Source organism: Mus caroli, unplaced genomic scaffold, assembly GCF_978045245.1.
Source record: "Mus caroli unplaced genomic scaffold, Mus_caroli_1 scaffold_6, whole genome shotgun sequence".
Lineage (NCBI taxonomy): Eukaryota > Metazoa > Chordata > Mammalia > Rodentia > Muridae > Mus > Mus caroli.
In genome coordinates this window covers 110,439,122-110,583,300 of record NW_028227261.1, presented here as the reverse complement: position 1 = coordinate 110,583,300, position 144,179 = coordinate 110,439,122, and the positions used below count along the sequence as shown (strand labels likewise).

General features: G+C 43.4%; 1 protein-coding gene across 16 annotated transcripts; it reads right to left on the bottom strand.

The window, feature by feature from the left end:
• Positions 1–24,278: 24,278 nt before the first annotated feature.
• Rnf38 (ring finger protein 38) lies at positions 24,279–133,923 on the bottom strand. 16 transcript variants are annotated; one of them, XM_085839328.1, is made up of 13 exons: positions 133,659–133,923; positions 84,985–85,055; positions 55,817–55,966; positions 49,266–49,459; positions 45,963–46,176; positions 40,086–40,253; positions 38,938–39,108; positions 37,165–37,326; positions 36,048–36,154; positions 32,991–33,075; positions 31,731–31,852; positions 29,649–29,748; positions 24,279–27,654 (listed from the first exon to the last, which is right to left on the bottom strand). In XM_085839328.1, exons 1-13 carry the CDS (start codon positions 133,921–133,923, stop codon positions 27,592–27,594), a joined length of 1,872 nt encoding a protein of 623 aa, XP_085695454.1. In that variant the 3' UTR covers positions 24,279–27,591. The 16 variants fall into 16 exon arrangements, with proteins under 16 accessions (XP_085695454.1, XP_021015592.1, XP_021015602.2 ...); XM_021159933.3 differs by lacking the exons at positions 84,985–85,055; positions 133,659–133,923 and adding exons at positions 51,933–52,033; positions 64,155–64,495 and having other exon boundaries at positions 55,919–55,966; XM_021159943.3 differs by lacking the exon at positions 55,817–55,966.
• Between the last annotated feature and the right edge of the window lie 10,256 nt (positions 133,924–144,179).

Below are 144,179 nucleotides of genomic sequence, written 5' to 3'. Positions count from 1 at the left end.
CCTTCCTCCCCCAATGCTGACTGCCCTCCCTGCTCCCTTCTGCCTAGAACCACCAGGCACTTACTATCTGCGTGGATCTGTCTTTCCTGCACATTGCCCACCCCCTGCATAGAGCTGTGGTTCACTGACCTGTAGTGCATTCTGCACATCAAAGGTTTGTGGCAATCCTGCTTTGATCAGTGCTATTTGCCAACTTTATGTCCCTGTGTCACCTTCTAGGAACCTGCATAGTATTTCAAACTTTGTCATCAGGTAGGCTGTGGTGGATTAGTGTTGCTGCCATAACCACCTTGGGGGTTGTCTATTCTGATTGTCCCACACCCAGCTGCTCTCTGCTACCCTCTCCCCAGGGTCCCTATTCCCTAGGATGTGTAAAGAGTTAAATCTCCCCCAGAGGCTCCTGTGTTTGAACATTTGGTCCCCAGCCAGCAGGAAGTAGTGGAAACTTTGGGAAGCAGCACTCCTGTCCTGGGGAGAGGGAGGAAGCCTTTAGGCTTTTTAGCTCAGTCTCTTTTCCTGTCTATTCTCTGCTTCCTGTTCCAGCTAGGTGTCAAATAGTCTTCTGTCCCTGCTGTCACAACCAGGAGTGCCCCACCCCCACGCCCAGGCTCCATGCCTCCCTCCCATGTGATTAGTAGCATGAGCCGGAATCAATCTCCCTCCTCAAAGTGGTACTTGCCAGGTATTTGGTCACAGTGACAAGAAAATTAAAATACCCATAGGATATTGAAAGTAGCTGGTTAACAGCCCAACAACAACCTCTGAGTACTTAGGTGAACAGTTGTGTGTCCTACATTTTCAAAATCCAGACACGATTAAGCTCAGTGAGGAAGGCGGGCCAAAGGCTGAGATGTGGCATGGCGGGAGCTTGCCCTCTTCGTCTGAACAGCCACGTTGTGAATGCACAGGGAAGCTCTTGAAGGAGATTAAGTGTCCAGGGAGACATTTTCATAGTTGAGGAGATTCTCTTCTGAGCCCCAACAGCAGCATTATTCATCGCCAAATGCCTCTGTGAAATCCTCTGTCACGGTGCACACACCAGGTGACAGCTTTTCCCTTCCGTTGAGAATGTGGGCATCTGAGGCTGGGGAGAAGACTTAGTTGGTAGTGTTTGTCACCTCTCTTAGGCCTGTAGCCCTCCCGCAGCCCAGTGCTATCCACCCAGGGCTCATAGCTTACAGACTGAGGCCTTATGGAGTCCCTGAGTCCATGTAAACTCTGGCTGTGATTGATAGCTCACCTTTAATTCCATTCCACAGGTAAAGATAGGATTCTCAAAGCAAACTGGTTGGCTTTATGGATGAGTCCTGGGTTCACCGGAAAGACCCTGACTCAGTGAATAAGGTAAGGAGTATTCAAGGAAGACTCTTTATATCTACCCCAGGCCTATACAACACACATGCACACATATGTACTTACACACACACACACACACATACATGTGTTAAAGGAAAAAGCTGTGGGCAGCTGGTGCGGCATTCTATGAAGACCAGAAGAGCAGGATCAAGGTCATCCTAACCTACACAGCAAGGCTAGCCTAAGTTAAGTGAGACTGGTGTCTCAAAACAAAACAAAACAAAACAAAAAAAAAACCCACAAAAAACAAAAAACAGAAAACAGGCTGGGCATGAGAGTCTCCTTAATCCCAGCACTCAGGAGGCAAAGGCAGGTGGATCTCTGTGAGTTGAAGGTTAACATGGTCAGGCCAGTGAGAGCCACATAGTGAGAGCTTGTCTCAAAAAATCAACCAACTGCTGAGCATAGGGGCGCATGCCTTAATCCCAGCGCTTAGGAAGCAGAGACAGGCATATCTCTGCCTCTATGAGTTCCAGGCCAGCCTGGAATACATAATGAATTCCAGCACAGCCAGGGCCCAAACAAAGACAAAAAAGCCAAAGAAACAAAAGCAGTATAGGCAAGTGCCTGTTAGAGGCACCTGCAACTTTGCCGCAGCTCAGTCTTTCGCATCCTCTTCTGTGTGTCCCATAACCTCAAAATATCTCTGACATTCATTTCTTTAGAACCTGCTGTTAGACCTATTGCTAGCTCTTGTCTTTGAATGCACTAGTGAATCGCTATTTCTTCTCCACACCACAGATATTTATATTTGGATAACAGTGTTTCAACATCGTTGGCCTTCTCCCTCCTGCTTACTCGATGCCTGATGCCTCAAAAGCCCGTGGAAGGACCGAGTTCGCGGCAGGCGGAGGGTTAAGAGCCGAGCCAGCAGCTGCTTAAGGGGAGGGTCTGAAAACAGGAGATCTGAAGTTCCGGTTCCATATCCTTCTTAGAAGACACAAAGCCTTTTGTTTCTCATCTCTATTGCCCTCAAGATTTGATCAAGAGCCAACAGAGAGTAGGCTGAAGCTGAGGGGAGAGGAATGCCTAAGAGCAGTGCTGTTGCTGCCCCAGCCCCCAACATACAACGCATGCGCACCATCCTCTGCGGCCTGGACCCGCGAGGGTAGGGGAGCGCTGGTCCCTGTGGTATTTTCCAACCTCAGACCCTTCCATCTCCTGCAGAGAGCTACCCTTCAAATGGTAAAGATGAGTTTTGCCAGTCTTCATCTGATGATATGAGCGCACCAGGATTTCATCTCTGTGTAAGCCAAGTTTTAGCATCCCACGCTCACTTGAACATCACAGGTTCCCTGCTTCGTTAAGAAGGATCTTGTGGTGACCAACAAGATGCCTGTGTGGGTAAGAGTGCTTGCTGCACCGGGATTAGGACCTGAGTTCAAATCCCCAGCACCTATGTAAAAAAGCTTAGTGTGCCTACATCCTGTTGGCTAGGACTGGGATGAGTGGAGCATGGAGTGTTGTTGGGACTTGCTGGCCTCTGACCTAGCTCCAGAGTCACGGAGAAACCCTACCTCAAGGAAATAAAGCCAAGAGCGTCAGAAGAGAACACTCCTATCCTCCTCTAGCTTCAAAGGACAAAAGCAGCCCCATAGACACATGTGCTTCCACCATACACATGCCACAAGCACACACAGCAGAAAAGAAGGCTTTTATGAACTTGGTATGGTGACCCTTGCATATAACACCAGGATTTCGAGAGGCAGAGGAGGAGCAGTGGTTCTGGGTCATCCTCAGCGGCATAGCGAGCTCGGGGCTAGCCTGGTCGGTTGTCCATGGGATTCTGTACTCAATAACAAAAGGCTATTGTGGAGTCTTGCCACGCTGACTCTTAGGACAACCCCAAATTTTCCAGTGGGTCCTGAGTGAGCCAACCGGAAGGGGTGTGGCTGGGGCAGAGCAGAGGCTTCGAGTATGGCTTGGCTCAGCCCTGAGTATTTAGAGTGTAAGACTTAGCTCAAGGGCTCTGTTGCTTGATTTCCTGCACCGGGTACCTTTTCCAAGTAACCCCAAGCTGACCTGAAGGAGAAGTTGTAGGGAGATAGCTGCAGTGTGAACGGGGCCTCTGCGGTTTCTTACTTGGTGAAGCTGACGTTTACACAGGGGCATGGTGAGGAGGAAGTCTGGGCTTCATGTTTCCCTAGATCTAGTGCTGTAAAAGAACAAAAAAAAAAAAAAAGCCATTTACTTGCTAAAGAGCAAGCATGTTGCCTATGAAGGAGTTAAAAATGTTACATCAGCTCTCGGCATTACCCCATTACCCAGCTGCATTTCAAAGCAGCCACCATAGCAGAATAGTCACGTGATGATGATAGGCAAACAGGTATTCATCCCATTAAACCACAAACACACACACACACACACACACACACACACACACACACACACACACACCCGTGGGCAGGACTCCTAAACTCACTTTCCACAAGAGGTAAAGCAAGCTCACTCAGGTTAAGGAATCGATTTCTTCACATGCCCTGCCTTCTCATTAGATTTTGTGAGTTTAAATTTCTTTGTTTTTTCACTTGAGTGTGTCACACATTTGGCAGGGGTGGGGTAGCCAAGGGCAACAAGACTTTCTCCTGTATAGAGAAGTGTCCATAGCAGGGGAGAGGACTTGGAGGCTGTGGGCCTAGTCAGAGGTCTATGTGGGAATGAAGAGGGGAGTGGGAAGCTGGATCTATGATAGTGTTAGTCAGCCCGTTACTAAAGTGCTGTTGCATTGATTTCTCTGCTTCTGAAAGTAAAATGGAAAATGTAAGAGATCTGAAAGCTGGAAGGGGTGGCATGTGCTTACATCCAACTTCCCCGCACTTGGGAAGCAGAGACAAGGGGATTATCAAGTTGGAGGCTAGCCTGGTCTACAGTCTCCTCACTGCAGGGTTTAGCGGCAGTCCCCACTGCCCTGCTGCTCTCCTTGGGAGAGGCCCTGAGGATCTTGCAGCATTTGAAATCTCTTGAACTAGTAAGCTCCTACAGCGTCCCAGTCCTGGGGATTTCTGTAGCTGCCTGCCTTATGAGTTTATCCAAGGATACAATGTTTCCACGCCCCAGGTAACAGCTTCAGAGCACTGGGTCGGCGGCGGCACTTCCAGCCAGTCAGCCTCGGCTCTCTATCAGCCTGCTGTTTCCTAGGGGGTGGGGATGAACATTAATGACTTCATACACCTTAGCATATCCTGCAAATGTAGCCCAGACCCTTTGGGAGCTGAGTGTCATCTCACACCTGAGGTCTCGGCTGAAATGGACTCCTATAAAAACGTCCAGCTGCAGCCGGGCGTGGTGGCACACGCCTTTAATCCCAGCACTGGGGAGGCAGAGGCAGGTGGATTTCTGAGTTCGAGGCCAGCCTGGTCTACAGAGTGAGTTCCAGGACAGCCAGGGCTACACAGAGAAACCCTGTCTCGAAAAACAAAAAACAAAAAAAAAAAAAAAAACCAAAAACAAAAAAAAAAAAAAAAACAAACGTCCAGCCGCATACAAACAAGCCGTTCCTTGTCATGGAAAGTCTCTACTTCAGCTGCTGACTCTTCAAAGCAGCCATCACTTTGGCCTCCCAGGATCGTCTGACTAACCCCTGAACTGAGTCCCTAGCCCCATTTATCAAACTGGGAGAAGCTTGCCCCTGGACAGCTCAATGTATGTATGACAGTCACGCTATGAGAGTGTCACATTTGCCTTATGGTTTTGGAGAAAGGGATAATGTAGCTATTGTTAATCACTGAGTTCAAGAGGATACGATCAGGAGCCCACAAACTCAGGATCTTTGATGGCAGACCCCCAGGCTACAGGCTCTTGAATATCATGTTTCTGGTTGGGGTTCTTGTCTTGCCCTCGATGGGTGACTAGGCCAAGGCTTCAAACATTTACTGGAAACGTCTTCAAATGCAATTTTTAAAAAAAAGTTTTACAGACTTGATTTCTTGAATAAATGATATAAACATTAAAAATAAAAAGAATAAAGCAGGTTTGGGGCTGGAGAGATGGCTCAGCAGTTAAGAGCACTGACTGCTCTTCTGAAGGTCCTGAGTTCAAATCCCAGCAACCACATGGGTGGCTCACAACCATCCATAATGAGATCTGATGCCCTCTTCTGATGTGTCTGAAGACAGCTACAGTGTACTTACATATAATAATAAGTGAATCTTTGGGCTGGAGCAAGCGGGGCTGACCGGTGGTTGACAACCATCAGTACAGCTACAGTGTACACATATACATAAAATAAATAAATAAATAAATAAATCTTTAAAAAAAGAATAAAGTAGGTTAAGAGTAAAGGGTGAGAAAATGTGGAGGGTTTCATTCACAGGAGGAGGGAACAATTCAAATGGGAAAGCAGGTCACCATGTGGAAGCCGTGGGATGCTGGGGATGGGGCAGTGCAATGGTTCTGAGCTTTCTGTTGGCCTGGGCTTGCTACTGGGAACACCTTGAAGAGCAAGTCTGGGGAGCAGACTGTCAGTGAGGCTCAGAATCAGAGGGAAGGCAGGAGCTGCAGGGGCTCTTCCCAAAGCAGGAGGGAGTCCCCTATCTGTAGCAGGAGTGCCAGGTCTCAGAAAGATCTGTTTCCAGACAGTCTCAAAAGCAGTCATCTTTCCCCTCTTCCCCGTCCACTGAGAAGGCCAACAGAGTCTGACTCTGAAAAGCAAGAGAGACTGTCCCCTCTCCCTCTCAGGCTGAAGCCTGAGCCTGGCCAAGAGTCAGAATAACTATGTCCTTGCTCTGCCTACAGGTTTATATAAGTTCTGGGGGCTCTGGATGATTAGGTGTGCGTGTGCAAGTGAGGTGAAGAATAAGGACCACTCAGGAGAGAGCCTGTTGGCCCCAGAAGGGAGAGTGAAAGCCCTTCATAACTGGGGTGGGTCCTCAGACACATCAATGGTTTTGTGGATGTGGGCACTTGGCTGTCAGAAGCGAGGGAGAAAACAGTGTACCCCTCCCCCCCCCCCCCCCCCCCCCGGGTTCTTGCACCTGTTCCTAACCAGCCACAGGTTTTCTTGCTTTCTTCTGGGGCTGTTGTTAGGGGCCCCTCCTACCCCATCACACTGCCACGTTGAGACAGCTGGTTCTCCAGTCAGGTTCTTGTCCTGGCCTTCACTCTAATAAAGAGAGTAGGCTGGCAGTAGTAAAGAGAAGACAAACAAAAGAACCTTTACATTGTTGCCACTCCGGAACAATTTAAACAGGAAAGTAGGTGTCAACCAATCAAGAGAGGTTGGTAGTGACCTCAACAGGCTTCAAGATGCCCAGCTAAGAGGCGACAAAGGTTCTGGCTCCCACTGAGGACAGTCCTCAGGAGCAAGTGTACAGATCTGCAGACGGCAGGCAGGGTTGTAAGTCTCCCAATCGCTGACAGGTCTCAAAGGCTGGGGCAATCCCTCCATCTTGCCGTGGAAGCTGCACATCTTCACGTCTCCATGAGACCCTTCTCTGGAGAGTCTCCAGCACATCGTTCATTTACTTGTTTTATGTGACTGCATGTATGTCTGTGCACCAAATGCATGGCTGGTGCCCTCAGAGGCCAGAGCCTCTAGGACTAGAATTATAGATGGTTGTGAGCTGACACGGGTGCGCTGTTAACTGAGCCCAGGTCCGCTGGAAAGCAGCTTTAACTTAGCAGTCTTAACTGCTAAGCCCCTCTAACAAATCTCCTGTGTTCTTCCTTCCAGAGAGTACCTTTAGCAACCTTGCCCCAACCCTTAGCCGCTTGAAGGGTAAAAGCCCTCGGGCAACCTGTTATATAGAGGCAGGCCCTGATTGGCTGTGTGTCGAGGTGTAGATGGAACCAATCAGGAAGCAGCTTTCAAACCTGGAAGTGAAGGGTCTCATTCGTTCAGGTCAAATGCTCTTTTACCTTTGCCGCTGTGGATGGAAGAGAAGCCAGTGCTGAGCCATTGAAGGGTCAGCAACAATGTTCTGATCGTCTCACCACACTAGGCTGGAGCTATCCTCCTGCTTGTCACTGCCTGTTCGAATAGGATCTTCACTGAGCCTCCGATCTCTTACAGTGGTTGGAAGCTGTCGAACAGTCTGTTCCTGGATGCAATCGCCCTTGGGTTTGTCTGCTTTTTCTTCATTTCTGGCTGCCTTACTGGTCACACATGTCCCTCTTTGGTCCCTATTGATGTCATGCCATTCTCCAGTGCTCTCAGGAATGCTTTGATAGGCCATCTTAAGATGTGGCAGCCAGCCTCCAAGATGGCCCCGTGGTCCCGGTCCTCTGATGTCCACACTCTGGCTTGTTCCAGGGATAGTCTGTGTGACCAACAAAATTTGCCAAAAAGATGCATCTTTGCTGTTCCACTGCTACGGCGAATAGCAGAAAGAGGGTACTTGGTAAATAACGGGGGTTGGCGGTGGGAGGGGAGATGGGAGGGGGAGGGGGATACTTAGTGCAGGGTTCTGAAGGCATGGCACAGCCTTGCCAGCCTCTGGGGAGAGCTTTTCACTACATCATAACATGGCAGAGGGCAAGCACATCAAGTGTGCCATCTTGGGCCTTTCTTCCTCTTTCATAAAGCTTTGTGGGGTCCACTCCCATGACGTTTTCTGAACCCCATTTTCTCCCTGAACCCTGCCCCCATCTGCAAATGCCATTGACATATGACTTTGGAGACTAAATTTTCAGCACATAAACCGTGAGAGACAAGTATTCAAACAATAGTTTTGAACTACAGCACACCATTTCCCAGATTAGGTCAAGAGTTAGTAGATAAAAGATTTGAGCTCTGGGGTGTGTGTGTGTGTGTGTGTGTGTTATGTGTTGTATGTGTGTGTTTCTTTCGTTTTTGATAACTTGCTTTAGGGGAATGAATGGACAGGTGAGGCAGGAAGCCCTACAAGAGGAACTGATCTTGGAAGCAGGACGCCCAGCTGATGATGGCCTGAGCAGATGCTCCCGAGAGACCCTGTACAGAACGACCCACTCCAGCCACCCCCAGAGCTCTGACTGTCAGACACTGTGTGATGGGCTGTTGATTGTAAGTTTGTGGTAATTTGTTCTGCACCAAGATCATGAATCTCTGTCTTATCAACAGGGCTCTTGCTTAGGATGTGTAACCAGGACACACATTGTCTTTCTCTTGGCCTCCCTCCCTGGTCGTCTTCTCTCTTAAAAAAAATCATTATCTTGGAGCAAATCCAGTAGCCACAGCCTCCACGACATCCAACTATTTTTAAAAAAGAACAACAGTTGCCAACAGGATTTCATTCCGGGGAGGTTTAACACAAGGCCAGCGGAAGAAAAGAAGTGTCAAGAGACTTGAGCAGTTCAGCAAGGGCTGTGGGTGGGGATGGAGCACTGAGCTACTGAGAGCAGGAAGACAAGTGAGAGCGCAGGTCCCAGCATGCCCAGCCAGGAGGCACTCACCTCTGCCCAGAGGCTCAGACACAGGGAGACTCCGTTATTACTGACCTATCAGCAAGAGCTAAAGCCAAAGGTTTAGGGGAGTCGCCTTGCAGAGAGGACTCTGGCTGAGAACCCCCTGCTTAGGAAAGGACTTGATTCTATTTATTTGTTTGTTTGCTTGCTTGTTTGCTTGTTAGTTAATCCAGTGTGTATCTGTGTGTGCTGCAGGGTGCAGTCGAGGGCGGGGGATAGCATGAAGAAGTTGGTTCTCTTCATTCACTGTGTGGATCCAGGGGATCAGACCTGGATTGTAAGCTGTCTGTCTGTCTGTCTGCCTGTGCTTCCTAAAAGAAAAACAGCTGCCCTGTTACTGCATGTCCCGTGCCTTAGCTACTCACTAAGCCGTCTTGCCCACCCCTTTTCATTCCTTCTTTCCTCCCTCCCTCTCACCCTCCAGAGGCAGTGTCTCATGTAGCTCAGACAGAGCACAAACTCACTATTAGCCAAGGATGCCCTGCTGAACTGAGGTTCCTCCTGCCTTTATCTCCCAAGTGCTAGAATTAGGCACGCACCACCACCCTTGGTTTAAGCTGTGCTGGGACTTAACCCAGGTCGCCAGGCAAGCACTCTGCAAGAGAGTTTCATCCCAGCTCTAAGCCAGTGCTCCTTCCTACCAGAGCAGCTGCTCTCTTCAACACAAGCCTCTGTCGTTGTTTTAAGACAGGATCTTACGGTGAAGCCCAGGCTGACCTAAATGCATAATAGGATAGGCTTTTTTACCGTCCTACTGGGCAGTGTTTAACCAAATAGCTTCTGCTTTTGAAAGCACCGCCCTCCAGAGACATTTATATGATTACATGATGCTTCGTTCTGCCTGTTATAGCAAACCAGGCGGAACAGGAAGAGCGGTGCCAGGTGCTCTGCTGCCTCCCACCACGGGGTCAGATGGCACATAGGTGTGTCAACATTCTAAGTGGCTCTCAGAAGATTCATTTGCCCTGCGTAGGTCACAGGGCTGCCTCCAAGTCCTGGCTGTGCCCGAGGCAATGGATGTTCCTCATTGTCTTAGGTTAACACGCCTGACTGTGCCAGGCTTTGGGTGCATTCCCTCCTGACATTTGGTACGTGGGCAAAGTGCCCGAGGACTCTTAGGAAGAGGCGAGCAGGGAGTGGATACCTGATAGGCAATGAAAAGAGTTCACTAGGTAAACTCTAGAGCCACAAGCCTATGAACCCAGAGAAAATGTTGCTTCTTTATTAATTATCTTAGAGACAGGGTCTCATGTAACCAAGGTTGACCTCAGATTCCTTGTATAGTTGAAGCTGTCCTGACCCTCCTGCTGCCACCTTTTGAGTTCTAGATTTACAGGTGTGCTCCACCATGCTTGGTGTCAGGAGGCGCTAGGGATCAAACCCAGGGCTTCGCGCATCTAGGCAAACATATTACCAACTAGAGCTATGTCTCTAGACTCAAGTCATCTTAGCTTCAGAAGAAGCCGAATGCTCTAGTCATTTGTAGGGACAGGGAAATTGATTTTTTCATTCATTTCAACCGTCGATGGGTGATGCCAGGATCTTCTCCCCAGACCTCCAGGGATTACCTCTGTCCTCTTAGGGAATATCTAATGGCAGACGTGTGTCAGCACTTGGTATAGGGGTGCTGTCATTTGCACCAGACAATTTAATTTGGGTCCTACCATGCTGTACAGAACCTTGAGGACATCCTACCTAGAGAAGTCCAGTGAATTCATACAGGCACATTGCTAAGCAACAGGATTAATTAGGATCCTTGAACTGTAGCTAAATGTGCTGGGAATCCAGGAAGCTCCAGGATAGAGATGCGGATTGGACAGGAACTGAGCTGAGGCCAAGCCTTTACCTCCTCTCGCTCCCCATCCCCCCTTTGCCTGTCCCAGAGGCTTCCATGCAGCCCCGCCTGGCCTTGACCTCTCTCTGTACTGAAGTGAGCCTTGAACTCCCCATCCTCCTAGATTTACTTCTTCAATCCTAGGATGACACTCCGAGACACCAAGTTCCACTAAACAGCCAGAAAAGGCCTTTCCAAACAGTTTTTGATACTGGGGTTGAAACCAGACATTCCTGCAAGGCAGGCGAGTCTACCTACTTACTCTTCTTGTTTCTGCGTCTTTCTCTCACAGGCAGGCTTTTCTGCTTTGTGGAAGAAAACAGTCACTGAAGCCATGATCTTCTTCTTCCTGACTTCCACATTCTGTAGAAGACACCTGTTAGCCACGAGTGCCTGAGTGTATGACTGCTGCCCTGGCCCCATTCTGAACGGGTATCATGGATTGAGTGGTCACTCTTGAGAGCACTGGCTCCCACAGCCGGCTGCAGTGAACAAAGCTGCGTGAGCTCGTTTGCCTACTTCCAGCAATTTGGCTCCCAGGAAGGAGATGAAGTAGCCATTTTGAGGCCTGCGCTTCCCCTCCATTTTTGTAAGACAAATATGGGTGTTTTCTCTGGCGTGGCTATGGTTCTGGGTTCCAAGAGGGATCTGATTCTGGGTGCGATCTGGGTGACATATTTCTAGGAAGAGTCACAAGAAGCCAGAGATGGTGTTGGGGGTGGGGTGGGACAAACAAGGCCTCTGGGGGCAATGGCCTCTGTTAGAGCCCAGGCTGTGGGACAGCTTAGATGGCATTGCTGCTCTGTGCATAGGCGACACTGGCCCCTGCCTTAGTTTAGTGCCTCTGTGATTGGTCTGAGTGTGTGAGTGTGGCCCTCACACTGCCCTACCTGGATGAACACTAACCCAGACCTAACTGCTGGCCCCACAGATCCTGGAGCACTGTTGTAGCCTCAGCCTCTCTCCCATGGACCTGAGCCATGTTTGCTGACTTTCTCTCAGGCACGGGCCCATCCAAAGCCAGGAAGTCCCATTAAGAACAGTGCACTCCAGTTCCTACAGAAAGCATGGCCGCCCCAGGCCTTAAGCCAGCCATCCTTCTCCCAGGAACCCATCTGCAGCCCCAAGAGCCTCTCTGAAGAACCCTTGACCTAGGCTCCAACTTGCAGGAAGGAATTTCTTTCTGCAGGAAAGGAGTAGGGGAGCTGGGATATAAAGGAGACCCTCTGTGTCGGCCTGGCTGCCACAGTGAGGCTGTTCCCGGTGCGCAGCGCCCACTCCTTTCTCAAGCTCCACCAGTCATTCAAACTGTCTGCAGAAGATGAGCGTGGCAGTGCCTATTATCCCAGCACTTGGAAGACTGAGGCAGGAGGATCACAACTATAGGCCAAGCCAAGGATGGGCTGTACAATACGTGGAGCAGCCCCACACATACTGGAGTGCAGGCCAGAATTCATTCTTAACCCCCTTCCCTTTCCTCTTGCATCAAAGCCCACTCCACCTCTCATGTGCACTCCTCAGGGGCTGTAAGCTTAGCCACTCCAACCTAGGGGTTACTCCTCACCTCTTCATCCAAGAATCATCTACTCAAGTCGCACCTTGGGTTGGGCCCTACTGCCAAGCCCTAAAGGTAGAGGTGTGAGCAGGCTCAAGGGGACTCACAAGCATGTGCGCACACAACCCAGAGAGAAGCCGAGATCAGGAAGGGCTTTTCAGTCAGAAGGGCTGGAGTGGCTGGAATGGCTGGCTGGCCGACTGGCAGAGGTCAGGAGAGGCTTTTGGGAAGAGGTGACCAGAGAGGTTGGGTTCTGAGAAGAAATCCATAAAGTGTCCCCAGCAGGCCAAGGCTGCTGAGAGTCACATCCAGGCCACAGGTGCTGTGGGGCTCAGCAGAACTGAAGCTTCGGCAGTGATAGAGGTTAGACACTTGGACAGGGAGAGGTCATCTGAGGTGATGGGATTTTGTCCTGTAGGTGGTAGGGAGACGGTAAGAACTTGTGTTTGGGTTGAAGTAGATACTGAAGGCAACCCTAGTCAGAATGGCTTCTCTTGGAGGCTGTGAAGGGCTTGGCTGTGAGAGTACAGGGACACTCAGGTATGGTGGCACACATTTTTAATCCAAGCACTTGGGAGGCAGCAGGAGTTATCTTTGTTTTAGGTCAGCCTGGTCTACTTGAAGTTTTCTAGGCTAGCCCAGGCTATACAGTGAACCCTGTCTCAAGAGAAAAGTAGGGAAGTGGAATCTTGACAGCCTAGAAGTCAGTGGAAGTCTGTGGAAGAAGGAAGGGGACTCAAAGGCCCATCAACCGGGGTGATGACACATGCCTGCAACCCCAGCACTTGGCCGGATCATTGAGGCCAACCTGGGCTACATAGTAAGTTCCAGGCTAGCCTGGGCTATGTAAGACCCTGTCTCAAAAACAAACACACAAACAAACAAGGTGGAAGGCTAGTGAGACGGCTCAGCAGACAAATGGCCCGGGTTTGCTCCTTAGGGCCCAGCTCCTGCCAGTGCCCTCTTTTGCCCACAGCATGCACGTGCGCGCGCGCACACACACACACACACACACACACACACATGCGTGCGCGCACACATACATATGCAGAGTAAACAAAGGTTTAAAAAGAAAAAGATGAGCAGGCCTAGGAAGATGTCCATCTGCCTGGGGAGCGGAGTGTGAGGTAGGCTGGCAATGGAAGCATTTATATTCATACAGAGTGAGTTTCTACTTCAATCCTTTTCCCACCCTTTCAACCCCGTAGCACGAGACAGGAGATAAAAAGAAGAGAGGGGAAAGGAAAGAGATTCCTGGATAAAGTCGAGGTCAGAAAGAGGGTGACATTATGCTTAGACTACTTTCTGCTGCTTAGGGGAATCAAGTTCCACAGGACGAGTTTGGTCTTCGCTGTCAGGATATCTAATTTCTTCTTGTTGTCTCTTCTGTACGCATGACTCCTTAACAAACCGCAACCAAGAGCAACCAACCAACAATCAACAACTTTAACATAGGTGTGGCTTTTTTTCTGGGAACATCAGGTCACACCATGTAACCCAAGCTGGCTTCAAATCTGTGATCTTCCTGACTCTGCCTCCCAAATGTCAGTATTACAGGTGTACCCCACAACGTACCATTCCACTTAGACTTTTAAAACCACACCTATCTGACCTGTGAACAGCTTATTCTCGGTACTTGGAAGTGTATGATAGCGCCCCCTGGTGGAAACTTTATGAATTAGTATTTTTTTCATTAGCCTGGGCATCTGTTCTCTTTCTTTTTTTTTCCATCTCCATTTTCACATTAGTTTATTCAGATCTTTGCCGTTATTTATAGAATTTAAAAGAGGCCCTTTAAAGTAAAATATAGATATTTTAAATTTGTGAACATTAAAGGACATCAGGTGTATCACACCAATCCATGGTGACAATAGGTGACTGCTAGTGCTCAATTTCAGATGGGTCGTCCCTGGAGCTCTCCCATAGGCTGGGGATGAGAGCTGTCAAGTCCTGCTTTCCAACCACGATGACGTAGCAGATGCTTATGAGCCTTGGCTTCTGCAGCAGGGCTGCATGGCATGAAGTTAGCCAGTCAGAATTTAACATGGGTTGAGAAACACTCATCCAAGGCCCGGCCTCTGACTGAGGGGGTCCTGACAGCTAACTGCTGAGGGAGGGAGGGAGGGAGGGTCACTATTCCCTGTGGATGTGGCCACAGGTAAGCTGTTCATGCCCGGGTATGGCACCCATCCGTTCACACACAGTCAGCACCAACTGGACTAGGGTGAGGGGCTAATAGTAATATTTTTTCTCCTATTGAAAATAGATTTTTAGCATTGGAAATATAAATGAAATAAATACCCAATTTAAAAAAATAGATTTTTTTTCTCACATAATATAGCCCGATCACTATTACAGCTCCCTCTATCCCTCCCAGTTTCCCCCCCGCCCCTCTCCCATCCAGACAAACCCTCTCTTCTGCCTCTCATTAGAAAACAGGCGTATGGATGAGTTAATAAAACAAAATGTAATAAGATAAAACAAAATTGAACACAACGGAAGTGGATCAAACAAACAAACAAAAAACAAGAATAAGGAAAAGAGCCCAAGGGAAGGCACAAGAAGCAGAGACGCTTGCTCCCCTCCCCCCTTCAGGAACCCCATAAAACCCTCACCTGGATTTCAGCCCTGTTTAGATTTTTTTTTTTTTTTTGCCATCTACTCCTTTGGGTGTGATTTCTTCTTTTTGTTCTGGAGCTTTCTGTGCTGTTAATTTACTAGAACAAGATCTCTAGGGCGTGTTGCTCTGTGTAGACATTAGTCGCCTCTTAGAATCACCTTCATCGAGTCCCATGAGTTTGGTTTTTTATTTTATTATAATTTAATTCTAGAAAGTCCTTGATTTCTTTCTCCTGACCCGTTTTTCCATCCAACGGTGAGCTGTTCCATTTCTGTGGGTTTGCAAGCTTTCTGTTGTTTCTGTTGTTGGCGAGATCCAGCTTTAATCTGTGGTGCTCAGATAGGATGGAGGGTGTTATTTCAATTATCTTGTGTCTGTTGAAACTTGCTTTGTGTCCAAGTATGTGGTCAATTTTGTTCTCTGATCTGCTGAGAAGGAGGTGTGTTCTTTTGTGTCTGAGTGGACTGCTCTTTAGAAGCCTGGTAGGTCCATTTGGTTTATAACGTCTGTTAGCTCCAGCATTTCTCTGTTCAGTTTTTGTCTGGATGACCTATCTATTGGTGAGAGTGGGGCACTGAAGTCTCCCACTATCAGTGTGTGAGGGTCAAGGTGTGATTTAAGCTGTACTAATGTTTCTTTAACGAACTTGGATGATCTTGTATTCGGTGCATAGAGATTAAGAACCAAAATGTCCTTGGTAAGTCTTTGCTTTGATAAGTCCTTCCCGATATCTTCTGATTAGCTTTGGCTTAAAGTCGATTTTGTCAGATATTAAAATGTCTATGCTGGCTTGCTTCCTAAGCGCATTCACCTGGGATAACTCTTCCATCCTTTTATTTTGAGGTGCTGTCTGCCTTTGATGTGAAGGTGTGTGTCCTGGATGCAGAAGGACGGACCGTCTTTCCGTACCCATTCTCTTAGTCTGTGTCTTGTTATTGGGGGAATCAAGGCCATTGCTGTTGAGAACTATCAGTGAGCAGTATTTGTTGATTCCCATTATTTTGTTGTGGTGATGTCCCCCACCCCTGATTTGGTGGTCTCTGATAATTTGCTTGTGTTTTCTTGGGTGTGGTTAACCTCTTTAGGTTGGAGTTTTCCTTCCAGCACCTTCTGTGGGGCTGGATTTGTAGATGGACACTGCTTAAATTTGTTTTTTATCATGGAATGTCTTCCCCCCCCTCCATCTATTGTGATTCTAAGTTTTGCTGGGTGTAGCAGTCTGGGCTGGCATTTGTGGTCTCTTAGTCTGTAGAGCATCTATTTAGACTCTTCTGGCTTTTAGTGTCTCTCCTGGGAAGTCAGGTGTTAATAAGATGGACCTGCCTTTTCCCCTTGCAGCCTTGAACATTCCCTTTCTTTTCTGTATATGCAGTGTTTTGACTATTATGTGTCAAGGGGACTTTTTTTTCTGGTCTAATCTAGTTGGTGTTCTGTATGCTTCCTGTTCTAGTCCCTAAATTTCTCACTTGCAGATTTCCCTCCATTTGGGTTTTCTTTATTGATTCTTTTTCTACTTTCAGGTCTGGAACTGTTTTAGTCACTTCCATGGTTTGTGTTGTCACAGATTCTTCAAGGGATTTCTCTGTTTCCTCATTAAGGAGGACCTCCATCATTTTCATAAAGGGTACTTCAAGGTTTTGTCCTGTGTTTTAGCTATGTTTTCCTCAGAGCCTACTATAGCAGGGATGCTGGGCTCTAGTGTAAACATATCATTGTATTTTTACGCTGATATCTAGGCATCTGGGATTGGGAAAGTTGTAATTTTAGGTGCTGGTATCTGGTCGGGTCTTTTGTTGGGTCCATGTGTCCTTCTTTAGTTTCTGTTGTCCCCTTGGCTCTCAGGAGAATGTAGTTGCTGTGTGTTGCCTGATAGAAAATTCTTCTGGGGTCCCAATGGGTGTGGGCACTGGGGGCTCCAGGTAAAATGAGTTTCTGGGTATTGGGAGCTGACACTTGGGAATGGGGATGGGCTGGGGCAGGGTGAGGGGTCCACAGGTGGGAGGGAAGCAGGGTGTTCACCAGGGTCTGCTTAGTGCCCTGGGAATGGAGGCAGAGCACGAGGAGAGGACGCAATAGGTAGCCTATTACAGAATTGGGGATGAGACCAGGGAGTCAATTTGTAGAAGAGGAGCAAGTGTGATGATCTAAAGCTTGCCTACCCACTTCACTGAGGGTTCCAGAGAAAGCTTGCAATGGGATAAAGCAATAAACGGGGGAGAAGAAAGGCTGAAAGAGAAGATCTATGTGATCCACTGGGTAGGGGGGCAGGAGAGGGGGCATGGCTGCAGCAGGTGGTTTGTGTTGTGAGGTATCAAGCAGAGAAAACTGCTCTGACGTGGATTTAAGCAATAGACAGTCTTGATCAGTGGCCTGGTTACTACACTGGGTGTTCAGGATCCCAGTGTACCCCAAGCCTTTCTCAGGGTGAGTTTCTAAGCATAAACAACATGTTCTGGGTTGACATACTTCATTTAACAAGAACAGTTAGCCAGAGGCAAAACTACAGAAACCAAAAAGCACGGTGGATACATTTGGAGACATCCTCAGAACTCTGGACGTTAGTGGATTATTTTTTGTTTTCATTTTATCATGTGGTGCTGTCTATGTGCTGAGTTTTATGGCCCGAATAGTAGTTCCATCATGGAGTCAGTTGTGCTAGGGTTTCAGGGCCTACTAAGGTCTGGGGCCCTGTTACATTCCCTGCTGGTTTTAGTGAATGAGTCAAATCCTGGACTCATCCTGCTCTAAAGAAGTGTAGTTGGTCCCAAGGACAATTAATTTTACTGAACTGATACATAGTTGGTTTTATGGTTTAAGATGCAGTGTCCCACCATTAACTCTATCAGAATGAGAATTAAAAGTCCAGCTAGTGCCGATAGCAGGGGACCCAGAGAACAGAGACTGACAGCAATTAGCTAATCAATGTCGTTGCCTCTTTCTCTTTGAGTTTTCAACCTTGGCAAGATGTTTTTAAATTACTCCTCATCAATTAGCATAGAAAGAGCAGGCTTTTCCAAATCTAGGCATAGTTTCTTCATTTCGTGAGAATTAAGTTTAAGCTTCTCCGATTCTGTGACATCGTTTTTGTAAAGGAATCTAACTTTTGTTTTAATTCAGAAATGGAAACTTTTAATATTCTAGGTCCTGGGCAACCTGTCTGCTTAGTTTCTTAAAGTTCTTGTCTCTCATGATAAAAGCTGGTATGTCTGTGCCTGTGGAGACAGACGTGCCTGCTCCAACCTGGATTCAGGTGAGGACAGGGATAGCTCTTTTTGTCTTTTAAAGTCCAGGGTCTGTATTATATAAAGCATCAGAAGAAGCAACACATTTAGTCAAACCATTGGCACATACCCACCAAGTAGTCTCAGATACCCAGTAATATTGCTGTTGTCAGATGAATCACCCACAAGGCAGAACGGCAGGCATCACGTTACCATCTCTTAAGTCCTCTGATGTTAATTTGGGCTGTCCCTGGTCACTACGAGTTCGTCCATCAATGGGCTGGCAGTCTGCTTAGTTCCATTCCCTATGTAGTCCGGGAGCTGGAGGTCTAAGCATACAAAACCAGCAATCCTGGCCCATTTCTGGCTAAGAATGAACTCATCTAGGGGGTCTAGTCACAGGGCATGTATAAAGTCTGCAATTTTAACTCCAAAGATAAACTCCAATGTCTTTCTTTTCTCAGATAAAACTAGACAGTTATCAGTAAGCAAAGGTCAAGATGGGTGTGAGCTGCTGGTCTGCAATCACACTGGCTCTCACCGTCCCTGTATCTGTCTTCCTCAGCTCCCAGGTCCAGACCTGAGGGAGGCTGGCATTGGCCCAGGATCCTGTATTCATCCTAACCATAAAACTTAGAGGAGGTGGAAGTCAGGGAGTGGAAGGACCTGATGAAACCTTAATTTTAATGGGTCCATAATCTAGGAAAGTCCATTTGACTGAAGTCTATAGTTTCTGCTTTCTGACCTGAGTGTGGTAGACTCATGGTGTGATACCAGCCACCCACACAGCCATAGGAGTGGGGAGTCACCCTGTAAGGGTCCTTTCTCAGCTGATCCCAGTGCCCCCTTGGCTACCTGTTTGACCCAAACGGTATCACCAGACTCAAATAGAAACTGGTGGTGGACACAGAGGTTGGCTGTGTCTCTCAGATAGTCTGATAAATGGAGAACCAAAAGACTGTAGTGGCTTAAGAATGGAATGTTAGAGAATTCTGTCAACAGCTGGTCCCTGAGCCTGGGAAGCAGTGGAGGTCTTGCAAAAATAATCTCATGGGTTGGTGGTGGTAAATCACCCTCTGTGGGGTGCAGTGGACCCAAAGCAAAGCACAGGAAGAAAGCCTACCCACCCTTTGCTGGACTCAAACCAGAGTTTTGCTAGTTTCTTTTAATGTCCTGTTTATTTTTTTTAACCTGTCCAGAATTCTGAGGTCTATATGCACAATCAAGTTTCCAATCTATGTCTAAAGCTTTACTTACTTAGTTGAGAGGTTTTGGCTATGGACACCAGGCCGTATGGATCCCATTGCTATGGGAGAGCAAGTCAGGGGATCAGTTCCTGGAGGAGCTCTTTAGCTGCTATCTGAGCAGTTTCGGTAGTGAGGAACACTTCTACCCACCAAGAAAAGGCATCTTCCCTCAGCAGGCCAGAGCTTGGTGAAGTTGGTTTCTTAGAGTCCGCCGGGGTTGGTCTCTCATTTAGACCCCTCCCAGGGTAAGGGCTCTGTGTTGGATTCACTTGAGCACAAACCTGGCATCTGCCTGAGACATCCCTGCTTGGCTGTCCAGTCTAGGTAGAACATACGTTGGTTTGACTAACTCAGAGAGTTTTGTGGACCCCGGATGAATAGCCTGGTGAAGGTTAGATACCAGAGTCCTGCCAGTTGTTTCTGGGAGAGTGACCTTTCCCTCTGGTGTCCTCTGTCAACCTGTGGGTTTGAGCTGTCCATTTCTTCTTTACCATGGAGTTTCAGGCAGCACCACATCGCGGTATGTCATCAGAACATCAATAGGTTCCAGTCTTAGGACCCTTTGCAGGGCAGCCAGGTCAGCAGAAGGACAGTGGAGGACAGCCATTTGCAGGAGAAGCCGTATAGCCTCTAGGAAGGCCAAGATTTCATTTTATTTTTTTTTTAAATATCCTTTTCCCCTTTCCTCCATGGTGAGGAGACTTGTTTCTGTATAGGTCTACTGTGGACATGTGTGGTAGCTATAGCCTCTGTCTATGTAATGGTAGACTTCCTTTTTCCCCATCTGACTGGGCCAGATTGATCAGCTCTGCTTTTCTGGGCTGACTTTCTTGGGCCCAGATCTGTTGAGTTAGAATAACTAAGGCTGCTCCCACAGGCCTGATTTCATCTTCCATCCTGTGGCAGTTATAGATGAGTGCTCACACCATCGGGCAAGAAAGCAGCCCAACTGGTTACCTGAAGGTGCTCTAGGAGTAGGGCCTGGTACTGGGTCACACAGGCTGGCTGTGTTCTTCAGAGGAGGGCCTCAATGGCGTGGGGTTGCTGTGAGTAGATCTTGAGCAGTGTTGTTTGTTTTCATTAGTTTAGCAATAGCTGTCAGGACTCTTGGACAGCAGATCCTGTGTGTCATAGGGCATTTCCATGGCCCCAGAGTTTGAGTTAAAACCCCTTTTGAAGTTTTGAGCCATTTGAACAAGGGCTGTAGCCTAAGTCAGAACTGTTTTTAAAGCCTAAACTGACTGTCTCAGGGCCCAGTGGGTAGAGGTCTTGCTACTTCTACAAACCCTGGTACCCAGAGGCAGCAGTAGCTAGCCACACCTAGGTCTCTCAGTCTTTGGGGTTGAGATCTGAAGGATGGCAGCAATCTGACTCGGAGACAGGTTCCTTTTGCCTCTGCTCGGCTGGTAGTCAAGTGAGGCAGCCTCTGATGTACAAAATTGGACTTTCTTAGCCAACATTCTGAAGCCCAAGGTCTGTAACTCTTTGGCAGTCCCTCTGTGGCCCTTTAATCTATTTTCCAGGGCAGGAGGTCAGAATTTACTCACCACACAGGGTTGGAGAACTTTCAAATCTTTGGGACAACCAAAGGTAAGTTGTCTACTGTACCTCCCCCCGGGTCTGTCTATGTAAAAGCAAAGATGGATTGAGTGAGGATCCATCTCTGCCAGTGTGAGGATGAAGAATGCATCAGATCTAGAACTGGAGTTACAGGTGGTAATGAGCCCCATGCAGGAGCTGCCAACCAATCTCATGTCCTCTTCATGGCTGTCTTTCCAGCCTGTGGGACTGCTTTAGGTTTGGTGCAGTGCGCCTGTTACAGTTTTAACGTTGTGCATTTGCCTTCATCTTTGCTCATTGTCTAGAGTGCTTGTGGATGAGTGGTACCTAGTTTAACTTTTTGAGATGAGTCTCACTTTGAAGCCTTTGGTTGGCCTAGAACTATGTAGACCAGGTTGGCCTGAGTGCTGGGATTAAGGAAGGCCTTTTGCTCTCACACCTGGACTGGCACCTGATTTGACACATGGATGCCCTCAGTAGGTCAGGCTGCCCCTTAAAAACTACCCCTACTAAAATTAGTGCTGGAACTATAGGCACACAAAACCTACCATTTATTTATCTTTAAAAAATTATGCATGCATATTATCTTGATTCCCTCCTTATACTTTTAGGGTTCAGGCTTCAAGCTCAGGTGACAGGCTACACAGCGAGCACCTTATGCCTGCTATGCTATAGCAATGCCTTCCATTCCTTTGAGAAGGGGAGGGTGGATCGTGTTATACTGCCCAGGTTGCCTCAGAAGGCCTACGCTCGGGGGATCCTTTAGCCCTTTCTGGCTTGGACCTGGCAATCCCCGAGGGCTTCTGGAACTAGCATAGCCAATCTATTTCTCTCCCCACCAGTGTCCCATACTAGGGGTCTTCTAAGGCTGAATAATGAGAGAATAGTAAATTGTCCTTGGCTAGGCTAGCTTAATTTTGGCAGGACAGGTGCTCTGATATTTCCATCCTAAAGCAGCAGAAACACGTGAATCCTGTCTCCACTTACTACAGAAATGCTTTTTTTCTGTATTTTTGACCAACCATTACCAGAAGATACGCAGTCACTGTAAGATTATTTCATAATGACTTTTTTCCTTCCAAGACAAGGTCTCATATACCCCAGGTTGATCTCAAATTCCCAATGTAGCTGAGGATGACCTTAAACTTCAGATCCTGTCTCCACCCCACCCCAAGTACTAGGGTTACCCCTATGTACCACCAAGTTGTTTATGCAGTGCTGGGATCAAATCCAGGATTCATGCATAGTAGACCATCAATCTACCTGAGCTAAATCTCCCTCCCATAAAAATGCCTGGGACACAGAGACCTAGGGCAATGGAAGAGGCAGGCTGCTACACTGCCAATGTTTATTCTTAAGAGGAAGGCAGCATGCTGGTGCTCTGCATGCACAGATGGCTGTTGGTAGACTGCTAGGATTATTTTCTTGATTAAATCATTTGAACAACTTTTAATCCGTATCTCTTGAGGTGGGAAGATACACCTGTAATCCGGACCACACCTTTTGCTGGTGGTCTATATAAAGGAAACAGAAGAAGGAAGCTTGCTCTCACTCTATGTCAAGTCCATTCCTTCATTGGCATTAGAGCCTTTTTCGAGATTCCAGCTTATACTGAAGACATCCAACCTTGTGTCCTGAACAAACTACTGGACTCCTTGTCTTCCATTAGTAGACAGCCATTGTGTATGTTTTTTTCTTACACATTCCACAAGTTCTTTTCCTCTGGAGAACCCTGACTGGTGCACTCATGGAGTCTAATTACTTGCTGCCTGTTGAGATGTCTTGGCTTTTTTTTTTTTTTGTACAAATAACTGTAGCTGCAGTGAGCGTTGGCATGTGCTGTCGGGAAGACAGCAGTTCACGGTACTCTCGCTACATTCGTTCTCTTTCACATGGTCCTGAGCTCCTGGGATATTGTGCAGACTCCGACTTTTTATCACTCTATGCCTTAAGCTAGAGTCAGGTTAAACTCACTTTACTCTGAGTAACTAATATAGCTTGTTATGGTGAAAAGGACCTGACTGTGACTCCCAGGACCACAGTAAAGCAAACCACCAAGAGCTGAGGATGCAAGTGTTGTGGTGCTAGTGCTGGGGCGGTGGAGACCACACAATCTCTGGGGCTCAATGGTCAGCTAGCCTGCTTGGTGAGCTCCAGGACAGACACAAAAGAAACTCCTGAGTAGGGCTGGTGAGATGGTTCAGCAGGTAAGAGCACTGACTGCTCTTCCAAAGGTCCCCAGTTCAAATCCCAGCAACCACATGGTGGCTCACAACCACCTGTAATGAGATCTGATGCCCTCTTCTGGTGTGTCTGAAGTCAGTTACAGTGTACCTATGTATAATAATAAATCTTAAAACAAAAACAAAAATCCCCCCAAAACTCCTGAGTAACACAGTTGTCACCCTCTGCACACGCAAAACTTGAGGGGTGGAGAGTAAGGTCCATTTAAAGAAGATCTCCCTCAATACAGCACAGTGACTTTAAGCTTTCAACTGTCATGTGTCAGGATTATAGACACGCTACCATAGTTACGGCGCAACTTCTTAGGGAGCAGATAGTGAAGCACAGCAGTCCAGACCTGAGCCATCAGCTACCACGATGGCCACTTCCCCGAGGAGAGCTCATTCTTACACTGAGGGGAGATGGACTGGACTGCTTTTCCACCAGAAGCACTCTACACGATCAATTCCTCTGCACTGACAGCTCTTCCGAAGGTCCGGAGTTCAAATCCCAGCAACCACATGGTGGCTCACAACCATCTGTAATAGAATCTAATGCCCTCTTGTGGTGTCTGAAGACAGCTACTGTGTACTCACATACATACAATAAACAAATCTTAAGGGGGGTGTGGGGGGGGGAGTGGTGAATGGCAAGGATGAAGCCTTTGCAGCGTCAGCTCTATGAACGTTCCCCGAGAAGAAGAACACTTGCTGAGGATGTGATGACTTTTCACGGCCGCTCTTTTCCAGGTAATGGCTCATAATTAGGATTTCTGAATGAATTTGCTGGTGTAATACCAGACTCAGTTACCTGCTCAAGTAACCAGGTCAGCATATTGCTTACATTTGGAGTTAAAGGAGACCCATTATGCAATCAAGTATGACAATAAGGAGAGGATCCTTTTGCCTTGTTATGCTGACAGTAACTTGGATATAAACTGACCTTAACGTATACTTCCTTTTCCGGTTACCTGGGATGTTTCCTGTAGTTTACGGTTGGTTCATGGGGGAGGTGGGAAATGATGGTACACTGTTTCCTACACTTGTAGCTCCGTTAGATACGCACATCCCACGTGGCTACATTTCCTGCCGAATGCTTATCTTCCTTTTACTGAAACAAGTACTCCATGCCGCAGTGCCCCTCTGTGAGCGTGGGCTGTGTACACTGGAGACAGAGGTTAAGCCTGGTGGTCAACACCTCACTGCAGCCTGTCTCTGTGCTGTCCCTCACCCCCAGATTCCAAAACCACACCTTCCAGGAAATACAACTTAGGTTTGAAGTGTACATCATACATTTATTACCAACAACCCTCTCAAACTCCAAAATTGGGCACAGGGATTAAAAATAAAAATTCATTGCACTACTTAGTAAAGCGTTACTAGTAACTTTCATAAAAAATGTACAAACTTTGTTAAAAATTTATCAAGCCTTCAAATGATTTTGGTTACAGGTATTTATAATACATACATTTAAAACTCTATGTTAACTGACACAATGGAATAGGATTTGAGGAAATGACTCGGCAAATGATTCCAACAAACACCTGTGAGCTTTCAAAATCTGAAACAAACAGCGCCATGAGGTAAGCAGATGCACGGTGGGACAGACTAAAGAAGGCCTGGAGATACTGGGAAAATATTCTCAGAAGGAAGCAGGCAGGCAGACGGTATGTGAAGAGGCCCAAATGTGAGAATGTTAACAATTACATTCCAGGGAGTGTACAAAATCTAATTTCAGATTCTGCTAAAAGAAAAAAAAAATTTTCAGGACATCTTGATACTTGGAGGCCTTGAGTTGTTTTGTGGAAGTTGGAGTTTTTAAAAGTACAAAATATCGCGATTCATGCAAAAACGAAAACAAAAACAAAAACCAACAACAACAAAAAACCCCAAACAAACCAAACCAAACCAAACCAAAGGAAAATACAGCAAAACCCCAAATTAAATCATACAAAAGCTCCACAGCTGGGTTAGGACGGCGATGCCAATCAGTCCTAGAAGGATGGCCACCACATCCTCTGCCGCCTGGCGCGTCTCCCCATGTGGGGATGGCCCGCAGACACCTGCACTTCCCCATTGTTAGCCACAAAGATGCTCACCGAGGCCATGGAGACCTAAGACAGCCTAAGCCCTCCATGAGCAGGTCTGCACAGCCTCGAGAGCTCCGTGCCGAGACATTCCCAGGAGACAGCAGCACAGCAGGACTTTACCAGGACAGACCCAGATGCCTCCTAAATTGCCAACCACCTCTTTTAAAAAAGAAAGAAAAATCTACTGGGAAAGGGACTTTATGGTAAACATTGATAGAAGAACAAAAGGCTCCTTTCCAGTCGTGAGCACAGTGTGCCTTGGCAGTCAGTCTGTCTGCAGGAGTTAGGAAAGTGCTCACCTGTGCGCGTCAACAGGATGAATACTGAGTGGAGCAGTGTCATGTTAGAGCTGTACAGGTATAAAGTTCTTGAAGCTATACAAAAGTCTATATATAAGATGGAGTTTTACCATTTTAAACATGATTTCTTTAAATTAAAAAATAAAGATTAAACTGTATGTGATTTGGAGCTGATTAGTATATAGGTCAATAATCTTGGTATTTAACACCCCTCTTATTCGTTAGGAACCGGACAGGAGTTACCCTAATGATTTAAAAGTAACGTGTGCATTTACCACTGTTTAAGTGTTTCTGACACTAACACAAACCTAGGGGCAGCAGAATGTAGGTCAAATCCTATTTGTCTAACTAGGTAGAGGCAACAGTGTCTGGAAGAGGACAAAATTGTGCTTCTGTGTGGATTAACTTTCCTGAACTCTAGGCTGTGATGAGCTTAGAGAAACTTCAAGGGAGGGTAAGAAACACGGCAGTATCAAGTAGGTGAACACTGTCCCTGTCTGAGTAAAAACAGGCCTGGAGCCCACTGTGAGCTGAGTGAGGTTGGCAGCCAGGCGTCAGCAGTGGCTGCGAGTGCACACGTGCTGACAGCTCACAGAGGCTGCAGAGAAGGCTGAGCACACCGAGGAGAAAGGAATCCAATGTTGCTGAAAAATGACCTCAAACAATCTCATTTATGTTCAATGAACCTATTTTTAAAAAATATATATACACACACAGCTATGTATCATTTCAGATTCAATAAAGGTCAGTTCCCGTTTGACAGCATTATCTTTTTATACAAAAGTCCAATCTTCATTTACACTGCAAGTATTCTGGGCACCTGTTGTATTAAGCTTTTCTTGTTCTAACATAAATTAAAAGAAGAGTAATACATCAAAGCAAGCCAGGCCTGAGAAATGAGCTGTCACAGCACTTGATCCATCCTGAAACCAAGGTTTCGGTGAGGTTTACTGAGGGAAGAGGCAGACCAGCTCAGGACTGGAGTGTGTCAACTCAATTCACACAGAAACAAACAGTTCTCCTGAAACCACTGTTGCCCATGGAGGCCTGAGTGAAGAACACACCCAGAAGCCAGGCTGACTTGTTAGCAGATTTTGCTCTAGTAGAAGCCAAGGAGGCAAGACTTACAGGACCAGTGGTGTTCTTAAAAATATATTACTCAAACATCTTCAGAACAGACCATAAATCTACACATTAATAAAAACACAGGTCCTTTCTGTAAGGAAGCTACAAGAAATGTAAAGGAAAAACAACAAACACTCATATCGCTGATTGAAATGCTAATATTGCTAATGATGTATATGATATTGCACCTTTTTGGAAACAGCAAGTTGGAGACTTAAGTTTCTTTTACAATAGAATTGAAAATTACAAAACAAAACAAAAAAAAAAACAAACAAAAAAAATCAGGTCATGGAGTGAGAATCTGACACTTTTTCCTTAAGCGACCCACTCAGGATCACCAAGGAAGAGAAGGGGACAGCTGCCTGAAGCAAAGGAAGAAGGCTTTTCTCATTCCATTCATTGGGAGGGAAGGGGATGGAGTATTCAATGCTTAGAATGGATGCACCCTTAGCAATCAGTGTGCAACAGCAAACACAAGGGAAAACCAGTGTACAGTACTAGTGCTGTTTAAATAACACACCAGATTATACATTGCAGCATAATTAAAACTACACACACATTCTTGGTACATGCTGGTATATAGGATCTCACACACACAGTAGCTACCATGCCCCCATACATGTAGTTGCACACACTCTCTCACAGATTCACTGATCACCAGCAGTCATACGCTTCACTCACTTCCACTCACAGTTTCTGAAGGCTCTATATAAGGTAGATTGCTATATCATCTGGAGCTACCACTTTTTATAAAAGCACATGCTAAAAGATCACGTCCACGGTAATCTTGCAGCAACACTCGGAATGATCACACAAAAACCAGGGAATGTTAGTGCACACACAAAATTAAGCTAAAGAAAAGGTCTTTGGAGTTCCAATCACACAGTTAGTATAACATCCCATAATTGTGAAGACTAATGGTAAGCTTTTATAGTTGATTAAGTCACACAGTGCAAAGAAAGGTCCATTGACCCTTTTGGTAAAGGGAGGGCTGGAAGCCACACAGGTTAAGTTCAATGGATAGTCCATATATACATGTGATGAGGAACACCCAAACTAAATTTGTGCTCTTAGGCTGGTCACTCTGAATCCCGATGCACTTCTGAAGCATCAGCTCGGCAAATTGGGCAGGTACGGTTTCCCTGAAAGACAAGAGGGAAGACGCTCACTGAAGTCACGTCTCATGCAGTGAAGCACCCAGCTCTACCGTTCCTCCCAGATGGTCTTGCATTCTAGTTCTTTACAAACAAATCCTAAACCAGAATGGTGGTGTATGCCGTAATCCAACTCTCAGAGGCAGGAGAATCCTGAGTCAAGCAAGCCTCAGCTACGTGAGAACTTGCTTCAAAACAAAAATACAAAAACAAAACACAGCAGGACAACCCACTAGTAACTTTTTAATGACTTTGTTCTTTGTTTAAATTCATAAAGATGACTTACTATCACTAGTTTGGAAAAAAACAACTTAAAATCAAGATCTTGGCTTTTTTTGTTTGTTTTTTGGGTTTTTTTTTTTTTTTTTTTTTTTTTTTTTTTTGAGGGGGGATAATAGGGCTGGGGCTGGGCATTAAATCCAGGATGTCACACACTCTAGTCTTTAGGACGGAGCTCTGAACACTCTTCCTTCTCCTGTCCCTGCCTCTTCACAGTGCTAGGACTTGTAAGTGCATGCCAAGAGCCTGGCTCCAGCCTTCACTACTCTTAGTTTTTGCAAGGTCTCTGTTGTGTAGATCAGGCTGACCTCAAACTCATGGAGACCCACCCGCCCTGCTTCCCGAGTGCTGATATGAACAGAGTGAGGTCATACCATCCATGGTTCCCACTTACTTCTTACCTGGCTCCTATCAAAGGCATCACTTACTATCTTACCTGCTACAGCCACTATTCAGCAAACACTCTAATTCCCACATTACGATGGAGGGCCATCAGAGAAGTCAGTTTTCTTGGCTGCTTGTCACTACTCAGTATGCCTGGCTCACCCTCATCCTATTCCATTCCTTTCCTGTCTCACTCTCTACACTGTGGCCAGGGAGGTTTGTAAAGCACAGCTGCGGTAGGTGGCACCCTTCCCCTTGCTTTTCAGAGTCAAGCATGAGCTCCTCCGTGCTTCAGAACGACTTCTCAATAACCAGGCCCTGCCTGTGCACCACCCTCACACACAAGCCATGCTTTGGTTTGTTTTTTCTACAAAGTTCAGACTCTTCATTTTTAGAACTTAGTAGACAGGTCTTACTGCCTAGGCTAGCATGGCCTTCAGGGCAAGACTTTCCTGACTTAGCCTCCCCTGAGTGAGAGGATCCCAGGTATGCACCCGCACCACAACTCTACCTTAACTCATTTCCCTATTAGACTACAAAGTTGCCTAATGAGCACATTCTACTAAAAAAACTCAAAACTGACTATTTAAATTATTTTGTCATTTTATTTATATTTTATTCACATAATTAAAACTATGCAGAGAAATGCTTAAAAAGGAAGACAAGGAGCCTCAGCAGCCATCCCGACAGACCACTGCTATTCTGAATCTTGGGGTTTTCTATATGCATAGGAGAACTGATCAGAGTTTAGTAAAAAAGCTTATTCTCCAGAAAAATCTCTGACAAAAAGTCAGAGTGACGAAATGGTCTAAACCTGTGGTGATAGCTGCACAACTTTACAAATACCCTAACCCCCCCCCCACCCCCAAAAACCCAAACTCTTAAATGCAGTGAACTTTATGATATGACTCTTATTTAATTAAAAAAGATTTCTCAGGAGCCCAGGTCTGGAGCCCAAACACACAGATAATAGGGACAAATGAGTGCTTGCTCCCTGCCCGTGTGAAACTGCCACCCTGTTGATGGCAACAATTACCTTCTATTAAAAAAACAAAAAAACAAAAAAAACAATGCTGCAACAACTGCACACAGAAGTCACCCATGCTAAGCCCACGCAGGGCCGGTTGGTGGATCTGCAGCCCAGTCTCTACAGCTAATCTTATCTGGACTTCTTCTCACAGAGGGGCTTCCTCTAAACACTATGCTTCCATTTCACCTCCTGTACCCTCAGCCTCCAAACCATGGGCTTACTCAGATGAATGTATAATCAACAGAAATGCAGAACATGGTTATTCTCTGTACACTTGTGATCACTTTACCTTAAGCCATTTATCAACACACTTGGCATGGAACTCGTGGTTACAAGGTAAGACTCTAAGAAGCTGCCTTGACTCAAAATCACACATGCATACTACACACCTGGAAAAGAGCAAAGAAATCATTTTTGGTTTTCTATTTTGTTATGACTATTATGTTTGCAAAGCTATTCTCAGTTATCAATATATCACTTTAAAAAAATTACCACTTTCCTAAACATAACGATGCTAAGGGACTTATTGAAGGTCCTTTGATTTACTGACGACACATTATCAAAAGTTTCTGGTTAAGGAGCAAGAGAGGTGGCTAAGGGGTTAACAGTGCTAGGAAGTATGAAGACCCAAATCTAAAGCCTCAGCATCCGTGTACAAAGCTGGGCATGGCTGTGTGTGCTTGTAACCCCAGCACTAGGAGGTAGAGACGGGGAAGTCTGAGGGTTCCTGGATGGCCTATCTAGGAGGAAAAAGCAAACTAGCTTAGTAAGGCATTCTATTTCAAGACAATAAAGTGGAAAGCAACAGAGGAAGACACCCAGTGTTCTGTGCATGCACAGGCTCATGTGCCATTCACATGCAGGCACCACACAACTACACTCCAACTTGCTATACATTCACCAGAAAGAATAAAAACAAGTGACAAAAAGGGACATTTCTTCTAATTAACATCCCAGTCGGTCTGAAAACTAGAGATACTAGACCACTGTATTACCCTTACAAGTACTGGAATAAGGTTGAGCATGGGGGTGCACACCTTTAATCTTAGTGCTTGAAACAGAGGCAGGAGGATCTCTGTGAGTCTGAGGCCTGCCTAGTCTATTGAGTTACAGGAGAGCCACAGCTACATAGTGAGGTCCTGTTCTTCTCCCTGTACCCCTCCCCCCAAAAGAGTACTGGAATAATAGTAGGATATTCTCATGAAAAAGAGCAAATGTAGAAGACGCCATAATCTTACACCATATACGAAATTAATTACGGATGGGGAGGTGGCTTGGTGGATCAAGTCTGTTGTATAAATGCGAGGACCAGACTTCAGACCCAAAGGTCTGATTCACATAAAAAAGCTGGGATTCCTGGGACAATCTGGCTAGACAATCAGTAAGTTTCAGTGAGACCCTGACTTTGAGAACTGGAGAATGGTTGGAAAGACACCTGATATCAACTTCTGATGTCTATGTGCACACAAACATATACACCTGCATATATACCACAAACACATAGGTATGAGGAGCACTGTGTTATAGGGTTCCAGATATGTGCAATACAGACAGAGGAGATAAGGCATTGAGAGAGTGAGTGGAGAGAGAGAGGAGAGGAGAGAGGGAGAGAGAGGGGGGAGAGGAGAGGGAGAGAGGGGGAGGGGAGGGAGGGAGGGAGGGAGGGAGGGAGGGAGGGAGGGAGGGGAGGGGAGGGGAGGGGAGGGGAGGGGAGGGAAAGAAAGAAAGAAAGAAAGAAAGAAAGAAAGAAAGAAAGAAAGAAAGAAAGAAAGAAAGAAAGAAAGAAAGAAAGGAAGGAAGGAAGGACGGACCGACCAGGGGAGTGGCTGCTAATAGGTTAAGAGAAAACCATTTTTTGAGTGACGAAATGGTCTAAACCTGTGGTGATAGCTGCACAACTTTACAAATACCCTAACCACCCCCACACACAAAAAAAAACCAAACTCTTAAATGCAGTGAACTTTATGATATGAATTTCAGCTCATTCTGTATTCAAACCTGTTCTTAAACTTTGCTGTAATCAGTCACTTGCTATCGTAACGTTGGGAAACAGTCTATAAGGGGGCTGGAGAGATGGCTCAGAGGTAAGAACAGAGTTCAGTTCCCAGCAAACCACACAGTGGCTCATAACCATCTGTAATGAGACCCGGTGACCTCTTCTGGCCTGCAGGCATATATGTAGACATAACACTGTATACATAATATAAACAAACAAACAAACAAAAAAAAGTTAGTCCATTTGACTAACGACTCCCTCACTGGTAGCAAGGACCTGGTCAGGGTCTATGCTAACCACCCACCTTTATCACATTCTCTCAGGCACTCAAACGTTTACTCCCTAGAGGTAGAGGTGTCACAGACGCATACTTACAAAGTCTGCTCTGACTGGTGGTTGCTAGGATTGAACCTGTACGAAGGAAGCTGTTCAATGTCTGCCTTAGTCAGTCCCCGAGGTTTCGCCTCTCCCAGTCTCTCTGCCAAGTTTAACAGGGCCTAAAGACAAGGAGACAGATTTTCATCTTTACATTTTCTATTGGAGTGCTATCACAACAGCTTAATTTCTTGTGTGTGCACCTACATGCACACATGTGGCACCATGCAGAGGTCAGAAGACAATCTATGTGGGGAAGTGGTAAATCTTTACACCAAACGAATCCCAGAGATTGAACAAGAGCCCTTTGGCCAGCCACTGGAGTAACTTCTACTTTTGTTTGGGGGGGGCGGGGGGGGGGACAAGTATCACTTTGTAGACTAGGCTGTTGCTTCAGTCTCTCAAGCTTACAACTCTTTATTTTACATAGAAAAACTATGTACTTAGGCTGTAACTATGCTGTACTCTAATTTCATCATTATTAAAGAAATATTCTTATAATGGGTAACTTATCTACACCAAATTGTAAAAAAGACCAATATATTGGGTTTTTAAAGTGTTTACCATGAACTCATATTTTAAACCACTTGATGTATCTTATTATGTTTATCGATTTTATACTAGTACCTCATTCTTCCTTAATTTTTAATGGTTCATTATTTATGTGCTTCAACCTATAATTAGGTTGCCTTTTTTATAAAGATTAAGTGTCTTGCTAGCTCAAGCTGTTGAACTCAACACCCTCCTCCTGCATCAATCCCAATATAATGCCTCAAATCTCCATTTTCTCCCCTTTTTAAGACAAGGTCTTACTATGTAGTTCGAGCTGACTTTAAATGTGTTATCCTCTGCTTCAGCTCTAAAGTGTTGGCACCACAGGCATGTGTCACCACACAGGTCACAGGTCATATGCTACACTCCATTGTGTGCTAACACTTTCCTCTCTCAACATATGCCAAAATCAATAGTAATAGCCCCCTTTCAAGATTCGGCTTAAACATCTTTGCTTCCACAATCCTTTTTTAAACACCTAATCAAAACTTACCACTTTCTCAGTTTGCATAACAAGTCTACCTACTGAAATAGTAGCAAATATGCATGTAGCAAATGTCCAAAAATCCTCGGGAGGCTTAATATTTTTATGAATTATTTGAATCTTAAAACGCAAAGTTAACCTCATAAATGTTTATGTGAAAGTACAGAACAATACTACATACAAATAGTATACTCCCCAAATTAATTCATAGCTCATCTACTAACCTCATAATTTTCAACTTCTCCGTCTTCCACATCCAATTCAAAGCTGAAGGTTGGGCCCACTGCAGGTGGTACTGGAAGCATTGATCTACAGAGAAAACCAGCAAGGAAGCATTAGTATGGATGTACAACACAGGTACCGGCAGAAGGACAAAGGACAGGTCACACGGACGAAGAGTGGCCAGTGCTTTAGAGGCATTAAAGGCATTGACTTTACTAAGCATGCCACCTGCAATAGCATAACAAGCTAACCATGAAGGCAGACACAGCTCAGCAGGTAGGGGAGAGCCGGCAAGCCTGATGATGGGCTCACCTCCATCCCTAGAACCTGTGCGATGATGAGAGAACCCAATGCTCACAAGTTGTCCTAATTTCCACAAGTGGGCCAAAGTATGCACATGCACACAGCCACTGTGTGCAAGTACTCATGCTGAATAAATGAAGGTAATGAAGAATTTAAATGTAGGAATAGACTATACAATAAACTATACAATAAAAACTGCTAAACAGTTAATACATAAGTAAGACTAGAAAAATGACTAGTTATCACTATTCCTCCATATTGACCTATGGATTTAACATAAAATTCTACTAAGTTTTATGTCTTTTTGTTGCGGGATATGTGATCACATTATGAACCTTAAGACTGTGTTGTTTACTAGAAAAATCTGCTTTCTAATTGTAGTGTGATTCAGCCCTTAGTATACACTTAATCTCTCTGGCTGGAATACAGACTCACTCTTGGTACACATCTTTAATTCCAAACAATGAAGGTATAAAGCTACTTTGTAGAGAAAGCACCCATGTTTGAAAGGGATTAAGTCTAACTGAGTGGCAGACAAAGTGATGACTCAGAGAGAAACTCTCAGGAGAACAGAGAGGAGGGAAGCTACCTGAGGGGCAGTGCAGAGAAAGGAAGAGAAAGATTCACTGGGACAGTTGTATAGAGACAAATTACAGAGAAAGAACAAGCTAGACACAGGTGATAATAGAAATGAGCCAGAGAATGAGAAGGAGCCAGGAGGATTAGAACAGACTGCCAAAGTTAGTATGAGGCCAAGCAGAGCAATTAAGAGGCTGAGAGAGAAGCCAGTTTGACTCAGTCAACTTGGAGAGGAGTCTGAGCCAGGACAGCTGAGCTGAGCAGCCAGCCAGACTCAGAGAGAACTACAAAGGATGAGCTTCTTCAGCAGCGAGTCTCGGAGGCTGCAAACTGTCTAGGCCTAGAGGAGATTGTACGGAGGCTGGAAGCTTCCAGGACTAGGCCTAGGTTAACAGACAGAGGCAGCAAAGTCTCCAAGGTGCTAATTACTTATAAGGAGGAGAATAAAAGTTACTTTTATAACTTGTAGTACAAAATGAATGCTAATTTTAAAGTTTACATGGAGATACAGAAGATTAAATAGAAACATTTTTGAGCTCTAAGTTGGACTGTTATCTTATTTTAAGACAAATAGGAGAGGAAGGTGTGCGGTAAGGGGAAAGAGGGTGAGCTAAGATTATCAGGAAAAATAACCTGTAGTTTAAAGATGACATTTCATACTCGTCTTAGAAAGTAATTATAGACATGTGACTGAGTCCCAGTCAATGAAGGATCAACAATGGCAGTATGCTCCATCCTGGGAAATGTCAGGAGAAGAGGTAAGCAGACACACCTACTTTACTCTCTTTCTTTTTAACCCTACTTTTCTGTGAGGCCAGGGTCTTGCTATTTAACCACACCTGGCTTGGTACGCCCTCTTGATTCCTGGGACTCTTCCTATGCTAGCACACCCAGCCTCCCACCCACTTCTATAACTACTGTACTATCACGGCCCAAGTTTGAGGGCAGAAGAATCCATTCCCACAGACACAAGGGGAACAAACCACCCTGGAGGTAGCCTTCATTATGTAAGAAATAAAAAACTACCATGTTTAACCGATGATGTTCATTACAGATAAACTCAATCCTAACAGACTGGTTGGTTCTAAGAGGTAAAAATGACTTCTTCTGTTTGATTCTAGGGCCTAAGAGATGCTCAGTAAGGTTGCTCCCTGCAAGCCTTAGATCTGAGTCTGATCCCTGGAATTCAGAGTAAAGAGAACAGACATCCCCAAGGTGTCCTCTGACCTTCACACACAAACTGTGGCATGCATGTGCTCCCCAACCACACAGATTCTCAGAAGTGTAAAAACAGTAGTTGATTTATGACTCTAGGAGCTGAAAAAATGGTTCAGCAATTAAGAGCACTTGTGTTCTTGCAGAGGACTTAGGTTAGGTTCCCATCATCAATAGTGTGGCTTACAACCATCTGTAACTCCAGGTCCAGAGATCCAATGTCCTCATCTGGCCTCCATAGGTACTGTATGCACACGATATACATACATATACTTGCAAGCAAGACTCACACAAAATTAAATCTAAAAAAACACAAACAAACCAAAACAAAACAAAAAAAACCTGACTCACAATGCCGGGGCCTAGCAAACACAGAAGTGGATGCTCACAGTCAGCTACTGGATGGATCACAGGGCCCCCAATGGAGGAGCTAGAGAAAGTACCCAAGGAGCTAAAGGGATCTGCAACCCTATAGGTGGAACAACATTATGAACTAACCAGTACCCCAGAGCTCTTGACTCTAGCTGCATTTGTATCAAAAGATGGCCTAGTCGGCCATCACTGGAAAGAGAGGCCCATTGGACTTGCAAACTTTATATGCCCCAGTACAGGGGCAAGCCAGGGCCAAGAAGTGGGAGTGGGTGGGTAGGGAGTGTATTGGGGACTTTTTGGATAGCATTGGAAATGTAAATGAGGAAAATACCCAATAAAAAAAATTCTAAAAAAAAAAAAAAACCTGACTCAACTGTGTAAGTGGCAATACTTAAAATTTTTCCATTTTGTAATCTGATACAAAATTAAAGAGTTTTTACCTTCTCATTTTCTTCCTTAACGACTGGCTCTCAAGTCCAACTTAACATCAAGCAAAAGCAGTATGGTAACGCATAGTAAGTCACAGGCCACAGCGAGGGCACTCATAAAGCAAAGCCTCTCCAGAGAGGTCAGTAAAAGAAGGAACTTACAGCACGTATGGTAGTAAGCTGGGATGGTAAGGAGGAGGGGGCATTGGCTGCTGGGATCGGTATCTACTACGTCCTGTGAGTCTCCGAGGCATAAATGGTGGATAAGGCTGTAGGAAGGAAAGGTTGAAAATGATCACTTTATGTTTAAAATCAGTGTCAAATAATACACTTTTTTTTAAAAACTAAAAAAAAAAAAAAGAAAAAAAAAAGAAAGCAAACCGTTGTGTGTGTGTGTGTGCATGGTGTTTAGGCAGGTGCACCTGTTACGGCATGCAGGCGAGGATCAGAGGACAAGGCTAGGGAGCTGCTTCTCTCTCCTAGTATCCTCCTGTGAGTTCTGGGATGGAACTCAAGTTACCAGGCTTCCATGGCAAGCACCCTTACCTCTGAGTCTCCCTTGCAGGCCCCAACTTGGTTTTTGTTGGTCATGTTTGTTATATCTTTCTATATAGTATATAGCCCTAGCTGTGCTGGATGCCACTCTGTAGACCAGTCTAGTGTCCAACTCAGAGCTCCATCTGCCTCAATGCTCAAATACAACTTGCTTCTCCCACCCTTTAAAGATTTACTTATATATGAGCATGCACACACACATATATGTGTGTGTATGTGTGTGTGTGTGTGTGTATGTGTGTATATATATATATCTTCAGACACACCAGAAGAGGGCATCAGACCCCATTACAGATGGCTGCGAGCCACTATGTGGTTGCTGGGAATTGCAGTCAGTGCTCTTAATTGCTGAGCCATCTTTCCAGCCTAGCCAACCTGCTTTCTTTTTAAGACAAGGTCTTCCTATCTAGCCCAGATCAGCCAGAACCTTGCTTTTTAGACCAACCTGGCCTTTATAAGTTAAGTAATCCTCTGTGCTTCTACCTTCTCAGTGTTGGGATTACAGGCCTGTGCTACCATGCTCAGCTGACACCTGGTTTTTAAAAAACTTACTGTTCAAGTGGCATTAACTAGTTCTTTCATGTTGATACAACAATCAGGATTAAACACACATGCAAGTGGACTTTAAGAATACATGAATTCTGAACATTTCCAGAGTTACACTGAAAACTCAAAATAAGTTGTCAAACAATTAAATGAGTATTAACAATGAATGAAGACTTACTACTCCAAAGGACACCTCCTGATGCAAAGGGTCATGTGTCAGGAACTGCAAAGGAGCTGACGGAGGTAATGTTGGGGGATGGGCTGAAGGGGGATAAGTAAAACTGCCTACTTGAAGATGTTCTCCTAAGAGCTCCACTTCATTTTCTATCCTCTGCAGAGGCTGTGGAGGGAAAAGAAATCAGCATACCCCTAACACTTTAAAAAAATTGCTTTTCTTAATATTACCAGGCCATTGTTGATACATCAAACTAAAAAAATATAAGTGGACCCAAGATTTCCTATATTTAATTATATTTTGTCTTATTTACACATTAAGCATTTGCATCATCTAGTACAGTATACATGTCGTTTAATACCCAAACTCTCAAAATAGGAGAGGAAAAAAATCATTGCAAGCCAATTCTATGGAAATTAAAAGTTTGAGTTGTCATAATACCCTGATCAACAGAGATTTTCAGACACCGAGCCTCCCTGAAGAACTAATATATAGTATGTGTGTAAGTCAGAAGTAGAACCAGGGGGCACAGTACAGTACAAGTTTCACTCTAGTACAAAAATCACAGGCTGTAGTGCCAATCAGTATGTGACTTTTAGACAAATTCTCAGTATTCTTACTTACAAAATTGACACATTTTTAGCTTACTTCAGAAGTGTACTATGGCTGGGCATGCTAGCATATACCTATAATATACTTATAATTTTAACACTTGAGGTGAAGGCAGGAAGACTGTTTGAGGACAGCCTGAGACACACAAGGAGAATCCAACCTCATGTACTGTGAGCACCAATTATAAAGCACATTGCACTTCGTAGCATGCAGTGTGTTTTCTTAAAATAAATAGTATAATAGGTGGACTCACTCTAAGCTTCTTTTGTACAATAATGTCTCATGAACCTGGGTTAAAGGAGACTGTTTCAAAAAACTTTACTAACCAATAAGAGGAGGAAGAGGAGAAAAAAAATGAGAAAAGGGGGGGGGGGGGAGAAGAAGAAGAGGAAGAGCAGGGCTAGCCGCAGAGGTAACTAGGAGGTTGTTGCTCTGCCAGGCAGAATTCAGTTCCCAGCACCCATCTAAGGTGGCTCACAACAGAGTGAAATCCCAGCTCCAGGACGTGCTGAGCCTCTCATCTCATCTCCATAGACACCTGCACATATGGTGACACACGGTGTATACACTCACTCTCTCTCCCCCTCCCCATCTTTAAAAGATTAAGGACTGACAATTAAAAGGTTTCCAACTTTTCAATTTAGAAATGCATGAATGAGGCACTGAAACGGCTCAGACGGTGCCTGCTGAGTGGTCCTGGCAACCCAAGTTCCAGCTCTTGAAGTACACAGAAGGTAGAAGAAGACCAACCTCACCATATTGTGCTCTGACTTCCATATGCCATGCACCCCCCCCCCTTCCCAACTACAGAACGCACACACGGAGGAACAGACTTAAAAATCATTAGAATACATAGAATAGAAAAAACCCTAGTACCAATTAGAGAAGACGTTCCCTTTGCCTCTACCTGCCTGAAAGACTGCAGATATGAAATAAAAATTCACTTAAGTTAAGTAATACTAAAATAACAAGGAAAATTTTAAAATAAGTTAGCTCTAAAGTGTGTTTAAACTAACTTATCTATCTGTAAGTTCCTTTAATTCCTTCAAGAGCCATAAGAATACCAATGTTATATGCTTAAATGGAAATTATTTACATTTACTAAACTAATTGGCCTAACCTAAGCATTCTGGAAAAACTAGAAACACGAAGAGAAATACCTACCGATCGTGACTGCTGTGTTTGGAAAGGGACAAATTGGCCTGGTGGTGGCAAGTGGGGAGGATGATGGGGAGAAAGATGAGGAGGATGTATAAGAAACGGATCACTAGAAATGAGGGGCGGGAACGCAGCATATGGTACTGGTAAGTGCTGAACTGAACATGCCTGAAGCATCTGCAAGAAAAAATTCATTACTTTTAAGTAAAAAGATGCCAGAATATAAAATTTTCTTGAAAAAGTTATGAATCAAATTGCCACATCTCCCCCAATTCATGTAAAATAGCTAACATATCATATAAAGTAGCTAACATTTAAGTACTAGACTATTTTCCTACCCCCAAGTAAGAAATGGCTTTCGTCTGTCCTCTGAGAGGGAGCCCTGTGTGGAAGGAAGCATCTCCTCCTCACTGCCCTCTCACTCAACGCCACAGGTGGGAACACCACACAGGGCTTTACTCTCCTCCCGGGAGACCTGCTTGGGTCATTTAATTAATACATTAATACACAGATGTTTATTTTAACCTCACAGGTAGACCAGGGGGTTAAACTTAAGATTTTCTCCAAGTGCTTTCCCCTGAAGATAAGTTACTGAGTCCCTCTGGATCTTAGCCACTTTGTTGTTAAGTAAGAAAAACTATGGGTCAGAATATTACAAGCTAAAACATAAGCTCTAGAGGGAAAAATATGTTGTATGAATCTCAATGTCTCTATAGCATTAAGCAAGTAATTTTACCTTCCAGATCAAGTTTCTAGACTGTCACTCAAGAGACCCTAACGAAGCCCCAGTAAGGGCTAAGATCGTTATCTATTGAATGCTACATTACTAAGTCTGATGCAAACCTTTACTAAAGTTTAATTACAAACTGTTTAATAGGAAGAAATATGATTTAAGACACTTAAATGTATATATTTTAATCACTCTAAATAAAATGTATCCTATTTTAAAGCTAACTTTACCTAGTGGTCACAATACTTATGCTGAGATTTTTCTTATAGTAAACTTAATCTTTCAGTTGGAAGTGAAGCTACAAAGACAGTTCTTAAACTTTGTTAGCTATCCTAAGCGAGGACTGAAGAACCTTATGTCATAAACAAAACCAGGTTGGCACACTTTTAGTTAAAATCAAATGAGAATAAAGACATGGACTTACTGGAGGAGGCACACTACAGACCGGGAGGTGTTGTCCACTGAAAACCACTGAGCATCCTGGGACCTGCTGTGTACTGCAAGCAGGGATGTGCTGGCCCGTGCAGAGTGGAAGCCCATGGGGTGCCACCGTGGTTACCGTGTAGGAGACAGGAACTGTTCCTTGATGGAGCTTTTAGGGAAGAAAAGTACTACTTTTGAGAAAATGTTACCTATTTTTTAAAGTTAACATTTGAGGGCTTGGAGAGGTAGCTCAAGTAGTAGGGTATGTACTGGCTAGTTTTGTGTCAACTCAACACAGCTGGAGTTATCACAGAAAAAGGAGCTTCAGTTGAGGAAATGCCTCCATGAGATCCAGCTGTGGGGCATTTTCTCAATTAGTGATCGAGGGGGAAAGGCCCCTTGTGGGTGGGACCATCTCTGGGCTGGTAGTCTTGGGTTCTATAAGAGAGCAGGCTGAGCAAGCCAGGGGAGGCAAGCCAGTAAAGAACATCCCTCCAAGGCCTGTGCATCAGCTCCTGCTCCCTGCCCTGCTTGAGTGCCAGTCCTGACTTCCTTGGGGATGAACAGCAGTATAGAAGTGTAAGCTGAATAAACCCTTTCCTCCCCAACCTGCTTCTTGGTCATGATGTTTGTGCGGGAATAGAAACCCTGACTAAGACAGGGTACTTCTTTATCTTTATGAGGTCCTGGGTGTGACCCCGGCACCATATAAACCAGGCATGGTGGTGCAAACATGTAACCTTGGTACTGGGAGGTGGAACCAAAAGCATCAGAAATTCAAGGTGTTTTATTTATATAGTGTATTAAACGCCTGGGCTAAATGAAACTCTTTTTTTGTTTTTTTTCGAGACAGGGTTTCTCTATATAGCTCTGGCTATCCTGGAACTCACTTTGTATAAATGAGACTCTTATCAAACAAATGTACTGATTCCCCTATTTGCTATTCACACTCACATTGTACTTTCGCCATATTTCTTTTTCTGTTTTAAAACAGTCTTACCTAATTCAAGTTAGCCTCTAACTCACCATGGAGCCAAGAATGGCCTTGAATTCCTAATCCTCTGCTTCCTCCCAAGTGCTACAATTAGGTCTGTGACACCTTTCCTTGCTTTCTCTAGTAGTGTCAATAGGAAGGTTTTATAGCTAGCCCAGATGGTATGAGCGCTGAAAAGCCAGTCCTGCCCCTCACCTACGCAGAGTGGGAGAGCTCACCCTGGGGGTGCTGGTGCAGAAGAGCTGGCGGCAGACCAACCTATCTATTAATCAGGCCCACCAACATCTACCCCATCTATAAACTTCTGAAAGGGGCCAGTCCTACAGAGCCAAAGCTGCTGCACCTTCATGACTGGGCAGTAACAGCATATCTAAGAGGAGTCCCAGAGAAGATGCAGTTTTGAAAGTGTGGCAGAAGTCAGAGGCTTCTAACCCGACCAATGACTCATTGCAATGAACATTAGCAAATGAAGCTATTTGGGCAAAAGGACATACTGTGTGACAGTGACACACTGCAGCTACCATGAGATGATTTTTTTGTTTTTGTACTCTTTGTGGGGTGAGGGGGGAGAGTGCACGTGCAGAAGTGGATATGGAGAGCCGGAGAGAGGAGTGGAAGTGGAGTACAATGTGAAATTCACAACGAATTAATCTTTTAGAAAAACTTAGTGGTATGTTAACTCTTTCAGCCTGCTTTGTAGAGCAATACTCCTAAAAACATCTCTTGTAAAAATTAAAACTCGTGGTTTTTTAAAACATGTATTCTGATTTTTATGTGTACAGTGTTTTTTTTTCTTTTTTCCCTGCCTGTAGATCATGCAATCAGAGTGCCCATGGAAGCCACGAAAGGGCAATGGTTACCCTACAAGTGGTTACAGATGATTGTTAGCTGCCATTTGGATGCTGGGAACTGAATCTGAGTCCTCTTCAATAACAGCCAGTGCTCTTGGCTGCTGAGCCCTTTCTCTAGCCCAAAGCATGTGTTTGTTCAGTTGCAGCAGGTGACGACAATGGAAGTGGCATTTAATATTAAATCTGGGTTAGGGATCCAGAACCCCATGTAAGTGTGCTTGCTCAAAGCCCTGGGTTCCATTACCAGCACCCAGCATAGAAATGTAAGGAAGACCAAACCTCCTTTTTCCACCTAACACTGTAGCTATGCCTTCCCCTCCTTTCTTTGAGGTTAACCGGATATTTCAAGCATACTTGTACTAGGTACACAACCACTGTCACTACTCTTTTGCAACTACAAACACACCTTGCTGTTTTATATTAATAGTAGCTATTTATCTCAAAGCATACTGGGTAAACAGATTCTAAAAACAGAGATTGAGGCTGAAAAGATGGCTCAGCAGATAAGAGCACTGACTGTTCTTCTAGAGATCCTGAGTTCAATTCCCAGCAACCACATGGTGGCTCACAACCATCTGTAATGGGATCCAATGTCCACTTCTGGTGTGTCTGAAGACAGCAACAGTGTTCTCATATAAATTAAATAGATCTTAAAAACAAAACAAAAAAAGAGATTTATTTATCATTTGAATGAACGTGTAATGTGTGCGCCTGTGTGAGTTTATGTGACGGCCCTGCAACTGGGGCTCATGTCAGTTTTGAATCTTCCAAAGCAGGTGCTTAAGAACAAAACTCAAGGGCTGGTGAGATGGCTCAGTGGGTAAGAGCACCCGACTGCTCTTCCGAAGGTCCAGAGTTCAAATCCCAGCAACCACATGGTGGCTCACAACCATCCGTAACGAGATCTGACTCCCTTTTCTGGAGTGTCTGAAGACAGCTACAGTGTACTTACATATAATAAATAAATAAATCTTTAAAAAAAAAAAAAAAAAAAAAAAAAGAACAAAACTCAAGCCTCTGCAAGAATGCCTCTGCCATCTCTTCATCCTCATGGTCACATTTTTAGGGGTATCATCTAATCACCCGAAGTAGATTAAACTCCAAAAGTGGTGTAAAAGGACCCAATTCCTAGCATCTCTCCTCAAAGATCTGTGTTACTAACATGCTTGCCAATCAGTCAGTGAGAAATGGTATATACAGCATGTCTGATTTACATTTGCATTTCTCTACCTAGAGAATTTGGGTAGCCTTTCTTTTTCATAGCCTCTACTGTCTGCTCATGGCCCATCCTCTACTCTGTGAAAACCACGTTTGCTGACCAGCGGGCTCTCTGTTTCAGCTTGATTTAGCTTGTCCCAGCTATCTGTTAACTCTACCTCAAGGGCTAAAAAGGCAGTCCACTCTGCTCAACTGATTTTTATGGACATCCTACATAACTGATGAGCATCTTAATCCATTCCTCAGAGTTGTGAGGCAGGCCCAGAGTCTACTGAGCCATCTCCTTATACTCCTCCTCCCTCCATCACCATCACATCACCGTCATCACCATTGTCGTCTATATTTGGAAACATACAGGTGCAGGGTGCACTCAGAAACCAAGAGGACAACTTGCAGGACCTGGTTTCTCCTTGCACTATGTGGGCTCTGGGGACTGAACTTAGGTGGCCATGTGCCTTTACCTGCGGAGTCACCTTGAAAGCCATTTAATTCTTATCTTAATGAAGTCCACTTTTGTCAACGTGGCTACTTCCTTATACACGTAGATTTAGAAATCTTTGCTGGGACTGGAGAGAAAGCTAAATAGTTTAAAGCACTTGCTGCTTTAGCAGAAGACCCAGGTTCATTTCCCACCACCCACCTGGTTCACAACCATCTGTAACTCTAGTTCCAGAAGATCCTTCACCCTCTTCTGACCTCGGTAGGCACTAGGTATACATGTGATGTACATATGCATAGGCAAAACCACTCAAAAAAATCTAAAATTTTTAAAAATTAAAACTAAAGAGTATTTCCTACTTAAAAAATAATCACTTTCACTAATAATATTACCTTTCTAATACGTATCTAAACTCTAACTTGAACTTTTTGCTTTCAGTCTCTAGTTCAGGATAGCCCTGAACTCTACGAAGTAGGACAACCTTGAACTGTTGATACACCAGCCACCACGTCCTGGGTAATGAAATTCCAGGTGCACCACATATCTGGTTGAGTACTAGAGCTCACACCTTGTAGCTAGGCAACACAGCTGAGGTACATCCCAACTGTACTTGATCTAACTTCTGTGAATGAGATAGAGCCAGAGTTCAAACTCATTCACATGGATACTGGGTCATTACTGCATCAGTGCTCAACACCTTCCTTCCTCTCTTACCAATTATTTTGGCAAACCAAGCAATTATATGTCTGACAAAGAGCAATGAAATTAAAAAGTTGTAATTATATACATGTACCACTAGTTTTGCTTACTTTTTAACGTGCTCTTATTTAAGAAAGCCCTTCTTCCTGAAGGGAATGAAACTTCATAAACTACCTAATTGTTTTATCATCATTTATTAAAGACTCGGTTGTCTTCCAAATTCAACCATCACCATATATCAAATACAAAATATCCACATATGTGTCTTCTTATTTCTAAGCTTTAGAATCTGTTTCATTAGCCTGACTATGGCATAGTCCTAGAAATTTAAAGTAAACTGGAAATGTTGCTTAGCGCAGGGTTAGATGTTTGGCTTAAGTACAAAAACCCTTGGTTTTATTCAAGACTTGGGCCTTCACTCCCCAGTCCTGAGGGAAAGTTGAATTGCTACTTCTGCTTATGTTGTTTTTCCTCAGGTCTATGCAACAGTGGCTAACTGAAGTACACACTTCGACTACCTAGAAAGCATAGTAACCTATATTGCTGGGTCTGATTCAGTAAGTCTACAATACACTCTGAATTGGCATTTAAAAATAACAGCTTGCATGTCTGTGTGAGGATAAAAAGACAACCTGTGGGGGTTGATTCTTTCCTACCGCTGTGTAAGTCCTGGTGACTGAACTCAGCAAAGACTTTTCACTACTGATCCATCTCAGGGACTCTGAACTGGCATTCTTAAAATGGTGCTGCTGTTTCTACTCAGCCAATAAAAGCGATTTGCAGGGGGTAGAGAGATGGCTCAGTGGTTAGGAGCTACTGAAGAGGACCCAGGTTTGATTCTGGCACCCACATGGTGGCTCACAGCTATCCAGCTGTAACTTCAGTTCCAGGAGACTGGACTCCGTTTGCTGCTCTCCACTGGGCACCAGACATGTACATAGTATACAGAAGTACATGAAGGTAAAACACCATACATTAAAAAGAAAAAAAATAAAATCATGAGAGAACCATTTGCTTGAGGCTTTACAACAAGGATTAAGTCCACGATTTTTTTTCTTAAAAGGCAAGGTAGTCCCTTTTAGGTTTGTAAGCTAGACCCTGTGTGCTGAATAAAGTTGCTGCAGATCAATGAGTAAGAATAAAACTGTACAAAAACAACTAGCAACAGCTTGCTTTCAATTATAGGTTTAAAAAATATATTGCCATAGAAATCAGGATCGACTTTTCAAATCCACTCTAATTTTATTTGGGACTACATTAATTCTGCATAGTGTATTAATTCTACATTAGTTATTTACTTAAGAACTGACAGGTTTTACAAAACTGGATCTTTCAAGCCAACTGCTCATCTTTTATACAGGTTTTCTTAAATTTCCTCAACAATACTTTATAATTTTCCTTATACAATTCTTTGAAGTACTCTTCAAAATAACACTAACTCATTTCATGTCCTTTATTTTCTCTCATTCATTCATTGAGACAATGTCCAAGTTATGTGCCACAGACCTGGCTAAATCTCCATTACTAAAAGGAATGGAGAACTCAAGCAAGCTACATTTCAGGAATTAGAGAAACCTGCAACAACAACAACAACAACAACAACAACAAATCAATGGATCCTAATAAGCCACCGTTAACTTTTACCACTTGTATTTCCAGGACACTCTGCTACTGTACCTGATCATGTATGTCAACCATGACTGCATTCTGCTGGGGGGGATGAGCAGCTGGATGTAACAGACGGGGGGATACATTCGGAGGGTGGAAGGCTCGAGGTTCCTCTATTGCTTGCTGCTGTGCATAAGGGAGATGGTGATAGTTTTCATCTTGACTAATGGAATTATGTCGAGACAGACGTTCCCGTCTTCCTCGCTGGCGCCTAACAGGAGGACTATAATAGGGTAAATGCCAAAAAGAAGGTCATTACTATACTGCTTACTAACTAGTATGATTCATCAGGATTCTTATTATCTATTGTGTGTGTGTGTAAAAGCACACACGCAAGCACACGCACATGCTAAGGTAAGTACAAATAATAAATAATTGCTATCGTTCCAAATTAACTGTAAAAAAAACCCACAACTAATTTAAATATATGACTTACCAGTAAGTTTTAACAAGCTTGGATTTGCAAGGATACTATGTTACTCTGATAAGGAAAATTTACCACTCCTTTTATAAAAAAAACTGGTGTGTGTGTGTGTGTGTGTGTGTGTGTGTGAGCTGCACAACATGCGTGTATCTGTGCAGATCCGAGGCCAATGTGCAGAGTTCCCTCTTTCCTTTTACTGCGTGAGTCCTGGGGATCCAAACACTCTTACACACTGAGCTACCTTGCCAGCCCAAGTGAGCGCTTTCTTCTCCTCTAGTCACTTAGTTGTTGACCACTTGTATGGAATCATGGGTAGATACCTGTTGCGTTGTGATTCCCACTACTGTTTTGTGAGTGCTGAGTATCCCCTGCTCCTTCTTTGTTCTGCCATGAGTGAAGAGTGTGATTCTTTTTGCAGATTTAGAAACAAAAGTTAGTTTCTATCTCATCTGTAAACACAACCTGCCATCCATTTCCTATTTCAGGCTTATACCTAGTGCAGCTTCTGTACATTTAAATAAGGTGTGTGTGCAAAGGCTCCTAGTAGTACTCTTGAGAGTAATAACAGCCTGGACAGGACTGTTAACCAACAGCAGGGGAACAAATTGTCATACTTTAATGGAAGATCACAGTAAAAACAATTGCTGGGCTGGACAGACGGCACAGTGATTACGAACACTATTCTTCTAGAAGACCAGGGTTCAATTCCCAGCACCCACATGGGGACTCACAACTGTCTGGAACTCCAGTTCCACAGGACCTGACACTTCACACCAACATACATGGAGGCAAAACACCAATGCACATAAAAGAAAAGTAAATACATTTCAAAAATAAATAAATGATCTATTTCCATCAACAATAAACAGACTGCTTAAAAAACAAAGAAAACATTTAAATGAAAACAAAATCCCAAACTGTACTGTTTAAGAATATATATATATATAGGCATTCAAAACCACAATGAACAGGGGCTCCATAAACCCCAAGTCTGCTCCCTTGGAAGGAAGAAGGGATGGGCTGGTGCATGCGCACTTCCGAGTTGTATGAGGCCAGATTTAACCTAGGAGGTGTACCATGTTATCCTTCTGATTATCCACTTGTCTCACATGTTCTGAATGCACACCACTTCACCATACAACAGGAAAAGACTATTAACAACCAGATATTTAAGATATAACTTTTATTTTAAAAATCCTATGTCCACATACTAGCAGTCACAAATTACTCAAACATTTCCATATAGTTGCCTAATATATATATATAGTACTGGACATTAATTAAGTGTCTAAAGAGATTTATTTTGACTAGTTTGGGATATCAATGGTGGTTTTTTAAGACCATATCCAATCTTCTCAGAATGCTGTAACAAAACATTATAGCCTGAATGTCTTAAATAGGACCTTATTCTCTCCAAGGTCTCGGGCTACCAGTCTCTGATCGAGGTGTAACTGACCTAAGAGTTCTGATGAGAGCTCTGTTCCTGGCTTGCAGATACTCTGCATTATCATTACATCTGTATATGGCAAAGTGGGCTCTCTGATGTCCCTCCTTACAGAAACACAAATTCTATTAGATAAGGGCCCCGTCCTCACACCTTACTCAAACTCAACAGCTTCCTTAGAAGTCCCACCTCCAGTGATAATCATAATGGAAGTTAAAGCTTCACTACATGAGTTCTTTTGTAGAGGCACAAAACCATTTAGTCCCAAAATTCCCTAAGTTATTTATTCTTCTGATTACTATTATTGCATACATGCAAGCAGGAACCTCAACTCACACTGATTTGCTTGAAATAAAGTGATCTCTGGCCAATGAACTGAGGAAGGAATGAACTCCTCTAGGAGGAAGGGCAAGTGCCACACTGCTTTCACAGATGAACTTTCCGCCAGTCTGTGAGAAACGCAGCTCTTAAGGATGAAAAGGCTGGAAGGGCAGACGTAGGGCATCTCTAAGCTTTAATACGTTCTGATAGTTATAAGGTAGAGAACACATTTTTCAATTGTCAGGACTGTAGACTAGCCCATAAGAAGAGGGGCATGTTGGGGATACTGAACTCAGGACTGTTATAAAAATTTGAAAAGTGAACTATTTTTCTTTGTCTCAGCTAGCTCCCAAATAAATGAGACAGAGACTGTAAGATTTATTTAACCAAGCTTTACAGCATAATATCTAAGCAGTTATTAATCTATTCTAATGCTCTAGCCAGCCTTGCTACCTCCCAGCCAAAGCCTCCACGATACTTGCATTTTAGTACTGCCTCAGATGCGTTTTCATGTGTCTCCCCAACCCTCCTTGATGTGAAATGCCCCCCCCCCCAATCAGAAGTCCAGCTCTGTTCTCTCCCCTGCTCAGACATTGGTTGATCAGCTTTTGTTGACAAATCAGAGACTAAGTGGGGAGCAGTGTTTACACAACAGTGAGCCAGGAAAGTCTTAGAATAAGCATTACGATGCCAGATGACACGTCCTGACTGCAACCAAACTTGGGGGCAGAAAAGTCAGCACTTAAATAATGCAAGATAATTACAACAGTGTACAGTAACATTATGCCCACACAGGACTTTATGGATATGAGGCAAATAATCTACCTTTAAGATATATTCCAGCTTCATAATCCATTCTAAATCATAAGGCAGCTGAATTTATATATAATGGCCAAGATTCACTTAGTCTCTTTCAGTTTCTTCACTTATTAATAAGGCACTTAATCAATTCCTTATAACTTAAGATAGAAACCTAAATAACTTGTAATTTTTATGCATGAATATACATAATGTGCAGGTACAGACATATTTATCAAATATCCACAAAAATATGCTTTCTGACACTAAAAACTATTCCCAAACCCACCAGTGGAAGTAAAGAAACAAACAGTGACCAACGAACCTTCTTCTGTTGCGTGCAGGTGTGTTACAGCGCTCCCCTGAGAAGTGATGTTGATTTGGTCGAACTGAAGGGGGCTGCCTATTTGATGTCATCTCCCATGGTCGCATTGGTGGTGAGGGAGCTGGTGATGCTGATGTATAATCAAAGACTGAATGAGAGAGGCGCTGTCTCTTAGGACTTGGACTATCTTCACTCTGCCAATGCAACAAAAAGGATCGACTGAATTAACCCATAAGGATTTTACATTACTTCATATGCAATAAGTAAAAAAAATGCATTTCTCATTAAAAAAACAAAAGATATACATTGTACTAGCAATCCAAATTTAAATCCTAAATTTAGAAATGTAGAGGCAGGGGTAGAGAAAAGGGGGTTGGACAGTAAATATACATATAAAAATTGAACTGTTTGGAAAAACCACATTAGATGACATGACATATAAGAAACAAACGGGGACTGGAGATGGCTCAGTGGTTAAGAGCACTGACTGCTCTTTCAGAGGTCCCGAGTTCAATTCCCAGCAACCACATGGTGGCTCACAACCATCTGAAAAGGGATCTGATGCCCTCTTCTGGTGTGTCCAAAGACAGCGACAGTGTACTCATATAAATAAAATTTATCTTTAAAAAACAAACAAACAGCCGGGTGTGGCGGCGCACGCCTTTAATCCCAGCACTCGGGAGGCAGAGGCAGGCGGATTTCTGAGTTCGAGGCCAGCCTGGTCTACAAAGTGAGTTCCAGGACAGCCAGGGCTACACAGGGAAACCCTGTCTCGAAAAACCAAAAAACAAACAAACAAACAGCTAACTCCTATCTAGTGCCTGACCTTCTAGAAATCCTAGCCCACCTGGAAACTGCCACTATGCTATAAGCTATCCATCCGCACATCCTTTAGCTAGTGATAAGTTTGGTTAGGAAGAGGCCCTCCTTTCCTGAGTAGGCCCTGACCTTGGATGCTAACCACACAACTCTACCATTCTTGTTGTCTGGGCAGTTATTTCTTCAGTGATGGTTACATTGACAAAATAAATCTTATATAAAGTAAAGTCAACAATTCTCTTTTGAATGTCATAGCACTTCAGGAGCATCATCCAATCTTCAAAGGTCACAATATAAGCTTCATAGCTATAAAATCTATACAACCATGTAACTGCTATTAACTCCAGGATTCCCCAACCAATTTGATTTCCAATTAAATCTCATCAAAACTGCAAAAATCCCAAATTAACTGAAAATCTGACAGGCTACATTTTGTTGGAAAGACTGTTCCTATTTCTATACTACCTAATCTACACCCCCCCCCCAAGTTTTAATTATTAGTCATTAGAAGACTTTTAATTGATTTACAAAATAACTGATATTTGTCGTGAACACACTCAATAGCTTCACATTTATTTTTATTTTATGCTTGGTGTTATGCCTGCATGTCTGTGCACCATGTGTATCCAGTGCCTCTGAAGACTGGGAGGACATCAGATCCTCTGGAACTAGAGCTACAAATGGTTATCAGCCATACAGGGGCTAGAAACCGAACCTCAGTCCAATGCAAAACCAACAAGTGCTTTGACCAGGTAAGCCACCTTTCTAGCTCCAACAATGTCCTATTTTTAAAAAGACAAGCACAGAAAACAATTGATTTTAGTAACAAAGCAAACTGATAAATGGAGCTGAACCTAGAGTATAATTCCAGAACTTGGGAGAGAAAGGCCAGAAGATTGGTAATCTGAGGTCATCCTTGGTTAACATAGTGAGTTCAAGGCCAGTTTATGCTACATGAGACAGACCCGTTCTCTTAAATTAAAAAAAAAAAAAAAGCCAGGCATGGTGGCGCACGCCTTTAATCCCAGCACTTGGGAGGCAGAGGCAGGCGGGTTTCTGAGTTCAGAGGCCAGCCTGGTCTACAGAGTGAGTTCCAGGACAGCCAGGGCTACACAGAGAAACCCTGTCTCAAAAAAAACAAAAACAAAAACAAAAACAAAACAAAACAAAAAAAAAAACCACACCTAAATGGTTACATTTGATATTTCAAAATGATTTAGCAAAATATGACCTAACCTATATTCTCTTAATGGTATTATTTAAATATACTTGTTTTTAATTTCTTTAATAAGAAAGCCAGGCTTTATAATGAGAATCCCCAAACTTTAAGAGCACCAGCACACATGCACACGTATGTACATATATCATGTACATACAGAAAAGCAAGAAAATTACTTCCAAGTAACTGCCCAGACAAGCCTCCAACTTGCTCTATAGGGAAGAATGACTGAACTTCTAATCCTCCTCCTCCCTTTTCTGAGTGTGGGATTACAGGCAGGTTTATGTTGTATTCTATTACATACTTTTTGTTTTTGAAGACAGTGTCTAAGTAGCCCAGCCCGGCCTTGAGATCTACCCACTTCTACCTTCTAAACACTGGAATTAAAAAGGTGTGCCCCACCTACCTAATACGAATTGCTACTTCTGATGTATGATTCCCAGTGACACTTGGTGCTACTAGAACCAAACTCAGAAAACGACTGAATTATTAGATGGGCCTGTCTTTTCGAAAAAAATTTGTTTTGAATTCTCAGGGGGGAATTCTTTTCTGTAACGTTGGGCTAAGTTTTCAACCTACCAGATGTTGACAATTTAAGTGTGTAAAATGTTAAAACCTACAGCTACTACCTTACTATCCAGAGTGGTGCAGACTGGGAATCAAGGGTGGAAAGAGGCAGGTGGGTGTGTAGCAGGTTCCAGCTTCTATCTGATGACTAAAACGTGCCTGGCTTTAAAAAAAAAAAAAAAAATCACTCAACTTTTCGAGGACTACATTCCCAAAGAAGGAAGGAACTGGCTTATGTTGAGAGGTATAAAGGTTCATCTAAACTAACACGATGGGGTAGAGCCACGCCCATGAGCATGTCTGAGAAGTTTCTAGGTAAGGTTAACTGAGGCAAGAAGATCAATTCTTAATACAATGCCTGGGGTTTTGGACTGAACCAAGGAAGGAAGTTGAGCAACTCTGCTTTTTGAATGGGGGGTAGGAAGGAGGTGGCATGGTGACACCCCACTGCCTCCCATCCCAACTGCCATGATGAACCATAACTCAAAATGGGAGTCTACAGAGCTCTCTCCACAAAAAGCCCATAAAAAGCAAAGCTAATCCCAGCATTGGGGGACAGACAACAGAGTGCTTGGCCAGCCAGTGTAATCTACTATGAGAAGGTCCAGGCCAGTGAGACCCTATCTCAAAAGACAAGGTACAAGAAGGTTGACCTCTCACCAACACTAGGAAAACAAGAACAAAGCACAAATACTTAACAGAGTGACACAACTGGTCACCAAAGGTCATAAATGACAAAAGCTTTTGTTCACTAACACTGGTGATAGGCTAGGGCAGAGGTTCTCAACCTGTGGGGGTCCATCAACCATTCACAGGGGTTGGCTTCCAGATATTCACATTATGATTCCTAATAGCAAAATTACAGTTAAGAAGTAGCAGTGAAATTAAGGGTCACAACATTGGGAAGAATCTATTTACTAATTGGATATAGTCCAATATATATAGTAAAGTGTTTGCCTTACAAGCTTACGAGCTGGGTCTGAGACCCAGAATCACTTTAGGCAGGGAGGTATGGTTGGGTTAGGACGGCAAAGGATCTTTGGGGGCCCTGCCAACCTAGCTGCCTTGTCTCTTCGCTAGTGAAAACTATCAGAAACAAGAGTAAGGACAAAGAACAATACTTTCTCTGCCACGACTGTCCTAATAATGAGCCATATGTCCAACTCCATGTTTACAATAAAAAGTTATTTTATGCCTAAAGGAAAGCTACAGGGGAGCTGAGTTCTTGGAAAATGGAAACCTCACCTAGGAAACAGAGGATGTTTTGAGAAAGGAGGAAAAACAACAACAAAAAAAAAGGTTGAGCCTGGCAGCAGAGACCTGTTAATACCAGCTGAACATAGCAAGTCCTTGGCTCAAAATTTTAACAAATTATTATTTAAAAAAAAAAAAAAACAACCCAACAAATAAGTAAGTAAGTTTGTAAGCAAATTAGATGAATAAATGGCAGGAGAGATGGCTTGACATTTAAGAGCACATACTGCTCTTGGAGCCTATTATTCATATAGGTGGCTCACAGGGTCTATTGCCCAGGTTCTAGCTCCAGGGGCGCGCACACACATATACATGCCCACACACGTGCACACAATCATTTAAAAATATTTAGAAAGAAGGCAAAGTAAAAGGTACCTATGGAAAGCCAACGTCAGGAGGCTAGACTAAGGGGATGGCTTTCTGGGAATCTCCTTCTCATGTAGTAATAAGGTTTTATTTTTATTCATTACATGTGTCTGTGGATTTCAGATTCCTTATAGCTGGAATTACAAACATTTGTGAGCTGTCTTAGTGGGAACTGGGATGCAAACTCCACTCTTCATGGTAAGAACAGGAAGTGCTCTTTACCACTGAGCAATGCTGAGTAATGTCTACATCACACCAGGTTTTTGAAGAGGAGAGGCACAGGTGAAACTAACAAATGACGCTCTTTCTGACAGAGAATTAGCCAGTGTATCAGTATTTCTCAGGACTTCTTAAGATCCACCTGCTTTCTTATCCAGGGCAGTAAATGAGTAGAGAAAACTCTCTGGCTCTCCCCTAAAGAATACAGTAGAAAGCCTTGTTCTAAAGGTAGAGTAAGACTAAATTAACACTATAAACAAAATTAAAATACTTCTTACTTTCAATAAACCCCAGGGATTAGAGCATACGATATGACTAGTTAGAGGGTGTAGCACATGACTAACATGGGCAAAGATCTCAATTCAACTGCCAACAGCTTTGGAGGAAAAAAAAGCAAAACAGGAAAACGCCAAGTACAATTAGATCTAACTTTTAACTTTATTTTTAAAACAAGGGTTTAGTCTATTGCACTTGTAATTACTAAGTTAAAAGTTAATATTCATTCCTGAAACCTTCAAAAGAATATGGAGAACACAGAAAATGAGAAGTATTTATTAGTGTCTGTAGTTAAATGTATTGTTTAGCAATTTAAAAAATTATTTATTTATTTTTTTGGATACAGGATAGTCCTGGCTGGCCTGAAACTAACTATGTAGACCAGGCTGGCCTTAAACTCAATAGATCTGCCTGTCTCTGCCTCCCAAACAAAGGTACGTGACATAATATCCAGCCTTAAAGTTTCTTTCTTGTCCTTCCTTTCTTTCCTTCCAGTTTTGTTTCTTTTTTTTTTTTTTGGGGGGGGGGGGAGGTCTCTCTCTATATATATACATAGCCTTGGCAGTCCCAGAACAATATGTAGAATAGGTTGATCTTGCAGAAATCTGCCTCCTTCAGGCGCAAGAGTGCTGGAATTAGAGGCACTTGCTGCTAACCCTGGCTTTAAATTTCTTAAGCATCAGTCACCTAACTATACTGAGCTTCTATGTGCACTCAATGCTGTAATCAAAATAGTAATCAGCCAGGCAGTGGTGGCGCAAACCTTTAATCCCAGCACTTGGGAGGCAGAGGCAGGTGGATTTCTGAGTTCGAGGCCAGCCTGGTCTACAGAGTGAGTTCCAGGACAGCCAGGGCTACACAGAGAAACCCTGTCTCAGGAAAACAAACAAACAAACAAAAAAACAAACAACAACAACCCAGTAGTCAATGTGCCACACAATTTACAAACAACTATGCCTCCTGAAACAGTTATGTTGTGCTAAATACTTACAAATAAATTTACAGAAATATGAATATCTAAAGGTAGTGTGATATAGTAAACACAACACAGCTAAAATCAGATGAGGCCCTTGCTCTACAAATAAATTGGATGGAAGTGTGTACTTTGAACTTTTAAAAGCCTATTTCCTTACTTAAAACAAGATGCCTAGCTTACTCTGAGATTTAAAAACAGTAACACAATACACACATAACAGAGAATCCAGCGCAAATTCTAAAAGGAATACCAGACTAAAGAGTCCTGGATCACCTGCAGATATTCACAGCACATGCCAACCGTAAGCATTTCTCTTTAAATAGTCAAAGTTCAACAGCCAGTGATTTGTATGAGCAAATCCGAGCAATGTTTTAATAACCCAAAGATGGTTTTAATGTATCAGTACTCATTTTCATCTTATATATAATTTCTTTAAATCAAGTTTTTATGTATAGGTGCTAGGAAGTACAGAAAGGAAACACCATATGTTCTGGGCACTAAGCAAGCAGTGATGGCTTAAAACAGACGCTTTCATTTATCCTTTCCTACACCCTACATATTTTACTATCTTCTATCTTCCTACAGAAACTGAATGGTTAGAACAAATGATTAAGACATAAAAGATTTAAAAAAAAAACAGAGTATTAAGTAGCAAAATAATGAACAGTAGCTCAAGAGAAGAGATTCTTCAGAAAAGCTCAGAGTTACCTTCAAGAAGTCTCTGAGAAGAGTGTTAATTTCCACACACAACAGAAAGGAAGAGGATACTCACAAGCTTGTTAAGCCTTCCTAGAAACAAGCTAGCATGTGTCTGACTTTCAGCCCTGTGTAGGGAAAGGGTAAACATGTAAGAACCTGGAAGAAAGCTTTGAAGTGAGCATCCTCTTGAATGGTAGTGTTCTGATCACTTGGGAGGAGAGGGAACAGGCTCTCAAGTCTCACCCTTTCACCAATCACCTTGTTAGGATGGCCAGGTAGAGGTGCTGAATTGGCCCCGGGAGATATCTGGGAAAAAGAGGGAGAAGAAAGGATAGTTCATGCTGGCCATACTGACATGGAGAACAAGCCTATGAAGGACAGCTGAGGTTTCCAGTGTGATAGCTCTGTCAGCAGGGCAAGAGGAACTCTAAACACAAAATAGACAGGCTGCACGGACTGTCTCTAGCAATGGACCTTCTCATACAAAAAGGTTTGAGATAAAAAAATATCACAGCTTGGGGAACTCAAGTTCTTGTTCCCCAAATACCTAGTAATAGTAACCCCTAAAGACAGACTTCAGGCTAAGACCTGAAGTAAAAACACTTAAGTAGAGTGATGAATGTCTGCCTACACTGTATTTTTTCTCAATGTACTTTTAGTGACCTTGCTGAAAAAAGACTTGACAATACTTATGGTAAAAGTTCTATACTATCAGCTGAAAGACTGTACTTCATATACAAATGTTATGTTTAACTAAGGATGGCCTCTCCAGTCCATCCAATAAACTTTAGCTACATTTATTCAGTACTAGGGAGGCTGAGGCAAAAACATCCCAAGTTCTAAGCTAACCTGGGCTAGAAATCATGATCTTGTCTCAAGATAAAAAAAAAAAAAAAAAAAAAAAAAGCAAATGAAAATCCTCAAACAGCAACAAAAAGCCAAATAAAGGAAACAACACAAAACTAAAGGCTCTGCTAAGGAAATGAAGACAAACTTCTAAGTCTGAAAGTAAACAACTGTAATGTAAAAATCTAGACTGCAGTTTAAATCTCCTTACATTTGTGTAAGTCTGTAGCAATTTAAAACCATGAACAACACTCTTCACTATGTGTGACAGTGAAATTTTCCTCGGGGACTCCAAGTTTAAAGACTTGTTTATGCTCACACATACAAAAAAATAAGATAAAATAAAATAAAACGTGCTTAACACCGTGCTTTTACAGTTTTTTTCTCTCAGTCTTAAATTTAAGGGTCTCCTTGGTAACAGGCACTAAACAGGAAAAGGGCGTGGTTTCCTACCTTCTAACAGGTATATGCTAGCAAAAAAGGAGGGGAAGGTGGAAAGGAAAGAAAAAGAACCAAGTCAATCGCTGTTTAGCAAGTTTCTGATGACTCTGACATGGAGTGCTCTGCTCTGAGAGCCGGAAGGGAGCAGGAGAGTAAGAAAACACAGTTCTCAGAATGGCAGATAGTAGAGGAGATGCTAGAGAGGAAATTAAGGACATCATAAAAGTGAATGCTGTAGTACTGCCATGCTTTGATCATCTCTGGTCCATCTGTAACTTTGTTGTCAATGTGGTATAAACCTCATAAACATGGTAAGAACAAAAATACTGCCAAAGACCTACTACCACCCCTCAGAGGTTAATAAAGAGGAATACTTGTTATTTACTACACAGTATTATTTTGGATATAAACTATAGTTTATCTCTGTATTGCAAACATAATGTGCACTCTTTACACTTATGAGTATGTGAAGAACAGTGAAGAATATTTACTGTTTTCTAAGAGCTGAGCTAAGAGTTATATACATGTTAAAGAACTAAGCTATAAAGATTAAAAAATAAAAATCCCAATGACCTTATTTTAATTAAAACAACAAGATGGTTCAGTAGGTAAAAGGGCTTGTCACCAAGTCTGATGACCTGGATTAGATTCCTGAAACCCACACAGTGGGTAGAGAGAGAGAATTTACTCCCCAAAGTTTGTCTTATGACCTCCACATGCAGGACAGAATGGATGCAAGCAACCAACAGTATGATATTTACGCACTAGAAAGCAGGAAATACTGGAGCATAACTGAATTAATAAGAAAATAAAAGGTACATTTGATTCCCAGCATAGCGAAAAAGTCCATTCAGCCCTGCAAGTAGCTTGTGCCTCTGACCAGAGCACTCCAGAGGACGGCTGAACTGAACGTTCTAGGCCAGCTTACATAGTAAGTCCTTTCTCAAAACAATAAAACCAACCCAAAATAGATTAGAGGTATATTTGCCATTCTTGATCTTCATTCAGCAAGGAATGTCACAAAAAACTCTCTCCAAATGAGCTATTCCTTCTTCTAATTAGTACTCTACCTGCAATTCTCTTGGGTGGTTTCTTATTTTCACATAAGTGAAATCTGTAGTGATTTTCACTTTTTAAATCATGCACTTTGTATCATGCACCACATGTGCACCAGGTGCCCCTGGAGGCCAGAGAGGGCGTGGTCTACCCTGAACTGATTAGATGCAGCCAGTGTTCTTAACTGCTGAGCGCTCTCTCTGGCCCTGTACTGTGTTTTAAGCAAGTCATTTACCATCCACAATCGTGGTCAGTTTTACAAATCTCAAGTACAAGCACCTGGCTAGCAGAACAGAAATCAAGAGTCTGCTTTATTCTTCACTCTCTGATCTTTGGAAAATGTTCCATCATTATGAGTAAAAACAAACAACAAACCCCTGGCACCCTTGGCTCTTGTCACACTAGGAGCTTTTAAGTATATCTTCTCTATCCACAATAGTTTTCTTCTGTCAGAAACTCCATTTATCTCTAAAGACAAATGTAACATACTACATCTGAATTTACACAACTAAAATGAAATGTTCAGGACTCAAACTTTCTTTACGGAAGCATAAACTAAGATATTTTTATAGGGCTTGGATATCACTCAATGGTAGGGCACTTATCTAACATGCACAAGCCCTTGGATTTGAATTCTCAGAACCCCCTCTCCACAATTTTTTTTTTAATTGGAACAAAATCTCAACTGATAATGGCTAATTTCATGTCAGGAGATGAACTGAACCCTGTGTTGATTAGTTCTGTCAACCTGATACAAGCTCCTGGTCTCATCTAGGGAGGGAACCTCAATAGAGAAAATTTAAAATGTACCTTCAAACTGGCATATAGGCAGGGTATGGTGGCACACACTTTTATTCCCAGTAGGGAGATCTCTTAGTGTTCAAGACTAGCATGCTCCATCTACATAGTGAGTTCCAGGCTAGTCAGAGCTACACAGTGAGACGCCATTTGAAATAAATAAAACAAATTATATAAACACACACATGCACACACCTACACCTATCTATAAGGCATTTTCTGGATTAATGACTGATGTGGAAGGGCCAGGCCCATGACGATCAAGCAGGCCATCCCTGGGCAAGTGGTCCTGGACTGCATTAGAAAGCGGGTTGGGCAAGACAGTCTAAGCAGTGTAAGTAGCCTCTACTTCTGTTCCTGCCCTAACTTCCCTTTATGATGGATTCTGAGCTATATAGAAGTGACATAAACTCTTTTTCCCAAGGTTGCTTTTGGTAACTGTTTGTCACACCAACAGGAAGCAAACCAGGACAGTCTCTATGATCTGTACACACTGTACAGGTTTAACTGAACTGATTAAAAAGGCATGCACTTCAGAAAGACCAAAGAGGACCTTAAATCTTAGTTCACCTTGGAGTTTAAACAGTTTTAAAAGTAACGCTGTTCTTTACCACTAGTTTGACCATTAGTCTGTAATTCAAAATGTAAGCATGCTTTCAGTTAATTAAAAATAAACTTGTTAGGCATAATTTCACTGATTCTTCCTTGATTGGGCTAAAGTTTTACCACACTCCTAAGCTGATTCACTTGTGTGAGTCTCTAGCCTGCAAATATTGAGCACTAGAGATACTTGTTAATTGAAGCCTGAGCTCAGGATGCAGCTTCTAATTGCCACAGCAGCACACCGAAGAGGAAATCTGTAACCTCAGAACTTCTTTTTTAGTGTTTGTTTACAGGTAACTAGATGGCAAACTCACCCAGTGTAGCTGGAAAGTAAGATTAATGTTTACATATGCCTTTCAAGCATCAGGGCATTAGTAGTTTATGATACTTTGTTTAATTTGGCCCTTCTCTGGGCAGCTAATAACATCAATAATAATTTAATCCTTGTCTTAAGAGATTAGCACAGTTGCACTATTGTGCTAATAGGATTTAAGGAAACACTGTTCCTTCTAAAATGGTTTCTATTGGCAGCTTTCTACTATATTTAGTTTTTTTTTCCATAAAAATGGAGAGATTTAACAGTCTTCTGTGCCAGCTTTTTTGTCTGTTTTTAAGACAGAGGATGCCCTTAAACTCACAAGCATCCTGCCTCAAACTCCTAGGTATTAAGGATGTACACCACAACTTCCAGGATAGTATGCAATAGTGTACTGTTTACAAATTATGTTGCCTGAAACCTGACTTCAATCCCTAGGATCCACATGTACCCCTGGCACAGGTGAGGCAAACACATAAGATAAATGTAAATGTTTAAATTTACAATTTTTATCAGTAATTTCTTTGCTTAATCACTTTTTATTCCTTGGTGGATTTTTCTGAACTCCTGTCAACAATTTTCTTTATTATAGATTGATATAATCAAATTTGTGACATTTCTTCTATTCATGTATGTTATCCTTTATGCCCGCCTTCCTGTCTTACATGTCCCCCACTCTTTGTTCCTTGTCTCTCACCAGAGAAAGCATGTGATATTTGCCTGACTTAATTTAACACAGTGGTTCCCCCAGTTCCACCAAATTGGAAATAAATGTAATAAATTGTTTGATAAGAAGCAAAATCACAAAACCATTGAATCTAAAGTATGTGCTCGCTGGGCGTGGTGGCGCACGCCTTTAATCCCAGCACTCGGGAGGCAGAGGCAGGAGGATTTCTGAGTTCGAGGCCAGCCTGGTCTACAAAGTGAGTTCCAGGACAGCCAGGGCTATACAGAGAAACCCTGTCTCGAAAAACCAAAAAAAGTATGTGCTCTGCAGCAAAAGAGGTCAAAATCCTGTAAACCCGTAAATGTTCCAACACAGTTGTAGTATGGCAGCACAAAACTGTAATTCTAGAACTCTGGAGAGCCAGAAATTCAAAGTCAACACCAGCTACACAGGAAATGAGGCCAATCTGGTCTGTAAGAGATCTTGTCTCAATAAACAAGTTTAGAAGAAAAGTATGACTAAATATGTGCCATAAATCTGAGATAAATTTTAGTTCAAAAACCATAATCTGTGTTTAGTGCTGTTACGATTACCTAGAAGTGTAATATACTCTACTCATTGAGAAAATAAATCTCCCAAACTAATTGAATGATACAACAGTCAGCTTTTCTGGATTATGTCACAAGTTTATTATGAATCTGCTTACAATTAAACAGGCTAATAAAACTTGGAGTGCTGGAGAGATGGCTCAGGATAATTTGCTTGGCTCACAAGCATGAGGACTTGAGGTCCAATCCCCAGAATCCATATAAAGTCAGGAAGAATAGTAATGCATCCCAGTGCTCCTGTGGTAAACCGAGCAACAGACAGGAGACTCCATGAAATTCACCAGCCATTATCCTTGTGTGTACAGCAGTGTGCAAGAGATCCTGTCTCTTAGGTATGAATGAATACCTAAGGCTGTCCTCCGACCTCTCAGCACTGTGTGTGCCAGTTTTGAGAAGCCACTAGACACTAATTGGGGTAAACATGGGGGTGCTAAGTAAAACTTATTCCCATTCTTGATTTAAGACAAACTAAGTAGATCTATGTCTTTTGGGAATCACTCAAAACCAAAGTTGGTAAAAAACAACTAAAGACTACTTGCTCCCTCTCCTTTCCCCAGTCCAGAGTTCCATAGCACAATGGTAAGGAGAGAGACACAACTAAGTAGTATAGACAGACAAATTGGGAGGAAATGAGACTGTGTACATCACCCCTGTACTTCATTTGTTTAAATTTCTCTTTCATTTACTACAAAGAATTCAATCATTTTGTTCCTTTAGCCAATGTCATAATAGGTATTTAATATCTTCTGATAGGTGGGATAGAACCAGAACTGTATGTACAAGTTAATACTGCAATGCTTATGTTCCCTGCAGAGAAAACTGAAAGCAATCTATGAAATGAAGCAAAGTTATATTCATATATGCACCTAACTGAAAAACAAGCAGAAAATTTGTAAACAGCACCAAAGACACCATGCAACAAACAAGACTAATCAAGAACTACCTACCTTTCCAGTAAGAGAGATTACCAAACAGTGCTCCACACTAATGGCAGCACGAAATACAAGCAGAACTAAAGATAAGCATCTTGACCAGCCTTTCTACCCTGCTCAAGTATCTAAGCATTTTGGAGATATTTATTTTGAAGACTTCTCACCCACATTAAGCTAAGTAAAAATATAATCACAGTGCCTGGCAGTGTTAACTAAAAGACTTATCTAATGCTGGGGCAAAGAGAGACAATAGATCTATATTCTCCGTTATGATGCTTACAGACTCCCTTAGATGTAGATTTGTTCTAATCTTTGTCAAAAATCAGATTGCTCTAGTAAAGAAAAGAATTTATACATACCTAGATTAATATTTACCAACTTAGTAAAGGATAAGGCCCGATGAAATGGCTCAGCAGGTGAAGGTGCTTGCGGCAAAGCTGGAGACTTATCAACCTCCAGAACACATGAGGCAGAGGCACCCAACCAAATAGGGCAAGTTGTCCAAACATATTTAATGTTAAAAACATTTTTAAAAGAATCAAAATGGGCATAAACTTTAACAAGCGTAGAAACACAGCCAACTACCTTTTGGAATGGAATACACCACTGGTGGAAGGATCAGAGGATTTAAATACAATTCTTTCTTAACTTAGAGAGAGTGTGAGGCCAAGATCTGTTAGAGCAGAGCCTGATACTATCTATCCTCTAAGTCCTCCAGAGCTTGTAGAATAAGTAGTTCTTACTCCTACATAAACCACAGAATTGACTTTAAAGTAGAACCTTACAATGAACAGGCTTAGGATAAGCAGGCTTTCTAAAGGCAAAATACATATATACTGGTATGTTTCTAAACTAAAAAACTATCTCAAGAGGACAATTCCTACTCAAAATTGTCATCTTTGAGTGTTACTTATTTCCGCAAGAAACCCAACACGTTTGATCTTGTCATTTTTCAAGTAAGTTGGATTTCGCCATTAGACAGTGTTCCCCAAAATGAACCACAGTTTATTTTTCGACTATGATTCAAATGTAATTGGAATTCCTTAAATCCTGGTTACAAAGATTATGTATGCTAGTTAAAGAAACTTTGATAAGTAAATGTTTCTACAATAGTATCTGCAAAACAGGCAGTATTCGGCAGACTTAAGAATTCCAAGAGTCATGTATGAGCGCTGAATACATTTCAATATCCACCTCGTATGAAGAAAGAAATCGCTACCCAACGAAGTATTCAACTCTATGGAAAAAGAATTAGCACGTTCAACTTTTACTGAATATCCTCCAACACAAAAGCGTTGTCCTCATTGGATCATACATAGGGAAAAAAAAACAACTTAGTTCTCGTTGGCTTTCGGTAACCCGAAAAACTCCTGCTTCAAAAACCAACCTCTCTCATTCTTCAGCCCTGAAAGGAAGAACTTCCATCCACTGAGAACAAAACGAAGCCCGTCCAGAAACCCGCGGAGGTAGAAGGCCGCGAGAGAGGACCCCTCCAACCGGGTTCTGAGTTCTCCCAAGTGACATCATCACTTCACCTGCGTCTCGTCCAGGCAGGGGCGGGCCGGCTCCCTGCCGCCGCGGGAACAAAGAGCGCCAGGCTGCCGGGAAACGTCCGCCGAGCGCGGCCCGCCGGCTCCCAACCTCCCGCGGCCAGTACCGCCCTCGCGCGGGAGCCAACGGCCGTCGCCGCCAGTACCTGCGAGGGGAGGCTCCGCCCTGCGGGGCTGCTCCCACCGCTCCGGGCCGGGCCGCCGCCTCCTATTGTGACTGCTCGCCCCGCCGGCGGCCAGCTCGCCAGGGCCGCCGTCCCCGGTCGTCCTTGCCCTCGGAACCCGGGTTCCGACTGAGGCGCTGTCACGGCGCTTCCTTCCTCTTGGCACCATCACACGCGCCTCTCCTGAAAACCACGGCTCCACGCCCTGCGCCGAAGGAGCCGGCTAGCGCCTGGGAAGCCCCATCTTTTCCGCCCGCCGTCCCAACCGCCCCGGCCTCCGGAGGCACGCCCGCCAGCCGCACGAGGGGCCCCGCCCCAGCCCACCCCACTGCACCCCTTGTCAGCGCTCGCGGACCCGCGCGGGCCGCGCCGGCGCAGTGAATTGCGCTGCGCGCGCAGGCGATACTCCGAGCGCTACGCTTCGAACCGCAGAACTCGAGAGCCTCCCACCTCTGAGTTCCGGACGCCCGCCCCTCCCCTCCCCTCCTCTCCCCTCCCCTCGCCCGCACAAACCTAGCCAGCCAAGCGCAGGATCGCCTAGGAGCTCCGCCTCTTCCCCCGCTCGGAGCCCCCTTTGTTTCCACCCGCGGGGGCGGGGCCGCGCACGTCCAGGCCGCTCGGGCCAGTTCCGGCAACAGAGCCCGTGCGCAGCGCCCCTGCGCAGCCCCGCCCAGCTCACTCGTTCGGCTAGCTCGGGCGGCGAAGGTGGGGAGGTGGGGCAGCGTCTCCCAACGCAGGGAGTGCCTAACCCGGCGGCAGCTCCCGCTCCCGTCAGCAACTCTAAAACTCAGCAGTAGAGCAGTAAACCTCACAATATAGTATGTATTTACATGACCTAAGAAGCAGGAACTTTTACTGATGTAGACACGTGGTTTCAAAACAAAACAAGCAGGCTTGTATCTAACTTGTCCAACCCTCAGGACGACGGTGACAGATTCTGTGACTTTGCTGAGATAGGAAGTTAAGTTCGAATACTAAATGAAGCCTCAGCTCACTATTGGGGTGAAGATCCAATAGAGAACATAAACCCTATATTGGCTCAGTAAATACAAGGAAAAGAATTGTTCAATACCGTTGGAAATTATGGAAAAGTAGGCTTTTTAAGTAGATAGAAAATAGACGTTTCTTTAAAAGTTTATTAAAAGTTAAAGGATCGGTGAACAGAAAACTCAGACTGAGCTGGGCATGGCGGGCTCAAACCCTGGGAAAGCTGAGAAAGAGGACGAATGGGAGTTTTAGGTCCACCTGGTCTACTGTATCAAAATCCGGTCTAAAAACCTAGAGTGGAAGAAAGAAGGTGGGTGTAGGAGGAGGCTAAGAATAAGCAGGAAGGGGTGGGGTAAAAGGACAGAAAAGGGAAAGCAATCAAACCTCTAGAGGGCTTAACCCTTCCCTTCTTCCTTCTCTGAGTTTCAGTGGCCTCGGGTAAGAAAACACTAAAATGTTTCAGGATCTTTTTGGATCATATACATTGTTTAGGAATAACACCATATAATTATGTACATCTGTCAACCAGTACCAGCGCGAGCACCACTGCTCTATTGTGACTAACTCCAAGGCTCACTATTTCAGGTGCTTAGCAACTGCTGAAGCAAAGTTCTAGCAATCCTTGTATAATTAATTCTAATACAAAGGGAAGCTGGAAAGAGATAGTAGGCCCCTGTGAAGTATTCCCTCACCCCAGTTCTTCACCCCCATTATGTAGCTTTCTCTTTTCTTTGCCTCCCCACCCCAACTCACTCTTAGACCAGGCTGGCCTTGAACTCACAGAGATCCATTTGCCCCTTTCTCTAGTGTGCTGGGATTAAAGGCATGTACCATTACACCCAACTTCTAAATGCTTTCTTAGCCCACAAGTCTGATACAGATAAAAACAGTGAGAGGGCATGCTTTTCACAAGACAACTGACAATCGAACGTGGCGGGGCTGAAATTATGTCTTAGTAGTTGTTCAACAGTAGTTTCAGCTAAAGCTTTGCTTGCTGTCTTTTTCCACAATGGCAGAAAGCCCTGTTGAAAAGCTTTAAGCACACACACACACACACACACACACACACACACACACTTTCTGTAATGAGAATTTTCTACATCTGCACAGCCCAGAAGGTATCAGAGCTATACCATGGATACCAGAAAGTATCCATGTAGTATAGCACTGGAAGTGTATGTAATACTAGTGAACTAACATTTTTAAAGCTGCATATCCAGCACCTGAAGGAAAAGTTGCTGTGGCAAGAGCTTTTTGAGGACTTAAAGGCTGTCCTTTAGAAGTGGTTTTCTTGTCAGGTGAAAACTGTGACTGTCTTCTTGAAGTCCTTTATTAGATCAGAAATGGGGAAGTGTGAAAGTGGACTTCAAATGTATCTGGTAGTTGTAACTGAGGTCAGCCCAGGGCCCCTACCCTTCTAATACAAAGGAGGAAGAGCAGTCATCACAAACCTCCACTAAAGTAGACACCCAACGTCAAAAAGGAAGCATAAAAAAGTTCCGATCTGACCACAAAGAAAATTCACAGCACTCCAATTCTGTATCCGGTTTCATTTTCTCAATGATTTGGCTCTAACTATTCTCCTCCTTATGCCATCAAGTTTTTCTATCTTTATTGGGACATTACTAACACACCATTAATTTTCTCCACCTTGAAGTTTTTAACTATAATAGCTAAAGGTTTGGTGTTCATCTGTTGTTATCTAAGTTATGTGAAACTCAGGTGCCAGAACAAACATCTAACATGTTCAAAGGCCTTGAGTGGGATCTCCAACACCTGCCTATCTACTTCCTTTACAGAGATCATTAAGGAAATTTTCTAAGAGATATTTCTAGCACTTGTGCTAGAATATGATTTGGTGAGGTAGTCATCAAATTGGCTTTCTTGGCCAGCTGTATTGTAGCACATGTCTCTGATCCCAGCATTTGAGATGCTAAGGGCAGGCAGATTAAGGATTCTGGTCCAGCCTGGGTTGTGTACAAGACAGTCTCAAAAAGAAAAATGTTCTTTATCATCCTCACAGATTGTATTTCTGGGTTCAGAAATCTTGTCCACTCTTGTCTTTTGAATTTCAATAAAAAAGTTTTAGTAATTCTAAAGAAAAAGAACAACTAGGATTTTAATTGGGACTTCACTGAATCTGGAGATGAAAAGGCAGTGTTAGTTGAATAATGCCAAATCTTCCAGCACCTGAGCAGGGTGAAGCCTTTTATTTGCTCTGAAGTTTTTTTTTTTTTTTTAATCATGCTTCACAATGTTCTGTAATTATCTTACATCTCAGTTCTTAAGTTTGTTCCAATTGACTTTTCTAACTCAGTTATTATAATAGTTAATCTCAACCCTTCAGGCTTTTTAAAATAAAAAAAATCCTGTTTAAATTCTTTATATTCAGCTGAAAATAACAAAACTACTATTTTTTTTCTTGCCATCATATTCTTGCCACTTAACTGTCCTTCTGCACCACCTGGTAAGTACACCCCAGTCAGAGGGAGACAGCTACGGGACAACCTTGTTTTTCCTATCAAATCTCCACTAGACAACTGTGGTCATTTGAGTATGGAGTGTTCAGGGTATTTTTCGGGTATTTCAGGGAGTGAAATCATTTAAGGAGAGTCTTCTATTTCTAACTTGCTGAAAGTGCATTAAATGGTGGTTTAATTGTACCAAAATTTTCTTTTCCTATCATATTTTTTAGTTAATATATAAACTGTATTAGTTAGATTTTGGCTATTGAACCATTAAGTCCATTTAGGTCTTTTTTTTTTTTAAGATTTATTTATTTATATGTAAGTACACTGTAGCTGTCTTCAGACACTCAGGAAGAGGGAGTCAGATCTCGTTATGGATGGTTGTGAGCCACCATGTGGTTGCTGGGATTTGAACTCCAGACCTTCGGAAGAGCAGTCAGGTGCTCTTACCACTGAGCCATCTCACCAGCCCCCATTTAGGTCTTATGATTGTTCTTTTTAAATACTGATGGGTTTGGTCTACTTATATTCTTTAGGACATTTATTTGTTTGTCCTTGTATAATTTCCCATTTAATGCCTACATCAGGTTTTATTACAAATATTTCTGTTAGTCTTAGAAAATATCAATCTCTCCCACACCCTCCTGTGCTCTAGAAACAAATGAAGGACTGTAGGACCGCTGTTATACTTTCTTCAGACATTTGGAAAAATTCATTGACTAGCAACCTATCCATGGAATTAAAATTTTTTTAGATTCTTAGCCTTTATTTATTTAGGTTTTTCGAGACAGGGTTTCTCTGTATAGCCCTGGCTGTCCTGGAACTCACTTTGTAGACCAGGCTGGCCTCGAACTCAGAAATCTACCTGCCCCTGCCTCCTGAGTGCTGGGATTAAAGGAGTGTGCCACCACGCCCAGCTCTTAGCCTTTATTTTTAATGAAGAAAAAAACAACTGTAATATTAGGATAGATGGACACACAGACACAAAGACATGAAGATCTCACAATCTGCTTTTGGAAAAACTACATTCCAACTATGTGAATTTGGAAAATATTATAAATATATTTTCAAGCACAGTATATAAACAACATTACAAGCTTGGAGAAGTGCTACTTAGTGCTATCAAATGGGAAATGTAAAATTTGTTTTTCAGATCAATTTGCTTTACTTTATACTAAAGGTTATCACAATAGTGGTTATCTGAAACTGGGCGTCGTGGTGGCACATGCCTTTAATCCCAGCACTCAGGAGGCAGAGGCAGGCGGATTTCTGAGTTCGAGGCCAGCCTGGTCTACAAAGTGAGTTCCAGGACAGCCAGAGCTATACAGAGAAACCCTATCTCGAAAAACCAAAATAAAATAAAATAAAATAAAATAAAATAAAATAAAAAATGGTTATCTGAAAAACTGTTCTTTAAAAAAAAAGCAGACTGTGGCTACAGTAGTTATCTGTTTAAATACTTCTATAACAAGATAATGCAACTTTATTAAACATCTCATTTCCTTCATTGAACTGGAAGCCCCTTGAAGGACATTCTTATTTCTACTTGTTGACACAGGTGCCCATGTTGGAGGTATGCTGGATGGCAAAAAAAATTCAAAGCTGGAAAAGGTCACTTCCTATTTTAAGACATTAAAAACACGACTTTAAAATGCCCTTGAAGAACCACTTGTCTAACCAGGCACAATGCCGCACATATTTAATACCAGCACTTAGGAGCTCCATGAAATCAAGGTGAGTCTGGTCTACACAGTCACAGTGAGTTTCAGGCCAGTCAGGGTTGCATATTGAGAGCCTGTCTCAAAAATTAAAAAAAAGAAAATCATTTGTCCTAATACTGAAGAAACATTCATATGGAGAAAACTACCCAAGCAGATATGCAAGATCAGGCATCGTTACTGGAAGCCTCTGAATTCTGATGGTAAACATTGTCAGGAATTAAGCTGTCATCTTCACATCCACTGCGGCAGATATCCTGATGGCAAGCCCAATCCAACGGGCCCAGCCTCTGATCCTGAGCTGGTGGCCTTCCCACTGTGTTCTAATAATGAATTAACCATTCTGCCTTGCAGTCATGTATCCGCCCACACAGTAAACTTCCTAGAGCCAACTCAGTCTTAATGGAATCTGGCAAGAGATCAAAAGAACTACATGCCACATGTAGTCAATATTCTAATTGATAAGTAAATATCTCACTGAAGAGGTGATCCCATTTTCTCAACAGGCAAGCTCCTAAAAAACTAAGGGGAAAACAAGACAGAACCCCCCCCACACACACACACCAACAAAATGCTTCAAAACTTTTAATAAAGCTTGTTTTGCTCATTCTTTCTATAAATATTTTTCCACTAAAATCAAATGAAAGAAACTGGTAGGATAAAAGCTTGTAATGGCTGAACAGAACAGCCTAGAGCATCTACAAGCAGGCCAAGACTGGATCCACTGCAAAACAATTCACATGTGCAGCTTCACCCAGAAATGTCCACAGGACATTTCCTGTCCACAGGAAAACCTAATAAGCAGCAACTTTCCATTCGAGCTTCTTAATAAAACCAGAAGGGGGCAGCAAAGGCCCATCCAAATCCAAGCCCACTCAAAGTCTCAGGAGCCAGTGACCTATGAGGCTTTGGCTGTTCCAACTGTGCAAGTGAGAGACTACAGAAGTAGGACCGCAGACACTGGCATAATGAAGAAAAAAATTTATGGCAGTGAAGATGGAGTGTGTGTGTGAAAGAAAACTCAGGCTGAACAGCTATTAATCCCCTCCCCATCCCCAAAAAGAATCTGCATGCCCAGGACCAACAGGACAGAAAATTAAGACTGACAGCATCTGAGATGTAAGAGCAGAGAGACATGTGCATGCATGGGGAAGCACATTCCTTCCTAGGGTAGGATGTGCAGGCAGTAACTGACCCTGAAGCAGACCCTGCACGAGTTGCCTGTACTTTTAAAAATACCTTTCTGTGTATGTATATCTGTGTGCATTCAATTGTATGTGAGCACAGCACACAGGTACTGACTGGGGAGGATTGGTCCAAAAGCTTCTAGGGGCTCTCCTGTCTCCTTCCATTTTCCCCACTAGAGCACAGAGGTTACAGATATGCAATGTATACATAGGAAGAAACTAACGACAGATTGTTATTCTGTTTAACTTAAATTTTCTAATGTTTATGATAGCAGAACACTAAAACGTACTCATTTTCATTTTAGTGTCCCACTATCATAAACATGCAGTAAGAAGTCCAATTTCTCTAAAAACTCACTGTATGTTTTTGCTTTAATCCCAGTGTCTATGACTTGTCTCCTGTACTAGGAGGGGTGTGACTTTTGCCCAGCTGCAGACAGTTTACGCTTGGAATTCTGGGAGCTTTCAGAGGGTATAAATGCCGAGAGGGCCCTGGTACACTCTGAGGAGGCTGCTGCTGGCTCCTGCACGTGGTTGTGAGCAGAGACTTTGGGTTTCTCCGAGGAACTTGGGATACCCCTCATTAGCAGGAAGTAGTCTAAAGAGGTGTGATGGTTTGTATATCCTTGGGCCAGGCAGTGACACCATCTGAAGGTGTGGCCTTGTTGGAATAGGTGTGACCTGGTTGGAATGAGTGTGTCACTGTGGGTGTGGGTATAAGATCCTCACCCTAGTTGCCTGGAAGTCAGTCTTCCTCTAGCAGCCTTTGGATGAAGACATAGAACTCTCAGTTCCTCCTGCGCCATGCCTGCCTGGATGCTGCCATGCTCCCACCTTGATGATAATGGACTGAACCTCTGAACCTGTAAGCCAGCCCCAATTAAATGTTGTTTTTTATAAGACTTGCCGTGGTCATGGTGTCTGTTCACAGCAGTAAAACCCTAACTAAGACAAGAGGTCTACACCCCCATGCCTTCTAACCTCCTTTCTCTCCTACCCAATGTTGTGGTGGTGGAGGGATTAGGGTGGAGTAAGGGTTGGAAGGGATATATATATGAACCCAATGAAGTAGCACCAAAAGAGTACATCAACAGAAAGATAACATGGAAAGTTTTGTAAAGTGTATAGTTTGGCATTCATTTGAAAATATATCCACTGGTGCTAGAGGGATGGCTCAGCAGTTAAGAGCACTGACTGCTCTTTCGAAGGTCCTGAGTTCAATTCCCAGCAACCACATGGTGGCTCACAACCATCCTTAATGAGATCTGACGCCCTCTTCTGGTGTGTCTGAAGACAGCTACAGTGTACTTATTTATAATAATAAATAAAATCTTGGGCCGGAGCAACCGGGGCTGACAGGGGTGAGGGGGGGTTTACTGGAGTGAACAGAGGTCTTAAATTCAATTCCCAGCAACCACATGATGGCTCACATCCAACTGTACAGCTACAGTGTACTCATATACATAAAATAAATCTTTTTAAAAACACACACACAGCAGTGGTGGGTAAGTGGGTGTCCCTTTGAGTGTGATATATCTAACGATAAATTAAAAAAAAAAAAGAAGAAGAAGAAAGAAAATATATCCATAAAAGCAAATTTGTAGCAGTGGAGTTGCATGTTCAAAGAATGTGTCTTCACGTTTTTTTCTAGATATAATCTATATTGCCTCCTAAAAGACTGTGCCAATTTTTTCACTGGGACCATGAGTAAATGCACAGCATTTGGTGTGTAGTAGAAAACGGCAGTGTTCATTCAAGGGTCCTCTCGTGGAAAGACATGATAATGCCGGGGACCATAGCCAGCCAAGCCGGACAGCAAGGAGAGTAGAGCCTCGAAGCTGAGCTCAGACCGGCTTACTTTTCCAACAGCCACACTTCATATCCAAATAAGTTCTCTCTGTCACAATGCCCGTCTGTTAAAGCCCAGTGGCTTTACTATGGTTTATGAACTGTAGTAACCTAGGAGCTGGGTCCATGCTTAAGCGAAAAGGACTCATAGGGCCAATGTGAATAGCAACTTGCTGTAAAAGCTAGTGAGCCAAAGACCCCAGGTTACAGGACCTGCTGGAAAGACAATCCTCAGGGCAGAGTTCCAGATATACCTGTGGAGGAGAGATTGATAAAACTAGCCAGAAGCAGCAAGACATTAAGGAGAAATGTAATCCAAGTCAGTAAAATAGGGAGTGAAATGAATTTACTTACAAACATGCTTCAAAATAATAAAAAGCGTGTCTAAGGAGACACTAAGGAGCAGAGCGGCACGGGCGGCAGGCAGCTCCTTCATTTTCAAGTAATCACCGAAACACATGGAGATGAGGTCCTGGAAGGGTTTTGGATACAAGGCATACGACATGTTCTTGGTGGACTGGCCCACACGAACACCTTGTTACTGCATGGTGTCTGAGAAGAAACAAGCTTTCTTTCCCTAGGGAATCGTAGTGCACCTCATGTGTCGCCATAATTACAACTAGTGCAGCAGACACACTGCAGGGGGGAATCCTGTATCATACACAGGAAATGTAACCTGCTCAATGAGCCGACAGTAGCCCCTGCCAGTGATACATTTTTATGATGCAGCCAACCCTGAGTGACTATATGGACATCTGTGATAGTCGATACACATTCACAAGCCTGCTGCTTCCTGTCTATGCTACACTCTACAGACCTTTCCAGGTTTCACCTCAGGAAATGTTGCCTAAGCAGAATTATAATTACCACAAATCAAAATCTTAAATAAAAATGCTTAAAATAGTACAGTGTTTTAATGGGGTAAATAAAAATATTTTAAAAATCGGTCCCCCTGTTCTGGCTAGTGTTGCTGTTTTTCCTAACAATTGAGTTTTACTTTGATAGAAAAAAGAATCATGTGTTCTAGCTAGTTTTATGACACACGCTAGAATCATTTTGGAAGAAGGAACCTCAATTGACAAAATGTACCACCAAACTGACCTCTAGGTAAGCCTGTTGCACATTTTCCTTGCTTTTTGAATAATGTGAGAAGGGCCCAGCCCTTTGTAGACTGTACCACCCCTGCGCTGTTGGTCTTGAGCAAGCCATAAGGAGCAAGCCAGTAGGTCTTTACTCTCTGGCTTCTGCTTCAGTTCCTGTCTCCAATTTTCTGTCTTGAGTTCCTGCACTGAGTTGGATGATGGACTACAAACTGTAAGGTTTCTATGAGGAGAGAAGGATACCATTGGGATGTATTGTATGAGAGAAGAATAAATTTTGAAAGAGAAATGTATAGAACAGACTGAGAAACAATTCTCAGTTCTTGAGACTTAGTTAGATACACAAATAGATCCTCTATAACTTAAAAATAAAATCCTTCCCTCCCCAAATTGTTTTTGTTAATGATGTTTTATCACAACAATAAAAACCCTAAAGGGCTATTTTTTTCTGATTTCTTGTCCCAACAGTCTTATAAATAAGATAATAAATATGTCACGTAACAAACAATAGTTTAAAAGCCAACAAAAATGCCAACAATAACCTAAAGCTATCTATTGATATATCATACTTCCAATTACCTCAGCTATTTTATAGTAAAACAAGGTGATAATCTATGTTTAAACAAAACACCCACGTGCATGATGTCAAATATCAAATAAATTTCATGTAAATTCCAGGTTGACCAGGAAAGATTATGTATAATTAATATAATGTTAAGTTGCCAAGTCTGACAAGCTGGGTTTGAGTCTAAGGGCTCGTATGGTGGAAGGAGAGAGCTAACTCCTGAGAACTGATCTCTGATCTGCACATGGGCACTATAGCACACACATCTCTATTGGAAAAACTAACAACTTGATAAGATTTAGAATCACTTGGGAGATGAGTTTCTGGGCATACCTGTGTGGAATTATCTTGATTAGATTAACAGGTGAAAGATCAGCCCACTGTGGGTGGCACTATTCCCTTGACTGCATACAAAATTAAAAGATTAGTTGAGCAGGTCATTCATATGTCATTGTTTCTTGACTATGGAGACAATATGACCAGGTATCTTATGTTCCTGCAGCTGTGACCTCTCTACCATAACAGATATACTCCAACTGTGGGACAAAATAAAAATCCTTTCTCCCTTGAGTTGTTTCTGTCAAGGTATTCTACCACAGTGACAGAAAAAGCAGAAAAATGTTCAACGTCATTCATCACTGGCAATACAATAAAACTAATGATGCTACTTCTTAACCACTAGAATGACTAAAACTTAAAACATAATCTAAGTCGGGCGGTGATAGCATGTACCTTTAATGCCAGCACTTTATTGCAGTGGCAGGCAATCTCTTAGTTCAGGTTAGCCTGGTCTTAATAGTGAATTTCAGGCTAGCCTGAAAAACCCTGTCTCAAAAAAAAAAAAAAAAAAAACCAACCCCAATCTAAACATGTGTCGTGAAAGTAGGAAAATGTGAACCCTCATACACTGCTGGTGGGAGATAAAGGATATATATATCCTTTGGAAAAATGTTAGTTCCTGAAAAGGTTAAACAAAATCTATCATGTGACCAAGAAACAAATACATGCAAATGTTCACAGCATCATTATCATAATAATTACAAAATTGAAACAATCCTAATGTCTACCAACTGATGAGCAAATAAAATGTATTATATCTGTGCAAGCAAATATTAATTCACCCATTAAACAATATAAAGTACTCATTTATGCTGCAGTATGTATCTTGAAAGGATCATGCAAGTGAGAACAGCCAGACATAAGAGGTTACATACTATATAAAATCCATGTAATCCTGAAAGAGGCTTGGATAGTATTCACAAAAGCCTAGGTTCTATCCACAGGACCCCAGAAAACAAAGCCCTTCCCTGCAGAGTTGCTAGGAACCGAGGAAACGAATAACAGGTAACTGCTGCAGATCATGGATTTGGGTTTTGTGGTGGTTTGTATACGCTTGGCCCAGGAAGTGGCACAATTAGAAGGTGTGGCCCTGTTGGAGTAGGTGTGTCACTGTGGGTGTTGGCTTTAAGACTTGAATCCTAGCTGCCTGAAAGCCAGTATTCTGCTAGCAGCCTTCAGATGAAGATGTAGAACTCTCAGCTCCTCCTGCATCATGCTTGCCTGGATGCTGCCATGTTTCCACCATGATGATAATGGACTGAACCTCTGAACCTGTAAGCCAGCCCCAATGAAATGTTGTCTTTGCCTTAGCATGGTGTCTATTCACAGCAGTAAAACCCTAACTAAGACAGGTTTGTTTGTTTGTTTGTTTGTTAATGGATGGAGGGGAGTGGGGGAGGAGATGTGTTAGAGTTTGAGGATGATCTAAAAAAGCAGGCCGGCTCGACGACTCTGTGGGCAAGTCTGACAATCTTAGTTTGCTTCTTGGGCCCATGTGATAAAAGGAGATAATTTATGCCTGAAAGTTGTCATCTGATCTTCATCATGGTATGTGTACATGTACACACACACATGGAGAAAAGATAAGTGTAATTCAAAACAAAGACACTAAACACACACATACATATATTTTAAAGTGTTATGTTTTATGCCACATGAATTACCTCTCAATAAAGTTGTTGCTAAAATTTTAAAACATGTTAAACATTATAGGTACTAATATATCAGCTTGCTAACTGTATTATTCAAATTCTCCATCTCAATTTTCCCCCTTCAACTACGGGCATACCCTGAGGTGGTCACTAATGAGTCACTGCTCTTGTGGAATCCCCTCCTACTGGAGTACACTAGAAACCTGTGACTAACTTCTAGCTAGAAGAACATGGTAAAACTGAGGTGATGCCACTCATTGCTACAATTATGTTAAATTATATAATACTCCTCTGAGCTGTCTAGAGAGGGTCTTCTGGTTAGCAGAGAGGCACGCTGTGGTCACATGACAGCATTGCTGGCTGGATGGATGTAAGATCCTCAGTCACTCACAAGCTGAGGGAAATGAATTTCGCAACACCTTGCCTGGACATGGAAAAAGCCCATCCTACTTGATCAGGATTCTTAGTGAGGACGGAGCACCAGGTGTGACCTCGTGAGAGACTGAGTGTGACCTGAGAAGACTGTTTAGCCACTGTAGCAACACTGTAAGAAATAATAGGACATATTATAAAAAGCCTCTTAGGCAATGCATTTAGTAGACTGTACTGCTGGCCTGCAGTGGTAACCCTCCTACAGCACCAGCACATCTTTATACCCGGGCTTTTATCATCTTCTTTTTACTGTATTGGCAGTTTTTGGCTTAAATATTGCGGCTGAGTAAGGGGGAAGATACTTGTTTTTTCTCTAATCTCAGTATCACAGAAAAGGTCAGGATCTTTCCCTACCAACAAATAAGCCATGCTGTGGCAGCCCACCGGTACTTCACCTTAGCTCTCTCTGTCTCCCTGGACAGTGCCAGATCCCACGGGCTTAGGGCTCAGCCCCAACCTGGAACCCTTCCTCACACAGCTTGTTATTTGTTTGGCACTTGAAGAGCTCTCTGACTTGTTTTGAAACAGAGTTTATTATGCAGCCCTGGCTGGCACGGACTGCACTCTGTAGAGCAGGCTGGCCTTAGGTTTGCACAACTTCCCATGTCAGATGCTGGCTGGCATGAGCCTCAGCTTGAAACCTGTGCTTCTCAACACCAAGCTATACAACGTGTTGCCCACAACCCACTCCCAGGTATGATCACTTTTACTTGATTGGCTTACAGAACTCAGAGAAACACATGCTTAGCTTCGAATCATAAAGAATATTTCAAAGAATATGGACAGAGAGATGATAGGCTGAGGCTGAGGCAAGGGGCACAGAGCTTCCCTACCCTCTCTGGGTGAACTCTCTACAAAAATGTTCTGTTTGGAAGTACTCCAAGCCTGGCCACCAGATTCTCTCATCGATATCACTGTGTGGGATGACTGAAGCACGGGCAACCATACCCTAACATCACTAGGTCTACACCTGGTTGCTCAGATCTCTAGTCGTCTTAATTTGCACAGCAGCAATGCTGTAGCCAGTGAGGTATATCTGGAGAACTACTGCTAGTTGAAAACTTTCTCCAAATTCTTTTTTTTTTTTTTTTTTGGTTTTTCGAGACAGGGTTTCTCTGTGTAGCCCTGGCTGTCCTGGAACTCACTCTGTAGACCAGGCTGGCCTCGAACTCAGAAATCTGCCTGCCTCTGCCTCCCGAGTGCTGGGATTAAAGGCGTGCGCCACCACGCCCGGCTCTCCAAATTCTTAAGGATGCTCTTCCTCTTGGATTTGGAGAATGAAGACCCTTGCTGCTTGTATCAATAAAGTAGGTCAAAACTCTCCTTTATGGCCAGCTCGAAGGCAGAGACAAAATTAGAATTTCCTATGACATGCCCTGGGGAGTTAGTTATGAGCCACTAACCATTAACACAAAGCATGTACCATAATAGCAAACATGTTTTGGCTCATGGTCCTATATTAACTATACATTATTCCCTTTGACGCTTTAGAACAGATTAATAATTTATGATACTAATTCTACTAAAAGTGTAGCCTCTATTTGGGTAGCAGGAGACACCCTTTAATTCGGGCACTTGAGAGGCTGACTTGAGAATGCTCAGGAACTGACCACCAACCTAGGTCACATGAGACTCTGTCCAATAGAGGGGGCCCTTCCCTTTCTCTGTGCTCATGCCCACATTACACCCTCTTTGCTTAGCTTCCTGAGGCACAGGCTCACTAGCACAGGCTATCTGCCCAGTTCCCAGTCCTCCTGCCTTAGCTTCCAAGGGTCGGGGTCACACACGGGTCATGTCTTCTCCTTGCTTATCTATAATTATCAGTTTTGTGCCATTGTGTTGTATTTCTTGTATAGAACATAGGACTGAAAATTTGTTCTCTAACAAAGTTTATTACTTAATAAACAACTCTAGCATTCACATTTTCTAGAGGCAGCCAGCCAGTTCTATTACGTTATTTGTTTACCTTCATTCGTGTCACATGCTTTAAACCTTACTCAAAGTCTCAAGGACAAGCAAGGTTTTCTGACCCCTTCTGCATTCCTCTTTTGACATAAAATTACACATTTTATTTCTACAATTTGTACTTAGCAGCTCTAAACTAAAAAATCTAAATAAAGCACTATTAAAAAACTTCGGAGGATAGGTGTGTGCCTGAGTCACTATGAGTGACTGAGGTCTGTGTATGACTGGTTCTGTATGTATTTGTGTGTAAGTAATTGTGTACATATGTGAGTGACTTGGATGTGTGTATGAGTATGTGTGAGTCACTGGGTGCGGGGTACACATGGAAAAGCCTGAGAAGAGCTTTCAGGATTTGGTTCTCATATTCCACTTTGATTTGAGGCAGGGTCTCTTTTCTGCCATTTTGTTTCATGTGTGGTCAATTCTGCCATGGGAATGCTGAGATTCTCCTGTGGAAGGGATTACAGATATGCACCACCCTACCAGCCATTTTACATGGGTTCTTAGAATTCCAACTCAGCTTCTCTGGCTTTTGTAGCAAGTACTTTCTTTTCACCCACTGAGCCATGAGCCACTGAGTTACTCAAAACTTTTAGAGGGGCTGAAAGCAAAATTGCTTACTTGATAAAGACGCCTGGGTGCGCGTGCACACACACATACATGTATACACACACACTCTAAATAAAAGGTAAACAACATTTAGAGTGTTCTAATTTCAGATTAACTATGTCCAAGAAGGAAATCTGTGAAATATTCTAAAATCTGAGTCATTTCCAGTCCTAATCATTTCGGACAAGGGATCCATCTTACTCTTAACTGCTATTTTTTTAAATGGATAAATACTGCTCAAATTTTTTCAAATTGATGTTTTAAGCTAATCAAGCTTTCTCTATTAAGGTATAATCAAGGGACTTCAAGATACATGACCAGCACACATCGTTAAGAAGCTGCCTTAATACAATTTTGGGGTGTTGAAATTGGTTCCTTAACTAGCACTCCCCCGCCTGCTAGTGGGCTGACAGCCTAGGCACCATCAGTCCCCACCTTCCATTTAGAATCGCTGCACCAGAGAAAACTTCAGATACCATCAACACAAATAGGTTTTCTCACTATCAACCTATGAGTACCTTAAAAGCCATGTTAATGAAAACATTCCTGAGGGTGTATTAATTAGCAATGAAAAAAATGCTATCTGCCAAGATGATGTAGAGCATGTTGGAAAGCCCAGGTGAGTGTGTAAGGAGGGGTGAGACGTTCTGAGGGAATCCAGATGGAACTGTGAGTTAATATGTGTGCCTGGCATGTCCACAGCCACATCAAGGACTCCAAAGCCTTGGAACCATGGGAATGACTGTCTTCCCCGGTTGAGGCTCAGGGGATGGCAAAGCCTTCCTCTGGTCCAAGTGTATTTAGGATGACCCACCAGTGTGCGTAATCAGCTGCAGCTTCTTCCTCCTAGAAGACTGCAACCTAAGACTGCTCCTCTGCAAGGACCTACTGAGATTAGATAACCCCTCCCTTGAGTTGTACTTAATACAAGTACTAAAGTGCCTGGTTGTTGCATAATCAATTGGTGTCTTACATGTTCACACAGTGCCCACCACATCTGTCTGTGTAAGTATCCCTTCATTCTTTGGTCACCCCAGTCAGGAGTCTGTGAGTGGCTCAAACTGGGACTCTGGAGTGTGTGGAATTTGCACCGGTCAGACCAAGGGATTTCCCTGGAGAAGCAGGTAAACAATGAAGGGCAGTGGGGCACAATTCTAAGCTTCAGGTATAAAAAATGGGGTAAGCTGAATCTATAAGGCAGTTCTATGTTGGTGCCTCACGGGGAGACTGTGAAGACCTGAGGAGGGGTGACAGCACAGCAGCACAAGAGCCCTTGGCTCTCAGAAGGGACAGTAAGTATGGATCCTGATGACTAAGAGGGAAATACTAAACCCTACAGGCAACATATCTATTACTGTCCTAGCTCAAGAGCCCTTATTACCTACCTGCCTATACACACACACACACACACACAGAGACAAATACATACATACACACACATAGATACAGACACACACACACACAAATACATACATACACACACATAGATACAGACACACACAAATACATACAGACACACACATAGATACAGACACACACACACAAATACATACAGACACACACACACACTTCTGCCAAACCACTGCAAGCACCTGGCACCGGAAGTCACACTTGGTTCCACAGGTCCTGTTTTCTAGTGTGTTAGACAAGTAACAGCTTTTTGAAAAATACAAGTGGCATAAGCTGACAAAGCACAGTAAAGAAACTAAACACACAACAATGGGGAAATCAAGCCGTGTGAGAGGCAGGTTCACAGCTGTCCAACCACACACTGAGTTTACTTAACTTGTCTCTCTCAAAATTTTTGGGGGGTGGGGAGCAGGGGATGGGTGGTGGGAGTGGGGGGAAGGATGCATGTGGGGGTGACAAAGGGAGAGAAGAAAGTGAAAAACTGTAAACTATTGGTAGCTAAAATGGAATATATGAACCAGTTCATTTAATGAGTTCACACATCATACTGTTTTGAATAAACACAAGAATAGCTACATTTAAGCATTATACTAAGTATTTTTGAGAACAAGGTGTTCTCAAAAGAAGAAAAAATAGCTAAGAAATATCTCAAAAATTCCCAAATATGCAATTAGGAAAATGCAGGTGGAAACAACTCTTGAGATTTCATCTCACCAGAATCTGAATGGCAAAGACAACAGGACAAGTGACAATGAGAGGGAGTGTGGGGAGGGACCTCATGCATAAACTGGCCAGTCACTCTAGAAACCAGGGTGGAGAGCTCTCATAAAATAAATCTGCTACATGACTATACAGCTAAACCACTCCTTGGCAATGTCCAAAGGACTCACCACTCAATTCCATAGATATCACTCAGCCATGTTCATTCTTGATCTGTTCACAACAGCTAGGAAATGGAAACAACCCAGAGTTCTTCAACCAACAAATAGGTAATAAAAATGTGTACACATACACCAGGGGCCATTACTCTGCTGTAAAGCAAAACCCTGACCTCTGCAAGGAAATAAATGGTCAGAACTGGAAAAGTTCACATTGAGAGAGGCAACACAGACGCAGAACGATGAACAGCAAACGTTCTTTCATCTCAGACTCCCAGCTCCACATCAGCTGTGAGTGCAAACCCAGGAACAACTGCAGAAACCAGGAAAGCAAGAAGGGGCCACTGCTGGGAAAGGTGATTAGTGGAGCATTAGCGTAGCACGGTGCAAGTGATCTGAGGGGGAATGGGGGATGGGGTGCGGACTAATGAGGGAAGGCAAACGAGGGGGGGGGAGAATAAAATAATAGTAAGGATGTTTTAGAAAATCATAAAGATTCATAGTATTAACCATCTGCCCTTAAATCTATAATATACAGTCTGTATAAATATACATATATAGTTTAAATGAAATGTTCTCATCTGGGCTGACAATGTTCCCTCCCACAGCCAGACAATTTAACAAAACCCCAACACCAGGAATGAGACGCCCTCTGGGTTTTGAGCAAGGTTGTCCAAGAGACTCTCCAAACATTACAAAGGATTGCTATTGCTTTTGTCTGCCACGGTTCCCTGTCTGGGGTGTTTCATCTCCCCAGGAAAAGTTTTGTCACATAACACTGGGGTGGAGTCCTAGTCTCAAACATGTAAGAGAGATAAGATGAAGCCAGACAAAGTCAGCAAGATGGCAGAGCAGATAAGGACACTTGCCACACCAGCCTGATCCCTGCAACTCATGGAAAGGTCGGAAGGCCCCAACTCCACACACACTTCCCCCAATAAAAAGGAATTGAAAGATAAGAATGATATAATACTAAAATAAAAAAATAAAAGCTGTATCATCCACCTCTAGATGGACACCATTCCACTTACCATGATCAACTTTTTTGTTTGTTTGTTTGTTTCGAGACAGGGTTTCTCTGTATAGCCCTGGCTGTCCTGGAACTCACTTTGTAGGCCAGGCTGGCCTCAAACTCAGAAATCCGACTGCCTCTGCCTCCCAAGTGCTGGGATTAAAGGTGTGCGCCACCACCGCCTGGTTTCAACTTTTTTTTAATTGAGATAGGATCCCACTATGTATCCCTGGCTGGCCTGAAACTTGCTATGTCAATTAGGCTGGCCTGGAACTCAGAGATCCACCAGCCTATACCTCATAAATGCTGGGATTAAAGGCTGTGCCATAATATTCAGCCCCACCTTTTCTTTTATCTAGTTCTTATTGTATCATTGTAATGTTATATAATTGACATTTATTTTTTATTAACTGTTTTGTCCAGTTATACTGTAAAATCATGAAGAAAAAAATAAACAGAAATTTCTATCTATCTTGCATCCTGATATATTCTCTAAATGACTCGCCACATAGCTACCAATCAAATACTACTTGCTGGCTCAAATCAACAGACTAAGTTACAAGTGCATAGTCAAGAAAATTCTCTCATTCCACTCTGAGAAACGGTGTACACACACATAGCAGGCAGGGACCATGGGAGGTCAGTCCAGACGTCCTTTGGTATGTTGATGAAATATAACCCTTTAAAAGTCTCTCCTCCTCTCCCTGTATGGTAGGGGTATTCTAATTGCATAAAACACACACAAAAATTAGTCATATAAAAATTGAAAAATGGGGCTGGCAAGATGGCTCAGTGGGTAAGAGCACTGGCCCCTCTTCCAAAGATCCTGAGTTCAATTCCCAGCAACCACATGGTGGCTCACAACCATCTGTAATGAGATCTGACATCCTCTTCTGGTGTGTCTGAAGACAGCTACAGTGTATTTATTTATAATAATAATTGGGCCAGACCAGAGAGAGTGGGGTTGACCAGAGCGAGCAGAGGTCCTAAATTCAATTCCCAACAACCACATCAAAGTTCACAACCTTCTGAACAGCTACAGTGTACTCATATATTTATATACATAAATATACATTTATGTATATAAATAAATAAATAAATCTTTTTTAAAAATTGAAAAAATGAGAACCGCTTTGAGGGAGATGGAAAAATATGAGAGAGACAGAATCTCATCCCCAGACTCTACGGCCAGGCAACTCATTTTGGTTTCTATACATAAACAAAGAGGGGCAGAAATGGAAGCTGAACCTCAAGTAGTTTCCCACTCTTGCAATTCCTGAAAGCATGATGCCACATCTTCTGTATCTATTCATCTCATTCTCACATGCTTATTTCTAAACTGTGGCATATTAAATTTTAGAAAGTCACTTTCCATGTTCTCCCTATGAAAATTAAAAATGAAACCCATGCCTCTGGGTGACTGTAACATGAGAAGACTCTGGAAGGCTATGAACAGAGCTGACAGAGACAGTGAGGCCAACAAGAGAACAATTACAGCACACCATTTGGAAAGTCTCAGCAATTAACTAACTTCTCATCTCCAACAGCAAGAGCAGGTTCTTGATCAAAATAAGGGAAAAGATGGCTTGGGTTGGTCTGTACTCACAGCTATCATTCACGAAAGGAGTGAAAAACTAAATTTAATTTCATCCAGATCAGAGCCACATAGTCAAAACACATCCAGACCTCAGGAATCTACTGGAACGGAGCACTAGAAAGACCCCCAAGACAAGTTTCTCAGGTTTTCCCCCCTTTATTTTTGATATTAAAAAGGTCTTCCACAGCCCAGGTTGGTTGGAACTCGCTATGAGGTGGAGAAGCGCTTGACTCCTCCTCATGTTGCTACCTCCTAAAGTGCTAAGATTACAGAGGACCACCATGCCAAGCTAAAAGCAGGTTTGTTAGAGAAAAAACAAAACAAAACATAACAAAACACCAAAAACAAAACAAAAACCACGCACAAGCAAAAACAACACAATGGCCAGGCATGGTGGCTCACTCCTTTAATCCCAGAATTTGGGAAGTAGGGACAGGCAGATGTTTAAATTCAAGGTCATCCCTGGTCTTACATAGCAAGTCCCAGGTTAAGGCTAGTCTCAGCCTGCAAAAACAAACACCAACCAACCACAAAACAAATCCACCATTAGCTTGGGCATGATTTAAGAATGAAACAACTGGGGCCCAAAGTAATACACACACACACACACACACACACACACACACACACACACACCATCCCAAAGAATCAGATAGGTTACATTCTCAATAACTAAGGTTTATTTTAGGCTTTGGGAACAAAGTAAACCATATAATAAAAATAAGTAAAATAAGGGTAAAGTGTAAGAAGAAAGCAGGTGACAGGGCACACAACCCACTTGCTTGAGAGGACAAGGAGCCTGCTGCACGTTCCTGGAAAGGTTTGACCCTGAATTAGAGAAACAAACTCGAGGGTTAAAGAGATGGCTCTGTAGCTAAAGCACTTGCTATGCCTTAAGAGTGACCCCAGGGTTGGGTCTGCAGAACCACAGAAGGCTCGACAGAGACACAGATCTCCAATCTAAGCTTTCCTACAGCAAGATGGAAGCTGAAATGGTCATGGAAGCACAGATAGTGGCAACAAGAAATCCTGCTTCAAATACAGTGGATAGTGAAGACCAAGACCCCAGGTTTCCTACAACCTTCACACACTCACAGTGGCATGCAACACATACACACACACACACACACACACACACAGTCACATTTATAAAAAGGAAATGATGACAGTACAATAATCAAAACTATAAGAGTGAAACAAATATGGAATAACTGGGTTATTCCCAACTAGAAACACATGAACTGCTTAGCTGCTGAGAGAGCACATGTTCATATGTTAAAATAAGCCTTATGTCCAGACTATGCAGAGAAAGAGGAAGGACAGAGACACAAACGGGGGATTGGAGGACTAGGCAGGAGCCTAGGTCACCTCTTCTGGGGCCTAAGCTGCAGGCTTTCTGGAGCAGTCCAATAATCTGATAAAGAAACCAGTTAAGACACCCTGCCCTGTACTGTGCATATCAACATTATACCCTCAAGTCACCCAGTGGCTTGGTCCCGAGTTACACAGGTGATTCCAGCAGTACAGTAAGGGTGGCATGCATTTCCACGGTGGCAGACATCAACAAGGACCTCACCTTGTCACTGTCATCATGACAAATGTGGTCGTGATGGATGGACTGGCACTGAAAAGAAGCACCAACACTACCTACGAGAAAAAGGAAGGAGAGTTAAGCAGCAGTAATCCCTTGCAGCAAACCGCTTCCGCAATTAAAGAGACGCGTATAATGTCCATTATCCCATCTAATCCTCAGACACGCTTGTAAAGCAGCAGCAAGATTATTGGTGGATTTTCAAAAGTTAGATGTGAATGCACAGGAGTGCGTGGGGGTCAGACAACAAGCTACAGAAACTGGTTCTCCTTCTAACGTGTGGCACCTAGGGACAGAGCAGGCTGTCAGGCACTCTATGGGCCCTATTCGGAGATTCTCCACACAAGAAAAACACAGGCAACTGGCCAACAGTGAGAGGTCACATTTGAAACTGAAGGCTGGCTGTTTAACTCCCCACCCTGAGGCACAGCAAGTGGCCTGAATTCCAAGTAAGGCCCCTAGGTAAGCACGCCCTCCGGGAAGGCAAGCCTCACAACAATACAATTACAGTCCTGTACACAGACTTTGAGCCTGACCCTATAAATTCAACATATAAAATACAATTCATCCAGGTCTTGCACTTTGGAGGCTGAAGCAGAAAGATCAGGAGTTCAAAGACAAAGGACAAAGGATAGTCTTTGAGGCAGTAAAAGTTTCTTTTAAAATTTTTCATCAACCAAGATTTCCAGTATTGTTAGGCATGGTGGCACACACCTTTAATCCCAGCAACTGGGAGGCAGAGGCAGACAGAGCTCTGCATTTGAGGCCAGTCTGGTCTACAAAGTGAGTTCCAGACCAGGAGAGTTATATGATGAGATCCTATCTCAAAACAAAACAGAAAACACAAAGATATCAAATACTTTGTTACTTTAAACACAAACAGAAGTGGAAGAACCCATTGCTGTGGGGTTTATTTGTGACTGTCCTCCTATGCATGAGTCCAGAGCTCTTCCTCTCGGCCTGCAGACTGAACTGACTATAGGCATATACCACTAGGCAATTTCTAACCACCTGTGATGGTTTGTGTATTCTCGGACCAGGGACTGGCACCATCTGGAGGTGTGGCCTGGTTGGAATAGGTGTGCCACTGTGCGTGTGGGCTTAAGATTCTCACCCTAGTTGCCTGGAAGTCAGTCTTCCACTAGCAGCCTTTGGATGAAGACATAGAACTCTCAGCTCCTCCTGCGCCATGCCTGCCTGGATACTGCCATGCTCCCACCTTGATGATAATGGACTGAACCTCTGAACCTGTAAGCCAGCCCCAAGTAAATGTTGTTTTTTATAAGACTTGCCGTGGTCATGGTGTCTGTTCACAGCAGTGAAACCCTAACTAATACACCACCTCAGTTTTCCCCTAAAGTTTTTGGTTCCTATTTCACACCATATATAACATGGTAATTAAAAGTTCCATATAATTAAAATAAAAATGAAGCCAGATATGGTTGGCACTAATTCCAGCAAAAATAGCTCCTGGCTTGCAAAGGCTACATAGTGAGACTCAGTCTTCGGAAGGGAGAGAGGGAAGGAGGGAGGGAAAGAGGGAGGAAGGGAGGGAGGGAGGAGAAAAGAGGAGGAGGAAGAGGAGGAGAAGGAAAGAAAAGGTAAGGAAAGGAAAGGGGAAAGAAAAAAGAAAAGAAAATTTTTAGGGAAAAACTGTAGAGTTTTTGTTGTTGTCTTTATTATATAATCTTAAAGAAGAAAAAATGAAGAAACCGGAAGATCACCACAAGTATGAAGCTAATCTTGTCTAAACATGGAATTCCAGGCCAGCCTGGGGGGGGGGGGGGGCGAGGGGGATGGTGTGTGTGTGTCTACATGTTGTGTGTGTGTGGGGGGGGTGCTTTCATTGCTAGGAACTGAACACAGGGTCTCATGCATTCTAGGCAAATGCTCCACTACTAAGCTGTACCTCTAGTACACACTCTGTCCTGACCTCCTGAAAAGCTGGTATAAAGCCATAAATGAAAGGTTAGCACATATAAAGAGGATATAGTGGTGCATGCCTGTAATCCTAGCACTTGGGAGGTAGGGGCAAGATTAGGAGTTCAAGGCCAGACTAAGCTATACCCTGCCTCAAAAGGAAAAGTTGGCATACAGTCTCTAGTTGACTAAAGAATAACAAAAGCCATTTTCCTTATGTATAAGAATGACTTTCAGAAAAGCCATTTAACAGATCAAGAAAGCATGCCAACTATATTTGCCAACTATGTTTCTGACAGAAATTTACCCAAGCCATAAATTATAGTAGGATGAGAAATACAGTAAATACTAGGCAGCCACAACTCTGAGCTTCCCTGATAGTGCCAACTTATGATTAGGCTTGTGTGCCCTAATCCTCCTGCTGGAGAATGCTGTTGGTATTTCTCCCAGTGCTGGGGATTGAACCAAGGGCCTAGTGCACACAGGCAAGCCTTCTCCCACTGAGCTGCATCCTAGTGAGACTACCCTAGACTTTTAAAAACTACATTTCTTCATTATATAATCTTCTCGCTCATTTATTAAAAAAATAATTTCTACAAATTATTTTTGAGCAGGCAAGACTGCTCAGTAGGTAAAGTGCTTGTTGTCCAGGCTTGACTTCCCAGAACACACAGAGAAGCTGGGCAGAGCAGCACAGGCATCTGTGACTTCACTGGGCCACTGTGGGGAGAGGGGCAGAAGAGGGGTCTCCTGCAGCCTGTAGTCCAGCTAGCCTGGCTTACAAAGGTGGAGAGACTCTGTCGCAAATAAGGAGGAAAAGGGAAGACGGACACCCAGAGGTTATTCTCTTGCTTCCATACACACACCCAACATCACCCCCACACACACATTAATTAACATGAGACAAAAATTATTTTAAAAGTACTTTAAACTACAAAGGATAAAGCAAAATTACCATAACAGATTTACCCATTAACTTTTCAGATACGCAAGAGCTTCCTAATCTACCCAGTGCAATAACCACCCCATCTATTTTATATGGTATTGATTATAGATTTAGAAAACAGTATCATAATAAAACAGTTGGGTGTGGTTGGTGGCTTACAACTTTAATCCCAGCACTTCTGGGATAGAACCAGGCAGATCTCTGTGATTTCAAGACCAGCATGGTCTATACATTGAGCTCCAGGCCAGCCAGCTGCAGTGAGTCAAAAGTAAAATAAGAAAACACTCTCACTTGTAAGAATAAAATTAAGTAAAATTGGGTTAGTGAGGTAGTTCGGTAGTAAAGCTACTTGCTGCCTGACAATCTTGAGTCAGGCACCCACACAATGGAAGGAGAGAAAGGACTCCTGAGAGCTATCCTCTGACCCCACATGCACCAACAGCCTCACGTATCCCCACACCAAATAAATAAGTGTAAATAAAAGTATACTATTACGTCATATTCCTATTACTAGTTTCATATTAATACAGATATTGGAGGCTGTTGGACTGACAAAAAGAACTATAAGAACGGACAAGAGTATATACCAAGCCATTTCAAAAGAAAACCAAACAGACAATTCGTTCTCACATAAAACTCACGTACTTAACCTATTTGTTCCCATTAGTCACCCGACAGAAAGATCAACTGTGGCTGGAAGCCCCACAAGAAGCACTGTGTATTGACTGTGGTTGGTCCATAACGTAACCCATCTCCACCAGTCCTGGAGAAAATAAAAACCCCACACAAGTGATTTAGAAAATCTCTCCTAAAAGAGAATATTAAAATATATGAAACTAGGCCACAGGCAGCATCTGAATTGTAGTAGTTAGGAGGGTAAGACAGGAGTATTGAAAGTTAAAGGTCGGGGATAGAGAAATGGTTTAGTAGGTGTTATGGTTTGTATATGTTCGGCCCAGGGAGTAGCACTATTAGAAGGTGTGACCCTGTTGGAGTAGGTGTGTCACTGTGGATGTGGGCTATAAGACCCTCACCCTAGCTGCCTAGAAGTCAGTATTCTCCTAGCAGCCTGCAGATGAAGATGTAGAACTCTCAGCAACTCCTGCACCATGCCTGCCTGGATGATGCCTTGCTCCCACCTTGATGATAATGGACTGAGCCTCTGAATCTGAAAGCCAGCCCCAATTAAATGCTGTCCTTATAAGAGTTGCCTTGGTCATGGTGTCTGTTCACAGCAGTGAAACCCTAACTAAGACAGTAGGCAAAAGTCACTCAAGCATGAGGAGCTGAATTAAAATCCCCAGCACGCACACAAAACCAGATATGGATCACTGGCTTCTGTAATCCCAGCACTCTCAGAGGCTTATAGGCCAGCTGGCCTGATGTATCAGGAGGAAAGAGAGAGAGCGCCTATCTCAAGGTAGAAGGCAAGGACTGAAGCAGAGATTACACTCTGAACTTCATAGACATCTGGGCCTACAACCACACACTGACACAAAGTTAAAGGTTAGCCTGGGCTACATAGCTTACAATATTAAAACAAATATGAATGAACAGACAAACAAGTCAGATGTAGGAATACATACATGCAGATGGTCCTAACTACTCCAAATGTTGAGTAAGAGGATCACTTGAACCTACTCACCTAGCATGTGTGAGGCCATGGTTTGGCTCCACAACACTGAAAAAAGCAAGCATGCAAACAGACATTTACATGCAAAAATAAGAAAAAACAAATCTGAACAAAAGCCTTATACATGTCACAGAAGTACTAATTCACTGTGGATGAATGAATATTCTATGAGGGCCAGGAAAAGGCTCAGTGGGTAAAGATCTTGGTTCACAAATATGAAGATCAAAGTTCAGATTCCCAGCATCCACATAAAAGCCGTGCAAAGTAGCACACACCCGTAACCCTAGCACTGGGGGAACAGAAACTGATGCTCTCTGGGGGTCTGTGTCTGTGCAGCAGAAGGCTGAGCTCCAGGGCAATCAAATCAGACTCTGTCTCAAAAAATGAGGTAGAGAGAGAACAATTAAGAAGATACCCAACATTGCTCTCTTGCCTCCAAACACACTGGTATGGGCAATGCCTGCCTCTCTCTCTCTCTCTCTCTCTCTCTCTCTCTCTCTCTCTCCTCTCTCCTCTCTCCTCTCTCCGAGAGATGTGTCACCATGTGGAGGCCACATCAGGATTCCCAGCATCTTCCTCTCTCACCCCTCAACATTATCGCCTTAAATCTGGGTCTGTTGCTGAACTAGAAGTCTCAGTTTCTGCTACTCTGGCTGCCATAAAAGTCCTACCTCTGCCTCACAGTGCTGGGGTTACAGACCCATGAAGCTATGTCTCTTTATATAGATGCTAAGGATTCAAACATAGGCATTCATACATATAGGGCAAGCATTCTTAACCCTCTGAGCATTTCTCCCAGCCCTTAAATACTCATTTTAAAAAGAATAATCTCAGTCAGGCAGTGATGGCACACGCCTTTAATCCCAGTACTTGAGAGGCAGAGGCAGGGGATTTCTGAGTTCCAGGCCAGCCTGGTCTACAAAGTGAGTTCCAAGACAGCCAAGACAACACAGAGAAACTCTGTCTCAAAAAAACCAACCAAACAAACAAACAAAAAAAGAATATTCTCTTAGAATTATGTTTCACACAATTATCGAAGGAACAAATACACAAACTCCCATTTAGCTATCAGAAGACATTATCCATCATGTTCATAGAGACTGCTGAGTACAAAACCTACTGGTCAATTCTGAACATGCATCTTTCTTCACCTACTGGTAGTGTCCAGTTGATACAGTTCTCTCTCCTCCTTAAAAATGTCACATGGCACCTCTATCCAACCTTATGAGGAACTATCAAACTGTTTTCAAAGTCATTGCATCATTTTATAATCCCAGCAAAATACAGGAGGATATTTTCAGTTGTTCTTGGAGTAAAGCCCACTTTGGAGTCCTATTGAATTGCAGGTTAGAGATTTGCTGACTGTCAACTCTACAAAGCCCATGCCTCTCTCACTGGAAAACTAGAGTAATATGATGAGCTTATATGGAAGTCACAGAGTGCTTCCAAGAGTTAAGATTAAGCAAATGAAAAAGCTAGTAACACATGCAGGGCACATAAGCAATACAACATACCTACAAAAGGTATGTTACCTGAACACACTGTTCAGGGTTGTTACAGAGTTTGCATGAGGTAAGAATTTAGGACTGTTTAGCACAGAAATGGTCAAATTGTAATTCTGGGGGCTGGGGTGCCAGTGTTCATACCCATGCACCCATGCAAACCATGCACGTGGCCTATTTATCACGCTCTGCCTTTTCCCAATGAGATAAGGACTTTCATTAAATTTGAAGCTAGTCTAGTGACCAGCAAGCCCCCTGTCTACACCCACAAGCACTGGGGTTACAGGTACACACCAGACTTTTTATTGGGGATTTCTTTTTCCCCTGAGGATCTGAAATTAGACCTTCATGTTTACAGAGCAAAGCATTCCTACTCATCGAGCCATCTCCCTGCCCCAAGTTGTTACTCCTGTTTCAACAGAAAAAGTTAACAGTGCCAACCTCCTTTCTCTACATCTCCCAAAACTGTCATAGTTGTTATAGGGAAAGCTATCGGGTGTCATTAATAGAAGAGATGGTTGAATAGAATTCTATTCCTTCTTATGGACTATTTGAGCTCTCCTGAAAACTACTGATGTAGAAAAACCACCAAAATATACTAGTAATTTAAAGAAACAAAAATGCAAACTTCAAAACAATAAATATACTAAGTTCTTACCTATAAAAACAATCAAACTGGGTATGCTTTTAATCTTAGTACCTGGGAGGCAGAGGCAGAGGCAGAAGGATCTCTATGAGTTTGAAGCCACCCTAGTTTAAACAGTAAGGTCCAAGACAGCCAAGACTACCAGAGAGACCCCATCTCAGGGGGTAAAAAGTAATAAAAATTAAAAATAGACACAAACTATTCAGAGACTCTTGAAAAAGATAATGGGACAGCGACATGTCTGTATTATTTTCCTGTTCTGTAAGGGTAAGCTTGACTCCTGTAATTATCAAGGGAGGATGGAGGAGACCTCTCGGTGGGTAAAAGCACTTGAGGGCACATCTGACGATGGGAACTGGCCTGGAAGCTTAGGCCAGGCAGCCTAGTGTAGGCAGCAGGGCAGTAACACAACGGAAAGATGCTGCCTCAAACAAGGTGGAAGAAGGTGAGGGCAAGTGCTCAAGGATGCCCTCCACACCCATGCCATGGCACAACCACAACCAAAGCCAGAGGAACAGAGAGAGATAACAAAATATTATTACTTAAATAATTAAACAGATATTATACAACCTTAAATACTAGTTATATAAGCTGGTGTGATGGCGCACGCCTTTAATCCCAGCACTTGGGAGGCAGAGGCAGGCGAATTTCTGAATTCCAGGCCAACCTGGTCTACAAAGTGAGTTCCAGGACAGCCAGGGCTACACAGAGAAACCCTGTCTGGAAAAACCAAAAACTAGTTACATAATTACACTTATGCAACCTTAGATACGGATTATTTAACCTTCCCCTTAAATACCTCATGGTCTGACTGCCTTGAAAAGCCCAGAGCAGGTCAGTTTGATTCCGGCAGCCAAGGCATAGTAACTAGATAAGGGAGTACAGCCCCCAGAGGACTAAAGGAGCAGAAAAAAAGAGTAAAGGCAGGCACAGCGCTAGGACGGACGGATACTCGCCTATGTGCCCATGGACCTGGCTGCACAGGGATACGGGGAAGGGAAAAGCATGCCCTCCTCTGTGATGTCAGACACCGCTGTGGTTATAAAATGATCCTTGCTCAACCTCGAAGATATCTATTGTGACCTCGACTCTCTAAGTACAGCACAGCCAAGCTTCCTGTGAAAATCAGCTGATACATAAAATGTAAATCACTTCATTTCACAGGCATTTTACCTGTTCAAGTATTATTTTTTCAGTATTGATTACCTCACCTCAAATTAACTGCCAAACTATCTGTCTCATCTCATGTTATTTCACCAGATACTTCCTCACTCATACAACGACATACTCCTAGTACTAGAAACTTGGCCAAAGGCCCAGATGTGGTAGCACAGGCTGTGATCTTAGCACTCAGGAGGCACAGGTAGGAGCCTTCTTTTTAAAGATTCATGTACGCATGTTTGTATGTATGTATGTAAGCATGTCTGGGCACCCTCTAAGTCCAGAAGGTGTTGGATTCCCTGTAGCTGGAGATACAAGTAGCTATATGGGACCTGATGCAGGTGCTGGGAATGGCCCTCTGGAACAGCAGCAAGCATTCCTAACTACTGACACATCTCTCCATTTAAAACACTGCTTTGAGACAGAGTATCACTATGTAGCCCTAGCTGGGCTGGAACTTGCTATATAGGCCAGAACACACAGAAATCTGCCTAGAAGTAGGAGTTTGAGGCTGCCCTGGGCTACACATCAAGTTCTAACCAGCCAGCTACATGGCAAGATCCTATCTAAAAAAAAAAAAAAAGAAAAAAAAGAAATAGCTGGGCATGGTGGCGCACGCCTTTAATCCCAGCACTCGGGAGGCAGAGGCAGGCGGATTTCTGAGTTCAAGGCCAGCCTGGTCTACAAAGTGAGTTCCAGGACAGCCAGGGCTATACAGAGAAACCCTGTCTCGAAAAACCAAAAAAAAAAAAAAAAAAGAAATGATACAAAACAAAACAACAACCACCACCAAAGGGGACTGAAAACCTAAAAACCCACCATATAGATGTTTAACCACCAACTTTAAATACCATATTTTTTAAATGTAATTTCAGTGAATTATAAGAATGATATGCTAAAATTCCACTGCAGAACTGAACCAATTCACCACCTAAAGTCAGTCACAGCTAGAAAACAAGATATTTACATAGAAATCTGTTCCTAAAAAAACACTGACACTTGGAGAATAGGCTACAAGCAGCTGACTCCCAAAGAAAGAGATTGAGGCAGGTCCTGTTAAATTCCTAATCCCAATCCCCTATATCAGTCAGCACATCCTAGTCAGAGAAGAGCTACAGAGACATGGGGCTCAGAGAAAGAAGTCTCTACACCCCAGAGCAGCTTCTCTTACTGCTTAGCCATTCTCGACGGGAGCTTCTAAGTAGGCCTTCTAATGTTTTTATTTAAGTTTTGGCTGATTTTACTTACTATGTTTGTTAAATCCAAGTGGATTTAAAATTGCTAGAGGGTGGACTATTAATGGATTGTCCACAGGCACAAGAGTAAGCAGCAAGGTACAGTTGGGAGGTGAGCTTGGAAGATAAGGATGAGCCAGATGGTAAAGCCCTTGATGACCTGAAAGGAGAAGGGCAAGAGAAATATTCCTGCAGGGAGTTTTAGTGAATGACTGTAACCAGTGAGCGCAGACACAGGACAAAGCCCCAGGAAGACGCGAAAGCAATGGTAAGAGACCCAAGTATGAGGAAATACCAACGTCTCTACACGTTCACAGTGAAAGGGTAGCACAACAATTCTGTCTCTATCATTTATATACAAAATACAACAACTACTTAGTTCTGAAGGCACACACATTAAGACTCAAATAACAATCAGCAGTCACTATAAGCAAGTAGTTCTAATTAGTATACACTGCTACAAAATTATTTCCAGACAGATAAGCCAGACAGCAACAAGAAGAATGACTAAAGTGCAAAATGAATCAGCACTGAAAGTCAGTCACTAAACTGAAGGGCAGCACAGGGCAATGTGGAACCTCTGGCATCAGAGCCTCCTTAAAGAGGCAGACAGACTCCTCACCTGCTTTCTGTGACTAATGGAACAGGGGTGTTCAGAAAAGGAAGTGGAGTGAAAGAGGCCTAGATCAGAACCTATTTGCCATAACACAAAGGACACAAGGTATAAACCAAAGTGCACGCAGACAAAATTAAGCACTATCAACTCTGATTAACAAATGAGTTAAGCACACTGATGAAGCCAAGCAAGCACAGGGCTTCCCAGTGCACTGACACCAATACAGTCAGGGCATTTTCTGAAGAGACATCAGATTTTAAATATAAGTTATTGTATTTTTATTTTTAGCAACTACAACAACATTTTCAAAATACTTGATGGCCAAATAAAACATCTGCAAACAAGACTGTCAGTCAGTGTGCCATGCTGGCGTGACACAGAAATAAAGAAAACAAGTGAAGCAGCAGGGAAGGGACACTAAAAAGGACAACAGTCGTGGTCAGGATGAAACAGCCATCAAAACTAGGAAGGAAAGGAAGGTCAAGAGACTAGAGACACTGGAAAGCTCATCAGACAGTTCATGAGCTCTTCAGTGAGCAAGGGCTGACCAGAGCCTGCAAGCTGGCTACTTAATAATAAAATCCCTCAGCAAATAGCCACTGGGAATTTATAGCACGCTAATTCAGAAATTCTTACTAAAGCTACAAAGTTGTCTACATATCCCATTTTAAAATGTCTAGTTCACTCTGGTTTTAGAAACACTATAGCTACTTTTTTAGATTTTTCAGGATAAAAAAAAAGTTTAAAAGCTAAAGAGTAAATCGGAATTACCAAAGAAATTCCATCTTCTTCCCTAAAATGCTGTTGGTGCTTTGTCCTAACCTGATTAGCATCATTTCATACTGTAACCTTAAAGACTACTTGTGCCTGGTGAAATGGCTTGGTGGGTGGATTAAGATGCTTGCCACCAGTGCCAGAATCCACGGAGAAAGAGAACAGACTACAAGTTGTGCTCTCACCTCTAGACAAGCACTGTAGTGTCTCCATCAAAACAATGAATGCAGCCTGGCGTGGTGGCATAAGCCTTTAATCCCAGCACTCGGGAGGCAGAGGCAGGCGGATTTCTGAGTTTGAGGCCAGCCTGGTCTATAAAGTGAGTTCCAGGACAGCCAGGGCTATACAGAAAAACCGTGTCTCAAAAAACAAAAACAAAAAAAAACAATGAATGCAAAATGAAAATGAGTTTTAAATAGTGAAGACTGGAGAGATGACTGAGCAGTTAAGAATACTTGCTGCTCTTTCAAAGGATACAAGTTCAGTTCCCAGCATACAACTGCCTATGCTCCAGGGAATTTTATGTTCTCTGGTCTCTGTGGGTATCTGCACACACATGGCATACACTCATACAGACATACATATACTCATAAATACAAATAAAAATGCCTTTAAAAGAACCATTTTTCAGACCAGAGAGACAGCTCAGTGGTTAAGAGTACTGACTGCTCTTCCAGAGGTCTTGAGTTCAATTCCCAACAACCACATGGTGGCTCATAACCATCTGTAATGGAATGGGATGCCCTCTTCTGGTGTATCTGAAGACAGCTACAGTGTGCTCATATAAATAAAATTTTAAAAATCTTTAAAAAAAACCAACTATTTTTCTTTCTCTTCATAGCCATTTCTGGAGGTTACTGGTTCAGCCATTATCATCCCAGGACCCCAAAAACTCCTATATAAATACAAATGCTTAAGATTTCCTAGGCTATGGTGGGAATATAGCTCAGTTATAAAGTACATATGTATCATACATGAAGTCCTGGGTTCAATTCCCAACACTATACAGAAGAAAAAAGAAAATAATCAGACACTCTCCCAGGCAGAGCACACAGGACCCCACTAGGGTTGGAAATCCACAGGCTGGGGTCTAGTGGTGGAGCCTTTGCCTAGCATGTACAAGGGCCTGGGCATGGCTCCTCACACCAGAATGAACCAGCCCACTATTAGTAAAAAGTATGTTACATCATGATGTTTCCATTCTAAATGTCAGAAGATGCAAACGTAGGTCAGCAATAAAATAGTACAAATCAGAAGCAAAGAAAAGGGAGGAAAAGACATACAGAATAAAGTTCATCATAAAATGCTTTGTGGGAAAATATAAACATGGCTAAGAAACTGAATACAGTTAACTAGCTAAAACAACCAAACAAGACAAAGGTGTCAGTGGGACTCTAGGACACAGTCCACTCTTAGAGTGGATAGCATAAAAGGAGAAGAATCAAGTTCTGGGGGATTTGGGGGAGACCAAGGTTTCTCTGTGTAGCCCTTGCTATTCTGGAATTCCATTTATAGACCTGGCTGGCCTTGAACTCACAGAAACCTGTTTACCTTTGCCTCCGGATGCTGAGATTAAAGGTGTGAAGAATCAAGTATTAAAACTTATAAGCTTTTTTAAAAAAATCATTAACAGCTGGTCAATGGTGGCTCACTCCTTTAATCCCCACACATGGAAGGCAGAGAGAGGTGGATCTCTGGTCTGAGGCCAGCCTGGTCTACAAAGCAAGCTAGCCAGGGCTACACAGAGAAACCAAGTCTCAAAAAAACAAAACAAAGGCTGGAGAGATGTTATCATTATTGTAGACAAAGTGGTTTAAAACACTGACTGCTCTTCCAGGGGTCCTGAGTTCAATACCCAGCAACCACATGGTGGCTCACAGCCATCTGTAATGGGATCCAATGCCCTCTTCTGGTGTGTCTGAAAGTAGCATATATGTATTCACATACATAAAATAAATAAATGAATCTTTAAAAAAATTATAACAAAATTTCTCAACATTGAAAAAAGAGAAAAGAAAAAAAGAGGTGCCAATTCAGTTATGATGTGTTTTAGGACACCGAGAAACAGAAAAGCACTGTTACATTACAATTAGAACACTACATTACTACCCTCATTACAATTAGAACACTAAACACACAGACCAAAGACAGCATCTGGACAGCAGCAAGAAAAACAGGTACCTTATAAGGCAGACCTGGCAGGCTAACAGCAGATAATTCAACTGAGACATTAAAGGTCATGGGGGCCCCAGACTGATGCATTTCAAGTTCTGACTGGACTGCCAACCCAGAGCATTATCTCCAGCAAAGCTGTCTGTTGTAACTAAAAGAAAAATAAAAACTTTCCATGATAAAAATAGGCTAAAGGAATGCATGGCCACTAAGCCAGCTCCAACAGAATATACTTACAGCAATCTTTTTGGACTGAAAAACAAATCTATCCACAAGCCCACAGGAAAGAATAAACCACACTAAAATAACAGTTAAACAAGAGAGGGGAAAGAAACCACTACAAAATCAACAAATGGCAGAAATAATGCTCACTTTTCAACAATAACTGAGGATTAATGGTCTCAATTCCCCAACCAAAGGACAGGGAGCCTGCACCACTGCGCTCCTCTGCTATCTGCAGTCCTATGCACAAACCTACACATAGGCAAGAGCAGACACACAACTAAAATTAAAGAAGGGCAAAGACTGGCAGATTGGATAAAAAAAATAGGAACCATTTATTTGCTGCCTCCAAGAAACAGATGTCACTACAAAAGTCAGATGTCACCTAGGGTGCAAAAGTGGAAAATATTCCAAGTAAATGGACCTAGGAAACAAGGAGGTATTACTGTTCCAGTATCTGACAACAGCAGCACTAGTGAGAAAACATGCAGACGGTCCCGTCATACTGAGTAAGGGAACACAGCGGACATCAGGACTCTAGCATGCGTGCCAGCACAGGTGCACCCGATGTCACAACAGCTAAGATTAGATGTAAAGCCAGAGTAACTCCAGCACAGCAGTAGTGGCTGACTTCAATATCCAACTAATCGACACATCGCTCTAACAAATGGCAACTATAGACCATTCCATCCAAACTCCACAGAATACACAGTATTCCCAGCAGCCCATAGAGCTTTCCCCAGAAGAGACCACATATTCTGAGACAAAGCAAGCCTCGACAAATACAAGAAGCACTTGCCTGCAGCCTACCTCACCACAGTGGAATAAGACTGCAAATCAACAAGAGAACCCCTAGAACACACACAACCTCAGGAAGGTTAAACAACACCTTCCTGGATAGCAAATGGTCCTGGAATAAATCAAAAAGGAAAGGAAAACAAAAACAAAAAACCACCTTCAATCAAATAGAAATAAAAACACAGAACAGCAGGACATCAGGACAGGAGTGCTAAGAGGGAAGTTTACAGCTCTAGCTCTAAATGCCTGCTTTAAGAAGCCAGACAAGTAGCACGTGCCTTTACTTCCAACAGAGAGTCAGATCTCTATGAGTTCCACGACAGCCAGGCTCACACAGAAAAACCTTCTGGTCTCAAAACAACAACAACAAAAGCAAGCAAAAACACACACACACAAAACAAAAACAAAAGAAATAAATAAAAAGAAAAAGGCAGAGAAAGCTCAAATAAATAATGGTTACATCTTAGAGCCTTCAAAATGGAAAATTAAGCCAAATCCCAAGTCAGTAGATAAAAAGAAATCAAGATCAGGGCATAAATTAATTAAATGGGAACAAAGATAATAACAGAAAGAATTAATGAAACAAAAAGTTGGTTCTTTGAAAAGTATGATTGACAAACCCTTACCAGTCTAATCAAAAGGCAAAAATTAGTAAAATTAAAGATAAAATGATAGCTTCTACAAAGATACCAACAAAATTCAGAAAATCATTAAGTTTTATCTTGATAATGGGTATCATAAATAAAAAACTAAATCCAAATAAAAAATAAAAAATAACCCCAAACCTACTGGTTAACTCTTTTTGTTGGTTTGTTCGTTTGTTTGTTTTTGAGACAACATCTCTCTATTCAGCCTTAGCTGTCCTGAAGCTCTCTTGTGGACCATAGTGATTTTTGAACTCGGAGCTAAATGTGATGGCACAGCCTTTAATCCAAGCAGAGGCAGGAAGTTCAAGGCCAGCCTGGTCTACAGAATGAGTTCCACGATAGCCAAAGCTACACAGAAAAACCCAGTGTCAAAAAAACAAAAACAAACAAAAAAACCTCAATAACTGGATTAATTCTATAGATACTTGTAACTAGTTAATAATGGATATTGGGGGCAATTTTTTTCCCATAGCACCATTAATAAGCAAACTTGTCACGAGCAGAAACTGGTACAGATTAGGAATGCCTTATCAAACAAGGATATTTCACTGAAGAGTAAGGCAAATTAAGAAAAAGTTTATTGGGCTGGAGAGATGGCTCAGCCGTTAAAGGCTAGGCTCACAACCAAAAATATAAGAGTTTGGTTCCCAGCACCCACGGCTGTCTCTCTAGCCACTAAAAAAAAAAAAAAAAAAAAAAAGAAAAAGAAAAAGTTTATTAATGTGTAAAAAAACTCCCAGAAATTTGGCTTTTTGTGCCATTAACTTTTAGTGAAGAAAAATATTATATAATTTGTGTGTTAATTTTCAAATAGAAATATAAATGAAGCATTGGAAATTATGTGTATGTGACATGTGCATTTGCACACGTGTGCACACACACACCATACTGCACATGTGTTGGTCAGAGTTAGATAACCTGGAGTCTCTTCTCTCTATCCCCACATGGTCCTGGGGGTTAGAGTCACTCTTCAGGCTTAGTGGCCAATGCCTTACCTGATGAGCTGCTCCCAGCCCTTGAAAATTATTTTTAAACATTTGTTTAGAGAGATGTGATTTATGACACAGCCCATTAGCATACACTGGGCTACATCCTAGGAACATGTGTGGTTGTCCTACTACATGCTCTGGTCAGGCACACTAGCAAACAGTCAAAAGTCCAAAGAACATTCCCTTCGTGTGTGGGTAGTTTGAATGAGTACTTTATGTTACTAGAAATTTTCTTTGATGAATTTAGCATTAATATGCCAAGAATATGAATATTTAGTATGCCTAGGCATATGTGCAGGCAAAACACCTATACGCATAAAATAATGAAATAGTATATATTTTTAAGTGATGTGGAAGAGGAGGAAAAGGCAAAACAGAGGAATGGCTGTACCTGCTGCTGCTGCTGCTGCTGCTGCTGCTGCTGCTGCTGCTGCTGCAACTACACATGGCTTAAAACTTTAGAGAACGTTTACAGCGGACTCACAGTCACTCAGCTAATGAAGTTCTGCAGACTTCTCCCTGTGTCCCTGGAATTCTAATCCTGCCATGCTGCCTATATAACAGTTCTTCTGTGTGATGTAACTGTGAAGGTCACTGACTTAAAAAGCATGGTCTGTTTCTTCCCTAGAGAGTATGCAGTGATGGACGGACGGCTCATTATTGCCAAGAACGATTTACTCTATCCAGCCCGCTCATGTACTTACATGCCAGCATACGCTGTCCGGTCCCTGCTTTTAAACTAATATCCTATAACATCAACTTTATCATTTAACCACTGAAAATGCATAATACAGGGGTATTAATTCATGTGTGTGAACAGCTGCTATTTTCAAAGCATTTTCATTATCTCCTGTGTCAGTCAGTAACTTCCCACCATGTCCTTTTTAAAAGACCATACAGCTTCAAAGGCCTTAACTTTCAAATTACAACATGCTGCCACCAGGTGGCAAGAAATGTCATGGCTATGGAAGGGAGGCAAAGACTAACTTTTAGCATCACAAAAACTTAGAATAGCAATACCATCTACACAATGAAACTTTAAGTTCACTATTTCTTATACTTGCTTGTATAATTTTTTACATGCATTGATGTTTTGCCTGCATGTATGTTGGTGTGAGAATGTCAGATCTCCTATACCTGGAGTTACAGAGAGTTGAGAGCTGCCAGTAGGTGCTGGGAATTGAACCTAGGTCCTCTGGAAGAGCAGCCAGTGCTTGTAACCATCTTTCTAGCCCCAATAATGAAACTTTTATTCCCTCAAATTAAGGGAACATACTGAGAAGCGAAAGTATGGATTAGTGGTAGAGTTAATATTTAGTATGTGGTTCAGTCCAACAAGTACCATAGAAAAGAGACCTTTAATAACTAAACTCATACAAACTTTAAATAAATGAAGTTAGGGGAAATGTTTAAAGTGAGGCTGGAGAGATGGCTCAGCAGTTAAGAGCACTGACTGCTCTTCTAGAGGTCCTGAGTTCAAATCCCAGCAACCACATGGTGGTTCACAACCATCTGTAATGGGATCTGATGCCCTATTCTGGTGTGTCTGAAGACTGCTGCAGTGTACTTACATATAACAAATAAATAGTTTTTTTTTTTTTTTTTTTTGGTTTTTTCGAGACAGGGTTTCTCTGTGTAGCCCTGGCTGTCCTGGCACTCACTTTGTAGACCAGGCTGGCCTCGAACTCAGAAATCCGCCTGCCTCTGCCTCCCGAGTGCTGGGATTAAAGGCGTGCGCCACCACGCCCGGCTAAATAGTTTTTAAAAAGAAGAAGAGAATGTTTAAAGTGGAGAAAAGGAAGGCTGGTGGTGGAAGGATACACCTTTAGTTAGAGCACTCAGGGGACAGAGGCAGGCTTATCTCTGAGTATAGTCTACAAAGAGAGTTCTAGAACAGCCAGAACTACACAAAGAAATCCTGTCAAAATAAACAAAACAAACAAAAACAAAAACAAGGAAAAGAAAAGGACTCTAAGCTAGTGACTGTGTCACTGACTTAATCATCACTTTACCTTGCAAAGTTTCAAAATTAAAAGTTTTAATCTGATACCAAATAATTCCCAATTTTTGGGGGAGTAGGAAGGGGTACAGTTAACTGGGGACTGATTCCACGGTGAACAGTGTGTTCGCTTAGCAAACACTCATCCACCACTGAGGCCTTCCATCTTTGCTTTTTGCTTGTTTGTTTTGCTTTGTTTTCTTTGGGGTAGGATACTGGGTGGCTGGCCCTGAACTTGACCATTCTGCTTCTTCTTCCCCAAATGCTGAGATTATAGGTGCACACCATCATTCCTATGTTTTGTTTTGTTTTGTTTTGTTTGAGACAGGCTACTGCTGCATACCCCACACTGGCCTCAAATTCAAGATCCTCATGACTCAGCCTCCTAAAAGCTCCAAAGTATTTTTTAGCAAGAAAATTATTTATCTAGATCCATTTCATGGGAAAGATCTTTGGCTTTAAATTCATATATTAGCACACATGTTCCAAACAGCCAAACAGCTATGAGAAGAAACAGCAATGCTGGAGGAAAGAGAATGTCTTACTCAGAAGTCAGTCCCAGAACTGTAGGAACAAACACAGCAGGCAAGGTACAGGCATGGAGCGTGACCCACAGACTAAGGAACAGAAATGAACCATGCAACTAAAGCTACCTGGATTCTCAACAAAAGGGACAAGACATACCCTGTAGTAAAGGCAGCCTTTTCAACAAACAGTGCTGAGAAAGTCAGATATGAAGAAAACTGAAATTAGATTCCTATCTCTCACTCTGCATAAACACCAATGGAAATGATCAAAGACAGGAAAACGTTTCAGAGTGGAGGCACAGACAATAATTTTCTGAATACAACTCCAATGGCTCAGGAAATAATAACAGGAATTGAGAAATGGGGACTGCAACAAATTAAACTGCTCAACCCAGCAACGGAAACAATCAAGAGTGAACAGACAGACTGCAGACTGAGAAGAAGTTTACCAGCTGCTCATCCATCAGGGAACTAATATACAAAATACATGAAGAACTCAAAAAACTCTGGTACAAAAGAACAAATATAAGTAATAAATAGAAATTTCTCAAAAGAAACACAAATAGTCCTTAGCTGGGCATAGCTTTAATCCCAGCACTCAGGAAGTAGAGGCAGGCATTCTAGACTAGACTGGTCTACAAAGTGAGTTCCAGGACAGCCAAAGCTACAAAGAGAAACCCTGTCTCTTGACATAGATATACAGATAGGTAAATTAGATAGATAGATAGATAGATAGATAGATAGATAGATAGATAGATAGATAGATAGATAGACAGACAGATAGATAGACACAATTAGTTCATAAAAGCAAGAAAAAATGTTCAATATCTCTAGTCATAGGGAAATTTGCATGCTGAAGGTTGGAGATGTAGCTAAATTGGTAGTGTGCTTGCCTAGTTGTACAATGCCCTGTGTTTGAACCCAGCATATAAACTGGGGCACAATGGTAAATGCGTGCACTTCATAGCAGCACTATGAAGGCAGAGGCAAGAGGACCAGCGTTCAAGGACAGACAGAGATAGGTGAGATCCTGACTCAAAACCTTCATTGAGAACAGGACATGATGGCACAAATATAGAATTCCAGACCTGGTAAAGCTGGAGGATTGAAAGTTCAAAGCCAACCTGGGCTATCACTAGACCCTGATTCATGAAACAAAAAAACTCAAAAAAAAAAAGTCTTTAGTTGCAAAGATTATAGGCACAGGTGAACACACCTAACACTCTTCATAACCCAGGCTAGTCTTGAACTCATGGAATTATTATGCTCCAGCCAGAGCCATCATGTTTGGCTGCTTGTCTTTTGTACTCTTTAGACTAACCACTGTGATTAGAGTGAGTTGGGAATTGAACTCAGGACCTCTGGAACAGCAGTCACTGCTCTTAACAGCTGAGCCATCTCTCCAGCCCTGTTTGTTTTTAAATCACAGAAACAGGAAAGGAAACTAAGATTTGTATTTATGCTGATAAACAAAACCTGTTACTGTCATCCAACAGCTACAAATATGAACAAAACCAGGGACTGGAGAAACGGCTCTGCACTTAAAAGTATATATTACTTTCGCAGGCACTGCTACTCCAAAAAGAGAAAGAGGGGAGAATGAGGGCTGGGGCATAGACCAGTGGTAGGGCCTAGCCTAGTAAACAAAAGCTGTGGAATCAACCCTCAGAATCACAACAAGTTGGAAAAGGGAAAATGGGGAAGGGAAGAGGGCAGGAAGAAAGGAAGCTTGGGATGATGGGTAAGATCTCAAAGTCGAGCAGGAGTTAATGTCTCAAGTCAGAGAAAGTAAGAAACTGAAAAGACATTGGATAAGTTCAAATGTGGTGGGGGAGGGGGCGCAGGTGTGGCTCCAACAAGAAGAAATGGAAAAATGCAAGCCAGCTTTGTGTCTCTAGGGTCCTGGCTCCCTCTGTGTTCTCAGAGCTGCACTTACAGTGTATGGCACCAAAGAGGTGGTGTTCATATTCTTTGTGTGCCACATGTAGAGGTCTGAAGAAAACTTGTTGGCAGTCAGGTCTCTCCTTTTACCATGTGGGTTCCACATATCAAACAAGCTATCAGGCTTAGGGACAAAACAATTACCCACTTATGAAGCACATTTTGGAGGTGGAATGAAAATGAAAAGGACTTGGAAGCCAGAGGGTGGTGGCGAGTGCCTTTATTCCCAGCATTCTGGAGACAAAAGCAGGAGGAGGATCTCTGAGTTTGAGGCTAGCTTGGTCTACAGAGCTAGTTCCAGGGCAGCCAGGGCTATACACACACACACACACAAACACACACACACACAGACACACACACACAGAGACAGAGAGAGACAGAGAGAGAAAAAGAGAGGAAGAGAAAAGAAAGAAGGACTTGGAGAATGATGTGGTGGAGAGAGATATACAAGAAAATTGGAGTTGCCGAACAATTCCCAGATTTCCCAGCTTAAGCAGCTGAGTGCCATTTTCTGATGAAAGCTACTAGGAAGGAGGTAGTCTGCCTGGATAGTGATAGTTTGGGACATGTAAAGTATGAACTTCTTGTAAAATACAAATCTGAGAATTCTCATCATGTAAGTGGTATTTATATCTCTGGCAACAAATGCTGTCATCTAGAAAAAGAACATAGAAAAGAAGAAAAGAGATGAGGACACAGGCCCAAGTCCTAAGGATAAGGAAGTGATAGGGAAAAGAGACCCACCAAAAAAAGTTTATACAAGCTGGGCAGTGGTGGCACACAGTTTTAGTCCCAGCACTTGGGAAGCACTGGGGATCTCTGTGAGTTCAAGACCAGCCTGGACTATGCAGAGTGCCAAGTCAGGACTGCACAGAGAAATCCTGTCTCAACAACAAAACAAAATAAAACAAAACCAAAAACAGATAAATGATAGCATTAGAGAAATACATACATATATATACTAATAAATAAACTCACAAATAAATATAAAAAAGAAAACCAGAAGAACTTAAAGATGAGCCTCTTCCTCATCCATAGGACCTGGGTCTGTGCCCTCATCTCTTTGGGGACACAGTAAGTTTAAGACCAGTTGGGGTTCACAAGAGCCTGTCTCAAAACTGTACATCAGTGGTACAACAAACATATTCCTAGCACTTGAGAGACTGAACCTACAGGATCTAGAGTTCAATGACAGCCTAGGTTACAGAGCAAGATGCTGTTTCCAAGAAGGAAGGAAAAGCCTGTCAGTTACAGAAGCTAAGAGACTGGAATCCCTGGGAAGGTAAAAGCTCTGTTAAAAGACCCAGTGAGAAGTGGCCTGGGGCCCCTCTGTTGGTAAGTCACTCACTGATGACAGCAAAGAGCAGCTTCCGAGTTGGGGAGAAAGGATCAAGCTGAAGGGGCTGACGGTGGCAAGTTTCACCAGAAGCCTGTTTCTGACTCAGCTTCAGCCAGGAAGCAGGTAGACAACTCCACCTTGATCCTGCTCTGCCAATCCTCACCCTCCATCCAGAGCATAGCTAGGCAAAACACTCACTCTGGCAGCACTCCATCCCTAGCCCTGGTTTATTCAGATCACATGGGAACAAAGGTAAATGTGCTGACGTTCTCTCAAACCATATAACCATGCTCCCCCTGGAATCACCAAGAAACACATGGTTCATTCTCTACAAAAGGCCCTTCTCTGTCTGTTCTTCAAAAGGTAACCATACAAAAAATGTTATCTTGCATGGAATGCCAGACAAGTCATGAGAAAATAATGCGTTCGATTATGTCACTGAAACAAAATCCTTTTGTTTGTTTAGATAGGGTCTTGCTATGCACCCATAGCTGTTCTGGAACTCAATGTGAAGGCCAGGCTGGCCTCAAACTCAGAGATTCACCTGCCTCTAACTCCTGAGTGCTAGGATTAAAGTCAGGCACCATCACACCGACTGAAATACAAACCTTAGTCATGTCTTAGAGATCTTGTTCACACTGGGTTATGTGCCGTACAGATCATTATTCAAGTCATCTAAAACACAGACTCTGTGGGAGCCTGCAACACTTACCAAATGGACGAATTTGCACTGACTGTATCTTAACAGAGGGGGGGGAGGGGAGGGGTCCCTTTAATTCCAGCACCCCGGAGGCAGAGGCAGGTGGATCTCTGACTCTAAGGCCAGCCTGGTCTAAAGAACCAGTTCTAGGACAGTCAGGGCTACACAGAGAAACCCTGTCTCCAAAAAGAAGTGGGTTGGTGGGGAAACAGAGACAGAGACAGGAAATATGAAAACAAGTTAAAACACATTTGAACCCAAGCACATGTAAGTCTGGCTACACAATGGCATGAGGCTGGTTTTTTTTTTTTTTTTTTTTTAATCATCTTCAAAAAAGCATGTAACATAAAAAAAAAGAAAGAAAGAAAACAAAAATTCCAAATGATATTTACAAAAATAAAGCAAGTAGAGAAATACAGAGGCACTAAGCACTAGTCTGTAAGTTATGCGGGGTAAAGACACTACTTTAACTCTGTTCCCAACAGTGAGAAAGCCTTCATCTCAGTGAGCCAGTGATGCAAGCAGACCCTCAACACCATTAGTCACCAAATACCAAAGAAAGTAAGACACACCACTTTACCCACTAAAATACAGCAACAAATATTGACAGAGATGAGAAAATACAAGACTCAAGTGTTACTGCAGGAAGTAACAATGATACAGATATACTGAAGAGTTTGGGAGCTCCTTGGGGTTAAATACAATTACCTGTGACCCAGTAATTTTGCCCCAAGGCAGGTTTATAGGCTACCACGCACTCTAGTTGAGTCAGGAAAATGAGACATACACTCATGTAAACCTTCCATCATTCATGAGAGTCCAGTGACTGAGAAGGATAGGCTATATATTTTGTTAATGGATCTAAAATAATGGAAATTCGAATTATTCCATAACCTCCTAACTTAAGGATAGCTGCTACATCCATTACTTAATGCTGGCTGGAGAAAATGTGATCGATACATATAATGAATATTGTTTGGTCATTAAAAAAAAGAAATAAAGCACGGATATTGTTCATAAAGTGAAAATTTTTCTAATTCCATTTACATAAATACTCTAGAACAGGCAAATCTAAGGACAGCCTAAGGCTGCCTATAAGTGACTGCTGCTGGGTAAGGGCTGTCTTTGGGCAGTGAAAATGTGTTCTAACTTAGACAGGAGTGAGAGATACAGAAACTGTGAGTTTACTCTATGTAAGTGAACCATGTCATGTGGGAATCTAGAGCGCAATCTTGAGTGTGCTGTTTGCAGATTTGGCGTTTTGTCTTGTGTTTTTGAGACAGGCCTTACTCAGTGATACCAAGAACCCAAGATCCAGCCAAAGTGTTAGATGTTTTAAGGGAGTGAGACGGTGGGCACCATGGCAGCTTCTAAGGCACTTTTAATCCTCCATTTGTTTATTTGCTTGGCTACTCATTGTGGTGACTTACTGGGCTGCAAACTTGCAAAATGTCAATGTTTCTAAGTGTGTATTATCCATGCAACCAAATGCAACATTTAAGAACCAGATAATTAACTAGATTAACTTGAAAAAAGGTTTTGTTTTTGTTATATATATATATATATATATATATATATATATATACACACACTACACACACACACACACACACACACACACACACACATATATATATATATATATATATATATATATATATATCAACATATAGGAGGCTAGGCTCAGTGGCATGGTGCATATTTAGCATACAGAAAGCTCTGAGCAAATCCTCAGTACAGTTAGTGAACCTGCAGCCGCTGAGTGGCTTACACACCAGCACTACAGGACTCACATGACTGCTCTCACTCATGGACACAGAACTCAAATACAGAGACTTGTTTCCCCAGTTACAAATGTCTAAATTTTTCACAATATTTATTTTGGTAATCAGAGGCAATGAATGTATACCTTTTGCCTGTTTGCTTGTTTGTTTTGAGACATGATTTCTCTGCATAGCCCTAACTATCCTAAAACTAACTCTGTAGACCTGCCTACCCTCAAACTCACAGAGATCCACCTGCCTCTGCCTCCCCAGTGTTGGGATTAAAAGAGTGCACCACCAGCCAGGTAAGAATAAATGCTTTAAAGACAGTCATAGGGGCTGGCAAGACAGCTCACTGGATCCAGGGACTTCCCACAATGCTTGGTTTGATTTCTAGGACACAAACAGTAAGAGAACCCAGTCCTACAAGTCAACTCTGACCTCTAAACCATGGCAATCATAGGCACAAGGATACACAAAAACACGCTTGATTAATGGGTTTCCTAATATACGTTGGTATTTTGTCTGCATGCATGAATGTGTGAGGGTGTCAGATCTTGGAGTTACAGATGATTCTGAGCTGCCACATGGTTCCTGGGAATTGAACCCATGTCCTCTGGAAGAGCATTCAGTGCTGAACTGCTGAGCCATCTCTCCAGACCCATAAAATAATTAAAAAAAAAAAAAAAATTGGGGCTGGTGAGATGGCTCAGCGGGTAAGAGCGGCTGAGCCAAAGGTTCTGAGTTCAAATCCCAGCAACCACATGGTGGCTCACAACCACCCATAATGAATCTGAAGTCAGCTACAATGTACTTATGTATAATAATAAATAAATCTTTGGGCCTGAAGGGACTGAGTGAGGGGAGTTGACCAGAGCAAGCAGGGTGGACTGGATGGAGCAGAGGTCCTAAAAATTCAATTCCCAACAACCACATGAAGGCTAACAGCCATCTGTACAGATACAGTAGATTCAGATAGATAAAATAAATAAATCTTAAAAAAAATAAGTAAAAGTAATTACTTAAACAAAAATAATAGGATTCTGCACTGCTGCCAAGCTGTAAGATATGAGCTGTTCTACACTGTCAGACCCTCCCCATCATGAGACTCTAGATGCTCACAGTGTATCTTATGGTAGACATCAAGAGAAGCAATGACAGTCTCAGGGCTGGTCTGGACTCTCAATACCTGGAGGCTAGGGCAGGAAGACTGCCTTAAGTCTTGTTTGTTTTCTCTTTTGTTTCATTTTGTTCTTTGAGGTAGGGTCTCTCTGTGTGGTCCTGGCTATGCTGGAACTCAAATATGCAGACCAGTCTGGCCTGGAACTCAGAACCGCCTGCTTTGCACTACTCCATCTGCTTGAGACTAGCCTCAAAAGTGGACTGGAGAGATCCTCTTGCAGAGGGGTGCCAGTTCTGTTCCCAGCACCCACATCAGGCAGCTAACTTAGACTTGCAAATCTAGCTTCACTGGGTCTGACTCTCTCTTCTACAAGGCATACACCTTTAATCCCAGAACTCAGAAGGCAGAGACAGGTAGGCAGGTAGATCTCTGTGAGTTCAAGTTCTAGGCCAGCCAGGGTTATATTGTGAGACCCTGAGACATCTGTCTTAAAAATGAAAAAAGAAAACAAAAAGAAAGAAATTGACTTAAATGAAAACAAAATAGAGATGGGTATTACCTCTTACCACCAAATATTTTCCTATCAAATATCCTAATTAGCATGGGAAAAATATAAAAGGCATTCTCTCTCAAATACCAATAAGTAAATCCAGAATGGTAAGACTTATTCCAGAAATTCAGCGGCAATACCATACTGAGAATAAAACCCAGGACAGAGCAGTGAGGTGGGGAGTGGAAAGCATGTGGCACAGATCTGAGAGAAAAGCTCCGCGTGACTAAAACTGCCTTCACTCCTCAGGCCTCAGCCACAGGCAATCCAACAAGCAACACCTCAAAAGCCTAAAGTTATAGTTAAACTGCAATAGGAAAGAAAAATATGAAACAGAGGGAAATAGTAAAAGGAGTCTAAATTCAGTGTCTGTCTATAAGAAAGTTGTCTAACTGGAAAACTTAAGAAAACTCTATCAAAAAAAAAAAAAAATTAAACATCCCAAGAAATTCAGGTTACCAAGTCAATTCAGAGCCAGGAGTACAGTCCTCATCTATAATCCTAGCCCTGGACCCTCAGGTAGAGGAAGAGGTTCACAAGTCTGAGACCAGCCTGAACTACACACATTCATTTTTTTAAATTAGTTCAATTATAAAAATCAACATCTTTTTCTAACAGTATAATTCAAAAGACATGATGAAAAGTTCTTGTCAAAAAACAAATAAAAAGTATTATACGATCAGCAGCTAGGCGGTGGTGGCAGTTGCCTTTAATCCTAGCACACAGGAGGCAGAGGCAGGTCTCTGAGTTTGATGCTAACCTGGTCTACAGAGTGAGTTCCACGACAGTGAGCCCTATACAGAGAAACCATGTCTCGAAAAAACAACCTATTATAAATTTAACAAATGTGAATCAAAACTGCAAAACTTCACTGATACACTATGGCACATTAAAAAGGTAGAAAGAAATCAAAGCACTAAACAAAAGACTCAGTAAAGCGAAAATGGAAATGCTAACCATTTCTTACAATGGTCTGAGAATATAGCTTAGTTACCAAAATCCCTGCCTGGCATTGAGAAGGGCCTGGGCTGGATCCTCAGCACTGTATAAAGCAGGCATGGTAGATATACATCCGTAATCCCAGCGCTTGGGAAATGGAGGCAGGGGGATCGGCACATCATACTAATTTATGCAAGCTAAGTGAGCCTGAGTACTCTTCTCTGGGGTGAGGAGGTACATGCTGCAGCAGGCATGTGGAAGCAGAGGACAAGCTGTGGGTAAAGGTTTGGCCATAAGCCAATGACACCCCAAGTTCAATCCGCAGGGTCCATGTGGAGGAAGACAACTCCTGCTCGTTGCCCTCTGAGCTCCATGTGTTGTGTGGCATGTCTGTACACATGGACACACCACGCAGACCAGTAAATACAGAGAATAAACCAGTACCAGGGCTGGGAGAGTCTCCATGGTGGAGCGGAGCCTGGCACACTGGCTCTGGACTGACTGAAAGGTGGGGATGAAAAGTGAGAACAAGGGCTGGTGAGATGGCTCAGTGGGTAAGAGCACCGGACTGCTCTTCCAAAGGTCCAGAGTTCAAATCCCAGCAACCACATGGTGGCTCACAACCATCCACAATGAGATCTGGCGCCCTCTTCTGGAGTGTCTGAAGACAGCTACAGTGTCCTTACATATAATAAATAAATAAAAAAAAAAAAGAAAGAAAGAAAGAAAGAAAGAAAGAAAGAAAGAAAGAAAGAAAGAAAAAGAAAAGTGAGAACAAGTAAGTAAGCAAGCAAAAGCAAAGCGTCACACAGGAGGCTGGGGTAGGGAGGCGGCTGTGCTAGTACAGAGCTTGCTAGCATGCACAAAACCGGGTCTGACTCCCAGCACCAAAAACTAAAATGGTGTAAGATGTAATCTCAGCACTCGGAAGGTGAAGGCAATCGTGTACTTGAGAGGCTAAAGCGGAGACTGGATTCAAAGCAGCTTGGCTGGGATGCAGAGTAAGGCTAGGCCAGTGTCTCAGTTAGGGTTTTACTGCTGTGAGCAGACATCATGACCAAGGCAACTCTTATAAAGGACATTTTGTTGGGGCTGGCTTAGAGGTTCAGAGATTCAGTCCATTATCATCAAGGCAGGAGCATGGCAACATCCAAGCAGGCATGGTGCAGGAGGGGCTGAGAGTTCTACATCTTCATCTGAAGGCTGCTAGCAGATACTGGCTTCCAGGCAACTAGGATGAGGGTCTTAAAGCCCACACCCTCAGTAACAAACTTATTCCAACAGGGTCATACCTTCTAATAGTGCCACTCCCTGAGCTAAGCATACACAAACCATAACAGCCAGACTGTGTAACTTACTCAAATCCTACCTCAAATTTAAAAGGAGCTGGGACTCAGTTCAAGAGATCCTCTACATTGAAGGGAGAGGTAATTAAAGAAGAAATGGGAGAGGAAGACAGGCAGGGAGGGAGGGAGGGAGGGAGGGAGGGAGGGAGGGAGGGAGGGGCCGAGATGGAGAGTATGATTCTGCTCAGGGTCATTTACTCCCAACCTCAATGGCTCTAGAAATTTCACCACCACCACCCCCTCAGTTTAACATCATCTAGGAATTGGCTTCAAAGACAAATCATCAGGACTGGAAGTGCGGCTTAACTAGAAGAATGACTGCCTAGCATGCAAAAGCCCTAGGCTCCATCTCAGCGTGGCACAAAACCAGGCAAACTGACACACTTAAGAGGTGGAGACAGGAGGATCTGAAGTTTAAAGTTATCCCCTAAACAGTAAGTTTGAAGCTAGCCTGGGTGTTAAAAACAAACCAATTGGCAAATTATCAGGTCTCATCTAAAAAAGGTAAATACAAAGCTAAGGCGCAGCACCCACCACGCCCCACCACGCCCCACCACGCCCCACCACGCCCTGTGACCATGTGAAACACTAAGTTAAAAACCACCGCTATACCTCTGGCTACTCAAACACACTCCAGCATCAACTGGGTCTTTGCATTGATTTTCTTTTTCTGTTTCTTTTTTTTTTTTTTTGCATGCATGTATGTCTTTGTACCACTTGTGTGCAGTGCCTGAGGAGGCCAGAAAAGGATGTCTACTCCCTGGAATGGAGTTACAGACAGTTGTGAGCTGACATGTAAGCTCTGGAAATCAAACTTTGTCTTTTGAAAGAGCAGGAAGTGTTGTTAACCACTGAGCCTGGGGTCCTGTTCACCAGTTCTTCATACTGAGGAGGTAAAGGTGAGAGGCGCTGCCATACTCAGAGCCATAACCTCTAACAGCATTCCTATTACCTCCACCTTCCACACAGTGCTCAGGAGAGGCTTCTCTGGATGAGCAAAGGTGAGGCCAGCAAAGAGAGCTGTCTGTAGTCTCTAACTGTGAGCCGATCTCTGAGCAGTCCTGTGGGAAAGGCAGCAGTCCTACATGCCCTAGTTAGAGCATGATAGTGGTGCCACATGACAGACAACACCCAGTACCAGGCAGCCCCCTCCTTGGAAATGCAGACTCCTCTTGGTAGTCAGCATTATATCAGAAGTAATTTTTCTTTTAAAATAAAAGAATTTGACTTTCAGGGGCTGGTGAGATGGCTCAGTGGGTAAGAGCACCCGACTGCTCTTCTGAAGATTCGGAGTTCAAATCCCAGCAACCACATGGTAGCTCACAACCATCCATAACAAGATCTGACTCCCTCTTCTGGAGTGTCTGAAGACAGCTACAGTGTACTTACATATATTAATAAATAAATCTTTAAAAAAAAAAAAGAATTTGACTTTCACTCCAAATATAACAAAACTAACAAGAAGAGCTCATTTTGTACTGGGAACCCATCATCTTAAACAATGGAGGTAAGGAGCTGGAGAGATGGCTTGGCAGTTAAGAGCACTGACTGTTCTTTCAGGAGACCTGAGTTCAATTCTCAGCATCCACATGGAAGCTCACAACTGTCTGTAATTCCAAGGTCTGACACTGACACACAGACATACATATGTGAAGCAGGCAAAACATCAAAGGCTATAATATAAAAACAAATTATTAAAATGAACAATGAAGATAGAACCTCTTTGCTGGAAGCTTACTTTTCCAAAGTGTGCAAACACTGCCCACCCTTTAAGGGGTAGGGAGAAATATCTACCACATTCGACCTTTAACTTCTTTAAAAAAAAAAAAAGATTTAATTATTATATGTAAGTGCACTGTAGCTGTCTTCACACACACCAGAAGAGAGCATCAGATCCCATTACAGATGGTTGTGAGCCACCATGTGGTTGCTGGGAACTGAACTCAGGACCTCTGGAAGAACAGTCAGTGCTCTTAACCACTGAGCCATCTCTCCAGCCCCTCTTATTTCTTGCCATCTCAAAACCTGCATCCTTAGCCATCCCCCCCACACACACACACACATATTCATTCATATTCTCTCTCTCTCTCTCTCTCTCTCTCTCTCTCTCTCTCTCTCTCTCTCTCTCTCTCTCTCTCTCTCCCTCCCTCCCTCCCTCCCTCCCTCCCTCTCTCTATCTTTCCCTTTGCCTCCCACATTTTCCTCCTGGGAATCTTAGGTACGCTCTATGCAGAGCACTTCCAGAGGAGACTGGATGACCTGCATCCGCATCTGTGATTGAGAGGGGCACTGTATGTACCACCTCTGCATACAGTCCATCTTCACTCATAACAGCCTGACCTGCTGCTGTCTGAAGCTTGACATTCACTCTAGCTCCCTGCAGGCCTTCCCTACCCCAATGCAGCACAGCCCCCCCTCCCCCGCCCCAAATCTCTGCTTCCCAAGCACAGGCAGTACTGTGGTAAATTTGTGGGGCCCAGGCCCAATTTGATTTTTTTAAAGCACTCTTAGAAATTAAAATCTCTAAATCTTTCTTTCCTATAAAACAAGGGAGTTTAATAGTCTTAAAATCAATTTGGGCCTTGGGTTTTTAATTACATAATATTAAGAAAAATAATAGCAATCTATCAACTAACTATCTCAAAAGAAAACATCTTTATATCTCAAATGTGCTTTTAAATGATTTTGGTATGAGGCTGGTGAGGTGGCTCACCAGATAAAGGCACTTGCCACCAAGCCTAGCAACCTGAGTGTTTGATCTTTGGGACCTACATGATATAGGCTGTCCTCTAACTCAGGTGCACACATATACACCCAGACACCCAGACAGACAGACAGATGAAAACAAAAATAAAAATATTCTGGTATGGTAGTTCATTTCTACCCATGTCTTCCCCCTTTAAACTTTTCCAACAGCTCCAAAGCTGTTAAGATGGCTTCTGGGATGGGTGAGATAGCTTAGCAGGTAACCTGAGAGTTCTAGTCCCAGACCCATGTAGAGGCGGCAGCAGAGAACAGAATGCACACAGCTATCTTCTGAACACATACTCACTGTGGCACATTTGCTCATAGAGTCTCTCTCTCTCTCTCTCTCTCTCTCTCTCTCTCTCACACACACACACACACACACACACAAACACAAATTAATAATAATAATAGATTCTAAAATTATTGCTCCTCTTTATTTATTTCTATATGTGTGTAGGCTCTCATGTAGGGTCAGAGGACAGCTTGCAGGAGTTGATTCTGTCTCTTTACCCTGTGGGTTCCCAGATCAAACTCTTGTCATCAGGGCTAGTGGTCAGTGCCTTTACCTACGAGTATCCTGCTGGCCCTAATCTAAAAACAGAAATAACAAAAATAAATAAATAAATAAATAAATGAATAAATAAAATTAAAGATAGTATCTGTTAGCAGGAAGAAGTAATAAGATAACCTATAAACCCACCACAGGAAGGTAAAAGCAGGTCTGGACTACCTAGCAAGACTTTATCTCAAAAACAACAAAATCGGGGTTGAGGGAATGGCTCAGGGTTGAGGAATGGGTAAAGAGCTCCCTGTGCGAGCGAGCATAAAGACCCAAATTTAGATCCCTAGCACCCACATAAATAGGCAGATGCAAGGACTGCTGCAAACAACATCAGCCCTGGGAGAGCAGAAACCTGTCTCAGAACAAGGAGTGACAGAGGAAGACCCAGTGTCAGCCTCCGGCCTCCACACAGACGAGTGTTTGGAGTGTGTGTATGACCAGTTCTGTCAAATAAGCTAAAACCAGAATTCTGTTTTTTGGGTTTTTGGGTTTTTTGGTTTTTTTGCTGGGGGATAGCCAGGAGGGTGATTAGAAGGGAACAGTCTCGTGTTGTCTAGTCTGCACTCACACCTGATATGTAACCAAAGCAATCTTTGAACTTCTAGTCATTCTGCTTCCCTCCCTCCCAGAAGCTAGGATCACAGAAATGTGCCACCACATTGGTATAGAATCCATTTCTACATTTTCTGTTTTACCAAAACTTACATTCAAAATACATACAGCATTCCCTGAACATTCCAGGTCAATGTTCAATTCTCACTTCAGAGGTTGTTGCTGTGTGGGGTAAGGACTTGCACACGCTAGCCAAATGCTCCACCACTATTGTCCAAGTTCACCTGTTTTTATCTCAACCGCAACTTAACAGAGTTACAGAAATTGTTTTCAGAAGTTGTTAACTTGATTTGTTCTATGCTGGTCTTAGACATAGGTTTCTCTTTCTTTGTTAACAACAGCTTTTAGCTAAGTCTTTTTTTTTTCTTTTAATCTTTTAAAGACCATTTTATTTTATTTATATGTGTACACTGTTGCTGTCTTCAGACACCCCAGAAGAGGGCATCCAATCCTATTACAGATGGTTGTGAGCCACCATGTGGTTGCTGGGATTTGAACTCAGGACCTTGGGAAGAGCAGTCAGTGCTCTTAACCGCTGAGCCATCTCTCCAGCCCCTTAGCTAAGTCTTAAAGACATCATTACTGACAGTAGCAATTCCTTTTTTTTTTCCCCCTGAGACAGGGTTTCTCTGTGTAGCCCTGGCTGTCCTGGAACTCACTCTGTAGATCAGGTTGGCCTCGAACTAAGAAATCTGCCTGCCTCTGCCTCCCGAGTGCTGGGACCAAAGATGTGCGCCACCACTCCCAGCGACAGTAGCAATTGCTAACTGCTCCCAACAGTACATGCAGTTTTAGAGAAGCCATGAAGTCAGGTAAGTCCTTAGCTCGTGTCCTTGCTATTAACACAGTTAACAGTGTCTTCACTAAGAACCTGAGAACAGCATACCCCAACTCAGCGAGCGGTCCTCAACCTTCCTAACGCTGCGACCCTGGAATACAGTCCCTCATACTGTGATGACCCCAATGTGCTACTTCAAAACTGTAATCTGCTACTGCTGTGACTTCTAATGCAAATACCTACATTTTCTATTAGGAGATTCCTGTGAAAGGGTCTTCAACCCCCCAACCTACAGGCTGAGAACCACTGCTATAGTTCCATCTGAAGCTAGATCTGTTAAGAAACTCAAACCAGTGTGAGTCTGCATTCTAGACAACTCTTCTCAATTGCCCGCGTTAACCGGTCCTCACTCCACCTATCCAGAGAAAGACCTTCCTTCTATGAATTAATTCTATGTTGCTCAGTAATTTTGACAGAATTCATTTTTTTCTAAGTATCCACAAGTTAACTAGGGCAAAGAGATTGAGTGGTAATTCAGAACTCAAAGGCAGGCCATTCTTCTAAAGGCATAAGTATGACACTTAAGTCTGGACCTCAAAATCCACTTTTCCACAGAACGGTTTCTAGTTGCCTAGAACAACGAAGCCCAGGAACTTATTCAGAACATAACACATAACTACTTAGGGGGAGATTATTTCCTGAGGCTCCTACTCGAGGCCACTTATGACCTGACTACTGACAGAAACAGCGAGCCCTGAGAGCAGTCTGGGGCAGTTCACTTGGGGATCGCTATGCCGATTATCTGTCTCAAACATCAACACAACTCCAGGCCCCCTAATGCTTGGGGTGGTCAGATCCTTATCCTGCTGAATTAGGAAATATGCTTGTACTTTAGCATACAGCAAAACAGAATTAACCAGAAATTCAGGTGGTGTATAAATGAGTCAGGGTTCTTTAGAGTCACAGAACTTTAGCCATCAACAAGTGTGTACACATCTAAGGCAGAGAGGTCAAAGGTCTCACCCACCACTCTGTTCTGAGGCAAAGCCTCTCTCTTTTTCTGTTTCCCATTCTTGTCTCCCTTCAGTACACTCCAGTCTAGGCGACCTGCGTGCCTCTATCCAGCCACAGAAGTGCTGGGGTCACAGGCACACGAGGCCAGGTCCAGGTTTTTATGTGAGTTCCAGGAATCTTGCATGCCAAACACTTTTACCCATTGAGCCACTTCACAAGACCGAAAGAAATTAAGGCTAAAATCCCCACACTAAAATATCTATTTTTACACTGATTTGGGGATGGGAGAACTAGAGCACGGTACAGTAAACACACAACACACACACACACACATTCAGAAGGTCCTACAAGCACAGTCACATTTTTCTTTAACAAGTTTGCATACACAGCCAAACAAGCATTTGGTTAAGATTTTAGAACAGGCAGTGGTAGGTAGCCAGATCTCAGTGAGTTCGAAGACAGCCAGGGCTACACAGAAAAACCCTGTCTCAAAAAAACAAAATAACAAAACAAAAAGATTTTAGGACTACAGAATATGAGAGGTTCTATAAAAAGATTCCAGGACTTATGATATAGTATGTCCAAAGCTCTGAGTTCAATTCCTAGAACTTTTTTTAAAAAGCAATTTTAATAAGCCTTATTCAAGTTGACTTTACTCAAGGACACATACACAGTTCCCACTTCTAAAATGAAAAAGTAAATAATGAAATTGGGCTCACACCTGTACACCTGAAGACTAAGAGTTCAAGGCAACCTGGGACCCTAAGTTACACAAACCCTATCTGGAAGGAGGAGGAGGAAGTGAAGGAGAAGGGGGTGGGGAGAAAAGGGAGGAGAGAAATGAAAAATCATAAATCTCAACATGAGTAATTTAGAACTTTAAAAACACAGGTATTTTTCAGGGGGGACAAAGACTTCATATTCTTTCTAGGTTTAGTAGTGCAAAGCTGTAATCTTACTTAGGAGTCAGAAACTGAAGGATCCCTGACTCACATTCATCTTCAGGATTTTGTAACTAACTGCTGAGTTAAGAAAGGCCTCTCCATCTATCAGTGAGATGCAGTGAAGCACACCAAATAGGAGATCCTAGAAGTATGGCTGCCTCAGTCCTATCCCAGGTGACCCTTTTATAGGGGCAGTGCTGCGTGCGAGCCAGGGCCTTGTGCATACTAGGCAAACACTCTACCACTCAGTCATATCCCCAGTCCACAGGTAGCATCACTAGAAGCTGTATGTGTCTATAAACTATTTAACCTCTCCATGCTCCAGTTTCTTCATCTGTACAGTAAGTATGACAGGAGTATATACCTTAGAGGACTACAGTGAGGATTGATTAATTAATCCACGTAAGTTACTTACAATAGAGCCTCACAGAATAAGCACACTGTAACGGGCCAATGTTATGTGAAGCTCTAGATGGGCTTGATGACTTCTGTTTGCGATTCCAGCTTGCAGGAGGCAGAGTCGAGACTGCTTTATAATCCAAGCGCTTGAAAGGCAGATACAGTCAGCCTGGCCAAGCGGTAAGACCAAGACTAAGGAGACATCTTGCCTCAAATATCAACATGGACGGGGCCTAAGGAATGATACCCAAGGCTCACCTCTGGTCTACATGTGTTGGCAGGGTTGGGAAGGAGGGATGACTGGGGAAATCAGCTGACAGAAAAGATACATGTCAAATTGAAGCATGAATAGTAGTGGTGGCACATGCCTTTAATCCCAGCACTCGGAGGCAGAGGCAGGTGGGTTTCTGAGTTCGAGGCCAAGAATCCCTGGGGGCTGGCGAGATGGCTCAGCAGTTAAGAGCACCGACTGCTCTTCCAAAGGTCCTGAGTTCAAATCCCAGCAACCACATGGTAGCTCACAACCATCCGTAATGAGATCTGATGCCTTCTTCTAGTGTGTCTGAAGATAGCTACAGTGTATTTAGATATAATAATAAATAAATCTTTAAAAAAAAAAAAAAGAAAGCCGGACGTGGTGGCGCACGCCTTTAATCCCAGGACTCGGGAGGCAGAGGCAGGCGGATTTCTGAGTTCGAGGCCAGCCTGGTCTACAAAGTGTGCCAGGACAGCCAGGGCTACACAGAGAAACCCTGTCTCGAAAAACCAAAAAAAAAAAAAAAAAAAAAAAGAATCCCTAATCCCTTTGTTCTGATGCTAGCCCATTGTCAGACCCCATCAATGAAGTGCTATTGCATGTCTGCATCATCTCTCAAGTCCTAACTATGCCTAGTACACTGTAGACATCTTTACCCAGTCACTAATTTTAGTGGCTACCAGACTGCAGGGAATAGTCAAGAGCTATTTGTCCAGAAGAAACATTTATTTATAAATGAAACAGTCCAGGTAATAGTACACAATTTAAGCTAAAATAAAACAACTTCTGATCAACGCACTTGATTAAAAGAGGAACTATTATTTTGGTTTTAGGAGCTGATGTATGTAGCCCACGCTGGCCTTAAGCTGCTACTCCTACTTCACCAGTCACATGTTAGAATTACAAGCATGCACTACCACTCTAGAAAACGTTATGGTCAGACAGTGATGGCTCACTTGGGAGGAACTCAGGTAGGTTCTGTGAGTTCCAGTCCAGCCTGGTCTACAAAGTGGGTTCCAAGACAGCCAAGGCTACACAGAGAAACCCTGTCTTGAAAAAGAAAGAAAAAGAAAGGAAAGGAGAGGAGAGGAGAGGAGAGGAGAGGAGAGGAGAGGAGAGGAGAGGAGAGGAGAGGAGAGGAGAGGAGAGGAGAGGAGAGGAGAGGAGAGGAGAATAAAAACTTACATCTTCCACTAAAAACTGATAAAAATAGAGCCAGTAAAATTGATTATTGATTAAGGAACCTGCAAGCAAGCCTGGCAATCTGAGTCTGATTCCCAAACTTCTCATGGTAGAAAAAGAATCAACTGCCAAAAGTTGTCCTCTGACTTCCACTGCATGCTACAGCACAGGTATGTACGTACACACACACACACACACACACACACACAGAGTTCCTATTTTTAAAAAAACCAACTAGTAAGCACAGATACTTGTGTAATTTTTTTAAATTTATGTATGAATGTTTTACCTGCACATACGTATGTGGACCATGGGTGCCTGGTGCCTGTGGAGGTCAGAAGAAAACACTAGATCCTCTAAAACTGAACCCTGGTCCTCTGCAAGAGAAGTGCTTAGCTGCTATGCCATCTCTCTAGCCTCTCCTAATGTAATATGTAATTTTTATTCTCATAAAATTTAGCTTTCAAATTAATAATACCCTTATTTTAAAGTCTTAAAAGGGATGGAGAGATGGCTAAGCAGTTAAGAGCACTGGACTCTCTTTCAGAGGTCTGGAGTTTAATCCCAGCAACCACATGGTGGCTCACAACCATCTGCAGTGGGATCCCATGCCCTCTTCTGGTGTGCACTCATGAGTATTTGGACAGTCTTACTGGGAATTGAACCTCAGGCACATTGAGGAAGTACTCTGCCAAGTGAGCTACAGGCCTAGGCCCTGGATAGGCTCTCGGGTTGTTGCTGTTGTTGTTGCTGGAGTGTTTTTGTTTGTTTGTTTGCTTGCTTGGTTTGGTTTTTCTGGACAAGGTTTCTCTGTGTAGCCCTAGCTGTCCTGGAATTCAATCTGTATACCAGGCTGGCCTTTAACTCAGAGATTCCACTGCCTCCAACAGTCAGAGTGCTGGGTTAAAGGCATGCACTACTACCACCCGACCTGGACATGCTCTTTATAATGAGGCTGCCAGCAGTATTTATGCAGAGATAAGTTTATGTCCAGATTTCCTTAAACAAGGATAGAATCATGCAAAAAGCAAGAATCAAAATCAAACTGTGAATTTGACTCCCAGGAAGATGGGCCAGCTCATAGCTGTACATTTCCATTAGGTACATGCTATCAACGTATACAGAACACATAGCGGTATGAATTATGGACAGTTCTTTATCCACACCCTAAAAAGACTACAGGCCACTATTGCTGTTTGTTTTGTTTTGAGCAGTGGAATCCCTTGTAGCCCAAGCTACCCTCAACTCTATATTCAAGGATGACCTCGAACTCCTCCTCTTAAGTTTACAGGGTGCTGAGAACAGAACCTAAGGTCTCACCTAAAGAGCCTGTCTAACCTCCCGCTGGAAGGTCTTCTTGCTCTCTAGCCACGGAAAAAAGAAAGAAAGAAAGAAAGAAAGAAAGAAAGAAAGAAAGAAAGAAAGAAAGAAAGAAAGAAAGAATCCATCCCAGCACTAGGGAGGCAGAGGCAGGCGGATTTCTGTTTGGTTTTTTTTTTTTTTTTGGTTTTTCGAGACAGGGTTTCTCTGTATAGACCTGGCTGTCCTGGAACTCACTCTGTAGACCAGGCTGGCCTCGAACTCAGAAATCCGCCTGCCTCTGCCTCCCGAGTGCTGGGATTAAAGGCGTGCGCCACCACGCCCGGCTTGGCAGGCGGATTTCTGAGTTCGAGGCCAGCCTGGTTTACAAAGAGAGCTCCAGGACAGGAAGGAAGGAAGGAAGGAAGGAAGGAAGGAAGGAAGGAAGGAAGGAAGGGAGGAAGGGAGGGAGGAAGGGAGGGAAGAAGGGAGGGAAGAAGGGAGGGAAGAAGGGAGGGAAGAAGGGAGGGAGGGAGGGAGGGAGGGAGGGAAGGAGGGAAGGAGGGAAGAAAGAAAGAAAGAAAGAAAGAAAGAAAGAAAGAAAGAAAGAAAGAAAGATCATTTTCACTAAAAGTCTAATAACAAAGCTTAGAAGCACATCATAAAATTGAGTAGTGGATATTAAGAGTTTATACCTGGGGGCAGGTGAGATGGCTCTATGGGTTAAAAGGCATTTGTCACCAAGCCTGATGACTCATCCATACGGTAAAAAAGACCAACTTCTAAGTTGTCATCTGATAGCCACATTTATGTGCACAAACATACACAATTTAAAAAAAAAAAAGTTTAAAACAAACAAAAAACAGGCTAAGGGACATAGCTAGTTCTGTTAGTAAAGTGCTTGCCTAGTATATCTGAGGCCCTAAATTGAGCATGGTAACACGCACTGATCTCAGCACATGATCTCAGCACTGAGAATGTGGAGACAGAAAGATCAGAAGTTCAAAGTCGGGGCTGGAGAGATGGCTCAGTGGTTAAGAGCATTGACTGCTCTTCCAGAGGTCCTGAATTCAATTCCCAGCAACTACATGGTGGCTCACAACCATCTGTAATGGGATCTGATGCCTTCTTCTGGTGTCTCTGAAGACAGATACAGTGTACTCGTCATATATATAAAAAATACATAAATAAAATCTTTTTAAAAATACATTTTTAAAAAAAAGAAGTTTAAAGTCATTCTACATAGCAAGTTTGAGGCAAGCCTGGGCTACACAAGTCTCTATTTCAAAAAAAAAATTTTAAAGAAAATACCTGATTGATTAATTTAAAGCAACTTATTACCACATATCTGAGAGGAGGTTTTGTTTTTTGTTTTTTGTTTTTTTCCTACTGTTACAAATTAACTTCACTGCTTCCAAAAAAAAGTCCTGAAAGCCAGGCTGGTTGACACAGGTCTGTAATCCTAACAGTCAAGGTGCTGAGGCAGGATGCCCACAAGTTCCAAGCCTGTCTGAGTGACATGGTGAGACCGTTCCCGACAAAGCAAACACCTCCACTAGAAGAGCTCCAGATGGCTCAGTGGTTAGGAGCACGTGCTGCTCTTGCAGAGGATGCAGGCTCTGCTCCTAGGCAGCTCACAGCCAAATGACCACCAGAGAACTCCAAGTCCAGGAGACCCAACACTCTCTTAGCATCTATGGACAGCTCACAGGTGTGATACATTCATACACAGGTACAGAAAAAGAAACAGTTTTGAAAAAACTCAACCAGTGGGAGCATCTCTACAAAACAGGCAGGATATGTATTTGGCTTTCTAGAACAATCAGTCATCCTAGCAATACAAACATGAAGGTAAACAAACAACTACCCACACACCTTCTTCTAAAGTAATTTTCTATTATAATTTCAGATTAGGGGAAAAAAAATGTCCCAGGCACAGTCTTGTGCTTTTTAAAGCTTCAAGTACTTTGCAAGTAGTAAATTTAAAAGTCTGAAACACACTCTCGTCAGCATTACAACAACGCTCCATTATCCACTTTTGGATGCTGTCTCCAGATAATTTTTAATCCCCGCCTGACTTTTCCTTACCAACAAGAACTTGGATACCATCTTTACCCTGCCTGCCCCCATTACTTGCTTGTGCTTAGGGAATTATAATTACAGTGATCCCGCCTCTCAGAACATCCGCAAAGCACAAAGCCTCTTTGTAGGATTTCGGGAAGGGTGTGCTCTCCCGGCTCTCAGGAGGAGGATGAGTGGCAGCTGAGGAAGGAGAGCTGCGGCTGCTGTGGTGGGCTCAGTTTGGCCTGGTACTACTCCCAGGGGTTTTCTCTTCTGTGCCCCACAGCGCTTTCTCTCTTTCTTTTCTTTTGTTGTTGTTGGTGGTGGTTTTTGTTTTGTTTTGTTTTTTCGAGACAGGGTTTCTCTGTGTAGCCCTGGCTGTCCTGGAACTCACTCTATTGACCAGGCTGGTCTCGAACTCAGAAATCCACCTGCCTCTGCCTCCCAAGTGCTGGGATTAAAGGCGTGCGCCACCACTGCCGGGCTCTCTTTTCCTTTTTGAGAGAAACTCTTGCTAGGTAGTTCTGGCTGACCTGATAATACTCACTATGCAGTCTAGACTAGCCTCAAACTCGCAGCAATCCTCCTGTCTTACTCAGCCACACTCAGCCTTTGGGGTTTTCCTCCCTGCTCGGCCTCTGTACTCCCTGCATGGGAATAAGGGAGAGCAGAGTCCATCCTGACACAGGCACAATCACTAAGCCCAGAGTGGCCAGGAGCAGAGAGACTAGAGAAGGGGGACAGCAGGTGAACCTGCCCTGCAATGCACTCCTGGCCCCTCTGGAACCTCAGCAACAGCTGGCAGCCAAGGCCCTCACTCCAGGGAATCAGTGCTCGTTCAGCCTGGGCTTTACCATCACTACTGGGAGATGCCCACATATGTATAGAAGCAGCGTGAGAATTTAGGGAGGACACAAACTTAGTTTTTATTTTAAGCAAGATAACCCAAAAGCCAAACAAAGAGTCAAACAAAAATAGGTTTTTGTTAATCACAAGCATCTCAAATTAGTGAAGGCAACTGAAATGAAACGTGGTTTACTTCAGCCTACCCACCCTTGACGCTAAAAGGCACTAAAGCAGAATGAGACAGGAACCATCTCTTCTTCAACTCTAGGAACACACAAAGCCCACGCAGAACACACCCGCCACCTGGCTACTCTTCCTTTCATACACACATACGTATCTTCCTCTTACCACTTTTCTCCATTTGTCTCAACAAAAGCCAACACACACGCATTTTCACTCCTTTATTTCTACACATATTTTACCACAAAAGCAGAAAATACAGAAACAGTCCTCTGCGTTCTAGCTTGCTCTAAACAGAACACAGTGAAGCCCCATCACCCTATACCTGCCCCTCATCACCTCAGTCTCCATTCTACCCCAAATAGCACTCCTATCCAGTTAAGGAAACAAGAAAGGAAACAGTCCCATCACTTTGGATGAGGTCTACAGTTAAGATCTGTAGATCCTCCTTGTGTGGGCATGAGGCCATTTTATGTTCATTAAACATTACTATTTACATATAATTTCTTCAAAATTTCCTTGCAGACATCAACAAATACACAATGGGCTTTTCTCTCCGCCACCTCATTCATGTTTTGAAATAATAAAAAGGACAACAGAGCCCACTTCACATGCAGCTCTCCTCCAGCCGCAGGAGTATCACTTGACCATGACAACCGTTCTGGAAAGCACTCTGCCATCATTTGCAAAGGCAGTCAGTCTATCCTTGGTACATAGTACTCCTTTCTCTCCCCAAGAAAAAACTGAAACAGCAGGAAGCACGAACAGTGACTTAATGGGAAATAAATGGGTACTTTTCAAATTGGCTAACAAGCCTCTGGTCTCAGAAATTCAGGAACGCTACGCTAGTATGAATGAAAAACTGAGATAGAAAAATAACATTCTATGTCCCAAAGTGACCGCTGCAAGAACCTAAGAGCAAGCATGGGATGCGGCTATGTTCTCACCTTCGTTTACCAGTGCTGCTGTCTTTCTTAGATTTCTCTCATTATGTTTTTCCGTAAACCATTTCCTGATTATTCTGTATTATTTCTCTAGTCTCATAATAAGTTTATCACATAAAGCTGAAATCTTTGATTAGGGTTAATGTAGTGTTAAAAAGGCAGGACTGAAATCCTTTTAAGGATAAATTCAGGTGGAGAGCCAGGAATGTGTGTCAGTGGTAAACTTAACAGTTTGAGACTCTAGGTTCAACTCTCGGAACTACCAAACCGAGGACTGGGGATATAACTAAATTGGCAGAACATCTGCCAAGCATACATAAAGCCCTGTATCTGATGCCCAGCACAAGTGAAAGCAGAACTATAATCCCAGCACTCAGGTGGCACAGGACGATCAGAAGCTCAAGGCCAGGCCAGACTCTGAGACAAACCTGAGAAACGTGAAACCCTGGCTCAAAACTGCAAACAAGAAAGACTCACACAGCAAATTCTTCTAGAGCCTCAAGCCCAGCACCAAGCTGGCCTTTAATCCAGACTCAGAGTTAAGTGTGGAGGACACAGTGGTCACTGCTGGACCCAGGGGCCCGGAGCTGGCAGGCCAGGCTAGTTAATACTCCAGTGTGAGACTGAGAAACATGGCCCCTTCTTAGGGTATGGAGTGTCTTTTTTTTTTTTTTTAACTTGTTGTTTTTTACCTGTGGAAGCCTGAGAAGAACCTGCAGGCGTTGGTTCTCTCCTACCATGTGGGTCTCAGGGATCAAACTAAGGCTACTGGACGTGATGGCAAACAACGCCATCCACTGAGCCATTGTGCCAGCCCTTAGCTGCTCATCCTGACAAAAGGTTCCACCCTCAGCTCTACCTGAAATAGCTGGTCTATTCTGGAGATCATGTATGTAGTCCTATATAGCAGTCTTGCTTAAAATTAACTAAAAAAAAAAAAAAAAAAAAATAGAACCTCCTGGAGCCATGCTGCACTTCTAAAACGAACCCATCAGAAAGCACCTCAACAAAAACAGGCATTTCACAGAATTCAACATCAGAAACTGTCACCTTTAATATAAAATCCTTAAATGAATCAAGACTAAAAGTCTACCATTTAAGGAAAACTAGTAAATTTGAGAGAGGAAACTTCTAAGTCAAGGGGTAAGCAATCATTTCCTAATACCCAAAACTTCTCTCATGGTTTCAAACACTGAAGCTCAAATGCAGATAATAAGCCAAAACACTACAGGAACCTCCATTATCTGAGAGGATAAACCAATGTGCTCTTAAGAAAGGCGTGAGGGAGACTTAAGAGCCACTCAATCAGGTAAAGGTACTGTGGTAACCTCCGTGGAACCCCTGGGACCTGCATCCACCCCACGCACAAAGTAAATAAATGTGAAAAGAAAAGGGGGCCTGAGGGCCGGAGCGCGGCCAGTGACAGAGTGCATGCTTATTAGCATGGGCAGGGCTGAGACCAACCCCCCAGGCCCTCCTAAACTACACACATTTACCATTTGAGGCTTGCTTTCTGTTAGCCCTCTTGTTATTCTTCTCCCAACTATAAAAAGACAGAGCTGACAATGAGGTAGAAGCCTGTATATTTTGATAAAAAGTCCTCTTGTGAGCCCCTTATCCACCTGCCCTGAAATAAGAGGAACTGGCCATCTGGATTAAGATGGGCATGGCCAATCAGGTATGCATACCTAAAATCCTAGCACTAGGGAATTGAAGCAAGAAAATCTGTAGTTCGTGACCAGCCTCAGCTACAAAGAAAACTGGAAGCCAACCTGAGCTACATGAGACCCTGTCACACAAAAAAATAGCAAGAATATTGGGGACATAGCTTATTTGGTTAAGTATCTGCCTACATGCACCAAGCACCAACACAGCATAAAATGGATTTGGTGCAGGCCTAGAATCCCAGCACCCCCACCATTCAAGTGTAAGCAAAAAGACTAGAAGTTCAAGGTCATCCTCAGCTGCAAAACAAGTTCAGTGCTAGCCCGAAACACGTGAGACTACCTCTAGAAGAAAGTGGGTTAAAGAACAGGCTATGGTTAATGGCATTCAATCCCACCCTTAGCAGTTTCCTTTTCTTTATTTATTTCCTTTTTTTTTTTTTTTCCTCTCTGCTCTGGCTGACCTGGAACTCATTCTGTAGACCAGGCTGGCTTCAAACTCACACAGATCCACCTGCCTCTGCCTCCCAAGTGCTGGGAATAAAGGTGTGAGCCACCACTGTAATGAGTGTGTGTGCGTGTGTGTGTATGGTATGCATGCCCACATATACATGTTCCAATGGCGGGAATGCAGGTATGTCCAAGTGTGAATGCACTCATATGGCAGACAGAGGTTGGCACTGTGTGTCTTCTTACATCACTCTCCACCTTGGGTCTCTCACTTGAACCTAAAGCCTGACAATCTGGCTAATCTAGCTAGCCAGCTTATTTGGGGCATCCTCTCTCTCTAACTCCCAAGCACTGGGATTATAGGCAGCTGCCTGTCATTTACCTAGTGCAAAGGATCTGAACTGTGGTCTCCAGGCTTGCTCAGCAAGCACTTTACCCATAAGCCATTTCCCAAGCAGCTCCCTTGCCATTCCTTTATGCTCCACAAAGGAAGGAAGTATTTTGATGGCCTATGCCTGTACTCAGAAGCTTGTGGCATGGACATGGAGAGGAAGGCTGGCCTGAACTGAAAGGACCCGGTCTCAAAGTGATAAATATCACATGGTTCAAATCATACCCAGTCATGGAGCAGGAACAAAGCACAGCCTGGGGAAGGGCCTGGAGGTTGGGCTCTGGCAAATCTGAAACACGGCCTCAAACTCTAGCCGAGTGAGCCCTTGACTCGGGTGGCTGGGCCCATGATCTACCTGGTAAGTCAGAATGTGCCGGAGCAGTGTCATCTTTGACAAAGCTCCAACTGCTGATCTAGGTCCTCTAGAAGATTTAGAGAATCCTCTATGTTCTCCAGAATAAAATAAATTCCAAAATAGAAATTACCCATGGCTAGAAAAAAGGCTCAGCAGTTGAGCACTATCCACGCTTCCCAGAACTCACGTAGCTCCTTACAACAAAACTACAGTTCCAGGGGATGCAATGCCCTCTTCTAGCCCTAGGCACCAGATATGCTATGCTATACAGTCATTCATGCAGACTAAACACCCATACTTATAAATTTTTAAATTAAAAATAATAACAAACTTTTTTCTCTTTACTCACAGCAAAACTAGGTTACAGGTCAGAAAAAGTAAAAAAAAGAAGCCTGGGGCCTGGGGCCTAACAGACTACCCTGGAGTAGATGCTGTAGTTACAGATCCAGCACTATATAGGACAAAACTTCAAATGTTCTATAAACAAGAAAATGAGAGACATCTGAGAAATATTTCAGACATCTGAGAAATATTTCAGACATCTGAAAAATATTTAGAATAATATATGAATAATATATTTAATCTCTGTAACTCACATCCAACACTAACAAATCTTAATTTGCAATTTCCTGATCTGAATTTAAGTAATATTAAGTTCAATTAGAGCCCTTTGCATACCAGTCTTATCCCATGCTCCACCTTCTCTACCCAGAGATAAGTACTACTTGTGAATTTTTGTAGTTCCGACACATGTGTTTACATTACTATGTATGTATATAACCACAAATAGTTTTGAGTTTTCAAAATACACAAGTGGAAAATTTCTGTAAAAATTCTTCTGGGATTTGCCCTCCCAAAACATATCAGGTTTTTAATATATATCCATTTTTGATGCATTAGCTATAATTTACTGAGGTGGCAGGTTGAGATAAGTTTTTTAGTTGCCTGTGCTGGCCTTGAACTTGTTCCACCTCCAAACTATTAGAATTACAGGTATGTGACACCATTGATGCTTTTATTTATGTCCTCGAAAAGCTGTAAGCTGTAATAGTCAGCTGTGTGGGGGCCCTGGGCGTGTGTGTTCAGTGTACAAATGATTGCAGTGTTCACAGGTACTCCTGCACACACCTACTCATGTGGATGCGAGAGGCAGTTTAGGCATCTTTCTCTACCACTATTCACCTTATTTTCTTGAGGCTGAGTCTCTCACTGACTGTAGCTATTAAATCTACAGGGTGCAGCTGCCTCCACACTACCCCGCAAGACGAGGGTTGAAGGCAAACACTGCCACAGCTGACTTTGGGTCTTCATGCTTTCATAGAAAGCACTTCACCTAGTAAGCCGTCTCTTCAGACTGTGCAAGGGGTCTCTCTAAAAGTTTATATGGCCCTACTGGTGCCATATATGAGCTGGAATTATTTATATATTTTTTTTATTTTATGTGCATTGATGTTTTGTCTGTATATATGTCTGTGTGAGGGTGTCAGATCCTGGAGTTACACACAGTTGTGAGCTGCCGTGTGGGTGCTGGGATTTGAACCCAGGGCCTCTGGAAGAACGGTGTTCTTACTCGCTGACCCTTCTCTCCAGCCCCTGGAATAGGATTCTTGTACTTCTCTTGTATTTATTATTGTCTTTACACATTTTAGATAGATAGGTACGTCAACCAGCTTTTAACTAGCTATTTGCTACTACTACTCTCCAAGGTGGTTGCACACATTTCCATTCCCATCAACAGTATATAAAAGTACAGTTTATTAATCCTAGCAGTCAAGTCAGGAATTAGGGAAGGTGCATCTCTGTGAGTTCAAGGCCAACTTGGTCTAAGACTACACAGTAGGGCCCTGTTTTTAAAAGTATTTCCCATCCCCCACAGGGCTAGAGCTATAGTTCTGTGACAGAGGACTTACTTAGCACATAGGAGGCTGGGTCCTACCCTTAGCACAACAACAAAGCAACAGAAGTTTATTATTTCTCTACAATCTTACTAATGCTCACCAGAACATTTAAGTTCTGCCTGGCTGACAGGAATGAAATAGTATATATTGCTGTTCAATTTACATTTGTCTGATTACAAGTCTTTGACAAATATATATATACATATATATACACACATATACATATACATACACACATATAGGTGGACATACATGCTAAATGTGTTTCTTATAGTCACAGTTTGTTTGTACTATTAGGAATAAAACCCAGGGCCTGAAAGGTACTAGACAAGCACTCTCCCTTCTATTACACTTCAAAACAGGATTTTGAGGCTCAGCAGTTATGATCATTGGCTACACTTGAAAAGGGCCCAGGCTCAGACCCTAGCACCCAAATGAAGGCTCACAACAGCCTGTAACTGGACTTCCAGAGTTTCTGATACTCTGTTCTGGCCTTCATGCGATGCACATACATAAACACCTGCAGACAAAACGCTCACACATGTAAAATAAACCTATTAACCAGGTGTGGCAGCACAAGTCTTTTTAGTCCCACCACTCAGGAGGCAGAGGTAGGTGGATCTGTGAGTTCGATGCCAGCCTGGTCTACAATGCAAGTCCAGGACAGCTAGGGAAGGCTTAGAAAAACCCTATCTTGAAAACACACAAATAAGTAGATAAATCTTTAAACACATACACACACACACACACATGCAAACATGCAAATCTATAACAAAATCCTAGGATTTTTCCTAAATTGACCAGGCTTCCCACTTGCTGTGGTGACCAGCTGGCCTGAAACTCTTAATCCCTCTACCTCAGTCTTCCTAGTGCTGGGACCACAGCCCCAAAGCAGCCTTCCAACAGCACCCAAGATGGAAAGCTCAGGTCCAATGCAGGCCAGTAAAGAAACAGCTGACTTTAAGGAATCAATCTGGAGAAAAGGCCTTAATTAATTCACTTGCTAATTAGTCTTTCTCTTCCTTCTTTTGTCAAGCCTTACTTTCAAGACAATACCTTAGGCACTATGGGGTCTGTATCCTTAGGGGTGAGAATGAAGAAAGTAGCTTCTAGGACAGCTGCTCTTCCTCAGAGAATTCTCCAAGTGTTAAGTCCAGACCATCTAGAAAAGGCTCGGATGGCCCTTTTTAAGGGCAGCATGAGTCTATAATATTACAACTGTCCTTACTCAAAAAAAAAAAAAAAAAAACCCAACCACAAAATTATGTCAGACCCATAGGAAAACTCTATATTGTAGACAGCGCTCAGCTTGAAGAGGCTCACTTCAAACTTACCCTATTTGTTTTGCTTCCCTTTTGGAAGCATCCCAGTCTTTTTCTCTAAGCTATCTGCCCTCCTCCCTCCCCTTCAGCAATCCCTTTATCTCCCTTCCCCCACAATAACTACATACCCTCTCTTTTTCCCCATTCCACAGCTTCTACTGATCTTTCCTCATTGCCTGCTATCCATCCATTGCTTTCTCCTCTGGAAATAATTATTATCCCCTCGCCTTCTCTAAGATGCACGCAGAGTAAAAGCAACTCGCCTAATGACCCCAAGAAAGAATGGATTCCTCCTGAATTGTAAAGCAGGCAGGAGGGTGAGTTGTCCTAACCCTCCCAACTTCCTTCTCCCTTCTAGGACAGCTGCTCTTCCTCAGAGAATTCTCCAAGTGTGTTAGTTAAGTCCAGACCATCTAGAAAAGGCTCGGATGGCCTTCTGTCGCATGCATGCTTTTACCAGGACCAGTTATGTATTTCTGTTCCGGGCATAAACAAAACTCGGGCAATTTCCTGGAAAAAGACACTGTATGAACAGGCCTCCTTCCCTTTCATTCCCGCTGGGCTGGCTTCGCCTAGGCAGTAGTGAGAAGGATGACCTGGAGAGGACCAAACGGTCCCCGAGTCAAGTTTCCAAAGCTCTACTCCACTACCTCAATAAAACCCTCTCGGAGCACATCCCCCTCCCCGCCCCCGGCAGGAGTCCTGCTCGCTCCAGCTCCCTAAATCGGCTCCCCAGGGCACTAAGCTCCCGAGGCAGCTCCTGTTTCTCCTTCCTACCTGTCCTGGTCAGCTTAGCATAGGTTAGCTACCCTGGTGGGTGTGCCAGGGCGCAGGCCCCAACCCCCTTCTTCCTACCACTCCAGACTCAGGGGCTGGGGACTCTGCCTCCTCCTCCCAGCCCCCTCGGCTGACGGCCCGCGCCAGCTCCAGGGTGGCCCTGGTTCTCAGCCAAGACACGACTCTAGCTGGCTTTGTGACCTTGGGCAAGTCACTTCCCCCGGTAAGCCTCAGTTTCCTCCCCGGCAGAGCCGATTCCTCACGAGGTCCTGCCCTGCCCACCCCGCAGGAAGGGGCTGCCCAGCGGGTGCGAAAACGCTTTGTGAGGCGCTCTGCCCGGCGGAGGAGCAGGGCTCCCGGGGTCTCCCGGGCTGGACAAAGCTGTGGCGGGCAAGGCTCCTCCCTCTCCGCGGGACCCCTTGCCCCGGACTGACCCTCACCCCTCCCCGCACAGCCCGCCCCGCCCCGCCTCGCCGGCAGACCCCGTACCTGCTCCGGGCGCTCTGCCGCAGGCACCGACACCCTGCGCCCCGCTCCGAAGAGGCCCGTGGCCCGGAGGGCTAAGGCGGCCGGCGGTGATGGGCTCGGGCCGGGGCGGCGGCGGTGGCGGCGGGGGGCGCGGGCGGCGGGGGGGCCCGAGCTCGGCGGGCCCCGGCCTGGGAGACGACGACCGAGGCTGGAAGTGCGCGGCGGCGGCGGCTGAGGCGGCGGCGGCGGCGGCGACCGCGACCGCGGCGGCGGCGCTTCCGCTCATGGCGGGGCCGCGGGCAGCGGCTCGGACTGCGACTCGACTCCGGCGCGGCGGGCGCTGGCTGGGCCCGGACCGGCGGCGAAGGAGGCTGTGGCGGCGACGGAGGCGGCTCCCGGCGGGCCAGGAGGCGGAGCCGAGCCGCGGCGGCGGCGGCGGCGGAGGGGGCGGGGACGCCGGGGGGCGGGGAGACCGCGCCGCGCCGCCAATGAGCGCTGGGCTCCGGGCCTTGGCTCCCGGGCGGCGTCTAGGGGGATCCTCGGCAGCCGCGGCCCGCCCAAGCGGGGAGGCCCGGGCCAAAGCTCTCGGCATCTGCGCCCCAGCCCGGTGCTGCCCCGCCCCCGGCCCGCCTCCGGGGCGCGGCCGCGGCCCTCGGGGGCCAGGCCGACCGCTGCGCAGGCCCAGCCGCTCTGCCGCCTCGGGCGGTGTCTGCGCCGGGGAGTGTTCCCCGGTCCGCCCCGGTTAGCCTCAGCCTGCCAGGCGTTCCACTGCCTTCTCTGCGCCTGCCTGCCTGCCTGCTTCCTGCCTCTGCCCCCTGCACGTCGGTCCTCCCTCCCAGTTGTCTCCTCAAAGTTTGTGCCTTTGAGACACTTAGAAAAGAAACTCTCCCTTCGCTTCTGAGGCTGATTGGTGATAGATCAGTCTCCGCGGAGCCCTAGAGAACCGCAGAGGCGGAGACGCAAGAGTTGGAGATGAACGAGCGCCCTTCCCTGAGTCCTGGAGACCCATCTTGAATTCCCAGCAGAAGCCAGTCCGACTCAGTGGTGGTCCTCGCCCCCGTCTCCGACTTTCTCTTCCTCTTTCTCACTTTAAATACCCTTGTCGGGAAAGCCCTGACAGGAAGCCGTCCAGGCAACTGGACCTAATCTCAGAAGAGGAAGAGGCTTCGAAGTGAGGAAACATTTGGGGCTGTACTGAAGGCTTTCCTATTATTTGGGGAAGATTTCTGAGGATTCAAAACACCATCACCCCCCCTCCCGGTCTGCCCTCTTTTCTCAAATGCGATGTTGGCGGCTGAACCGATTATCTTCCCATCATTCTCTGGCTCTCGTTATCCGTGGAAGAGCAAAATAAACTCAACCATGTGCTGAGTGTCTCTAAGTACAGGCATGTGGGTAAAGGTGCAGCTAAGCTGCTGGCTAAATTGTTTTAATAAAAATTAGCCTCAGCTTTTTCCCTGCACCATGCAAAGAAAGACTGGGAGGGCAAAGCAGACGATCTTTGGCAACAGACATTTCCAAGTCCGCAGTTGGCACTAGGTGATGCATTGTCTTTCATCTATCCGGTCATTAGCGGTGCTCCGACGATAATAACGATATTGTCCAGGCCTTCAGAGAGCTTGCAATCTCCTTGGAGGTCAGAGAATCTTAGAAGTTATGGATGATAATTGCATCAGAGGTCATTCTTGGTCACTTAAGATATTTGTAGCCAAATTTCTGAGCTACACAGAACCTGTCTCAAAAAACAAACAAACACACACACACACAACAACAACAACAACAACAAACCTTTTAAAGATCTTAAGGATGAGTAGTTCACCAAGAAGGACAGCTCGGGGAAGCTGTACTGAAACACAGTGAGATTATCTTTGACCAAAGGACCTAAATTTTCCTGCATTTCATCCCTGAGTCTCTTGTCTCAGGAGAGTCAGATAATGTATTTTCAGGCTGGGGCCTCCATCCTAATAAGGCCACTGAAGAACATCTGTAAACCACTGTCCAGAGGTTTCATGAATCTCAGCCATCTTGAACACAGTTTACTCTGTTTTTGTTGTTGTTTTGTTTGTTTTTCAAGACAGGGTTTCCTCTGTGTAGCCCTGACTGTCCTGGAACTCAGGCTGTAGACCAGGCTGGCCTTGAACTCATCTGTCTGCCTCTGTATCCTGACTGAGTGCTGTGACTTAAAGGCGTGAGCCACCACCACCCAGCCAGGTTAGTCTCTTTTTATCCCCACAGTCAACACCCCAGAGTCATCTCTTACAGCTCCAAGCTAGAGCAAATGTCTTAAGTGACAAACCCTAAAGAGAAAGAACAGACTAGCAGTGTAGTCTAGTCAGCCCAAAGAACCCATCAAAGGATGCCTTGAGACCAGGAAGAAATGAGAGAGGGCCCAAAAGCCCTGAGTCATCACCACACTCCCTAAGACATCATGAAAGCACAGTCTCCTGCCTGCTGTAGCCCACTGGCCATTCCCCATTGGTGATTAGTGAGAGAGACTAAATCTATGGGTGTAGAGAACCCGCAGGTGTAAGAGATCAATAGGGTTTGATCACTAAGGAGGTGCTGCAGAGGTCAGAAGGAAGAAAAGATTGTGAGGAGATCAAACTGGGAAGTTGATCTTTTGGTTATTTTGTTTGTTTGTTTCAGCGCTGAGGACTGAACCCATGACCTTGCATTTGCTGTGCTAGCTCTCTACCACAGAGCTAAACCTCCAACCCCCAAACTGGGGAGTTGAAATGCTGGATATGTACACAGTGCAGCATTATTCATCTGTAAAGAACAACAGAAGCTCACCGTGTGCAGCTAAAGAAGTGGATCTGGAAGACATCGTGTTGAGACAAGTACTACATGCTCCTCTCACGTGCAAAACGTTTTACAACATAAACCCCATAGGCTGTGGAGATGGACAAACCCCACAACCAAAGCACTATCCCCCGAGGGCCCAGGTGAAAGGACAGAATTGGCTCCAGCAAGTTGTCCTCTGAGTTCCACACAGCCTTCATGGTGTGCACTCACGCCACCCCCCAACCCACCCACCCCCACAAACACCTAAATGTAATAATTTTTTAATAAAAAATGAGGCCGGGCGGTGGTGGTACACGCCTTTAATCTCAGCACTTGGGAGGCAGAGGCAGGAGGATTTCTGAGTTCGAGGCCAGCCTGGTCTACAAAGTGAGTTCCAGGACAGCCAGGGCTATACAGAGAAACCCTGTCTCAAAAAAAAAAAAAAAAAAAAAGAGAGAGAGAGAGAAAGAGAAAGAGAGATACACATGGTCAGTCATGCCTATAATCCTACACTGGAAAGCAGAGGCAGGGGGAGTGCAGATGTGAACCTGTACCTCATGCACAAATAAATAAATTAAAATTTGTAAATATATAAATGAAAAGTTATGTTAAAAAATCAACAGGCAAGTAGGATAGTGATAGGTGGTTGGATTTTACTTGTCCTAAATTGTATACATATGTATCCGTATCATACCGAATCCTATTAATATGTATAATATGTGTCTAAAAGATAAGGCTAGATTATACAGTCTTGATCGCCATGTTGAGGGGGCATCAGAGCTACTTATGTGGTGAGTGAAGGGGATCGCTGGAGTCACTGAGGAAGCACCATGATCAGGACACACTTTGGAAACACTCTGGATGTTACATAGGAGGTGGGACAGAAGAAAGCATGACACCAGAAAACGGGCTACAAAGCTCTTAGGCAAAGGGTGAGAAAGATCCAAACTAAGACACAGTGGTAAGAATAGAAGCCATGACAGCAGCGTAGAGTCAACAGCAGTTGGGGCCAGAGAGGTGGCTCGGTGGTTATGAGCACTATCTGTTCTCTCTCTCTCTCTCTCTCTCTCTCTCTCTCTCTCTCTCTCTCTCTCTCTCTCTCTCTCTCTCCCTCCCTCCCTCCCTCTTTCTTTCTCTCTTTCTCTTTCTTTCTTTCTTCTGTGTGTGTATACATTTATACATTCACGTGTGTGTGTGTGTGTGTGTGTGTGTGTGTGTGTGTGTGTGTGTGTAAGCCAGGGGATGACTCGCTGGGGTCATTCTCTCCTACCATGTGGACTCTCGGGGATCTAACCCAAGTGGTTATGGTTGGTGGCAGGTGTCTTTATCTGCTAAGCCATCTCACTTGGCACTGTCCGCTCTCTCAGAAGACCTGGGTTCAATTTGCAACACTTACATGACAGCTCACAGGCAACCTCAACTTCAGTCCCAGTCAACCTGCACAGGCACCAGGCACACATGTGTTACACAGACATACATGCAAGCAAAAACCCACATGGATAAAGTAAAATAAAAATATTTTTAAAAACACAGGACATATTGTTGAAGTAAAAGAAAGTCAAGAATAATGAATATTTTTTGTTTGTTCGCCTTTGAGACAGGGTCTCACTATGAAGTTCCTGCTGTTCCAGAACTCACTCTGAAGACCAGGTTGCCCTCAAACTGACAGGCAGGCGGATTTCTGAGTTCAAGGCCAGCCTGGTCTACAAAATGAGTTCCAGGACAGCCAGGGCTACACAGAGAAACCCTGTCTCCAAAAAACAAAACAAAACAAAACAAAAAAAAACCCAAACAAAAAAGAAATAGAACCGAGGATCTGGCTTGCGCTAGGTAATACTTTCTGTTTCTGTGAATTTAGGTACTCTGGGATTCTTGTGCAAGCTGAATCCCAAATATTTGTCTTTGGGGGGGAGGGTGTCTGTCTAAATCATTTTATTTAATTGCATGTTTTCAAGATTTATCCGAGCGGTAGCACACATCGAAATCATCTTTTTTAAAGCTGAATAATATTCTCTTATGTACTCAGCACATTTGGTCATCTTGTCATCTGTCCGTGGACACTTAGGTTTCTTCCACCTTTTGAGGACTGTGTTTGAATCCCTCCTTTCAATTATTTCGAATATGCTTCAGTAATTCAGTAATATTTTGAATTACATCACTTGGGAATATAGAATTTCTGGGGTTTTTTTTCTTCTTTTTAAAATTGACTGACTTTTCTTTTATGTTCATTGGTGTTTTGACTGCATGTGTGTCTGTGTAAAGGTGTCAGATGCCCTGGAACAGGAGTTACAGACAGTTGTGAGCTGCCGTGTCGGTGCTGGGAATTGAACCTCAGGTCCTCTGGAAGAGCAGAAGAACAGCTAATGCTTTTAACCACTGAGCCCCCTTCTTTTTCTTTTTTGAGACAAGGTGTACTAGTCACTTTTCTGTTTTTATGTTAAACTATTACCAAAGGTGACTTATAGGGGAAAGTTTATTTTGGCTTCTGATTCCAAAGGGAGAGCCCATTATGCTAAGAGAAGGCTCCACTGTGTGCTTACCCCAAACTCTGAAGGAGCTATTTCATGTAAAACTATAGAACAACAGACTTGTAACCATATGTAAAGTTAAGGAAAAAAAAAGAGTAAAATAGTCACACAAGTATTGTCGAATAGCGCTTTTTGCTGCTTACTAATGAAAGAACTCAGGATAAACTGAGCTCAATGAAAATTAGCACTGTTCCTGGCGACACAGTAGAACAGCCAAGCCTAATGAATAGAATGGAGAGGCTGAAGCAGGACATGAGGTCTGTTGTTGTTGCTGTCATTGTTGTAGTTAGTGGTGGTGGTTTTAATTTAGGGGCTTAGGAATTTGCTAGTTGGTTGCTTTTTTTTTTTAAGCTGGGGTCTCATATACCAGGCTGACCTTGAATGCTTGATACTTCTGCCTTTTCTACCTCTAAGTGTGAGAACTACAGATACAGTGTGCCACCACGTCCAGCAAGGAGATGACTGAGCCTGACCATCAACGCTGCACCGTATCTCTTGTTCATCACCGCATCACAGACACATGCGGGACTCCACACAGACCGCTCTGGTTTACTTGAGAATGCTGACCCTTTTTTCTTACTATTGCGAAACTGATGCGTGTGCGCCTCTTGCTTTATATTCTTTCCCTTTCTGGATGGTATTGGGGATTAAATCCTGGCATCTTTTGTACTAGACAAGTATTTTCCCACTGAGTCAGATCCCCAGTCTGATTTCCTTAGACGAGACTCTCTTCTTCACTATGACTGCTACCTCTGTCTTTTTTTTTTTTTAACCATAAGGCCTCATGTAGTCCAGGCTGGCTGTCAAACTTCTGGTCCCCCTGCCTCCACTTCCCAAGTGATAGGATTAATGATGGGCACGATCACACCTGGCTTGCCTCAATTTTTTTTTTAATGGTTTTACTTTCCAGAAAGACTGTGGCCGTTTATTTCATTGATTTCTCTAGTCATTTGATTATTTTTACTTAAAATCAGGAAATTGACTTTTCTTATTTCTCACCTGAAGGCCGCTCTTGTTTTGTTTGTTTATTATTGCACCCTTTTTCTCATCACTCACCATGGCCCCCTACTATTTTTTTTTTTTTTTGACAGTCTCCCGCAGTCCAGACTGGCCTCAAACTCAAAACTCATTATGTAGCTAAAGATAAGCACGATCTTCCTTCCTCCACCTCCCAAGTGCTACGATTACTGTCATGCACATCACACCAGGCTTCTCCAGTCTCACCACACACACACACACACACACACACACACACACACACACACATAGAGGCTTTCTCCAATCTTACTCCTTTTCTCCCCTGAAGGCCATCATTCCAGTGTACTTCAGGCTTGTAGATGTTTGTGTAATATATATTATTGTTTTAAATACTTGTATCTTCTACTTAGATAAATGTAACTGTGTTGTAGAAATTGTTTAATCTCAATTCAGGGTTTCTACCCTGCCTTTGGTCATTCAATCCTGGATAAGACACACAACTGAGCCAGGTGTGGTGGCACACACCTTTAATCCCAGCACTCCGGAGGCAGAGGCAGGTGGATTTCTGAGTTCGAAGCCAGCCTGGTCTACAAAGTGAGTTCCAGGACAGCCAGGGCTACACAGAGAAACCCTGTCTCGAAAAACAAACAAACAAAAAAAGACACACAACTTTAATTATTAAAATAAGCCTTAGTCAGCACTAGAGCTGGGTAGTTACCTACCCACCATGCTATTATGTCTACTTCCGTACCAATAACCCCAAGTTATAGCTTGCTATGTTCCATCTGGGCTGCTCTTAACTCCAATTAGCCAGCCCTCATGGCCATGTTCTGAAAATTCTTACCCCATAGCAAATGTTCTCTCCACCTTTTCTCTCTCCCCTCCCTCTAGTTCTTCTCAGACCCCCAAGTCCAGGAACCCCAAACCCCACCTATGTCTTTTCTGGCCAACTGTTGGCTGTTAGCATCCTTTTTTGTTTTGTTTGGTTTTGGTTTTGGTTTTTCAAGACAGGGTTTTCTCTGTGTAGCCCTGGCTATCCTGGAACTCACTCTGTAGACCAGGCTGGCCTCAAACTCAGAAATCCGTTGCCTCCCGAGTGCTGGGATTAAAGGCATGCACCACCATGCCCGGCATCCTTTTTTTTTTTAAGATTTATTTATTTATCATTTTATGTATGTGAATACACTGTAGCTGGTTGTGAGCCTTCATGTGGTTGTTGGGAATTGAAATTTTAGGACCTCTGCTTGCTCTGGTCAATTTCGCTCACTCAGTTCCTGGTTGCTCTTGCCCAAAGGTTTATTTATTATTATATATAAATACACTGTAGCTGACTTCAGACATACCAGAAGAGTGCAGAGGGTGTCAGATCTAATTACAGGTGGTTGTGAGCCACCATGTGGTTGCTGGGATTTGAACTCAGGACCTTTGGAAGAGCTGTTAGTGCTCTTACTGGCTGAGCCATCTCGCCAGCCCCTGTTAGCATCTTTATTTAATGTTTTAAATTAAGGAGCAAGGTCACATTGTATGTGTGGATTTTTTCATTCCTGGGGGCAACCAGGCCTGGGAGGGGCATTATAATACCTAACAAAAGACCAGACCTCAACAGAATCATACTATTTTCCTTCTTGTTTCTTCTTCCTCACTTGTATGCTATCTATCTATCTATCTATCTATCTATCTATCTATCTATCTATCTAGTGTGTGTGTGTGTGTGCGCGTGCGTGCGTGTGTGTGTGTGTGTGTGTGTGTGTGTATGTGTGTGCACGTGCCTGCCTGTCTGCATGTGCTATAATATGTGTCTGAAGCTCAGAGGACACTTTGTGGGAGTCAGCTGTCTCCTTCCACCATATCAGGTCATCAGGCTTAGTATCAAGCACCCTTGCGCAATGAGCCATCTGGATAGCCCCCACGTATTCCCTCTCTTTCCTTTTTAATTCTATCCTATGTATATAAATGTTTCATCTGCGTGCACATCTGCACCCCCAAGGCGGGCAATGGATCCTATAGGACTACAGTGATAGACACTTGTGAGTCACCATGTGGTTGCTGGAAATTGAACCTGATCGGGACCTCTGGGAGAGCAGCCAGTGCTCTTGGCTGCGGAGCCAACTCTCCAGCCCTCCACTTGTTAACGGAGGAAGAGTCACTGCACCACACTAGCAGTAACATCTTTTTAAATTGTGCTCTGTTAGCCTGTCAAGGTGGCACACATCGATAATTCTACTGCATGAGAGGTAGAGGCAGGAAGATCAGGAGTTCAAGGGCAGCCTTAGCTGCAGAAGACACTTCAAGGTCAGCTAGGGCTCTATGAGACTTTATCAAAAGTCTAGACGAATAAGTAAGCTCTATTGTGCTGCTAGCAATACTGTGTGGAACACTCTGAATTTTTCCGGAACGCAGGCCCAAACTGCCTCCAACTCTCCACAGCCCGAAACAGGGCTACAGAACCAATGAGATAGCACAGGCCTCTAATGCCAGTACCCAGAGGCAGGAAGATTGCCCCAAGTTCAAGGCCAGCTTGCTCTACATAGTGAACCTCATATAGGCCAGGAATATATAGCAAAATCCTGTCGAGAAGTTCTAGGATAACGAAGGCTACATAGTGAGGGTATCTATCTCAAGACTTTTTTCTTTAAAAGAAAATACCATGCTATCAACTCCTTTGTCAGCAATTGGGTCATTAAAGAGAAAGAACAAACCATTTACCCTACCATTGAGGAATAAATGAGATTCTTCCCTGTCGATGAGGGGAAACCATTCTTTACAGAAGAACATCAGCTAACTTGTGTAGTAGGATTGATAGAATTAGAAAAAAATATATCACCATTTTACAGTCTCCAGCAAGATAATTGACTCAGGGAAGGATCATCTGGAATTGTTAATCTGTTTCAAAAGAAAGAAAAAATGACCAATTTCCCACCGTCCACTTTCCCTACAAACACTTCCAACTTCCTCTCTGCCCTTGTGAAAGACAGTGGTGGCTTCTCAATTGTTAAGTACAATGGCTTTTTCTCAGGTCTCATCTTCCAAGATCTCTTCATAGTCTTTGACAGGAAAGGGCACTTCCTTTTCTTGTAACTGTCTTCTTTCATCCTGAAAAGATGGGTTATCAGTTGCACAGCAAACTCCTCTTACATTTTAGAGGCTTAAACAAATTTTCATTTCTCAGGACTCTTGCTGTAAAGCAAACTCTAAAGAATAGCTGGGGCTCGGGGCTGGAGAGATGGCTCAGCAGGTAAGAGCACCCGACTACTCTTCCAAAGGTCCTTAGTTCAAATCCCAGCAACCACATGGTGGCCCACAACCATCCATAACAAGATCTGACTCCCTCTTCTGGTGTGTCTGAAGACAGCTACAGTGTACTTACATATAATAAATAAACAAATCTTTAAAAAAAAAAAGAATAGCTGGGGCTGGATCCATCTGAAAGCTTGGGTGGGCCCGCAATGGCTATGTCAACCTAGGCACATCCCAGCATTCAGGAGGCAGAGACAGGCAGTTCACTGTGAGTTCTGAGATAGCCTGGTCTACACAGTAGACCTTCTGAGACCACGTCTCAGAAAAAAAAATTTTTTTTCTTCTGAAACTCCTTCCCTAGAATGGCTAAAACAGCTGGGTATGAGCAGTGCATCACCCACGTGGCTGGGTTTGGCTGTCTTACAGCAATGTGAATCCAGGGTAGGTAGGCTTCTTATTTTATGTGTGTAAATATTTATCTGTATGTATGTGTGTGCACCACATGCCTACCTAGTGACCACAGAGGTCAGAAGGAGGCATCAGATTCCCTGGAACTGGCATTACAGATCGTTATGAGCTGCCATGTGAACGCTGGGATTGAACTTGGGTCCTCTGAAAGAGCAACAAGTGATCTTAACCATTGAGCAAACTCTCTCTATCTTCTTAGGAGACAATTTATGCTATTTTATTTATTTTATTTCCCATTCAGTATATAAATGTGCATCGCCTACTAGTTAGTTCCAGCATTGTGCTTTGTTTGTTTGTTTCTTGTTTTAGTTTTGTTTGTTTGTTTTGAGACAGGTTCTCATATAGTCTAGGCAGATTCCAAACTCACCAAGTGCCAAAGCTGCCCTTGAACTCCTGACCTCCTTACCTCTACTTCCTCAATGCTGGGATGGCAGCCATATACTACTGTTCCTGGCCAAATAAAGGACTCTAAAAACCCAACACTGAATATAAATCCCACTCATGTTTTCAGGTAGAATCTCACTATGTTAACAAGCCTGGTCTTCAA

Coding starts and splice junctions, on each gene's coding strand:
- Rnf38 (XM_085839327.1), bottom strand. CDS start 63,810: ATGGTGCCAAGAGGAAGGAAGCGCCGTGACAGCGCCTCAGTCGGAACC. Junction 46,177..49,265: donor CCTGCACGCAACAGAAGAAG/GTTCGTTGGTCA, acceptor ACCCTATTATAG/TCCTCCTGTTAGGCGCCAGC. Junction 40,254..45,962: donor TGGTTGACATACATGATCAG/GTACAGTAGCAG, acceptor CTTCCCTAAAAG/CTCCATCAAGGAACAGTTCC.